At 38.2% G+C, this 121896-nt stretch overlaps 8 protein-coding genes and 1 non-coding gene across 15 annotated transcripts; 3 read left to right on the top strand and 6 right to left on the bottom strand.

Annotated features, from left to right (window-relative positions):
• Nucleotides 1–515: 515 nt before the first annotated feature.
• On the top strand, nucleotides 516–6802 carry LOC117303889 (eukaryotic translation initiation factor 4E-like). The gene is made up of 7 exons (XM_033788330.1): nucleotides 516–752; nucleotides 1613–1803; nucleotides 2282–2345; nucleotides 2783–2893; nucleotides 3375–3514; nucleotides 3673–3727; nucleotides 4235–6802. The coding sequence occupies exons 1-7, from the start codon at nucleotides 723–725 to the stop codon at nucleotides 4292–4294; spliced, it is 651 nt and encodes a 216-aa protein (XP_033644221.1). The 5' UTR covers nucleotides 516–722; the 3' UTR covers nucleotides 4295–6802.
• A 3099-nt stretch (nucleotides 6803–9901) lies between these two features.
• On the bottom strand, nucleotides 9902–20685 carry LOC117304057. Of its 2 annotated transcripts, none has more exons than XM_033788543.1 (5): nucleotides 20490–20685; nucleotides 14937–15599; nucleotides 14105–14201; nucleotides 11072–11177; nucleotides 9902–10672 (listed from the first exon to the last, which is right to left on the bottom strand). In XM_033788543.1, exons 1-5 carry the CDS (start codon nucleotides 20566–20568, stop codon nucleotides 10223–10225), a joined length of 1395 nt encoding a protein of 464 aa, XP_033644434.1. In that variant the 5' UTR covers nucleotides 20569–20685; the 3' UTR covers nucleotides 9902–10222. The 2 variants fall into 2 exon arrangements, with proteins under 2 accessions (XP_033644434.1, XP_033644435.1); XM_033788544.1 differs by having other exon boundaries at nucleotides 14955–15599.
• A 563-nt stretch (nucleotides 20686–21248) lies between these two features.
• LOC117303664 (protein phosphatase 1K, mitochondrial-like) lies at nucleotides 21249–24519 on the top strand. Its single transcript, XM_033787919.1, has 5 exons — nucleotides 21249–21368; nucleotides 22038–22710; nucleotides 23369–23564; nucleotides 23809–23926; nucleotides 24240–24519. Exons 2-5 carry the CDS (start codon nucleotides 22059–22061, stop codon nucleotides 24495–24497), a joined length of 1224 nt encoding a protein of 407 aa, XP_033643810.1. The 5' UTR covers nucleotides 21249–21368; nucleotides 22038–22058; the 3' UTR covers nucleotides 24498–24519.
• An 87-nt stretch (nucleotides 24520–24606) lies between these two features.
• Nucleotides 24607–50704, bottom strand: LOC117303663 (coiled-coil domain-containing protein 6-like). 6 transcript variants are annotated; one of them, XM_033787912.1, is made up of 11 exons: nucleotides 50265–50704; nucleotides 38646–38795; nucleotides 37848–37976; nucleotides 36893–36958; nucleotides 36023–36126; nucleotides 34649–34806; nucleotides 33916–34170; nucleotides 32770–32906; nucleotides 32164–32190; nucleotides 30779–30808; nucleotides 24607–28339 (listed from the first exon to the last, which is right to left on the bottom strand). In XM_033787912.1, exons 1-11 carry the CDS (start codon nucleotides 50481–50483, stop codon nucleotides 28250–28252), a joined length of 1365 nt encoding a protein of 454 aa, XP_033643803.1. In that variant the 5' UTR covers nucleotides 50484–50704; the 3' UTR covers nucleotides 24607–28249. The 6 variants fall into 6 exon arrangements, with proteins under 6 accessions (XP_033643803.1, XP_033643807.1, XP_033643806.1 ...); XM_033787916.1 differs by having other exon boundaries at nucleotides 32770–32870; XM_033787915.1 differs by lacking the exon at nucleotides 30779–30808 and having other exon boundaries at nucleotides 50265–50703.
• A 505-nt stretch (nucleotides 50705–51209) lies between these two features.
• LOC117304138 (graves disease carrier protein-like) lies at nucleotides 51210–57388 on the bottom strand. Its single transcript, XM_033788639.1, has 9 exons — nucleotides 57310–57388; nucleotides 56092–56184; nucleotides 55480–55613; nucleotides 55104–55140; nucleotides 54644–54765; nucleotides 54133–54199; nucleotides 53582–53744; nucleotides 52996–53064; nucleotides 51210–52576 (listed from the first exon to the last, which is right to left on the bottom strand). Exons 1-9 carry the CDS (start codon nucleotides 57362–57364, stop codon nucleotides 52411–52413), a joined length of 906 nt encoding a protein of 301 aa, XP_033644530.1. The 5' UTR covers nucleotides 57365–57388; the 3' UTR covers nucleotides 51210–52410.
• Nucleotides 57389–58148: 760 nt separating this feature from the next.
• LOC117304037 (alpha-(1,3)-fucosyltransferase 10-like) lies at nucleotides 58149–62556 on the bottom strand. The gene is made up of 3 exons (XM_033788514.1): nucleotides 62382–62556; nucleotides 61646–61754; nucleotides 58149–60709 (listed from the first exon to the last, which is right to left on the bottom strand). Exons 1-3 carry the CDS (start codon nucleotides 62472–62474, stop codon nucleotides 59478–59480), a joined length of 1434 nt encoding a protein of 477 aa, XP_033644405.1. The 5' UTR covers nucleotides 62475–62556; the 3' UTR covers nucleotides 58149–59477.
• A 422-nt stretch (nucleotides 62557–62978) lies between these two features.
• LOC117304150 lies at nucleotides 62979–63140 on the top strand. The gene has a single exon (XR_004520571.1). It is a non-coding gene; the product is annotated as a U1 spliceosomal RNA (small nuclear RNA).
• Nucleotides 63141–67601: 4461 nt separating this feature from the next.
• LOC117303603 (short transient receptor potential channel 6-like) lies at nucleotides 67602–80703 on the bottom strand. The gene is made up of 16 exons (XM_033787813.1): nucleotides 79983–80703; nucleotides 78735–78853; nucleotides 78110–78217; nucleotides 76134–76421; nucleotides 75736–75843; nucleotides 75160–75347; nucleotides 74821–74957; nucleotides 74047–74186; nucleotides 73143–73708; nucleotides 72234–72429; nucleotides 71638–71805; nucleotides 71367–71405; nucleotides 70858–70979; nucleotides 70077–70665; nucleotides 69328–69603; nucleotides 67602–68965 (listed from the first exon to the last, which is right to left on the bottom strand). Exons 1-16 carry the CDS (start codon nucleotides 80317–80319, stop codon nucleotides 68675–68677), a joined length of 3672 nt encoding a protein of 1223 aa, XP_033643704.1. The 5' UTR covers nucleotides 80320–80703; the 3' UTR covers nucleotides 67602–68674.
• A 954-nt stretch (nucleotides 80704–81657) lies between these two features.
• Nucleotides 81658–93003, bottom strand: LOC117304144 (short transient receptor potential channel 4-like). Its single transcript, XM_033788644.1, has 15 exons — nucleotides 92773–93003; nucleotides 92501–92619; nucleotides 90659–90766; nucleotides 89993–90157; nucleotides 89423–89548; nucleotides 88401–88505; nucleotides 87845–88032; nucleotides 87307–87443; nucleotides 86754–86893; nucleotides 85886–86463; nucleotides 84636–84831; nucleotides 83754–83933; nucleotides 83598–83636; nucleotides 83083–83195; nucleotides 81658–82832 (listed from the first exon to the last, which is right to left on the bottom strand). The coding sequence occupies exons 1-15, from the start codon at nucleotides 92990–92992 to the stop codon at nucleotides 82382–82384; spliced, it is 2865 nt and encodes a 954-aa protein (XP_033644535.1). The 5' UTR covers nucleotides 92993–93003; the 3' UTR covers nucleotides 81658–82381.
• Between the last annotated feature and the right edge of the window lie 28893 nt (nucleotides 93004–121896).

The following is a 121896-nucleotide window of genomic DNA, read 5'->3' as shown; positions in this document are numbered from 1 at the left end:
ATATTATATGCACCTGTACAGTACTTGGAGACTGCATGGTCTGCTGATTTGTATCAACTTTTGATTTGAGAAAAAGGGGGACACATCGCAAAACTTGTACATCTGTTACTTTTATAACATTCCCAAAAGACCAGCATGCCAGAAAAGAACTTTATAAATTCCTTGCTCTATGGTAAAACAAAGGTTAAATGGTACTGGACCATAATACTTTGTGAGGCTTGGTCATCGCTACTACCTCATTGGTCATAGCAAACTTGGGTGATCGTGGGTCTTATGAGTTTTCAACATCACAATTTGCGAAGACCATGACAAGCTCCCTCCTGTAGGATTAGGGCTGCAATAAAAGTTTATGAAAATAATTGGGTTGGAATAAAATTGCCCTACCCCGACCCGCGATCTGTTCCGCACGGGGCTTCCTCCATGGTTATACACTCCCAACGGTGGGGATAACTCTTATTCCTAATCTTAATAATAAGACACACCCCTTTTCCACACCGGGGTACAGCCGCGAGAACACAGACACGTAATACAAGCAAGCACCCCCAAATATTTTAAAGAATAGACCTCATTCGAGCGTATGACTAAAGATAAACCCAACTCTTTTTACTCGTGTTTAGTCATCGCCTGAAACCGCTCTGTGAGTAAAACAAATCATAGTTTTTTTTAGAAAGCATTTTGCCGGTACCACGTGACTAAACGCCATATTGGATTTTACAGCGAACATGGCCTCCGCAGTGGCGATATCTCATGAGGTAATTTCCCCGTTTGTATGAAGTAGATTTAAATTTTGGTAAATAGGAACACGAATTTCTGAAATGTACGGCTGTATGTGATGTTTAGATGAAATTTGAGGGAGGGTGTTCATTGGAAAATGGATGAAAACAGAGTTTTTTGTGCCAAATAATGAATCGCGACTACACGTGCAATGTCACCGTATTGTGTGGTGCACATGCACTGTACGCTCTGTGCCTTGCAGCTGCTAGCAGTAACTGTGCACTATAATTTTATAATATTCCTATGCACCAGCCTGTCTTTATCATTTTCGTTCATGATGATCACGCCCTGTGTGTGAATGTTGTATTTGTCATGTAGGCCCTATGCTGTACTTTGTAAAATGAGCATGATTAACTATGCATTGTTTCCATTTTATTAGAAACTGTACATTTGAGGAATAATTACTTTTCATCATCAATTTATGATCAATTTGATTAGCCAGGTCCAGGATAGCCTAACCAATTCAATTCTGAATTCTTCATTGATCAAAATCAGACTCAGAATCAGATGATCAAGTTGTCAAGAGCAGCAGAGGCTAAGACATTTTTACTAAAGCAAAGCCAGCAGCTGGACTTTTTAATAATTAAAATAATATTTTTTTAGTTGAACTGAGAAAATAAAGTTGAAAGAGTGTCTTCTTCTTCTTAATTTATCGACAGTCAGAATGGATACTTGACTTTACTTAGCTAAGCAAACTTTGAAAGGGAAATCAAATCAAAACCGTGCTGAACGTTTATGGGAAACATAGAAACGTAGTCTAAAGAACATAATGTCCCCTTTAGCTTCCATTGTTTTCTTACGATTTAAAATCCATACTGATACTTTTTGTTTTCACCAGGAAACCCCTCACGACAAGAAGACAATTAAAACAGAAGAGACAGAGTCTGCCCTTCTGACACCCGAACAAGAGATCAAACATCCTCTACAGAACAAGTGGGCTCTTTGGTTCTTCAAGAACGATAAAACAAAGTCTTGGGCCGATAATCTTAGGGTTATCACTGCCTTTGATACCGTTGAGGACTTTTGGGCGTAAGTTGAAATGAAATAAAAGTATAACACGACAAACCACAAGTGAAACTGACTTGGTAAATTGTAACTGACCGGCACGTTAGTCCGAAGGTGATTGGTTCAAATCCTGCTGGATGCATTGCATGGATTGGGTTTTCAGTCCCTACCCTAACTGCATGAGTTTTCCTTGGAATAATTCTCAAGGGGTTCGCTGCCACATCTAAAACTGAAGCTTGTACTTCTTGTCTTCTATCCATTAGGTTCTTGGCTAGTGATTAAGTTTGCTTGTCTGAGAGTACTTGGCTTCACAGTCAAATAATGAAATGAAGTGCAAACTATAAATAAACGTCAAGACCAAACCAGCTCTTTTCAGAGCCATCACTCCTTCAAAAGAGATTTTACTCATGGTTGTACCCGCAAGTTTACTATTCATGTTTATATTTTTAGTTACTCTTATAAATGATTTGTTGACATTATTGTTTACTTTTTGTCCTCGTAGGTTATTCAACCATATCCAGTCTGCCAGCAAACTCCAATCAGGATGTGACTACTCGCTGTTCAAGGTCCGTCAAAATGACAAAAAAAGTTTATAATTAATGACTCAGTTTTTACTCACAGCTGATGGGCATGGTTCAACAACCATACCCTATTAACTTTGGATAAGTGTATAAACATAAAAAAGTGGCTCCTTTATGGCGCTCAAATCCACCACTCCGTGTAGGCTCATGGCACTTCAGTGTTTTGTGGTGCTGTGGCGCAATATGCAGCCAATCAAACCAGAAATACCGGAGCATGTGCATTACATAACACACAAGACCTACTGCTTTACGTCCCATCTGAAATTATCAGAAAACGAGTGATTACCAAACGTAAACATTCCCTCTAAGTGTTGCAGTAGGTCCGATCCTAAACAGATTTGACTGTCTGTCACTTTGTTCTGAAAAGACATGGACTTGATTGAAGACTATTGTGACCTGTTGTTTGACCTTTGACTTTCCAGGAAGGAATCAAACCCATGTGGGAGGATGACAAGAACAGAAAAGGAGGACGTTGGTTGCTCAATCTAGGACGGGTTAAGCCACAAGATGTCGATCGATATTGGTTAGAATCGGTGAGTGTCTTTAAATAAAATAATAATAGGTTTGCATTTATAGAGCCTCTTTTCAATCCAGAGATTGCAAAGCGCTAGGATGTGTTCAGCACAGATCAACAAACCTAAATTAAAGATGGTCTGAAATATAAATCACTGTCAACGAAACAAGTGGGTCTTCAACAGTTCTAGCGTAGAATGATTAAATGAGTTTGTATTTCTGCAGCTATCAGGAAGTGAATTCCACAGGGCGTGGTCCTTATTGGAGAAGGTCGAGTCCCCTATCGTTTAATGCCGTGTCGTCAGGGTCCAGAAGTTATAGACTTATAAATCTGAATTGAGACCGTTTGTGTTTATGGAAAAATTCGGATACAAAGAAACCATGCTCTTTGATATCTTTTTTCTAGCACTGCGGTTACTAGCCACCAAAATTCATTTAAATAACTCCAGGGGTTATTAATATAACAAATGTGATAAGATGTAGTTTTGTTTTCTTCCTCAGTTGTTGTTTCTTATCGGAGAGTCTTGTGATGATGAAGGAGAGTTGGTCAACGGTGGGGTCATCAATGTCCGAGGCAAGGGCAACAAAATCTCTGTCTGGACAGGCAACCACAAACAGGAAGATGGAATTATGAAAATTGGGTGAGAAATTTTGTGTTCGTAGTAGTCAGAAATATTTGTCCGTAGTAGTGTCCTCCAACATGTATAAAAAAAGCTTGACGCACCACCTCTCACTGCCAAATTGTTTCCCCACTTGTGATTTTAAAGTAATGTTGTTCATCCTATTGTTTTTCTTACAGGAAAGGATTCAAGGAAAGACTCAGTCTTCCAGCAAAGACATTAATATCATACGAGGTAAGTTGGTCCTAAGTCTTGGGTCTTGTCAGTCAGCAAGTGAGTTGCTTGGTATTGGCAAAGAATTAGCAAGGTTGTCACTGAAAGTAGCATGTTTGCGCGCCTCACAGCGCATGAGGATAGGTTGTTATTGTGGATCAGGATCAAATGTAATCACAAACCCAGGAAACTTAAAAGTGCACTAAAAAGCTCTTGGTTCCATGCGTAAAAGAACCCAGTGCACTTATCAAAAAGTGAAGGGGTTCACCACAGTGCTCCTGGTTTGATTAGCTGCATATTACGCCACAGCATCTTGAAAACCATAACATAGTGCTACGTAAAGTACTGTGTCCCATAGGAGAGTGTTGAAGGACCTTGAGTTTTTATCAATTCTTGTGCTCCTCTGGTTTGATACAGGCACTGGGACACGTAGACACAATTATTTCTAAATCTCGTTCTTTTTTTGTTCGATACAGACACCACAGACACAATTATTCCTAACTTTTGTTCTCTCTTCGTTTGTTACAGGCACACGCAGACACAATGTCCAAGACGGGTTCAATGGCAAAGAGTCGCTTCGTGGTATGATAGTCAGCTTTGGTCATAGTATGTACAGCTTTATTGATTTGTGTAGAGATCCTGTTTAAAGGGGTCTGTACAGTGGGTAATAACACGACTCAGAGGTGCTCTGAATTAAAGGGGAAAAAGGGACAAGATTATTGGTCCCTTAGTAGAAGGGGAAGGGGGCTAGGGGGGGACAGATGTCATGCCATTAAATGGCTCAATACTTGTATTTAACTAATTCATGTTAATTAAAGTTATAGAGTCTAGTACAGAAGGAAAGAAACTGACAGTCTCGTTGAACTAGTGCCGTTATTATTATTTTTTTTCAAGTGAGTATTTTCAGAAGTATTTCTTAATGTTCTAGAATCAGATCGACTGTGAGATTTCCGTTTTTATTTGTATCTGTTTTATCGTCTGCGTTGGTGGACAAAAAGCTAAGACGTCGAGCGACACTTTTTTGAGTATTTTTGTTTTTGAGGGTGTAAAGTATTGTTCAGGTTGATCGGTACCGTCTGAAAAACTGAAAATGTTTGGAGGGAATTTTTGAAGTTTTATTTTATCGTTTTGAGTATGGATAAATTACATGAGAACAGTCATAATGGCGCTGATTAATAAGAAAAGGAAAAACACTAGATTATTAAATCTATTGTGTGATTTATTGTAAATAGATAAATATGCTGTATTTACATTGAAAACACTTGTTATTTGCATGTAAGAATTGCAAGTAGTTAAAATAGAACACGTAATTTGTCAATGAGTAAAGTGAAGTTTCGTCTGTGTCATTTTTTTGAGGAGATAATTTCGTTGTCGCTTAAATTGTTTAGAAGATCTATGATCGAAAAGGCATTTAGAAAATGTGTTGGATGTTGATTTGTGTATACTTCTGAGAGCTATTTTTGGCACACTTAATATCAGACAAATTCAATCTAGAACTCTAAAACTTCCTTAAAAAATTCAGCAAATGCATAAAATAACTAAATTATTGCTGGTTGAGTCAAAGCTAAAGTCTGCTATAGTCAAAACATCAGGTCATTGACAATTTTTTGTTGTCTTGACCATTCTCATAAATTTAGCCATTGATACAAGACAAAAACATCAAATCAAGAACTAACTGCTTATTGCATTTCACTGACCTCGATCCTCTTTTCAAGTGATTTAAAATATTTTACCGGAACATTATTTAGAGGCACTCTATACACAGACTTTTCTCGTTTGGAAATTATTAATGCTGGTACCAGGTTTATAGTTTATAGGCTGTCTTAATTAATCTGTATGATTAACATTAATAACAATTTAGAAACAATTCTTTTCTGTACGGTCATCAGGATAAGCCAAGTAATGAAAGCTTTTTAAAATGATTTTTTGCTCAAATATTTGCAGTAAACATGGAAAAAATGTCCAGAAAGAGAACACGAATCAGAAATTTAGTTTCTTTTTAGAAATGTAGATACTATGCTAACAAGGAAAACAGTGGAAACAAGTAAAGACCTGTGGCGGCCTTTTGCAGCCAATATGGGTTGTGGCCATTATGGATTAAAATCAAGACTTGTAATGAGGAGGACAACTTAATTTTGCCTGGCTAGAATTATTGGGAATTTATCTGGGCAAGAATGTGCTTTTGAGAAGTGTATTTGTTTTCATACGATTGACAACATTGTTTAATATTTGTTTTTGAAATGTTTTAAACTTGAAGATATAAAAAGAAAGTTGCGTAAAACTGCTAGAAAAAAAACTCAACCCAAAACTTGTAACTTGTTTGGATTGTAACATGTAGTTGTGTTCGTAAGTTAACGGTCATTTTGTAAATCAGTTAAATTTCGTTTCTATTATTTTATGCTGTTTTAGATCCTTTTTTTTTTCTTCACTTGTCATTTTCAAAACATCTTTCATTGATTGAGTTTCAAACAAGTAACAAAAATGTGCTAAATTGTAATGAGAATTTGTGTACCTTATATTTCTGCCATTATTGGATTTCATGAAGGTGTGATAGTATTTGCTTAGCATGGTTCACAATAATTACTTAGCAGAAACCGCTAACCAGCCAAAATGCCATGTACATGTATACTCTTTGTGACTTGTACCCTGTATTTTTCCTGCTCAGCAAATAAGTAAAATATTTCCTACTTAGCAACTCTTTGGAATTGGTGTGTAGCTTAACTTTTGAATGGGAAATGATTGTATATAAACATGTAATTTAAATTTTGTTGTTTTTGCCTTTTCACATCTTTAAATAATTAGGTAACTTTTTGTTTTTTTTCTGACAGATAAAAAAAGTGTACAAATTAGGACAAGATTTCTTGGCTCTGCTTACCATAAAGTTTTGCACTCACTATCACTATTCTCCGTTCATGGAAAGTGAATGATTGGCAAGCAGAGCCGTGACCTTTGACCCGTGACATTGTAAGTGGAAATTGTATATCTGTATACAGCATGTTCATTGCAACTTAACCACAGAGAACTCAATTGAGATACATTTTATATTAATTATTGCATTCTAATAAAGAGGCAGTATCATTTTCATGATAAATTTGATCTTTTTGTCCTAATTACTTTGTTTTGAGTACAGTAAATTCGTATAAGGCATACTTTTGATAATTTTCAAAGACAAGTACACTCACCAACTTTACTTGTTGGTTAGATCATGCCATAAGAAGGCGCATTAACAATTTACAACAGGCCCAACACATTATCCACTATCGTTCACTCACGTCTTGGGCTAAGACTATCAAGAACCCAGACTAAATCAACAATGACAAAAAAAATACTAATGCCATGAACCAAGACCATGGACAGCAACACTGAAAACAAAATAATGTTGTAAGGTATTGTACCAAGACTACAGCAACACGGAAAACAAATTACAATGCCTTAAAGCCATTGGACACTTTCGGTAAACAGTATTGTCCAAGGCCCACACTTTGTGTATCACAACTTATATATAAAATAACAAACCTGTAAAAATTTAGGCTCAATTGGTCATCAGAGTCAGGACAAAATATTGGGAAAACCCACCCTTGTTTCCGCACGTTTCGCCGTGTCATGTCATGATGTGTTTAAAATAAATCTGTAATTCTCGATATCGAGAATTTATATTGTTTTAATGTTTTCTCAAAAAGTAAAGCATTTCAATGAATAATATTTCAAGAGAAGTCTTTCACCATTACTTTCTGTAAACCCTGTAAGTTATTTGTAAATCTGTGAACTTTTTTTCTGTTCCGAAAGTGTCCAATGGCTTTAATGGACCCAGAATAAAGCAACATTGAAAAAAAAAATTACAGCAAGGCCTTGAGCCAAGACTACAACAACACTGATATCAATGAGAAAAGCCTCGAGACAAGAGTACAACAACACTGAAAGAAATGGAGATTTCTTGAACTCAGACAGACAGAAGCACCACTGAGAACCAACAAATGCCTTGATCTAAGACTACAGCTACATTGAAAACAAATTGAAATGCCTTGAACCAAGACTACAACAGTGGAAACACAAAAATGCAGACTACAGCTAGAGAAAAGAAAAGTATTGAAGTCGGGAATAGACGATGTGACCTGTGACATCACATGCTTACAAAAGCCACAAAGCCTGGACTTCCTGCAGGCAGGATTTGTACGCAGCCTAATGGAAGAAGTCATAAAATGGTATATTTTATGGAGATTGCACTTTCTAATTCTTATCAACTTTTGATATGATGAAAGGGGGCACATCTCAAAACTTAGCCAGCTTTTTACTTTCATAATTCTTGGATTTTCGTGGTCCTATGACACAAAATGTCAACTTTCCCATGACCCGTGCAGTATTGTGCCTGCCAGAATACTCAAAGAATGTACAAAGTCACACTTATTGTAAACAAAGTTCACATGGTCTATATATATGCAAAACATTTTTAAGAATGCAGATTTTGTGGAATTTTAACAAGGAACACATACAGTAATAAAATCAATGTACACATTCCTTGGTAAAGGTAAAAAATAGGTCTAAAACTTACATCAAATAAAATGTTTTATTGTTAAAAATATGTTCACAGGAGTTGAAACTACATATGTAAGAGATGAGTAAAACTTCAGTCATGGTATCCATTCATTGACTTTTGAGTTGAGATTGTCCAAGAAATGTGATGTTTAGTATCTATTTTTACTGTTAGTAAAAAGCAAATGTTGAACTTTTTCCTAGTTGAATAACATTGCCATAACATAACTAATATTCTAAATCTTATTATTTTGTTCAACCTGTTCAACTAGCCACTGTGTTAAGTAGAAAGTCACCAAATACCAATAGACGCCATCTTTATGGGCAAATGGTATTTTGGATTTTAGCTTGCAGGCGGCTCAAGCAGTGAATGCTGTACAGTGTTTTTCACCAATTATAATGCCATAAGTTTTGTGAAATGTGTGCATGCTGCACGACGTTCCAGTGTTTTTCACCAATTATAATGCCGTAAGTTTTGTGAAATGTGTGCATGCTGCACGCCGTTCCAGTGTTTTTCACCAATTATAATGCCGTAAGTTTTGTGAAATGTGTGCATGCTGCACGCCGTTCCAATGTGAAACGCACAACTACTTGCTCCAAATTGCCCCATAAACCACTCAATGCCAAGGTGAATTGTACATTTTAAAATGTTTTACCCTTTGAACAATTTACATACTGTATTACAATTACTAGCAAAATATACATATAGTAAATATTTCTAATAGATTAGAATAAATTAACTTCTGCGCCTAACAACAAGTTTGAATATCTTTGGTTTTAACAAGTAAACTTTCCAGCAGTTTTATACATTTACAAAACCAGTCTTCCGTCAAGCTGCTATAAAAAAACTTATTCACACAAATGTTTCAATCACAAATTTTGGTCCAATTAAAAGCCAAGTTAATTTTGCAGCAGTTCAACAAAATAGATGAAAAGACAGTAATAAAATTACCCTAGGAAAATCACAGAGAAAAAATGGAATATTACAGAATATTGCGAGGAAAAATATAAACACCCCAAGGAAATATTCCAGAGTAGGCCAATCAAGGAAAGTAGTACGAGATTGGAAGAGTAGAATTTGTTTTTGGTCATTTTGTACTTGAACACCAGTTGCAACACCTGTGCTCAATTTCATAGAGCTGCTTAATCACAAGAAGCACAACAAAATGATGCTTACCAGAATAAGTTCACCAGCCAGACTACCATGTCACAGGTACAATTTGTGACTGGTACACTGCTCATTTCAGCTAAGCAGACAAAATTGTTCAGCAATATTTTCTGCTTAAGCAGCTATATGGAACTGGGACATTGGCCCAATTTCACAAAGCACTGAGATTAATTTTAAGAGTTGTCAATATCACCATAGAGATGTGTATTGTGACATCACACTTTGCTTAGCAATTAAGATTCCCAACTGTTCTCGCTCATCAGAAGAAAAAATATATTTTTGAAATTGTTATAAATGTTTAGCACCCAATGTTTTTAGAGCAAAGCAATTTGATGAACTTTTAACAAAAAAGAAATACTGCAATAACAATAGGTGAGTCGTTCATGTTTAATGACGCTGGAAGAAATTGAAAATGAGTAAAAAAAAACATTCCTCTAGGGACTGAAAGGGGTCATTGTTGAAGAAGATAAAAAAACCATAAGTTTGAGATGGGGATCACAAGATGAAAAAGGAAGGGTGAAGAACCACTGAGCCAACCTGATCCCCTTTTGTTGCTTGGAATCACTGTCTTCAAGGAGTAGTTATTATTTTATAATCTTAAAATTTTTGTATAGTACTTTATATTACTGGAATGTCAAGGATAAGTTACACAAAATTATGAGGAATTGTAGAAATCAAACCCAACACAATTTTAACACGAATTAAAAAAAATTACAAAACACCATGAGCCTCTTTGATTTACATCGAGCTGGAATACGTTAAATTAATTTATGGAATTCCATTTATAAAAATTAGTAATATTTTTTAAATATTTAACATCAACAGGCGATGGGATTTGCAATGATCATATCATCGTTTTTATCCATAGTTGTCGTCACCCTGGGTGGAGGCCCATCAACAGAGGGCGCTCTAGGTCTCGCCCCGCCCTCCTGAACAGCACCATGCTCATTTGCGTTTGCATCCATGGAAACTATTGTGACTTTATTTGAATAAACCAAATCGCCAGACGCACTGCAATCCTCTTCCATGCTGTGTGTTCGATCCGTTTTAGAGAAATGGGAAATTTTAGGATTTGACTCTGAGGTGGTTTTATGAGAGGAATCCAAGACGGTGAACAAATTTTGTTGCGTGTATCCGCCTGGTTCCTGCTGGTAGGGGTTCATGTGGGCGGGGCTTGGCTGATAATGTGATCCATTGATACTGGCAGGATGGGGCGGCAAATCGTCTAGCGTGTATGGCTCTTGTCTGGAGTCCATCGACTGCCCGTTCTAAAAAAAAAACATAAAATGAATGGAATTTGTTAGGGAGAGTACAAAAATCATTCTACAACATTGTTGTGACATGGTAACACTAATTTATTTAAAAAACAAAATACTTTGTGTAAATTTGGGTTAAAAATTCTGGCCTGTGGTCCAGTTTCAAGCTCAGATGTACATTGAGGGGCTGTCATTTAGAAAAATTCTGTCTTTTCAAAACGATACACTCTGTCAAGAAATTCCTTGAAATATTAACGTCTACTGTTAGAAATAATTGCTAAGACCATGATGTTGATATCGTAGTTATAATTTAGAGGGCTAGATAGCTCAGTTGGTAGAGCACCAGGAACTTTAAATCCAACTCTACTCATTTTTTTAAATCAACCCCAGATCAGTTATTTATTTTCTTACCACATTCCTTGGACCTCTTTGAGGTAGATCATCAAATGCCGGGTTGGTATAAAATGCAGAGTCCCTCGGTTTACGCCGTCTTCCAAAAGATTTTCCAAATGAACTTCTAAAAGTAAGACAGGGAGGAGGAGAAACAAATTAATGAGAGGGAAAATAATTATTTCTTTTAAGAAGTAAATTGTAGTTTGATGTATTTTAGTTAGGCCTGCCTAAGGATTGATTCAGTTACACTACAACTTTTGTGACCTAAACAGTAATAATAATTATAAACAATTTTTGTAAACCATACTTAAAATAAAACAGGGTCCCCAGGCACTTTAAGAGGTTAAAAATACATTGAAAGAATTTTTTTTTTTTTTGAATATTAGTTTATGAAATACTTCAGAACAACATTCAAAGTAAATTTACAATAATGTGATGTGTCAATTTTAAGGGAAATGACATGGGCAACCTTTGTTGTGCCTTAAATGTCAAACTAACAACAGTTAATCATTACAATCCAAATATATTGAAGTTTCAAGTTTTAACATATTTTAAAAGTTAAAATAAATTGATTAATCTAATGTCAATTAAGTGAAGTATCAAAAACAAGCAATCATGTACAATGTAACAAAATGCACCTGTGAAGAGAATAATTAGAAGCAACAATAATCCAATTAATTGTTGCATCAATTCAATGCAAGACAATTGTAATTAAATACTAATTGGATTTACAATGAAATACACAAGATAAGACATAAAATACAGCAAACAGTAAAAATGCAATTCAATTTGAAATATGATGAGACAATGAAAATACACACGTATGTAGAAATGCATTAAATAAAATAAAATACAAGATTAAATGCACAGCATAAAAAATATGAGGCAATAAAAATGCAATTCAATTTAGAATTTGATACAATAAAAATACACACGAACAGAAATACAAATGCATCAAATAAAGTACTAGATTAGCAAAAAATACACAGCATATAATGAAACAACAAAATGCAATTCAATTTAAAATGAGACAATCAATATACAAAAATGCAAAAATAAAAAGTGCATTAAATAAAGTACATGATGAGAAAAAAATATACACAATATAGAGCAACAAAATATGCAATTCATAACATTTGAAATGGGTTTTTGATGAATATAAACAAAATTCCACAAATATTAAATGAGCATGTTAAAATTAGTAATAAACTGTGTATTCTGTGTATTCAAGCTAACTCACTCGCACCCTAAAAATGGTGCAAGGACGATTTACTTTGTAAACCATTACATGCTTTTAAAGGTAAGGGTCTCATACTTCGAAATTGTTGCTTCGCATACCTTGCACGAAAACAAATACTGAGCACTTTGATACGCCCTTCAGGTGTGATAAAGTGGGACATTGTAAGATTATCAGTTTTGTTTTCAATGTCTTTCGCATAGTTCCATTGTGCCATTTTGGCTCAGCTGGGGATACGACAAAGAGACCAGTCTAAAGAGGGTTTGAAACTCCATCCATTTTCTCTACATGCGCATATCATGTTAAAGGAGAAATCTCCATTAGGGCACACGGAACACTTGTTTCTTCACACCTGATCACGTTGTATCGAGATAGACACTGTAACGGGATAACTCATCTTAAGAAAACCTTTCAAGATGGTCCATACGCATTTAAGAAGGATCGCCTATGTACATGTACATACACGTTTGAGCGCAAATTGTCTTAAAAGGTTTGGAGGCACAAATATGCTGTTGAAGGGGGGGGGGTTGCGTTTGAAGGAGTTGGGGCACGTAGAAAGCAAGCAACATTAACATGAGTGCCACAGTCCCTGTTGATTTCCCAAATTGTAATTCTATGCCTGAGGTGGCTAGCTGTGAGGAATAAGGATGGGCCATTACTGTGTTTCCCCTTCCATCAGTATCTGAAAGAATATTGCTGTCCGTGTGTAAATTATTTTTGCTTCAACAACACAAACCAGGCATGATATTTGGCCCTTGAAAACAAGTAGGAACATTTTCAAGGGCAGTGGTACAAAGGCTAAATCTAGTACACAAGGTACAGTTTTTTTAAGATTTTAGATTTTGAGGAAAAAAGAAAAAAAAAAAAAAAATCGGATTCTTGAATTTCCATGCAGTTTTACTGAGACATGTGGGAAACCCAACATAAATTCAATAAAGACATAAAGCGCCAAATAGTCAATGTTATTTTTTGTCATTTAGAAAAAGAAACCTGGTTTTCTTGGTGCAAAATTTCACACCTTGAGGGTAAATATTTTGCTAAAAGAAACCTGAATGAAATTTAAGTGGCGTGCTTTTTCAAATACCTTGAACAATTTCCGACCTTGAACAAGTTATGCTACCGCTGGCTTATGGAAACAATGTAAGAAAACAAGCATGAATGAAATGTCACGCTTGTTTGAACACTCTTTGGGAATGCCAGATTGTACAGGGTGAATGAATGATATATTAGTTTTGGAATAGTACACCTTTCAATAGATATCAATGATGGTTATTTAGATAGGTTTAAAACTTCTAGAGACTGAAGATTAAAAATGTTTAATTGTTTCAGCTGGACATTTGAGGGTGCTCTACCAGTCTCCTTTGACATATAAATAATAAACGCGACTTCTTAAATAGCGCGCATATACGTCATTTAGTGACGCTCAAGGCGCTTTAACATACAATAATTTCATAAAAGGTATGTTGGACTATGTTTGAATTATGAGACCTACTCCTTTTACATAGCAGCATGTAATGGTTTACAAGGTGTTGTGGCGTAATGCATCACAATAGAAAGTAAATGTCAAAACATCATGAAAAGGTGTAAAAAAATGTTAAAAACCTTTGCACAATGAAACAGATTGTGACATGACAAAGGCAAGATTTTCAGTTTTTTTTAAAAGTACCTTTCAGGCTGGTGTTAAAAGGGAAACATTATAACGTTGACAAAAATATTTAAAAAAAAATCTACCCAAAAAGGCAGTTTCCCTTGTGGTTTATTACTTGTAAAATCAGTTAAATTTGTTTGAATAAATTTGATAAAATTATACCTACTTGAAGAATGCGCAGAATAGCAGAAGTACCACCATGCCCACAGCGGAGAGTGTACTGAGAACGATCCCAAGAGATGGGACAGTGTTGTGGGAACCACCTGTAGACAATTAATACAAAACAGTGACCCAAAAAGATTAATTTTTACTTCACTTCCCAGAAAAATCCAAAATCAGGTACTGACACAGCTCAATCAGTAAAAAAAAATAGTGTTACACAAAAAAGTAGAATTTGAAACTTTGCAAGGTGGAAGTATAATTCAGTGAGGTTTGCGGTAATACCATGTGTAAATCTCTTTTGAGCAGTGTTGGTTCTGAAAAGAACCAGTTCGCTGGTTGATAACTCCGTATTGATCAGTGCTCTGATTGTCTTCAGGAGAATGCTGGACTCTGTTGCTAGGTGCAGCTTAAGTACTGCTTTGGAGATAAACTGGTAGTTGGGCTGGGCTCGATGGTGCATGAAGGCAGGAACAGGATTAGGATAAGCTGGGCGACAGGATAAACTGGGTGACAGATAAGCTAGATGATCAGAGCATACTGATTGATACGTTGAGTCAAACACTTCTTTTCATCAGAACCAACACTACTCAAATGAGATTTACACATGGTGCTACCACAAACTTCACCTACAATATTACACAATTAATCATGTATACACAAGAAGTACAATGATCCTATGTACACACACAATCAGGAAAAATGCTAGAAACGCCAAAGATCATCGTATTGTTACAATTTTTACAGAAGAATTTGTTTGTCATATTCCAAAATTTAGTTTGATACTTGTTTTAAAGTTTACAGTAAAGACCATTTTTAGCATTTGACCTTTGACATACTTTGATTAAACAGGTCACCTGTCTTCACAGATTTGTCCACACTGTCTGTCCACTTCTCCTCCCCTCTGCTCTCAGTTGACCTCTGCCCTTCGACCTCCGAGTCAGACAATGTCAAATTCACCAAAGTGCTATTTGCTGCATTTTTTTCTGCATCCTCAAGGGGTGTGGTCTCTGGTTGCGATGTAGTGGCTAACAAAGTGTCCAAACTTGTGTAAATTTCGGTGTTTGTAATCTTGGTAATTGCTGTTGTCTCATAACTGGATAAACTGTCAGTGGTTCTCTCTCTTGTTTCATTTTGCTTAGGGGTGTCCAATCCAACACAGACATTCGGATCAGTAGAGTTTGGCATTTCGTGACAGTTTAAATTTTGATATATATCTGGGTAGAAAAGTAGGACGCGTCCACACTTTTCAAATGAGTCATCGCAAAGGTAACGACACGGGGGGAGCATCTCTCCATCAGAGGTGCATTGTGGGAAAGCCGCAGCACACAGGAAGAGATGGAGGTTCTCATAGCAACCGATGTAAACTAATGTCTGGAATGAAGAACCAAGGTGGACTGGCAGATCTTCCTGAGAGTTATATCCAAACATATTTGGCGTCCCTGTCTGCGTGTACGGCAGCGTTCTACAATAGTCTAAACTTATATCCTGGCAAGATGAACCTGAAATGATAAAAAATGAAACAGAAAAGAAATTTATTTGGTCAATCCCATTATGAATGAAAAGTTTGACGATGTGCCCCTGGTCATTGCCTTGCATTGCCATTTGCGGGGGCAAAAGACACAATTTGGAGAAGGGGCTGTATTGAACCATTCATTTTTGATTTCTTTTGATCTTAATTTTTTTTAATTTTTTTTTTTTTTTGGGGGGGGGGGGCCTCCCACACCTGCACCCCCTCTGGTTACATCATGGTATTTCCTTTTGAGACATACATTGAGCCTTTAGAGAGAATGTACTCTCTCAGAAACCCAAGACGGCATTCCTGTCCACTTCAATTTCAAATAACCCAACCTGAAGGTCTGCAAATCTAATTAAAAAGTCTTTCTTTGTGTTTTATCAGTCCGAGAGAGAGACTGCTGTAAAGATTGGCGGGTGAGCCTTCAACCCGCTAGTCAACCCTGACATTCGTATTGGGCTCCATAAATAAACAATCAGCAGTAGCTCAATAAACGCTGGGTTTTTAAAAGGTCAAACTTCTCTTTTTAAAAAAGAAACAACAAATAGGGGAATAGTCTAGAACTGAGTACTTAACCTGGGCTCTGTTGGAGTGGAGAAACTGTTACCTGTTTGTGTTGTGGTTAGATCTACGCTCCAATGGGTTCTGTATTTGTTTGATTTTTATTCCTTTAACAAAATGTTGTTTGGAAGAAAAAATGTTGATTTATGTACACATGTAAGTCTAGAGTTCAAGAAATTTGTGGGTTAGTTTGTGTTGTAGTGTATGCAGAGTGTACATTTGAATTGTTATCAGCCATGAACCATATGAACCTTTCAGCAGATAATCTCCATTAATAAAGCCACACATAGCTTCAGCCAGCTACAAGTTGTTTTAGAATCACTGCGTCCACAGACTCCCTATGCAGTCTTGTCTGCTTTTTTAATAAACCATGGCCATCATAACTAGTCTCTTCTTCAGCCAACTACAAGTGGTTTTAGAATGGCTGAGTCCGCAGACTCCCTTTGCAGTCTTGTAAGCTTTCTAATCTAGCACAGGGCTTGGAATATACACCAACCCATCTCAACTTGCCTCCTCTCCAGCCAGCTACAAGTGTTTTAGAGTCAGGGAATCAGTGCTTTTTGAATAAACCCATCATAACTGAGTCTTTTCCCAGCCAGCTACAAGTTGTTTTAAAATCACTGATTTTTGAATAAACCCATCATAACAAGTCTTCACTCAAGCCAGCTACAAGTTGTTTTAGAATCACTGCATCCACAGATTCCCTAGATGCAGTATTTTCTGCTGTTTTAATATAAAACCCATCATAACTAGTCTCCTCTCCAGACAGCTACAAGTTGTTTTAGAATCACTGCATACACCGAAATGCAGACTTGTCTGCTTTCACCACACAGACTAATTCAGAGATGCCTATATTCCAAGCCTCACTCTTCACGGCTGCCAATTATAGCCTCCTGTGCAAACTGAGCAAGTTATTGTAGCCATTTCAAAAAAGAATTCCCCTCTAAGGCATTCTGCCTGTACATTATAAACCTGCTGCATGATGTCACCAGACAGGCAGACTGTGAAAATTCTCACTCAGACAGACACTCAAGAAAATAACTCATCAAATCGAATCAATAATTATGTCTCTGACGGATGTCACAATTGTTTTATTCTGTTTTTTCCCCGGGCAACAATTTCACATCAATGTGGTTTGCATACAACTGCATTGAATTTACTACAGATTGACTGCACAAAATTTTAATCAGTTAGTCTTCAGTCAAGGTTTCTTTGTGATCCAACTTTCAAGTGGAACAACAAATCTAGATTCCGTCCAAGAACACCCGGCTATATCTTTACTCTGCAGATTATAAGTATTTGTCTTGTTCCCAGTTATGTTCTCACTAATGAATCTTGAGGCTCACACAAGGTAATAACATGACTACAACATGTTGATAAGGTCCGAATTGTTTTATCCTTGCAGCCTCAGTTTTGAAGCAAAATGGCTACAAAATGGCCTAAAATGTGTATCCCCATGTCAGGCTTTTTGATAAAAATTACACAATAATTGCGGGGTCTTACCAACGTATGTTCTGAGTCTGTAAACAATGCAATTAGCATTCAATCCCCATGTTGCAAATTAAAATCCTATTCTACTCAATTATATTTTGTCCTGACACATACAATTAATTTTATACAAACCTAACCAGCAAGTTTCCCTTGGGTTTTTATTACTTGGTCTGCAATAAATTAATAACAATACAAAGCACCTGGCCTACACTACATAAACCACTTACTGTAGGAAATAAAAAAATTAATGATTTAAAAACCAGTAAAATTAAAAAAACAATTAGTTTATCTGCAGATAAACGCCCAACGGTAGTGTTGGATGATTTAAAAAAAAAATCTTGTTTTTGTTAGTTTTCCATTTTTTTTAAATTCAGTTTGAAATGTGGTACTGTCAGGCCTTGAACTTAGCTTTAAAGGGACAGTCAATTTTTCACTGGTAAGGGGGCTCTTCTACATGTATGAGGAAAATGCAAATTTGTATCGGAACTTTGCAAAGGGCAGATGGTGTGGGTGCCGTGGGTTATTTTGAGACTTGTAATGTAACACATAAATAATGTAAAAAAAAAAAAGAATAAATTGGGCAAGCCTAAACTCATAATGAAAAATCTCTGCTTATGTTACACAAGATTTACACACGGATGGTTGATACTACACGTACGCTTGTTCATGATTCATTACACATCCAATCGCCCAATCAATTTCATTGATGCACGATTTACCTCGGCCATCATCCAAAATCAACCCTCTACGTATTTTCAGGAAAATGCAACAAGGTCAGAAATGATGGTGAGCTGTAATTTCGCTTCGCTCAAGGCCATTTAAGTCCTCGCAAAATTTGATGATGGATCTTGATGGGCTGCATGTGGTTTGTGAGCAGGTGGAAAGCGCCCCCCCCAACCCCTCATTTTCATCTAGAGTGCAAGGTGCACTAATCAATTTAAAGACAGACAAGGAAGGCCATTTGATTCAATCGGAGTACTTGATATTGATGAAAATGGAGGCTAATTTTGGTGAGATGCTGCGCTCGTGATGCGTTCTGGATGCAGGATGCATCATGAGGAGCAAATGATGTACAGCAATGCAATGCAGATTTCAAACCATTATCCGGGTACAGTGAAGTAAATTGCTTTTAAAGTTAAAGGTGGACTTTGTACAATACAGCATTCTTCCTTCAGCTGGCCAAATGCCAGTTAAAATACCCGGTCAGATACCCAGTCAGAATTCACTCCCAAGTGGTTTGACTGGCTAGTTCAGTGTTGAAAAGCATGCCTACTTCAATTGAAATACATGTATGGACCAGTGAAAAGGGTGATGGGCTAGTGAATTGACAAGCTAACTGGTCACTGCTGGCTAATGCTTTATGCTACAACAGTGATGCTCCATGCAAATAGGGATGAGATTTTGTGTATTTAAATGTAAAAATTGTAGACACGAAACCTCCCAACTATTTCAGGAGAGCCTCTGTGCATCACTACCAGAAATACCAAATGACAGATTTTGACATCACCCTTTGGTGACTGCTTAATTCTCTTAAGACAATTGGAAGACTCAAGGAGATGTTGAGAAAACATTACGCTGTTTACGTTTTGTAATGTGTAAAATTGACACCCTTTAAAGTTTGTATAGGTACAATGTGCGATTTTCATCATTTGTGCATATTTTGTGTAACAAAGGAAAATCAATGACAGTAAAGATGTCCGTGAATTTGTACAGATGACCATTCAATTTCAATAATGGTGCCCCACTGGACTTCATTTAAAAACAAATGTGAAACATACATTACCTTTTTTTCTAAATTCTTTTAGAAAAATTCTGTGACTTTCACAAGAACTTGTTTAATTAATATTCATGCGTGCACATTTTGTATTGATTTTTTTGAGCAGAAAACATAATCTAGATTCTATATTAGATTTGTTATTGTTTATATTGATTTATAATCAACAGATGTGTTTTGTATTTCACTGGGTCTCTTTAAATTCCGGGAATGCCATGTTGCATAATTGTAACCCTTGATCATCCCAACAGTCTAAGGAACGTGACCAAGCATACGCTAGGATTGTCACAGTCTTGTCCGTCTCCGATACCTGAGCACTAGGTTGGTTCTCTTTTATTGTCTCATCATTTATTTTTTTGTAATGGCGACTATGATATTAAAAGGGAACAATAAATAGCACAAGGTTGGGCTAGATTATAGATTTAACTGAATGATGTATTTTACACCTAGAATGGAATTATTAAGGTGTCCTTAGTAAAGGGCACCTTTATTGAACAACATTTTAATTTAAATTTGAATAAATGATAATCGAACAACTAGGTACCACCGGTTATTACCTTTTTTTGTATTTCACAAACTTCACAAAAGGTGTACACTGTAGGACTACAATAAATTATCTTATACAAACTGTAAAAGAGAAAATATATAGGATCACCACCCTCACATATTTTATTTATTAATTAAAAGCCATTTTTATTGTTTATATTTTTATATTTAATTATTAATATTAGCCTATATAGTATTACTAATATTTATAATTCCCCATTTTATCAACTTATTAATGTTTTTTAAATGTTTTTTTAAATCCCTTTATTATTTATACGGAGAGGTAATTGTTCTACCTCCGTGATAATAATACACAACCCCAATATCCCACCAACCACCACCGCGCCGAATCATCCATGCACAAAAACACATGTAATCACACACGCCCCAATAATCACCCATTGATGAGCACCGCGAGAAAGACGACAAGGCACCGCCGTCCAAAGTTCCGCAACGCCCCGTTGCACACACCCCTCAAGTACGGTAAAATTACCGGCTACTCACCTGCTACACATGTTGCACATCCACGCAGTAAAACTCCCAAAACTAGGCCCAAAGTGGCACCAAAAGGTCTGCTACGCATCCTGACACTGTTGCACAGCTCCTGACGTTAATGAAGTCTTATTGATGGATAACATGTGGGAAGAATTGTAGAAAAACGTCAGGTTTTATCTTCTACCTGTCGTGTTTTTGGCCGGCGGTGGTGCGATGATTTCGTTCGAGCTAGCTCGCGCGGCGCTGGTGTGTGTTTTTTGTGCGTGTAAAGTGCACTCGCATGCGCATGTGTGTCGATTTTGCATACATCGATATAGACGACTGGAGCGGAGGCTACTCGTCTGGACATCGATTATTATTTTTGGCCACATTTTTTGTTTTGTTTACATAATGGATGATTTTAATTTTATTTAAACTATTGTTCAAGAAACATGAAAACAAGGGGTGTAGTGAGATGGAATGGGGTTTCACTTTTATGCGCCGGGTAGGGACTACAAAAAGAAGGGGGGCACACCCCCTACGTGTAGTCCCTTCTCAAGATGTTTAGTTTGAGCTATTTCTACCTCCATGGTTCGAGCAACAAGTCATGCAAAATATAATTTAACTGAACAAATTTAATCACAAGGTTTGCACAAACCACTGACAGTAAAATTTACCCATCGCATCACAATGCAAGAATGCAGTTTTATGTTGATAAAAAAAATGAATCAATAAACAAAATTAATATTGTTTTCCCTGCCAGATTTGTTTGCAGGATTTTTACAGCGCCCTCTCTCGGCAGGTATAGTAATGTTATTGTTGTGTACGTGAGCTGTAATGTGTAAGATGGAGTAGACAGATTTGACGTTCAAATACACCAAAGTAACACTTTTACAAAGGAAAACGAAGGTAAACGATTGTTTTGTTAGCTTGTAGTCATGTTTGGCATCTTTCATGACATTATCCTTGTGGAAAACTGGCCATGTTACGAAGGTGAAGTCATAAAGTTTATGATAAACCCGATAACCGAGTCAGTGCAAGTTTCTTTTGCTCGGTAACTTTACGTTACCGAGCAAAAGAAACTTGCACTGACTCCTCGAACTATGATGTTCGTTCGGCTTTCGTCTCGGATTCCATTGTCTCCGGTAAGACTTATTATGACCACAAAGGCATAATAATTTACCTGGTAGTAAATTAGTAAAGAGTACTGGAGTCTGAGACTGAGAGCTGTTGAGAAAAAAACATTCCAACATCATGAGAAAGGTTTTAGTTGGGTGTGAATCGTAGACTAAGGAAGGGTCTCCATTAGCCAAGGTGGGACTGATCCCTTCCTGATCATGCATACTTGCATCTCATCTGTACCTGACAGTTTTTCCCTGTTTCATCATTCAGTTATCACTTCCTTCCTTCCTGTAAGGTGCAGTCTCACATATGCGAGGATAAGATGCATTGCGTGTTTGCGCATGCATCTAAGAGACTTCCAACAGCTTCCTTGTCACAAAAGCAAGATCATACTTGTTTTCGATGCCAACGAATCTTGTACATGTATTTAATCACTCATGATTTCTTTTTACTCAGTTTGCCGCAGAAGGATTGAGGATGATGAGGTCCAGCAGACTAATGAGCGTCTTTTCCAGATGTCTCCAGAGAAGATGCTTAAACGATTCTCAACATAGAAACATCTCAACTCTCAACAAATGTAAAAGCTTGAAGACGCATCTGCCGGATTTTAAAACAAACTCAAACTATTTATACAGGAGAACTTATTATGAGGCTGGTCACATTTACTATCGAGCAACACTCGGTTTTTGTATAAGAAGCAGACATCATAGACCTCACTACTCATCGATAAGATTTTGTTCTTCACATAATAGCTCAGACAATCCTGAATGGGACAGCCTTGGTACGTGGCAGGGTCGAATCCAAGAGCCCATTCTTCTTCAGCAAAGTATCAAACATGGGATTCCAATTCCAAAGATTTCTATCTCCAATGTCGGCAAGGAGTCGCTGATCGGACGCCGCATGACGAACGAGGACCGCATCAGTATTCTAGAACTCGCACCAAATCTTCTGTACTTTGGGATATTCGATGGGCACGGGGGTGCTGTTGCAGCGGATTATGCTTGTTTGCACATGGACAAGCATATCAACTACTGGCTAGCAAAGGAACATGATCTCCAGGTTGTGCTGACCCGAGCCTTTGAAGACCTGGAAAACCGGTTTGCAAGACACCTTCATATAGAACTAAAAGGTGATGCAGCCGTCGATTTCACAAAACTCTTTCTAACTTTAGACTAATCTTAGGACTTAGGACGAGTCCCAACCCTGCACTGAAGCATGCAGACCTTAAGATTAATCCTAAGATGAGTCCTAACTCTTTGTGAAATCGACGCCAGACCTCTAAATAACCCATGACACCCACAGTGATTGCCGTGGTGCCCTGTGCTTTTGCTGATGTGTCCTTTGCAAAGTTCCAATACAAATTTTCCTCATAGAAGTGCCCCTTACCACCAGAGGAACATTTCTGTGCCCATATCAAGAACGACATTCAAGGCCTGGTGATTCTCTTACCCTAGCTTCACCGAACCATCCAAATAACTTGGTCATTTGTCTGTTTCTGTTGGACTGAGTAATCACTGCTAAATTCTAATCAATGCAATAGTCTGGCCCCGTTTTTATTATCATGGGAATCAGTATTGATTTTTACTGCTGTACAAGGGGAATATAATGATGAAGGTTGCAATATTGTAGTAGTGCTTTTAATAATGGATTATGAGGTTCGTTTTTTGATCCCCAAAACAATGTAATGTTGAGATTTTATTGACTATTATTTCAGTTACGTTTCACTCCTACAACGTAAGCTAGGAGCTTCTTCAGATTGGCTTTTAATTGATTCTTTCTCATCTTAGATCCAGTCATGGAAAACACAGGAACCACTGCGACAGTCGGTCTACTCCGTAATGGAAACGAACTGGTCGTTGCCAGTGCTGGCGACAGTCGAGCGATCCTGTGCCGTAAGGGGAAAGCCATGAGACTCACACGCAAGCACGACCCCGAAGACGAAGCTGAACGAGAAAGAATAGAAGCCTGCAATGGATTCATTACGTAAGTATTGACTCCCTGCAGATGTTAATTTTGTTTTTTTACAAATACACCAATGTACACTCAGTACTTTCCCCCCGAGTCCAATAAAAAACATATCACAGGCATATTATGAGGGTGGGATTCGAACCCACCACCTTAGCAGATACAAAACTTACCCATGATCCATGATTTTGGGGATCAATTTCTTTCTGTACATTTTGGGTTAAGAACTGAAACTGACCATTGTATTATTGTTTTATTGAAGGTGGAACCAGTATGGCAGACCATTGGTCAATAGTGTCTTGACAATGACCAGGAGTATTGGTGACGAATCATTGAAGAGGTATGGCGTCACGGCACAACCAGAGACAAAATCAGTCGAGGTGAGATATTACAGAGCTTCTTAAGCACATAAAAACTGTGCTTACCAGTATAAGGTTACCAGCCAAACTACCATGTTTCAAGTAAAATTTGTGGCAGGTATCCTGCTTATTTCTGCCTAGCAGAAAATTGCTAAGCAATATTTTCTGCTTGAGCATTATAATGAGTCCTAGATTAAGAAGTCTATGTGGCAGGTCTTAGGTTCGAATCCCACATGAGTTGGGTTGTTTCTACCCACCTGCAGTATTGAATTTCATACCAAAGTGTAGTAAATAATTGATCTCCAAATAACCATTTGTCTTGATTACCCAACAGGTAAAACACAGCAAAGACAGTATGTTAGTCATGGTCACCGATGGTATCACGTCCGTAATGACCGACCAGGAACTATGCGACTCCATTGGCCAATGTCATGACCCTCCATCAGCTGCAAACTTTGTTGCTGATCAAGCACTTCAGTTTGGTAGCGACGATAACTCAAGTATAATTGTAGTTCCTTTTGGACGTTGGGGGAGCTACCCTGATACTAACCACACCCACAAGCTAAGATGGTTCGAAAGATCCAAATATTAAGTAGGATATTTATGCTGAATTGATTTTAGAGAAAACTGTGGAATGGTTTTAAATATGATCTGAAATTATTTTAATGATTTACTGCAATTAAAGGCAATTAGACTCAATGTACAGGTTTTTAACTTCTTTTTATTGTTTTAAGAACTCTTTTATATTACATTTACATTCAAGTGTGTGAATAAGAACGAAAACGCAATGCCACATAGTTATGGTAACATACTGCACAAATTAAAACGCCCTGTGACAAAGCCAAAAGTTACTGATTGAAGGAACTTATTACATCTTTGGAGTTTTCTCAAGCTTCAAGTAAGCTCGATCATTTTCTTGGTCAAGACGGCCACAACAAGGACTGGTACAAGTGTAATGCAACAAGTTTCCTTCTTTCACTATGGATTCACCCCAAAGCTCATGGAAACAACAAATTGGCAAGAAAACAAAAATTAATGGATTTTGACCAACGACAATCTTCTCTATACACTGATTCACAAAGAAACGTTTTGCAAAAGTGATTACATTTTGGTACTTTACTCTTTAGGCACTGTAACAATTGCAGAAATGTTAAGAATGCGACTAATTAAACTCAACCCCCCACCACTTAGCTCGATAGGAACTTGGACGGTTCTTAAGGCAAACAAGGCTACGCACTTGATAAAATAAGGGCATTACAGCTTGCCAGAAAACACCGAACTGGCTTGAATATTTTAAAGCAGCAGCCATCAATTTAAACACGGTTTCAATCTGCAAAACCGTTAAGATGAGGGTACATTGTGGATTGCAGAAAACACTGGTTCAGGAATGAATGGATTTTACAATATGACGGAGTCTCAGTCCGAGTTCTATTTCTATGGTACGAACCAAAAGGAATTGAGCAAATTCAATCTTTGGTTGACCAAACACGAATCTTTCTAAGTTTACCTTTTCACAGTGCAGTCTGTTAAACTTGAAACTATTACATCCATACATTATTTTTTAGCCACAATTACAATTTGAGCAATGTTTTCTTTGATTGAACAATTTATCAAAGAATATACAATAAACGAGTCCTAAATACTTCTTGAGTATCTATAGTGATTTACAGACTGGCCGAATTATGCCCTTCTTGTGTGTTAAATTTTGCTTGTTGTGAGTGGGCTTTATTTAAATACTGAATAAAACGTTTGTTTTTACTTCTGAAAAACACAAAGGCATTTTCTGTACCATTGGCTGGTCTTTTTCTACACTAATATTCTAGTTTTGGGAACAGCTTGCAACTTCTACCATCGCTTCTGCCTTTATACAAAACACTGCTATATCGTGATAGGAGCTAGGTTACCTTTCATTGCCACTTTTTATACACCTTAACAAAAGTGCAATTTTCATTTCAAACAAGAATTTTTTGTCCAATAGCTTGTTAACACAACAGGCCCTTCCTAAGACATTATGTAAATTGCGTATCGCATGTGCACAATATTGGTTGGCGAAATTATGGACAGGTCGTTAAAAGTCTGTCGCAATCACAGCAAAACATCTTTCTCATAACTATCTCACGATACTGCGGCTCTGCGGGAGACTACTGCTACACAACTATTGCTCTTCATTATTTTCTTTCAACTTCGATGACAAATTCAGCACAAATTTACACAGGATTGTTATTTTAAGCATGGTGTGATACACCAATTGAGGGCACTGTTCTTTGACAATTACCAAAAGTATACACTGCATTTAATGCAGGTGTTAAAAACACACCTCTTTCTTTCCACAGAACTTGCATTAATGATGTAAAAGTAACATTTTCTCAGGGACAATGTTTAGCATAACAATAATTATCTTGGAGAATAACGTGAACTGTTGTAAAGAATAAAAACTGTCAGCCTGTACTGAACTGATCCATTTTATTTATTAACTCTAACCAGACAAATTAGAACAGCACTTCAGCGTGGTGAGTTCAACATTTTCATTTCATTTTTTGTATAAAACTTATAAAACAAAAACCAAGAACTGATCAAAAATCATTTTCTTAAAAAAAGTAAAATAAATTCATCATACATTGATGCAAAGTATTGAGATTACCTCAGTAACCCTTCAACACCCAGTTGAACCCATTTGGACCATTAGTTGCAGCCCAGTGATGCCCAGTCCTCCCTTGTGACGCCTTGCTACACTACTGTGGGCTTTAAGAAACTCTTTTGCACTTACATTTCCATCTTAAATACAACATACATCTACATTTATTTTTAACGATTCTCTCAAAACGCACAATAAAAAATGGGCACCTTTACCCCACAAAATCAAGACAGGGTTCCTTTTAAACAAAAGCCATTTTTGAATCAAGCGACTTTGGCTGTTAGCTGCTTTTTCAGCATTCAAGCCGTAGCCACTCTGAAGCCACTAATATAGACAGGACCAAAGTGTTTCAATCTTTTCCAGTAAAATTAATCTGAATTGTATACAGTTTTACAGTGAAAACTGGCAGAGAAAGAGTCAACGCTGCACTGTATACTGACGTACGTTTTGAGTAAAGCATTACAACAGGCCTCAAATTAACCCACAGCACCCACAGCCATTGCCGTGGTGCCCTGTGCTTTTTCTGTGGTGCCCTTTGCAAGGTTTCAATGAAAATTTTAATTTTCCTCATGGCCTGGTGCGTGCCCCTAACCAGAGGAAAATTGCTGTGCCCCTTCATGATCATGAAGAATTTTTCTAAGTTATAACTTTGTCAAAAGTTAGTAACACTAATAAAAAAAAGTTTTCTTGGGTTAAAGTTGATGAAGTTTTCAATGTCATCGATTACGTCTACAATCTTTCAGCACACTTGCCTTTTCCCCCCAATTCCTCACATTTACAAACTCAGCATCAGGCAAACTTATATAATTTTTTATATATATACACAATTTTTTCTCTTAAATATCTATAATCTTTTATCATCATTTTAAGAATCCAGATTATTTCAAACTGACAGCAAATTGCCATTAAACTTTTAAAGTCACAACTTTTACAGAAGTCTGTCAAAGTTTGGAATAAACTTTAATTCTGCCTCAAATGTACAGTCATCCATCCGAGAAAATGCAAAAATATTTGTTTTTGCAAAAATATGAAGCGTTTTTACTACTGATACTTTTTTTATACAATGCCAACAATTATCTTGCAGTTGGGTTATTCTATGCAAATATCTAAAACATTTATGGCTTGAGTTTGTTCCTTTGCCGAGTTCACCAGCTGAAGGAAACCAAATCAATCTAGTGATATCTACAAAATACACAAAACTCTTTAACAGGAGGATCTTTTCGTTTAATGTTGCGCTAAATTGAACCATCTGTCGAAACGACACAAACAATTTGTACAGATTTTCAGCGACTGCAATTTTCATCGACTGCAAAAAAAAGTTCAACATAGAAAAAAGTTTACTCGTGGAACAAATTTCGACCGAAGCTCACTGGCTTTGGGATTTCTTTTAGCATGCATCCATCTGGATCAAAATCTGAAACCAACATTTTACTCCAGATCGAGGTGTAACTTCAACACCAATAGGAAATCTAATCACAAATGGGGATATGATTTTTGCTCAAGCAACTCCGAAGTTACCACTATCTCAACAGATGTATCACTGTTTCCATAGCAACAATCACCATGGCAACCTCTCATCCGGAGGGTTTCCTTAACGAGTTCAATTCCTCCATCTCCATTAAATCTTCCGTCTTCATCAGAATAGAGTCTTCATCTTCCTTTGTTCACCTCCACCCCTCTTAAAGGTGGTGTACTAGCTCCGCCCCCTCCTATGAGGTCGGAGCAGAGGGCTTAATAAACTTCTCAGGGTTGTGACTTCCTGAATTGCTGCTTCCTGTTGCCACGGCAACTCGGTGCCTCTGTAGATGAGGAGTAAAAGAAGATAAAGTTTGATCAAGTTGTTGCATCATTAGAGAATCTTAGCAGACAACTACAAAAATAACATTTCTCACAATCTACAAAATCAAAAAGTATCTACAAACCGTACCATTATTATTTCCATTAATGAATAACTTGAATAAAAACAAATAATTCAAACAAAAGTAAAAAAAGAATTGGGGTAGGGACTGTGCCAATTAAAATTTGAAAAAAATAGTACAAAATATTCCTCTTTTACGGAATTTACCTTTAAAAACATTTTTATTTTTTACTTTTGACTTTCCTGGCTTTCATTAAAACACACAAAATAAGCAGGACAATTCATTCTACTCCGCCCAACATACGGGGCTGGGTGTGGATTTTGATTCTAGTATCACCCCAAACACAGACTGTCCCAAAAATGTTCTAGAAAAACACAAGTCTAGAGAGAAACAGAATATACAGAACACAAGGACTACCGTCAGATTTATTCCAGAATGAAAGGTCAAAGAAAGGTCAAATGACATTGACCTCTCATTTCACATTGGGAGGTCAAGCACCTAGATACATCAGGAGAGTTCAATCTTTGTTGTCATGCAGTTTGTTCAGACATTATAATAATGAAAATATTAATTAAAAACAAAATAAAGATTTATGAATCCATGCACTACTACTCCCAGTGTAAATGTTGGTTAAGATCCATCACACCATCTTCAGTTCTCTTTGAAATGTTCAAAAGATGAAATGAATACAGACACTCAAAAGGATACAGAATTCAAGATTTATACTCAAAAGGTTACAAGGGTAAAGTTATGGATGCACATGCTGTAAAGATGAGAATGGAACCCAAAGTTAGATGATTTTTCAAATGAAGGGTTAGGCAAGGCATCTTAAGGGACCAGATAATAAGAAGTTAACAACAAATGTACAATTACTTCCATATTTATAAGTAGATTCAATTTAATTCATTTATCAAATCTATTTTCAAACAATCAGATTTTGTTTCAGACATTGCAACTGCAGTTTGTCAAAATAAGAGGAAAGTGCCCCGTTTTCCAGTTTTTAATGGCACAGCTGAGAAGCCATAACGTGGGAAAATCAGCCAAAAAGTTACATGCCTGTGTTTTTCACAGAGTTTTGTACAAGCATGGGTTTTGGATGCTTGCATTCCATAGACAAATTATCACATAATTAATTTGTTATCCACATTTCCATGCTGCAATGTCGGAGACAGCAATGCATTCAGAAAATGATCTTGAAGATAAAAAGTGAATAGATTTTGAGGAATATTTTCTACAAGACAGGGAAGGATATTGCTGGAAATTACTTTGGAGTTCTTTTCCCCCAAAAATTAAACACTCCTGGAAGTGTCACAGGAGGTCAAATTAAGTCACTGCCTTTGATTTGGAACTGTGGAACTTTCCCACCAGTTAAAATCCAATTATTAAAACCAAGAATCCTGAGCATTTAAATTACCACAATGTTAGGCCCATGACAAAACCTTGTCAGGAAACCATTAATAAAGCTTTTTGTGTGATTAGATGCCACCTCCCATCACATCCTTCATTCCATTTTGAGGTCATTAAAGAGGTTAGTAAATGATATTGGTAGCGGGGACCAACTTCTGAGAGATGTCGAGCAGAAACCAAGCTCACCACTCATAAACAAATCTTGGGATGGTAGACTTCGAGAAAGACTCTGCTCGAGTCGAAACCATCGGGCCATAAGATATTTTTTGATGGTAGAATAACTGGACTCTTGATATTTCATGTTTACGCTGTTTATAAACTAAACAACATGAACGAGCTTGTGTTCAAGTCCGTCTCCATAATGATGAAATTTAGCACACAGTATGATCTTTCTATTCTGTCGGATTATGGGCCTTGTCACACTAGGCAACTTTTAAAGGAAAAATGGGAGACTATTAGACAGTCCTTTTTCACAGTAGTGCGCATGCTCAGACCTACACACGCAATACTAAGCATATGCGCACATGCTCAGAGCCGTAAAAACGGAATGTTATGTCTGCTGCCGCCAGTGTCTCAAAAGTCTACTAATGGAGGCAACTTTTACAGGCAAATTGGAGGCAACCAACTGAAGTGCATGCTCCAGGACCACTGTGGTGCTTCTCAATCGCTTCTCAGCCACCATAGGCACTCTGGATATGACTCTAAGGTTAAACAAAGTTTGACACTTGATAACTATATGTCAAAACTTAGGACTTCTTGCCAAGCTTTGAATGTTCACAAAGCAGTCTTCCCTCCAAAAATTCTCAAAGCTGGATTTTGAACCATTTGTTGAGAAGGGCTCCAACATGTGAGCGGGAAAATTTTCCAAACCAACTGTGTGTACAGGTTATACATTTCTTGTTTTTGTCTCTCGCAAATGATTTTCCGACTCGACATCTCTTTTAAGTTGGGTTAAGGATGCGGCTTACTCACCTGAAGCTGGGACTGAGATGGATGGCCCATCTGAAGGGGGTGCAAACAAGGGGGGCAAGAATTAAGAACAACTCCTTACAAGGAGAGATGTGGATCTAGTGTTTGAAAGGGCATTATACACTATGGGTAAAGCGGGCCTGGGCTGGATTTCACAAAGAGATAAGACTAGTCTTATCTCAAGTAAGGACGAGTTAGTCACCCTAACTTAGGACTGGACGTAAGCTGCTATTAACTCCTCAAGAGTCCCAGGACTAGTCCTAAGTTGGGACTATCTTTGTGAAATCAACCCCTGGAATTCCACCTTTGAGAGGGCAAGGCCATTTTCATTATGCAAAGGGCACTTTCTTTGGAAAGTTTTTACAGTCTATGGAACACTTTTGGAGGGGCATGAAGACTAAAACCAGGTGCAACAGAGGCCATGGCATCCGTGGCCTCCATGCAGTTCCAGGCCTGGAAATGACCCAAAACTATTCATGTATTAACTGTCACAAAATGTATAAAGAAAAAGAAAACAAGTCTTGTTTGAATGTTAAATTTTGTTTGGTACCATGATATCCAGTTGGAAAACATGTTTAACATTTACTTGGATTCGAAAGAGAACATTCCCATAAAGATTCTTGTACCCGGAAAATCTGTCAGCAGTAGGAAAAGTGAAGCAGAAATTATGAAGAATCAAGGGATTTTGAATTTTGTTTTAGCGAAATCCTCTGACCAATCAAAAGCCATGGGTAAATAATTAAATAAACTTTTGTGATGAATGATGAAGGCGTTATTCTGTAATAAGATATTTTAGGTTATGTTTTGAAAAGATTGGGAAAAAAAAAACAGATTGTGAAACCTAAGATTAAAAGACAGTAATATCTCGATAAAAATGAAGGCCTTTATGGAAAGGAAAGTATGACAAATTTGTAGACTTTTTGGTCATGTCTAATATTGTTAGTGAAGATAAGCACTCATTAAATATCAGTTTCAATTATTCATCACTATAAGAGGGTGTCATGATTGAAGCAGTTTTTGTTTAAAAAAAAAATACCTTTAAGAATGTCAAAGGTCAAATGTGTTAAGAAGGCGGAGTCAATTTACAGTGACTCCTGAAGCCGTCTCTGGCAGTTTCCGAATTAGCGGCTGTGGCTGGATCACCATGGTACATGCATTGAAGAATATAAAAAAACTGCCCTAGAAACCCCCTTAGCAAAGCCACAGCCGGCAATTCGGATAGAGCCTTAAGTAAAAGCAGGTATTGTAGATTAGAAAGGGGGGGGGGATAAGGGCAAGGGAATGTTAGGCTATTGTTGTTTACAGAGTTCAGAGGTTACAGTACATTATTATAAAGAGTCAAAGTTGAAAGCTACAGGTTAGGGGTCATTGAGGGTCGTTGACCTTACCTGGACCTGAGGCGATGAAGAGCCCATCTGAAGATGTAAATACGGAGGGTAAATTAGCTAGGTCTGAATGAGACGTCTTTGGCTACGGCTTACGAAAATGAAGAAGTATAGACAACTACATGGATCTTGCTACAGTAACAGCCAAAGACGGACATGGCTTTGGCTGTTGGGTTCAGAGGTAATGTGTGGGTATAGACAGTCGTCAACCTGTACCTAAAACCAATTATTTGAATCTAGCCTGAAACCAACGACTGCACTCTGAACAGGACATTTGCTGCTAAACCTGCACTCTAAAAGTTGTGTATACAGTTTTCAAGAACTTGTACACATGACTGAACATGTGATCTTTGATTTCTGTTATTCCCAAGTTTCTTGTAATAAATATTTCTTGTTTGAATGGAACTTTGTTGTGAGAGTAAACCAGTACTATAAAGTTTTTGTAAATTTGAAAATTCAAGGGTAGAAGTTGATGTTTTTCTTGTCATCTCAAAGAATTTCCACTGTACTGAACTGTGTGAAAAAGGAGGTACATGTAAGATAACAAAACATATGATTTACTTTAGATTGTTTAACCCTTGGACCAAAATGAACTCATCCAATACTCACATGTACCAGATGACTTGGTCCGATTGGTGGGGACGTTCCAAATGGGCTGATGGGGGAGGGATGACTGGGTGGCCCCACGGCAAAGGGCGTACTTCGGCTCGCTGGAGACGAGGAAGGGGAGAAAGTGGTGTGCAACGCTGTCAGTTCAAGAAGTCAGCAAGGTGGTTGCAGCAGACAACATTTGCAACATACACAACATGTACGGGCATCAGGCAGGCATGGACAATGTGGGTTGTATACAAGGGGGAGAGGAAAGAAGAAAAAGCAAAATGCAGAAATCATAATGGGTTTACAACGATCATGCAACATGCTGTATAGTGACAGAAAAGGGTCAACAACATGCCTTCAAATAAACGCTTGACACACAATTTTGCCAAATAGAAATAACTACTTAAAACTTAAAAACATGATGCAAAGAGTAAACACTAAATCAAGTCAGTTGGCAGCAAGTGTACCATAGGGCCCTCTAGTGGTACAGTGTAGTGTACAGGCTCTCACGAAGATCAGGGCCCAATTTCATAGAGCTGCTTAAACAAACAAAGTAGCTGAGCATGACAAAATGGTGCTTTCCAGGGTACGGTTACCAGCCAAAATAACATGTCACATACCATCCTTGACTGGTATCCTATTTATTTTGCTTAGCACAAATTTGTTGTGATATTTTCTGCTTTGAAACAGCTTTATGAAATTAAGCCCTTGTTTAACAATGATGGAGGTACAAATAATATCTCAAGGCATTTCATGTAACACTCAGTGGGGGAAAGAATACAGGTGTTCAAATGCAATGTCTAGTTTACAGAAATGTAAATAACACAAAAACATTCTCTGGGAAGGAAGGCGGTTGGCAGTTTTATCAAAAGTTAGTCGACATTCTTCAGGTATCATTCTTCAAAATATTTACAGCAATTCTATCATGCATCAAGTGAAAATGTTCGTATTTTTGTACCCTAGCAAAATCTTTCTCAAAATCTAAAGATTTTTAAGATCTCACATATATAGCAAGAGCCATCAGGTATCTAAGAAAAGATGCACACAAGGCACTCAGAGCTGTCTTGTGTCCAAGACATTTGATTGCCTTCTATTTGTAAGACCCTATTGATGGCCTTCTCTAGGACATCCTACTGGAGACATTCATTCTTCACATACCTGGTGATATGGGTCTGTTAGGGTTGGGAGAGTACGGGATGGGGCTTGATATCGTCCGAGGTCTGAGGCTTCCATGGACCGCCATCTCGTTAAACTGCCTCTCGTCATCCATCTCCAGACTGGACTCGCTCTCTGAGAGGTGCCTGCTAAGAGCTTCTCTTCTCTCTTGCTCCAACAGGAGCTTGCGTTGTAGACGGAGGTTCTCTTCTTTGATTTCTCGTTCCTCTTGAACGAGGTGATTCATTCTCTCTTGATCTAAGGAATAAAAAGAAATCAGAAACGACGATCAGAGCATACGGATCGAAACGTCGAGTTGAAACCAATTGGTTCTTTTCAGAACCACCCCAACGCATTAGAGATAGTCATTACATGGTGTTACCGCAAACCTCTCCATATTGAAAACAGAAACATCAATCCAGCCCTCGAATTTCATCTTTCATTGAGCAAAGGCAAATTTGCAAAGGGCACTTCTAATGGAAAATCTGGAAGTCTTTAGGAAACTTCTGAAGGGGCACCAAGGCCGAGACCAGGGGCAATTGAGGCTATGGCCTGTGTGTGGCCACTGTGTAAATCCAGGCCTGTAGTCAACAGTCATGCCAGAGAGCAAGGTACATGTACGTCTTCATTGGTTTCACTGCTGAAACAGGATCACATAAATGTCAACCTAAATATAAATAAAATTATAACACAAATTTTGTTCTCTCTCTCCCCTAATTGTTGCCATTTTCCTTACGTTCCATCTGCGATGACATTAGTTGACCTTTAAGTTTCCTGACCTCACTGCGTAGCTGGTCGACGTAAATCGACAAGTTTTCTGTTGTGTTCCCGTTTTTGATTTCCCTTGGTGAGGCTGGAGCAGACACTGGCTCGTCCAGCTTTTCTTGAAGCATTCTGTTAATAAAAGTGATGATTGAAAAATTATTTGTAACGCATGTTCTGGAAAATGTTGTAACGTGGACACTACAATGTTTGGTGGAAAACTAACTATGGGGTAGCCCCATCAGTAACTTTTCCCCCTGAGACAGAGTAAAATAGGCCTAAAATTCTTAGCCACATAAAAAAAGCAAATAGTTACAGAGTAAAGTAGGCCTCAAACTAAACTATAAAAAAATTTAAGCCCAAAAAGGACACCAAACCTAAAAATAAAAAAAATAAATATTAAAAAGAGTAAAAGGGGAAAAAGATAAATTAAAAAATTTAAACCTCTAAGTGTTAATTAAAGGATTAAAAAAAACCAAAAAAACAGTAAAAATGCATTGACATAAAGGCAGTAGATACAACATTAAAAATACATTGCAATAAAGACAGTAGAAACAACAGTAAAAATGCTTTGACATGAGGACAGTAGATACAACAGTAAAAATGCAATGCAATAAAGATAGTAGATACAACAGTAAAAATGCACTGCAATAAAGATAGTGGATACAACAGTGAAAATGCATTAAACATAAAAGCAGTAGATATGTACAACAGTAAACATGCAGTTAATACATGTGCAACAGTAAAATATGCAAAAACATTGCAATAAAGACAGTAGATACAACATTAAAAAATGCATTGACACAAAGACAGTACAACAGTAAAATGCAATGAAATAAAGACAATAGATACAACAGTAAAAATGCATTGAAATAAAGACAGTAGATACAACAGTAAAAATGCATTGAAATAAAGACAGTAGATACAACAGTAAAAATGCATTGAAATAAAGACAGTAGATACAACAGTAAAAATGCATTGAAATAAAGACAGTAGATACAACAGTAAAAATGCATTGAAATAAAGACAGTAGATACAACAGTAAAAATGCATTGAAATAAAGACAGTAGATACAACAGTAAAAATGCATTGAAATAAAGACAGTAGATACAACAGTAAAAATGCATTGAAATAAAGACAGTAGATACAAAAGTAAAAATGCATTGAAATAAAGACAGTAGATACAAAAGTGCAGTCATACACAAGTAAACTTTATCAGCTGATTTCAGTTTTCTTTATGTGCTCAGTGACAACAATCTGGAAATAAAGGGACTTCATGTCATGATGACAAATCATGGATTTGGGCGTGGTTCAAGGTAAGATGTTTGTAAGATCTTAAGGGACTCACCTTTTCTCAGCCTCTAGTCTGTCCATCCTCTTCCACAGTCTGTTCACTAATGCCTCCTGCTCTTGCTCAAGACAGTTCTCAAGATCAACTTTCTCTCTTCTCAACTGCGAGACAACAATAAAAAAAGTTGTTAGTTTAAGTTAAAATATGACTTGGAGATGTTCTCCTCATTACACCAGCGGGTAGGACACAAGTGCAGAATAAAATGAATATTAATTTTGTTTTTTTACCCATAAACACCGATGTGTGTTAGCATTGTATACTCAGTACTTACTCAAGTTCTGCATATTACTCGGGTGGGATTCGAACCCACGACCTTTGCAATTCTAGAGCAGTGTCATACCAACTAGACCACCGAGATTGCCCGGTGGCTAAAGGCAGTTCGAACCCTATGTTTTGGCAGCGGGTACTGTAAACGATTTAACATCTACATGTATTCGAATAATTTTGTGTTCTTTTAGCGAAAAACAATAACAGGAATCTGAAGTATTGGACTTACTCCCATCATAAACAAATAGTTGGCAGTGATATGGAAGCAGTGAATAATAAAGACCAGCCTGGAACTACAGAGGCCATGGAGGTCTTGTTTCCCTTACAGCGAATTTCATGAAGCGCTAGGATTAATCCTATCTCAAGTTAGGACGGGACGAGTAACCCGTCCTAACTTAGCAAAATGAAAATGGCTTCGACCTCTCAAAGATGAAAGTCCAGGCTTGTAAAGAGGCAGTACGGTTACTCACTAAAACATACAAAACTGGACTTAGACATGAAAAACAAGAATCCACAGAACATTTGGGAGTTTTGTTTTCTAAGACCAACGATGAAGACATTGAGGGAGAACAGTGCATCAATCCATGCAAAGTTACTCACATTAAAATAAAATGATGACACTAAGGGGATTTTAGATGTAGTGTAGAGGCAGGATGGCAGAACCATCTGCATGGAAAAATACATGGCATTACTGAATGGGTCATATTCCAGCAATTGGGTCAGGTCAGGTCAGGTTAGGTCAGGTCAGGTCAGGTCAGGTCAGGTCAGGTCAGGTCAGGTCAGATCAGGTCAGATCAGGTTTGGAAAAGTCGGGTAATGTGGGGTTCGATAAGACCAGTCTGGGTCAGGTCAAGTTAGGTCAGGTCTGTCCAGTTCAGGCCCTATATGTAGGTCAGGTTGGGTTGATAGATCAGGTCGGGTCAGGTTAAGTAGAGTCAGGTAATGTCAGGGTAAAGTCAGGTTAGGTTTGGTTAGACCAGGTTGGGTCAGGTCAGGTCAGGTCAGTCTGATAAGATTGAGGTCTGTTATGGTCATATCAGGTAAGAATGCATTATCATTTGATTGAGGTCAGCTTTGGTAGGGACCAGGTGGAGTCAATTCTGATCGTTTTTTTAAAGGGGTTAGGTCAGGTTGAGTTGTGCCAAACTTTTAAGTCAACAACCTAGACTTGATTTAGGTGAGGCTTCGATTAGGTCATGATTCGGTCAACCCATGTCAGATCAGTCCAACAATTCATGATAACGTTTTTACCCGATATCCAAGCCAACACTCCTTTAACCTGACCTTATATTAAATTTCTAATACAACTACCCTGGATTTAGGGATTCCATTAGCATCTAGTATTAACTTGACTATCAAACTATGTATAAATAGCCCTCACCTTGAGTTGCTTCTACATTTATTACATTTGGCAGTGTGTCCGACAACCTTCAATTTAAGGAGAGAAAAAAAAACAGCTCTTCTCAGAGCCAGCACTACTAAAAAAGAGATTTCTTACATGGTGTCACCGCAAAACCTAACTTACTTAAGAAAAACAACGCTCTCTTCTTATTACCTCTTCGAGTTTCTTCTGTTTTGAGACGGTATCGTTCTCAAGTCTCTCGATCTTTCTCATTAATTTGTTGACCTGGTATTCTTGCTCCTGCTCCAGGGTTCTCTCCAGCTGGTGTTTTTCTTGCCGGAGCTGAGAACGAAAACATCATTGATTTGTTTATCTTGTCTCCTTGTATTTTGTTTTAATTAACTACATGTAATGGGCACCCCAGGGTCTGGTGCAGAGATGTGGTGGTTTACCTTGCAGAGCTTATATTAAAGGCAGTGGACACTGCATAAAACCTGTCTTGGTAATGAGTAATGGGGAGATGTTGATAGTATTAAACATTGTGAGAAACAACTCCCTCTGAAAATACATAGTTTTCGAGAAAGAAGTGTTTTTCCACGAATTTGATTTCGAGACCTCAGATTTAGAATTTGAGGTCTCAAAATCAAGCATCTGAAAGCACACATTTCATGTGACAAGGGTGTTTTTCTTTCAAAAATTGAGCTCAAATTTTCACAGGTTTGTTATTTTATGCATATATATATTGAGATACAGCAAGTGAGAAGACTGGTCTTTGACATTTACCAATAGTGTCCAGTGACTTTCAAGGTGTAAGACAACAGTCCTCGAAATAAGGAGAAAATAAAGTAGTGAAAAACCACGCACAATTTTAGCGCGTGTAAACACATTTTCCTTAAATTGGGTAAATAAGAACTCAGGAAGGAAGTTTCAGTTTTGGATGTGGGAGGGGAAACCCCAGAGAATTATTCGCTATTTATTACTGATCTTTCTGATAAAATAATTTACAGTTACCTGAACTAGTTTTCTGGACAGATCATTGGTAAGAAACTCTTCCTCTTGCTCGTAGTTGACGGCTAGTTTCTCCTTCTCTTTCTTGAGAGCTTGGATCTTCTTAAGGAGGGTATTACTGATGAACTCTTCTTCTTGCTCAGCCTGGGCTTGCTGTGATGCAAAGAAATGAAATAAGAAATTAATGACTTGAAGAAGCAGTTCATGAAACTTAAGGGTTCCCAGGATTTGTTAAAACTTGGGGAAGTCTGAACCAAAATTTCGGCCAAAGAAATAACTAAATTATAACAAATTCCTCTGAATGATTTCTACTTGGTGTTGTTAAGTTTTTATTGGGGGGGGGGGGGCTTGTCAAGGAACAGACTACAAAACGAAACAAAACAACAGCTTTACAATCATGACAATAGACAAATAAAAAACACCAACAGCAAGTAACAATAACAGTGTGAGTGTGTGTGTCTACAACTATCAGTATTGCCACTTTGTAATCCTAGTTTCTTGGTATTTACCATCTGTCAATCTGTACTTTACAATAATTTAATGTGACCATAATCAGATATGGGGTGACAGGTAGTCTGGCCCTATTCCAGTACTTTGTACTATTAACATGAGAAACACACAGGGACTAGACGTAGCTGGCTGCAGCGTGACGCTCATAAAACCTCTTGAACATGATCTGTACATGTACGGCACTAATGAGCAGAAAACATTAGTCAGGCAAAAGGTCAGAAGACGTAGGAGTATGATCTTCACAACACTCAACTCAAGCCGGTGCTGTGAAACTGGGGCATCAACCCACTTACAATGTGAGCTTTAAAGGGGCACTGAACAATAATGTAAAGGGGCACTGTGTACAATAAATCCAGATATTCCTGATCTCAGTAACCTTTCTCTATGGAGTAACAGGACTAGATATGAACACTGCACCACTGTGATTTTGCCTTGGATCAGTCGAGTTGGTCTTTGAAAAGCGTTTGTAACCGTTTGTTATTAAATGCATGGGTAGAAAGATGTTTAAAAGTAGAATATAATGATCCACACACATTTGCCTCAAAATTGCGTGGTTTTCCTTTTACTTTGAGAACTAACACGGTCGGCTATTTATGGGAGTCAAAAATTTGACTCCCATAAATGGCTGACTGTGTTTGTCGATGAGGTAAAAGGAAAACCACGTAATTTCGAGTGATACTTGTGTGGATCATTATATTCTACTTTTAAAATATCTTTCTAATCATATGCATTCTATAACAAACGGTTAAATACGCTTTTCAAAGATCAACTCGACCGATCCAAAGCAACGTGTTCCTTTAAAGCCATTGGACCCTTTCGGTACAGGAAAAAAAAAAAAAAGTTCACAGATTTACAAATAATTTACAGGGTTTACAGAAGGTAATGGTGAAAGACTTCTCTTGAAATATTAGTCCATGAAATGCTTTACTTTTTGAGAAAACGGTAAAACAATATAAATTCTTGTTAGCGAGAATTACGGATTTGTTATAAACACATGTCATGACACGGCGAAACAAAATACCTCATTGTGTAACATCTTTATCTGTCAATTGCCTTCCAAGATTATCGCAATAACAAGCTGCAGAATGGGGTTACTACATAGATTTGAAAAAGTGAGTATTCAACATGTTTGTAAGGAAGAAACATTTTTAATTTTGGGAGGGAGAGTGTTCCATTAATTTGGAGAGCCAAAGAGAAGGTTTTATCACTGTCGCGTGTTTTCACACAAGGACCAGGCATCAGTTGAAGGTGAGAGGATGTGGAAGATCATAGTTGGGTTGATAGAACTTTTTGTTTGATGAGTTCTGAGAGATATTAAGAACAGGAAATTTCAAGCCCTTCTCTTCACAAGTCGATAGTCACAAGTCTCTTTAAACTTCCTTTACTGGGAAACAGTGAATCATGTCTGCAATATTTACAAGATGCCTTCATCCTAATGAACCTAATGCATGTTTACTGCCTCGTCAAATACAACATGGTTACTCTATAATCTTGACAGAGGAGTTAAGGATGAGGTAATAAGGTTCCCAAAGAACCCTGGTGTGATATTTCTCATTCTGTTTAATGTCTGGAGGTGGTGCTCATGGTGATCGCATCATGGAGTCCCCGCTGGGTTAAGTGGTCAACGACATGATGAAATGTCTTTGGAACTTCAAGATGCAACAGTACATTGTGTCTTACCATGGAGGTAGAAATCTATTTCTACCTCCACGGTCTTACGGTGTATACAACTGTAGTTCACAATACAGACCCTACATACTCTACATATGAGGCATTCAGACTGTTTTCTAGATGGTGTTTAGGCCTACTGTTTATTCTTGGTTTTAAAAGAACTACTGCGCAATTTGGTTTATTCTAAGTTAGTTTATGAGACGAGCAGCTCTTCCCCCATTCCGATTATGTTTGTGTGTATTTTTCCTTGTCAATCCTTGCAAAAAATTAATAAATAAATAAATAAAACAAGCGGCCCAGTCGCTTGTTCAAAGGGAAAACCTGATTAGTACCATATGTACACGACATACATTGTACAGTACACGTACATGATGTACAGTACACATACATGTACATGATGTGGGCTGCTGCCATGATGAGTGGCATGCCTGTAATTTTCTTCACCTTATCAAACCATCTTCACCTCTTCACATATTAATCTCCGCCTCATCAAACCATCTCAGTATCTATCATCTTGTCTTTAATTTTCCTTGGAATCTTCGCTGCCGATAATGTTTTCCAGACTATTGCCCTTTCTCTGCGCATATTAAGTCCAACGTGTTGTAGCATTCAAGCAAACAAGTGATTATGTATACTACGTTGCACATTGTACAAGTTGTTTAGTGTCCAATGTACAGTTGAATTCCTAATTCTGTATTTATTTAATCACTTAATCCCAGTCCATGGTGCATACTTGACAAAAAACACGTACATTACACATGCATTTCATACGAGACATTGTTACCATGGATAACCAATCGGTGCTAGAGGTACATCATGCAGGCCTGAAATTACGTCTTAGAAAAGGGCAAGGACATTTGCATTTTGTAAAGGGCTTTTCCATTCGAACATCTCATATCTAATGAGAAACTTTTGAAGGGGCACAAAGGCCAAGATCAGGGCAACGGAGGCCATGGTCTCAGTGTAATTCCAGACCTATGTGGCCTTTACAGTAGATAAAGGTCTTGTACGTACATGTACCATGTACTTTGATCTTGAAGGAGCAGATTAATCTTTCTCTGCCAATAAGAAGCACTTCCCCAATATGAGGAAACATGTAAACTTGTATTGGATCTTTGCAAAGGGCACGGCAGCAAAATCACAAGGTACATGTATCATCTATGCCGTGGAATAATTTTGGGACACTCCGACAGTATAAAATCTGTACTTCATTTTCCATCTTCACAACATTTTGAATTCGTGTTTTGAAAAAAATTTAACTGTGGGATGCGGAAACCTTCTTGAAGCCAAAATAACAAATTCTAAGCAATCCACTGTTGGCAAGATGGAAAGGTTATACGCGTCTTCATGAATGCCTTCGGAAATATTTGCTAGGTCTTATCACCGATCAAAATTCTGTGAATTCTTTTTCCTTCGGCCATTGGCATCGTATACAGACATTTACTTTACAAACGTACATTACGTACATTATCAGTCAGAGCAAGGAATCATAACAGTTTTGTATTGCTACATTTTGTCTGTATACTCAACAGCAAAAGATTTCCCTTTTATAGAAGAACAATTTTATAATGCAACACATGTATCAGTTGCTACTCAAAAAACATGATTTGTTACTCAATATTGGCATTCAGTGTGCACAAAATAAGGTCAATCGAATTAAATTGCTGATGAAACCATTCCCTGACACACAGTGCATTTGAAGTTGCCGGAAGACTGATGAACATATCCTGAAATCAGGAGAAATCCTGCTACAATGCTTCAAGTACATAATAATAATGACAAAAAGTGCTCATGGCGCTTGCTCCAATAAAAATATTCCCCCTTGGTTGTTCTCCAGCAGTGCAAAAAAAAAAAAAAAAACATGTACTATGTCTTCCTCGTGATTTCATGCTCTACATTCGGCAAAAAAAAAAATTCATAATGGACACAGCGTTAGCATTGTTTATAAAATTACAAGAGCTTCTTTACAAACAGCATCCCCATTTTCCTGTATTGTGCAGAATCCTTCTCTGGATTATAATAATAATAAGTAAGAGGAATACAAGCCTGTCAAGACATTAGTGCATACATAGCCTGACCTCTTTACGTAAAAGTAAATCAATTATGAAATATTAAAAGAAATAGTTACAAAATTAAAGATTCAAGCAAATGAGTCTTTGAAAGTTCCTTGAAAATCTGAAGAGAGTCAGACTCTACTCCCAGATGTAAATCCCATCTTAAATGGAGTACTCACTAACTACATTATCTCCGAATCATACTACACTACAGATAAAGATAATTAATTTAATCTTCTAATGAGAAGAATCAATTAGTTTGCTTAATTAGGCACCTGCCTACAGGCTTCATCGGTCGATATCTAACAATTAATGAAAATGTTGTGTAACTTGAGTATTCTGATCTCATGCTCATCAAACAAACAAAATGCTATACGCAGCATTTAGACTTGGGTTTGCAAATACAGTCCTGGGCCCAATTTCATAGAGCTGCTAAGCACAAAAATTTGCTTAGCATGAAATTTCTTCCTTGATAAAAACAGGTTTACCAACCAAATTTCCATGTGATTTTCAGGATAAGCAAACAAAAGCTGAATACCAGGAAGCCCGGGCGGCCATGGCATATGTTGCCCAGCTGGTTTGGTGCCCCAGAATCAAGACTTCAACGACTGAAAGATGCTCTCCTCCTTATGTGGGTAGCAGTAGCAGTGAATAATACACAGTGGCCATGTCCTCTGTTACCCTGGTCTTGGCCTTGGTGCTCTCATAGACTTTAAGATTTTCCAATTAGAAGTGCCCTTAACACATGTAAATGGGGGTAAAACAAAGTTCTCTTTGGGAACAGATGGGGAACATCTTAAAGGTACAACCTCATTGCAACTTTAGGCTCTTTCAAAGATAAAATTCAAGACCTATTAGGGCCTAAACATTAAATTGCGAAAATAAACACCCCAAAAAATACTTGTTACACATGTAAAATAGTACTTTTTTGTAACCACAATATTGAACAGAGTGGTGAAATCAATACCTCTCAGATGCATCAAAACCCAAAAAATAATATTCAACACTGCCACCCCTGTATTTGTTCAGATGTCTGTTTTTCCCACTGGCAGCTAGATGTACAACATGTATGCTTCATGGATACATGTACATGTACATGTATACATTACATGAATACGATGTGAAACGTTCCAAGAATTTTATAGGAGGCATAAACTGCCTAGTCATCCCGAAAATTGAATGTACTCACGGAAATTGAACAGAGAATTTGATATAATGTTTTTACTTTTCCAGTCTTTGATGAGTTCTCGACAGGATTTTTCTTAGATTCTGGACTGAAATTGTTTCAGTTACGGCTTAGGAAGCTGAATTTAATGGACCAAGGTCTTTAAAATGTTTTTCACTGTGCGTTTATGCTTGGTTTTAAATGGTTTTATCTGTATGACTTTTGCGAGATTGATCTAACGTATAAAAACAAATTAAAAAAAAATAAAATAAAAAAAATAAAACAAAATCGATTTCACTCAGTTATTTTACTTCGAGAAAATGGGCCAGACTATTTTATTTACCAGCCTCAATCTAGCTCCTACATTATTCAAGAAGGATTGAAGTCTCGATGGAAAAAGCCATTGTACATTGCATACCAATTTCCTTTCACGAGCAACATCATCGATCTTCAAATTATATTTAAACTTTTTAGACTCGTTCTCTCATTGCACTGCACCTCATTTGACAATCTAAGCAAATCAAGGCGCTACAAGTTGACATTTTGAGGAGAACACTTTCCTCCATCTCCCAGGGGAGAACTCAACCCAATCCCCCCACCCCTGGGGAGATGTTATTCCAGTTGAAACTGATCAATGTCTGAGTTCACAATAGACCTCAATAATGTCCTGTCCCGCTTGAGGCAATAAGTGCTTGAGACTGATAGAAGTGGATCTCTTAAAGATGTTGATGATAATAGGAGGAGACCAAGGAGGCACCTGTCTCCATCTCAGCTCTGCATCTTAAAGTATTTCTATTAAAATCTTAGATCAAAAAAGAACAGTGTGTCCTGGGCATCACGCATCTTGAGTTTTTGTTGTGGTCAATTTTTTAGTACCCCATATGTATTATAAATCAAATAAAGATGTTAAATCAATTAGATAATTTTAAATCAAATTTTACAATATTGTCTGTCTTGTACTCTCTCATAACTCTGCATCTTTTAAGTCTTTTCTAAGCAGTGGTTTATGATTCTTCTCTTTAATTTTTTTTTTTACGTTCTTATTTTGTTAACCATCAGGTTCAAGAAGCAAGACCGAAATTGCCTGATATCCTTGACATCCTTGACATCTAGTTCTCTCAGATCTCAGCCTCTTCAATTCTTTGCCTAAAACATACAACCACAGCGAGCAACCTTGAGGTTTTCAAGGTAATCTTTCTTAATTTCTGTAATGCATCTTTTGTACATGTCACTGTCACTCAGGGTTCTTCACAGGGTTTTTGTTTCTCCAAAAGTGTAGGGCTTTCTGGACCCATATTTGTGGAAGCACCAATTGAAACAAGGTCGTCTTTGGAATGTTTTCTTCTAGGTGATTATCTAGGTAAGACTGGGTAGGACAATTTTCATGAACAAAGGGGACTTAGGAAAATAGGCAAACCAGAATATTTTAAAATTGGCAAATCTTTTCACATCTGATGATACATGTAGCTGGGTTGCACCTTTAAGTCATACATGTACTTTATTCATATTCAACCATCAAAGAAATGTGTTTGGCAGGATTTATAAACAAAATGACTTCAAATTTTTTTAACATATCAATTTTTTTTAGGGCCTACTGTAGGCTGCCAATTTTTCAATAGGACCAACATCAACAAAGGAATAATAGATTGGGTTGGCTCTTTAAAATATTTCAATTCAAACCATATCAAAGTGATCTCTGTGGAGGCACAAGGCTTGACGGTCAATGCCATTTTGTAAGGAAGGTCTCAACAATCCAGTCCAAAATCCATTATTATGAAGTAAACACCTGTCACTATTTTGTCACCCTCCAAAAAACATGATGAGGCCGGCTGCTTATAAGGCCAGCGAACATAACAAAACTCAAAGAGAAACCGGAACTACAATGTACAACAAGATGACAAATAAACCGTTCCGTATACACATAAAGTGACTGAGTACAAGTACATGTATGTTCATGGAAAATGGTACACACATTTTTCTTTTTTCACAATAATATAACAAAGCTGCGACTTGTGATCATCACAATATGTTGTTTCTTGTTAAATAATTTAAAGGGACATGTACTTTTTGTGGGACAAAAAACACAATAATTTTCGTCTCAGTTATCATGAGACAACAATTATTTTAGCATGTACATGTACTGTACATGTAAAACGTATTTTCATGACATTGTTTTACTCATTTCTCAAAAACTACAGCACCTCAGCAACTAATATTTTAGGGTACGCTTTCTACTATCATTATCTTTAAACGGTGTAAGTTTAATGTAAATCTGTGGATATTGCATTTTTTGTACAAAAAGTACCCAAATACTTTAAATGAAGATGTTACAATCAGGAAAAGTTGGTCTTGGAAACGAATTCCAATTAATCCTACTAAGAAATTGACTGATTCACTCCTAGATAAGCAAGACATTTCCATGCAGTCAATCTGTCAAGGCCTTGATCATGCTGCATAGCATCAGTATGTACATTATAGGCCTAACAATACATGCTGGACATGTGTTCCTGATGACTTTACCAGGTCTAGGAGCTATAATTGCTCTAGACGCTGATGTGTTAATAATTACAATGTACTACCATTATGAGTCACAGGTTATTTAAAGGAACACAGGGAATTAGTTTGTCAAGTATTTTTGTTAACAATGAATAGCAAATCATAATTTTGAGTAGCAACTGATATAATTTGCGCAGCATTTTGTATACATAAGAGAAATTGCTAGATGAGTGTGCATTAGGATTGGTAGAGCTGACAATGACATAATGGTCGCAGGCAGTGTTCATGTTTTGTGGTCAACCATAACCTGTCAAAATGTAATTATGGACTAAATGCTTTGAGTCAATCAGTAGAAAATACTTGTGAAAAACCATGCCCAGTTTTCAGAATGTGAACACGTTGTCCCTAATTTTGGTTATTTACCAACCGAAATCAGCTGAGTGGGCTAGTTTTTATTTAAATTTTTTATTTTTTACATCTAGATAAAGACCTACAGAGAGAAGAAGATATTTTGGGTCTTGTAAAATTGATTCCAGAGCAATGTGTGGTAGAAGTCTTGAAATTCAAACCCTGCCTAGCTTTTAAGCCTACAGCAAATATTTGCCAATTCTGCCGACGATCCGACTCAGAAACATGAGGTTAAAGCGTGACAAGTGAGCGACCATGCACCTTGACAAAAATGTAAAATACGGATCCCTCTCTGAATCCAGAGATGATGGGATTTAAACCCCCAAATGACAACAGCTTCAGTTTGTACCAAGCCCCTCTCACTATCTAGTCAATCTTCTTCTAGACTTTACTACAAAACCCCTCTAAGCAACAACGGACAACAACTGAGTAAGAACCTCCTGATGGTGACCCCTTAACGCCAGGAGAGGATACATAATGCCATGGGAAATTAAACTGAATTAATCCATGGCCGAGTGGGACAGGTTGCTCTTTTGTGTCTTAATTTAGCGGTGTACGACGATGCCCCTGCGTCATTTCTCATGAAGATGTTTATCACTTCAATTTTAAAGTCTTCTTACTTACTACACTCTTTTGATATTTGCTGGTAACAAATGTTAGAAGTGTGTCAAAATCTTGGCAGACGGCCATGGTATTCTATCAAACACAATAAAATGAATAACCCAGACTGTTCTATTTTAATGTATATAAAATGCCCCATAGGCTTTTGTACAAAGCTTACAACTAAAAACGTGTATGTACATGAACAATTATGCATAGAAACAAACGATGTTATTTTCTCATTTGCTTGATCAGGTGAGAGAACCACTTTATGTAAATTTATAGATGAATATTCATATAAAAACCATTAAACCCCCCCTCTATATTAAAGTATTTTAACATGGTTGTGTCTTTCAGTGCTTGGATTCCAAGCAAATCTCTACTACATATTACTAGACAAAGTATTGTAGTTTTATCAGAAACATTTGATCATGGGACCTATTTTTACAAGACAATTTCTTTAATTTCTACTGAGAAATTTTTGCTCATCTTTAAGAAGGCGGTGTGGTTTTCAGTTAGCATTATTTACATCAAAACATATTGTTTCATCACTCTCATGATATTTTTTCCAAACAAGGTATGTTTTCATTTCACCGGTCAAACTTGACAGCACACTGCAATGAAATTTCATTTTAATGGTTAAAACCATTGTCTAGTCTTACATGTATCCTCCTACAATTTAGGGCAGTCTAGGAGCAACGTCAGAAACTATGTCTTTTTCAATCAATCAATTCATTAAATATTAAAAGAGACAAAACATGAGTTTAATCTCTGAAGTTAATCAAACTGGATTGACGTCACTTTGTCATTTAAATTATATTTTAAATGAACAGACCATGAACTGTTGCAAGTTCAACTCCCTGATTCTGTTTACAGTATTGGTGTTCATTGAACCAAATAGACATTTATCACGTTCTTTACTGCAACCCTTCCAAAACATGTTTCACTTGTTTTTGATGGATTGAGGACTGCACTAGTGAACTGAATTAGGCATACTGTGTACAACCCAGAGGGAGGGGTAGGAGGCAACTGCCCTCCCAACTTCAGGCAAAACAGAGGGGGAAGTCCAAGCACAGTTAGAAAAAGAAAAACAAATTCAAATTGACAGGGAATTTAAGCACACAAAATTTTTTTTTCCCTGGTAACATAATTATGTAAGTTTCTGTATCTGTTTACGATTTTGAGCAAATTAACACCTCCTGTCCCTTGTGAGCCGAGCCCATTAGTTAAAAACAAAACTGTGTAGTTTTTTCTCATTTTAATTCTGGTGTTGTAGACAGATTCCAATCGAGTTAACATTTTTAGTTACAAGCTCTGGGGTCGAGTGGATTTTACCCAACCCAAATTCTAGACTTCCACCAACCAGTTTGTGTAATTCAACAATGTGGTAAGCTAGTGTAAAGTGAGGGTGAAACCTAAATCACGCAATCAGCACATACTCACAGGAGCAGTGGAAGTAGCACATGGTGTACAGACATGGAATTACACAAAAGCCATGGTCCCATGGAGGCAATGACCTCTGTTGCCCTGGTTTTGGTGCCCCTTCAAATTTTCCCATAGATTTTCCAACGAAAGTGCTTTTTGCGAAATGAAATTAAGGCCTTGCCCTTTCAAAGATGAAACTCCTAGTCACAAAGCATCATGATGTAGGCACTGACTTAGACCCAGTGACTGGGGCGTTAGATTCCTTTTTCCGAAATTTTGACATTATCGGTCATCTAGCTCCCCAGCCACTGGGTCTAGCATTGACTGTACAATTTCTATTTAATACACTGTCAGTGTCAAACAAACTCTTGCCTAATTTAATCCCCCATGGTTCAATTTACTTGACCACTCTGTGAAACCATTCTTCCTCCATGGTGAAACAAACTGACTGAACATTTTCTTAACCTAAAATTTTTCGTCTTTTATTTTAATGTACATAGTTTTTGCGATCTTAAATGTACTGAATTTGTTTGTGTTCATGTTTTTTTTTACCTTTTCAGCTAGCTTTTAATTTTTTTGTAGTTTCAATCACAGTAACAAAACAATTAAAAATGGGCTAACTTTGAGTTTGACCCCTTCCTTACTACAGACACGAAACGACCCTCCGCGAAATTAGCAAAGTATTTAGTCATTACATTTGACTCCCAAAATAGGGGAAAAAGGCACCGCACATCGTGAAACAAGTCAATAATAAACAATATTAAACAAAATACAAAAAAGAAAACATGTCAAAACTTGCCCCAATTGCCCACAAATCATCAACAATGAATCGTCAACAATCAATACAATTACAATACAATTTACAAGTTTTACAATCCCCATGCCAATCATCACTTCACACACGATTTGTTTCTATTTAATTTTAAGTTCTTTAATTAGCAATTCCAAGCATTTATTTTACCACAGTTGACACCAGCGACACAGCAATATGTCACAAGTAAGCAACCTACATTGTATTACTAGACTGTGTCCCCTGTGTTCAATAGGGATAACTTTCCGTATGGCGCCACCACTTTTTCACTCATTTTTACAAAAAGGGATATATCAATCAGGTAAAATAGATACTATATTATTTTATTTCGAATGAAAAAGTGGTGGCGCCATACGGAAACTTTTCCTAAACAGTAATCATAAACTTCAGTTTGAATTTTTTTTGTGATAAATAATAAATATTCAATTTTCAACCAGAAACATGCACAGTGCACAATTTTCAACACAATCGAATGGACTTACAATATTCACACTCGCTCTTTTTAAGTCGCGGTTTTCAGACTGCAGAGACTTGCAGCGCATCTTGTATGTTTCCAGCTCAATCTTCAAGACCTTATTCTCCTGCTCCAAGGAGGCAATTCTGTTCAACAACTCCTCTTTCCTCGTGGGCACGGACATCTTTATGCTGTCCGTGTCGCTTTCGATCTCACTCGCACTTGCACTGTCCGCCATGTCGGCCATTTGTAAGTACCACCTACTCTCTCGTCTGCTAAAAATGTGTCACTGGTTCGCGTCTATCTAGCAGCAAACGCACGGTAGACGCAGGGTACCAGCGCGTGGGTTTTCCGATTGATTGATTTGCATATTCCTCTGAACTGAAAAACAAAAACAGGAAAGGGTGCTGGACATCCTTTCAGCGACAATATTTACCAAGAAAACCAGTCATACTCCGAGCTTATAGGTCACTGTGACTGATCTAGTTAGTGCACACATCTGTATTTTATTATTTTCGCTTTCTATGGTATTTTTAAGTTGTTTTTCTCGTCGCCACGAGAGGGCGGTGTTTAGTGTTTGGATCACCTGTTCTAATTCTGTTGTCATCATTCCAATCTTATGACAAATTCCCAACGCACATGGCAATGACGTGGTGTTCACATGCACACCACACTATGTGCGTTTGCAGGTGCAATAATGAACCACCGCCCATCAAACAAAATACAAACAAGAATGATTCATATTTCATTGATGGTTTATGAGTCAGTAGTCCCCACCTCAGACAGCAAACATTCATTCCAAAAGAAAAGAAATAATTATTGCCGTTTTATTGGCAAAATGCCAGACACCTCTCTGCCACTTAGCAGCAGAGAGGTTTATAAGAACTCCATAGGCAAACATAAACAAATCAAATAGTGAAAACCCCACCACCACCACAATAAATACATCATGAGAACAAATTCTTCTTTGTAATTGTTTTTATTTCATATTGATATTAAATATCACAGCATAGCGCTTTATATATAAAAAAAAAGCTTTTTATAATTTACATTGCACTTTAGAAGTTCTTTGTTCCAAATATAATAATTATATTATTATTTTCTTTGACATAATATATTCTGTAACACAATAGGAAAAAGAACAAAAATTAAAACGTTGACAACCATGGGAATGGTTCAGCCTTGTCTCAGCTTAATTCAACATATTCTGATAGTCTGGCGTTTATGAGCCAAGGGAAGACATCATGTTTTCCTTAAACAATTTTACTTGGCACTATTAAAACCAAAAAAAGTGTTTTTTTCCTTTATGGTTTCCTGACATCAAATGACGTAGACAAAAAAAATCACAATCCCAGGTCTTAAACTAAGTCTACAAGTTGTATAGGCTACGCTTTTGATCATGCCCACTCCATTAAAATGTCGCCACTTGGTCATTTGAATGTTAAAATTAATAGAAACCGCCCAGGGTGCAAACTGGTTTCAGCAAATATCTTCCACAGGTTAAAACTACTTTGATCTGGGTGCAATTTCATAACGAGCTGTTAGCACAATAAAGTGGCCACGCAAAACAAAATGATGCTTACCAGGTTTATGTTATCAGCCAAAATACAATGTCACATGTATCTTATCTGTGTCTGGTGTCATTTCTGCCAAGCAAAAATGTGTTCAACACTATTTTCTTAGCAGCTCTATGAAATTGGGCCCTGCAGCCCATTTCACGAAACCCTAGGGTTAATCCTAACTCGAGTTAGGACGAGTAACCCGTCCTAACTTCCGATGGGTTCAATGCGTCCTAGGCATTTAGATACGGAATCGAACCCGTCCTAAGTCCTTAGATTAATCCTAAGTTAGGAAGAGTTTGGTGAAACCGAAGGCTGGTCTGGTAACCAACTTGTCACAAACAGATTTAATTAGTGGATTGAACAGAATTTTGCACCACTTTGAACGCATAATCCAAAAGAGTTTGACTCCGGATTGACAATACAGGTCTTTACTGGTTCACTCTGGTTTGATGATTCAACAAATGCTTTTTACCAATCAACTGCTTCGGGAGATCACTTTTGATCAATTAACTCCACTTTACCAGAAGCTCCAAATATGCAAACCCAATTTTGTGAAATCCATATAAACATCACTAACGACGTTATAGTTCTGAGCCAACAAAACACTGTTTATCACCTACTGTCTACGTTGATATTAAGGTATTGTTTTAGATTCTCATAAAGTGTGAAGGACACAGCGGCTGAAGGAATGGCTCTCAAGTAGTTGATGCTAACCCCTCGGAATAGACCTCTTGCACCATGCTCTGTGTAAACCAGGATGAGGGTCTCCATACATGAACTGCAAGTTAAAAATAAAAATTGTTTACAATGAATCTTCTGTATGCTATTTGAGTTTATTTAGTTGGACCCTAATTGATTTTCATAGACCTTTCAATTGCAATGTCACAGCTCAAGTTTTTGCCAGGTTGGAAAACTATGGAAAGCCATAAATGCAAAACAAAAACAATAATAATAATAATAATAATAATAATAATAAGACTTGTAATGCGCACATATCCACCCTGCTGGGTGATCAAGGCGCAGAATTTGAATTGGTGGAAACAAAGCAACCAATCATGAGAGATATTTTATTTAATTGAGCGTTTGCAAAAAAATGTTGAATTTGGTCAGAACGGCCGAATGTTATCCAACACATTAAATCTTGTTTAACAGATTAAACACGCACCAGCAAGAGTAGAAGGGTTATATTGAACTTACCTCGTTGAGCTAGAATTTGGAACCATGGAGCCAAGCTGCATTAGTCGCCTCCCTACATCCAAGGGATACCTACAATTAAAATCAAAGCAAATCAATATTTTGAAACAGTTTTAAAAGGTTTAGATGAATATTTTACATAAAGAAAAAAAAAAAAAAAAATCAAAAATTTGACTGAAACAGTACACTTTTTCCCATGATGGTGATTCTTAATAAACATTTTGTAAATGCATGGGCAGCCATCGCTGAGGTCAAACGATGCAAATGCAAGACCATGAACAGCTCTAAGCCAATGATAGGGCACAATGACTTGTTAGGGCACTTTTTGATACGCAAGCCTGGGTCTGTAGTCATCAATATTTGTGTAGTTACACGAACATGTTTCCCTTCATCCTACACTGTTTTAAGAGGGATATAAATTCCAACCTTTCAGCTCCCCAGAGTTATTTTCACCTTCAATACTTTTATTCTTGTAGTCTCTTAACCATGAGTGGCTTGTAGCCTTGTTTTGAGCAAAATTGCATACAAAAACAAATCCCAAAACCAAAATGAAGACTTCAGATGAAAGTACCACAGGTTGACAACTTACACTATAGTTTGTGCCACTGCTCCTGCCAGTCCCCCAGTGACAAGGTTAGCTTGGGCTGTTAGAACTCTCTGATTAGGGTCCGATCGGGAGGGCTTGGAGAAGATAAGGGGACCCTTCTCTAGGAGGTACGTCTTGGACGTTTCATAGGAATAAAAAGCAGCACCTGACAACGAAACAAATGATTCAAAATATCATTGGAATGTAACAGGTAAAAAAGGAGGGGGTTTTCAACTTGTAGCTCAAGATGACAATGATAATAAGATTTATTTAAGGCATTTTTCTTAAGATCACGATGCACTTTCAAGAAGGTTCAAGCAAACAATATAAATAACTTTCACTTCATAAAAACATTAAACTGCATCAGGCAGGTTATACTTGATCCATCATTGTTAAGCCAGTTGTTTACAATATCAAAAATGTTGGTTGTGAATGTTTCATGATTTCACAAACTTTTATTATTCACAAATTTTGCTGACCTTTCAGAATGCAAAAAACCCCGGAAATCATACGGAAGAAGTAGGAAGAATATCAAAGGTCTGTATTTATCTTACCTGCATATGGAATCATTCCGACAAGAGTTGGCCCAACACCTCGGTAGAGTGCTTTGAATTGACCTTCCTTGTGGAGGAAGAAGAAAAAGAGTTTTATTTAAAGGAAGAAGTTCCACTCCAAATGTAGGAGGTGGAAGTACAAACACTTTCTTAGAAACAAAATCTCAATTACTTGAAGCAGATTCACAGGTCGAGGGTGAGAGTCATTGCTTATAAAACATTCTGAATCTCTGAACTAAATATCAGGAGGTTTGAATCCACTCGAATGATGTGTTTGTGGATTTGTTTTTTCAAAGAACTTGGGAAAGTATCGAGTATACAGTGCTTAATAAACATCGGTGCAAGGGTAAAAATACTGGGGTTTGCACTGTCAGTAAATTCGGACAATCAACAACCAATACTTGAAACAATAAATTTTGAAAGTGGACAACTATTGAAACCAATGAATTTGGTCTACAACCAATACAACTTCTAAATATGCACTACAACAAAGCAGGAATACTGGTTTTACCTGATGCCATATAGAACGACATGTGTGGAGGATTCCTGTGTATAAACATTCTCCGTGTACTTGATAGGCTAACCTCGCTCTAACCATGTCTAACGGATATGTAAAAATGACCGCTGTTACACCTGTTAAGAAATAGAAACAGATTATTCAACAACAGTTCTGTAGATCTATGGGGGAAGAGGTTGATTTGCCTGAAATGCTACACAACACAAACACTTACAAACATCTAAAACTGTCAGGGTCAATAAAACATTCACAAACAAAAAGTGTGTTGCTTAACTATCTACTAATAGTTGATAGTTCTTGTTTAAGTGCTATTTACAACATTTAACAGTTCAGTGAAAGTGACCCCCTTTCCTGCTCTCTTTTACAAATTTACAGCAAGATAAAGCAGTTCTAAAAAAATTATTTCAACTCATTTAATAATCTGTCAATAAAACATTAAGAGGTTGCGTCTTACCTGCTAGGGAACCGGATAATAACTTCTTTTTTGTTTTCTGTAAAATAAAAAGAAATCAAGAATGAACAAATTTCTGAAGATGAAACAAGTAAATTTTATTCTTCAAGCCGAAAAAGCAATGTACCCTTTCAAGGTAATATGCGCCTATTGTTGAATCTGCCCTGTGTGCATCAGTGTTGTCTTTATTTCAATGTCTGCAACTTGATAATCACACTTGACGCACATCGTTAGAAGCAAAAGCACTTGTGAAGTTACGACTCTAAAAAATGTTTGCTCAAAATAAACAACATACATTGTACCATGGGCCGTACCATGGCGCATGGGATTGAATAACATGGCGCACATTACCGTGAAAGTGTTAAAGATATGACCTCACCTTTTTAAACCAATCATACGCTACAAATTGGATAGCACCGTAAGGGAATGTTCGAACCATCATAGCACCGTTGCCACGGTAAAGACCTCTGACCCCTTCATGCTCAAGGACTTTGGCAACTGATGACCAAACACCTGAAATAACATAAGAGGAACAAAATATACTTTATTAATTATTTTGATTATTACCATTTGGTGTTTGGTCTGTGGCATGATGTAACCACTCCTATTGTGCCCTTATCGTGTTATGGGTACCTCAGGAATTCTTAAGAGGATTTTAAGGGGTACTTTTGCACAAGAGAAAAGGAGTGTACGGGAACATTTTTTTTTTGGGGGGGGGGGGGAAGGGGACACCCTCTGCCACATACCGGGCATGGTATAATTTTCACTGAACAGTTGTATCTGAGCATCTTGAGTACTTTATTGGATTTTGGGGGAACAGTTTTTAAGAATGTTTAAATTTAAAATTGGGGATGGGAAAGTATTATTTAAAATTAGGGTAAACAAATGATTTATAAAAACACTAAAAATTCAGACACCTAAGTCTTACCTACCTCCATGCTTAAACTAAGGCTAATTTGAAGTGATTTTAATCTAGTGTTACTTTACTTACCAAGATGTTGGTAGTACCTATGATGACCTTGTATTAAGATTTTTACTCTATCCAAAGGAGCTGTGGTTACTTTGCCGCAACATCCAGCTACTCCTGAAAATTAACATATTTTTTAATATATAATTCACAATTTTATTTTCATATTTAGCTTTTCAATATGAAATTTAATTTGGATAACTTTCCGAATGGCGCCACCACTTGTTCACCCTTTTTTACAAAAAGGGATATCTCATTGAGGTAAATTAGATACTATATTATTTCATATCGAATGAAAAAGTGGTGGCGCCATACGGAAACTTTTCCTTTAATTTTTTTTAAGAGCTGTTAAATGAGAACCATGAAGAAACCATCCATGGTTTTGGAGCATTTTAAAATAATTTAAGAAATGCTAGGTGCCCAAATGTATGGAGAAACATTTTATTGATTGATCTTTGATCTTTTATTGATTCTTATGAGTTATGTTTATTAATCTAGACTGTAGAAAATTGTAAAAGGATAACTTTCCATGTTGGGGCCACCACTTTTTCACTAATTTTTACAAAAAGGGACATCTCATGGCCATCTCATTCTCATTCATTGAGGTAATTAGAATTAGATACCTGTACTATATTATTTCATCTCGAATGAAAAAGTGGTGGCGCCATATGGAAACTTTTCCTAAAACGGTAGGCCTACCACCAGTACCATTATTAATATAATCTTGTAGTGTACTACTACTAGTTATATTTATAACTATTTTTTCAAAAATGAGTCAAATCATGAGGTAGTTCTAATGGTCAAATAAATGTTGTTTTAAAAACTTTTGGTTTGGTCATTGGAAACGAGTCAATACTCAATGAATGAAAAAGTGGCAGTCAAACATTGTCAAAAATATCTCGTGTTGATCATTTAAAATTGTAGGCTAACAGTCTAAAAACAGGATTTGAGCGCTCTGAGTAAAAGGGTTTTCACCGTAACTGGCGATCCGGGTGTGATGAATTTTTCGTAAGCCATCTGCCCCTCTGGATCCGGATACCTGCACACCATACACATCACCATTTAAACTTTCACGTGCTCGCTGCGTGATAACAAATGAGCCGGTTTCAGAGATTTGATTTTGAGCTTCTTCCCCCGCAGAAGCTGGTTGAAAATTTAACATATTCTGCCAAGGAACTCTGTTTAAAAGAGACATTTATAATCTCAGGGGTGGAAAGAACAATTAGTGCAGGAGTAACTTACCACCAGCGAGGAAATTCTGCAATATTTCGCCCGTTGAACCAGCTAGGATAGCCATTGTGTACTTGCTTGTCGACAGCAGTTTGTGTGTGTTGTGAAAGCGAAGCAAAGGTCACCTAGCTTGTCATGTCATTTCACATCCCATCCAAAAACACACACTCGGATCGTACCATCATACAAAATCACCTGATATCAGACCACTCGGCCTTCTCCATTACAAATAGGGGTGTTTTTAACAAGCGCGACTTTTATGTTTTTTACATAAACTAATTTTGGAATGTTTTAAACATTTGCAATGTAAAATTTAGAACACTGTTAATTTGCATGCGTATACTTGTACTCTGTATTATCAAAAACACAACTAAAATGCTGGTGTGAAGTAAGTAAACGTTATAAAACGACCCCTGGTATATTTTTAGCATAAACCATCAACGGTCTATTTATAGACTGCATAAAACGGACTAATGAATAAAGTGTGCATGATATTGATACATGCACACCAGTGCTCACCATGTAATCTTTTGAAACTAATAAAACTACAACCAGCGCGCCGCCCACGGTGGCGGTATCAACCGCTTCTTGCAAGTTCCCTTTTTTTTTTGTGGGGGGGGGGGGGGGGGGGGGGGGGGGGGGGTAAGGTCTGGGAGCTCCGGGTCTGTTGCTTTACCCTCTTTCGAAATTACTTTGACAAATTCTACCCCCAATGCTTTGATTGAAGAACAATACAAAAAAAAAAAAGCTCTGGAGTAAAAATGGGAGATTTTAGGAAGCTCATACAGACTCTTTAGGTAAAAACAAAATAATACACATAATTTATACCATAACATTATAATTTGTGATTTTTTTTAATGATCATAAAGTGTGATGAAAAAAAAACTTTTAAAAGACTTTTACTCTGGCTGCCATATATTGACAAAAAATAAACTTTTATTTCTCATTTTGATCAAATACATGCAGGCCTTTATATAAAACTTTTGTTATGGCCAATCATTTTAGCTCCACATAACTTTCAGGAAAATACTGCATGTTGAAGCACCTTCAGCATCACTGAGTGATGAATATGGGCGCTATTAAGTATTATGGCATAAGACTTTTTTAAGCCACTTACTATAATAAATAAAACACTATTATGTCTTACACAAGACAATGTCATACAACATCTCTAGGCACATACATTATACATCTTTGATAATACTGGAAACCATTAAAAAAATAATTATGAGTTTTATAACAAAATAATGACAAATTCTAAAAAGTACTAACTGTCAAATAGTATAAAAAGGGCAAGCAACTTGGTTTAATTCTGTCAATATTATAACAAATGTTGTTCATACTCATGGCTGATAAATTTGATGCATTTATATCAAAATATTCATATATATTCACTACCTAACCATTGAATGACTCAAAGCACACATATTTCAGGGAAATATTTCGAAGAAACAAAAACACAATGAAACAATCAACATTACTGGCTAACCCTGCTGCTTCTTTTACTTAAGACCTATCCATTACCCCCTCATCCACCCATCATTATTATCCCTTTCCCAAATTCCTTAGATTTGCTCAAGTTTGTCAAATAGACTGAGAACTACACCACCACATCAAACAGCTGGGTTAGTCTTGATACAAATTCACCCTCAAATATTATTCCCCTGATTTTAAATCTCAAGACCCCATAACAAAATGTTGCAATTTAACAAACATTTAAGATATAAAGCACCACTGACAATGTCTTCTTTTTAGGTACAACACATGGCAAGTTAGTAGTTACAGATCATGTATAAAATAAACTTGCATACAATTTTACATGTTAAAAATAAACCTACCTGCAACTACAATAAAATGTTTTTTTTTATTAATATTCTTATTAAAACTTTAGTATGGTTTTTGGCAATATTTCCACTTTGTGCCGACAGCTATTAGCCCACAAAAAATGCTCAGTTTGTCAGCTTGGGAAAATAAATCATTGCTATAAGCTCCTTTACTTCAAATCTTGCAAATAGGCAAAGCATTTGACTAACCTCACAAGATTTGAAGGAGTGATTAAAAAGAAGTACTTTTCCTTGTTTATTTTGGTATCTTGTATTGAAAAGAAAAAAGTTTATACAGTAATACAGCTGTATTGGCAAGAGAGAGAGGAACTACAGGACCGTAACAAATCTCCAGAATTAATAAACATTTGACATCAAGTCACGGAACTTAATGCTATCATATCCCAGTCCTTCTTCGACGAGCTTTCGGAGATCTACAGCATTTTTCTTATGCCGGTCGTACATTTGTAGGTAAATATCGTTGTCACGTCTGTAGTTCTCGTTGCTGTATTGCGGTCTCGGACAATTATAATGATTGCCCTCAGCTTTGTGCGGCTTGAGAGGTTCCCCTCTCTCAGATCGCTTCAGATTCTCGTGGACTCGTTTGCAGACGAAGCATTCAAATCCTGAGATGAAGTTGAGACGTTCGTAGTCATTGACTCCCCACTCCCGTTTCGTCATTGTGTTTATCAGCTTCTTGTTTGTTATACCAACTTTCTTAAATTTGAGGTACTTTTCGTAGCGTTCTTTATTCCCAGCGAGTGAGGTTAAAAACTTGGCAAGATCCTCTGGACTTGAGAAATCATCAGCGATAACTGCTGATTGGTTATCCGGCAGCCAATCACGAACAGACGGTGATCCTCTGTAGACCGGAACTGAACCGACCAATAGAGGGCGCCAGAGCTTTTCTGTAACGTAGTCATCACAGATTGCATTTTCAAAGGCGAGGCTGAATTTGTATTTGGCGATGATTTTATAGAGATCCCTGCTGTGCATAGTAAGTGGATCGACTAGATCTGGTGGTAGATCCTTATTGTGAAGACATTTCCCATACGAATCAACTCGAATGAATTTCATTAATTCGGTGACGTAATTATCACGACCCGATGGTGGATTACAATCGGAATGGATGTAAACCACTTGGGCTATGCCACCCCTACTCTTTAAATCTGTCGGGACGAGATACTCGGTGCTTGTCAGGTCAGAAAGGTGCTCTAAATACTGAGTGGTGATTGGATAGTCAGACTGGCGTTTGAACGTAGCGGTGTGATTAAACAGGGTCAGGCAATCTTTCTGGGTCAGGATATAATTATTCTTTGGGGATTCCTCATGTAGAAGTGCCCACTCATGCTGCTTCTTTCTCGGCAGCGGAAGATCTCGCGGCTTGAAGTCCGTTCCGTAGAACATAAAAACTTTCGTCTGGGGATGATTTCTAAAGTGTCTGTCTACAGTGAAGAAACACTCGTCTTTGCCGCATTGCTTGACTTGCCCACGCTCACCGGTAAAAGGTGTCCACCATAGAATGATGGGAACCTTTATGTTTAAATTGGTGACATTGACATGGTCTCTGTCATGCTCATCTGTGCCATCTGAATTGGACAAGAAACAAAAAATAAGTGTAAATAAATCACTCATTGAATTTCTTTGAAAGGAAGGAATACATTTGGTAAGGCACCTTGTCAAAACTATCCCCAAAACTGTCCATACTGCAGTGTACTGTCAGCTTAATCTTACTGAGAAAACCACATCTACATCTAGGTTGGTACTCAGCAAAGTCCACTTTTGGATGTAAAAGCTGAGGTGAAGACTAAGTGTGCGTGAAACAGGTGGAAAGTTGTGCTTAGTAAATAAGTGCAAGTTAAAACAACACTAGTTGAAAGTAATGGGTGTAGATGTGTGACCTGAAGACAGTCACCATGGAGTGGTGATGACCTCTGCAGGTGACCTTGCTCAGTGGTAATCACAAACCAGGGTTCCAGTAGATAACAATCTTGGTGCTTGTGGTCTAATCTTTAAGAATGTAAACATACAGCTCAGCTGTCAGTGAAGTGTCTGGAACAATCCCAAGGCTTATTTGAAAGCAAAACAAATTTGAGCTGGAGGTGCCTTATCACTCTTATGCTCTTACTAACAATGTCAATAAAAACTTTCTTGGTTAAAATATTAAGTACAGCCGCTTTCGATTGAGAATCACTTCACTTTGAAGTAAGTGGTTATGAGAAAAACGGTTGTTATCCCCCCAAAATTTGAACCTGAGAAAAGTTTCTGTTAAATATTGCCTGTTCCAATTATGGATTATTCTTCCTGCATTTAAGAGACAAACTCTCGGACTCGGATGTTTTGCCAATATCTTGAAAAATTCTACCTTCTTTTTAAACCACATTTTATTTACAGGTTAATTTTATTGTACATCTACTCTACAGTTAAATAGGATTAAAAAACCAAAGGTTTACTTTGCATTTTATACCTTACAAAAAAATGTATATATAATCCCGAGCAGAAAACCATAGTTTGATTTTACTCACCACTTGATACTAACTTTCCTCCGTAGTCGACATGAGCAAAATGTTGTTCATTCTGAAGCCAAATTCCATCATCTTCATAAATATCTTCAGTATCAAAATACTGCAAAATCTGTGGACAGAGTGAGAGAGTGATAGTCAGAGAAAGTGTGGCTGTCTTGAATCATTGCCTGGCTTTCACTTGCTGGGGTGCTAGAATGACCTTTCTTTTTCCATGGACCGATAATGTCAAAATTTCGAGAGAGAAAACAAAATACAGCACCCCAGTTACTGGGTCTAGACTAGCCCAATCGATTGAAAACCTCCTCAGGTGCAAAAAAAAAAAAAAAAAAAAAAAAAAAAGGGCCGGAAGTTGGTGGCGACGACGTAAAATTTTTCCAAAAACTATGTAGGTGTAACTGTAAACCTAGCCCATGTTGTTGTTATGGCTCTCAACATCGGTCTTATCACAATGGCGACTGTGATAAAAGAGAGTCATAACAGCCCAATAAGGTTGGCTCGGTTCTACCTCCATGGTTTTACCAAAACAAGAAAGTGTTGAAGTAAACGAGGAAGTGGAGTGAAGTGTTGTTAGTGCTGAAGACAGGCGCGGCGCGGCGGCGGACCTGCTGTCGGCCCTCCGAGTCGACCCAGAGTCGAGAGCCGCCCGCCGGAAGGTTTCAGTCTTCACACTTGGGCATTCTCAATTTAGTCAACAATGTTGTTAGTTATCATGGCGATGAAAGTATCATTTACTAACCATGTGAAGAATACCCGCTGACAGACAAAACAATACAACAACGATCACCAAACACTTCCGCAATGTTGGGCAGTATCCCGACCGTCGGGCCATGTTGTTTTGACTGGAATTTTATTTGATGGCATGTGTGTCACAAACAGACAGGTCATGATGTTTACTTAATGGCAGTGCTAGGTTTACACATAGTATCTTTGGTTTACAGCTGTCAAGTACAGGTACTAGTCCGTGGTTTATGCTCTGCTCAATAGAGGGCGGTATGACGATTTACCGTGGCACCAAGCTTCAGACTACAATCAAAGTCTACAAATATTGTCTACAATAAATTGTCTACACTATCTAATTTGTCTACACTAATTTGCATGCAGGCTACATTGGTTTGCATGAAAATTTAACTGCACAAAGTCTAGATTCTACTTATTTTGCATACAGTCATCATTATTATGCGCACAGTCTACAAAAATTTGCATAATAAATCAAACTGCGCATGCGTAGTAGCGCGTTAAAATCTGCATGAAAGCTGAACGGTGAATAATGGTAGCACCGTAGGTGAAAAGCAAACTGCTGAGATACACTCGATATGTCACACAATCGAAAACCATACTTACCTGGCTCAGGAGATACCGTGATCAACAAGGCGGTTCTCCCATGGCGAGGCCTATCCATTGCACTTCGGACGGGTTGACCTATGCGATTCCCCCAAATGTGGGGAACTCGGGAGTACAATTTCTGATAGTGGGGACTGCGTTCGCGCTCTCCCTGATGAACAAATCCAAAAGTAGAATTTGACATAATAAAAAAACTAAGTTCGTTGATGTTATGTCTGCACTCGTGCAATCCCTCAGTCTACAGTCTACATTGATTACCATAACACTTCGCACGCCGATTGGCCGAGAGTCTACAGTCTACAATAATTACCATAAGATGTTTGCTTAAACAAGAGACTCGAGTCTCATTGCCTACCACGGTTTTCTGACCACTGAGATCGCTGAAACCAACCCGTAACCAAGCTGCGATTTCTTCGGTAAAAGAGCTCCCCAAGTTTTCTCGATTTGGTGAGTTAATTGCTGAGAATATCTTAGGAATTTTAATAAGGAACACTTCTACTGGTTACTTAAAATTCAATTAAAAAGGCTCAAATATTACACAAAGTTGGAGGAATTGTCCTTCTTTTACAATGCATTTTGGCTGAGATTTACTGGTTATACAGATGGAGGCAGCTTTTACATAAAAACCTTCTCTTCAGCATTATAGTTACTATAAATACAGGAAGTACCTTTAATCGCAATAAGGACTATTTCATTCATAAATATCCGACCAGGGCTACGTCACAGCTTCAAGGGTTCTGATTGGCCAGGGTATTGCACGTGGGACGACACAAACGCCCATCGCACGGTATTATGTTCACGACTTGTTTTCATCATCATCGACAGACCGCGTGGGCTGGTCAGCTCGTGAAAGAGATAACCGTCCACTTGTGTACGAATAGACAAAATGTATAAAGTCGTAAATTTTATTCTACAGTGACAGTGTCTTGTTTCATCCTGGAAGACAGCTTAAAACAACTGATGTTGGCGACATGGATCTGGTTGAGACTTTACTCATGGTCTTTTTCTCTGTGGTTAGATGAATCAAGTTATTCAGTAGGTGGTTGTGTCAAAGCAATTTCTAAACATTATAATTCTGAATGCCACGGCCAGTTTTTTTTATAAAGCAATGCATTAAGGAATGAGTTTTTTTGTTGTTGTCAATATGAATGGTGGTTAAATTATTGCTGTTCTGTAATCAAAACTTAACCTTCTGTGTGGACATCATAACATATATTTTTAAACTCTGATTTTGTAAAATGTAGTTGACTATAATAATTAAATGCTACATCAAGGACTCCTTTTTGTGATCATTCATACTCAGTTGCCATCTTAAAGCTCGAATTAGTCTTGGTTCCAAGATCATTGCTGTTGCGCGGTCACACACAACCAACGTTCCGATCTATGCACGGAGAAACAGAGAAACAGAGCGCCCGCTAGCGTTCGTTCATAACAAGCGTGTACAGTTTTTGTCGTGCATAATCGGAACGTTGGTTGTGTGTGACCACGCAACACCAATGGTCTAGGAACCTAGACTAAGCTCGAATTGGTGACATCCCTATTTACCTTCATAATAGGCTTGAATCCTTGATGTTGATTTGTGGATCAATAGCACCAAGAATTTTGATACAGACTTATGTTGCATTATATCACAATCTGCGTGTTGCTGGGTTTAAACTGCCTTTTGCGCTTTTACAAGCTATTCAAACGTATTATTTAAGCGTACAGCTTATAAAAATTTAATGTAAATTCAAAAGTGCTGCGTTTGCCTCAAATGCTGATCGATCGTCACATGCCAAGCTTGAAGTTTGCTTAAAGATATTCATTATCACAAGCAAACTCATGGAATTTACATCGAACTCGACCTTTGGCCTTGTTGGATTTGTGTATGAATTATTCCGTATTCCCTGAGCGCGCATGTTAACATAAAATTTTAATGCCAATAAGAACTGTTGGTTTGAAGCCTACAGCAGCTTTAGTATAAGCATTTTGGGAAACATTTCACTTTGAAGTAAAGTCGTCAAGTAATATTCAGTTATTTGCCCCAAAATTTGAATCTGAGAAGTGTTTCTGCGGTAACACTTCTTAGACTGTGTACAGTATTCCTGTCTAGAATTATGTATCCTGCGTGGACACAACAGCTCCTGAATTGTGGCCACATTGAAAAAGCGACTACCTTTTGAAATGGAATATGTTTACATGTTTGTTAGTTTTTTATTTTATTCATCTACATTTATAGGATTCTAAAAACCTTGTCTTTGTCTTTATATTTGGCAACTACATTTTAGTGAAACATGTGATAAACAATATACAATTGATGCATGTTGTGACGCCGGGGTCCATGGTGTTTTGTGCACCTGAGGGACGAGAGTGCCATTTGCCTCCGAGGGTGTATCAAATACCATGGATCCCCTTCACAGCGTGCAACAACTGTTTTGTTGTACCACGGTAATTTTAAGAAGGCGATATTTTGTCGTCTTCAAACAATTATTATGATATCCTAAGATATGCAATAGACCCATTTGCATTAACAGGAAATGCTACAGGAATGCTGAGGTCACGCTCTTGTGTCTACGCACAAAGAAATCTATCGTCCAATGATTTGGATCCTTTGACCCCAGTGAGGGCGCTTTATGGCCACAATTTACCACAATGGGGCGTTCGTTTAGCTCGATCCCCGGGTCGACCCCGGTGTGTGGCATTTTCTTTTCCCAGGACGAATGTGTACAGATAATTACCCACGTTCATCCTGGGAAAAAAAACCCGCCACACACACTGGGGTCGACCCAGGGAAGCTAAACGAACGCACCCATTGTGGTTTTTGAGCAATTGACATCACATACTACGTAGTAAGTATAGGTCTACCGTTAGCTAACTCCGAGAACTATCAGGTTCGTTCTCCGCTATCGTCTCCACTAGTGGAGACGATAGTGGAACGAACCTCAAGTCATAGTTCCAGGAGTACCTGTTAGCAAAACTCATGCTGTGCGTCATGCGTAGTAAGTAGTGCGCATCCTTTACCTAATAGCTATTTGAAAACCGTAACATGCATGACATGCACCTGGAAGTATCATCACATGATACACTTTGCACATTCTGTTGTTAATTTTTGTGGTAATTATGATGGACTTGCGGGCCCTTTTAAAAGAAATCTTGCTGCTCGCTGTCACCTGCAACTGCAAGCAATGCATGTCTTTTACTATGTTGCCATTTTGCAGTTCTTCTCTAGAACATGAGTACATGTATTACCAATGTCATGTACATGTACAATGTACTCTTGACGCCATTGTATGCAGTGTACACGCTGTACACAGCGTACACACACACTGTGCATTGAACTGGGATGGGATAGTGGAAAAAGTAAACACCATGTTACACAATACACACACGTGTGGTTAATATGATCTCACTCAATTTTTTTCCGCCGACTTACGCTGATTTTGTACTCAAATTTAGAGTAAAAAAGGATGTTATTCTCATGGAAACCATCACACAATGTCCTTACCTTTCAATCATACACAACATCGGGGACACTTGGGCGGTGTTTTACCTAAGAAACGACTGCTTGAGCTTGCTGATCCTTGCTCTCTGGTGTCTGACTGTGCATGGTTGGTTAAACAAGGCTCGAGTCTCATGTTTATTGAAACATTTTATGGTAATCAATGTAGACTATGGTAATTAATGTAGACTCCCAGCCAATTGCTGTGACGCGTATGGTAATTAATGTAGACTGCCCAATCGAATGGCTAGTTAATGTAGACTGTGAAGTGGACGACGGCGGATGGATTGCACGAGCGTGTGTGACGTGTGTACTTGTTGCGATCGAACGTTTTATGGTAATCAATGTAGACTATGATAATTAAATGTAGACTCTCAGCCAATCGGCGCACGAGTTAATGTAGACTGCTACGACGCGTATGGTAGTTAATGTAGACTGCCCAATCGAATGTGTAGTCTTGGGAGATGTCGTGAGAGCGGTTCGTGGATGATAGCGCCCTCTCGTGAGGCAAATTGTGGCAAATCAACACGATTAAGGTCTTCCACCAAGTAGAACAAGATAATCTTTGAATTAGTTGTCAACGTCAACCATCGGTTCTTTTCAGATCCAACACAAGGAGAAGTTTTTAACACAGTTTTACCCGCCAGCCTAACCTAAACACACCACCGATCAAACTGTAGTGTGTTTCTTGAACCTTTGATGGCGGATGACAAAAGAAAACCCTGATTTTTTTTAACATTCATGTGGCGATTTAGAAACATGTGTTTTTGAAACATATGTACCTCACAAACAAGAGAACAATGTACATGTAATACTAAGATTATTATGGTTGACTAGTGCAAGTTTATTATCTCAATTTCACTTACTCTCAATTTAAAAGTAAAAAATGCTACCCGATAACCGAAGTAAACCATTATTGTAACCGGTAAGTACATGTTGTAGTTATTCTTTCTTATATATTAATGTATATAAAAGTTTGCGGTAACACCATGTAATAACAATCTCTAAATGAGTTGGGGTGGTTCTGAAAAGAACCGTTGGCTCCAACGGTTCTTTTCAGAACCACCCCAACTCATTTAGAGATTGTTATTACATGGTGTTACCGCAAACTTTTATATTTACTTCCACCATGCAAAGTTTAAAATCCTACTTATCTATTAATGTGTTTATAAAATAAATGCTGAACAAAACATACAATGTTTTGTTAAACCTTGCAAATTGATAGTTGAACATGCATTTCCAATTCTAATTACCTGGAAAACCTTCTGTGGTAGTCGATAAGTAGTGCAAATACATGTACAACTAACAGTAGATTGATTCTGATCTGAACAAGTTCTTAGTCCATCCAGCATGAGCCTTATTGTTTCACGTTCGGATAAAGAATTATACCACATTAAACGTGTACATGTTTTGTCAATTTTTTCAAAACCTTGAGGTAGGGGCCTTATTTCCTGATCGGTAAATAGTAAGGAAATTAGTATAAAAATATCAAATTTAAAAGATGAAAAACACACATGATAAACAGGTTTAATTATTGTATCAATCCCGTTAAAATAGTATTAGCTGCGTTTGAGGTCAAAGGAATGATGCCCACACACCAAAATAAACAAAAATATTGGTAATTTAATTGTTTTTATAAAACTTGTTATAGCATTAGTTGGCCCTTCAAAAAAATCACAATTAATGTACATAACAACAAATATAACATACATAATCTAAAATAAAAATGTTAGCTTACTTATGAAGCAACAAATTTTAAAAATAAACAATTTAAACATCGTATAACACCATATTATTACAGTACGATAATTAACGTTTAAGGTACCCTGAACTGAACTGAATTATAAAGACCAGTAAAAAAAAGGAAATGTAAAACTTTTATTCATTGCACTACTTACTACTTATATCAACACCGTGCCACATCGCTCACTAAATTCGTCCATGTTAGTTTGTTTTTTGGTAGCGCCCGCCCTCTTTTGAATCATCATCTTCAGCCCACTTTAACTTCCCGTATAGGGGACAGAATTTTCGGCGGACAGATTTCCCTGGACACCGGTTTAATAAGCATCTTGGTGTTCATGTGTATCTCTATGTACAGTATCTGTAAGTGCAAACTGAGAACTGTCACTTGCCTCATTCTGTCTCGGTTCATGTTGTTGCTATTCTTTTGTAGAATCGTCTACATCTGCGGACTGCAGACTTTCGTCGGCTTATACCTCCACTTCATCAGACTGCTCCGGTTCCGGTCCTTGCCGTTCGGGTTCCGTACCTTGCTGTTGTTCAGGAGTTTCTTCCTGTTCAACCGACGGCAGTTTCCCACCGGATCTGTCATTCGTCTCGAGCTGTCCATCGGGAGTTATTGATTGCTGATCACCACCAGACTCTAAGCATGATCCTGGAACTTCCTCTTGGCTCAAGCTCTGTTCGGGCTGCTCCTTTGGTAATTCAACATCTGCTCCGGGTTCTTGCATCGGGGTTTTTGCTGATGGGTCCTTCTGTTCCTAACAATGAAAACAGTTACAAGTTAGAACTTCATGTTCACGAAATAATTTTTTTTTATACAGCACGAGACTCTTTAACCACGTGCATATAGAGCTACAGCCGCCCGTTAAGGACGATGCATAACGGTGTATCATGGCGCAGACTACATGTACATGTAGTTCTATAAGTTTTGAAAAGTTCTTTGAGAGTAAACAGTTTGATATCAAAACTTGCCAAATTTCGGCTTATTTAACGTACAGATGGAAAGTCTTATACATTATACCAAAATCCAACAGCTTCCGGGAAATGAACCAAATCTCACGTTTATAACAAACGTTTACAGCACTTCCATTCTCAGTATTAATTGCAAATCACATCATACCTTTTTGGGGGCCAGCGTTACTTCTATTTTGCTTGTGATACGTTTGAAAATTCCTATTTGTGGTTGATCGGTATCCCCTGCAGCAGCTTCCCGTTGATCATCATCCGGGTCCGGCTTTGCTTCCAATTCATCCAAGTCTTTCACTTGTTCCTGGTCTACCTGGCTAGGAGGTTGACTCGCTCCTTGCATAGCCACTGCATCACTGTCCGGGCTTGCACCTCGTTCGTTGATCCCTGACAAGACCTGTTCTTCTTTTGTTTTGTTTGATGAGTCAGCCTTGACGAAGAAGAAGAACAAACTAGATGTTGAATTTGCATCGGGATATGACTTTATTTTGTAGCAAATACAAGTGGGTAAAACCCTCAATCAGAGATCTAAAATATTGTCCCTCTTTTGTTTGTACTGTTTGGCAACTGTACCTTTTAGTTTGAACAGACACTTTTCTAACTGGGGACCTTTACCCAACCGGACACCCTATTGTCATCTAGTTTGTTATAACTTTTCTATATAAGTCCCCGGATTGAATAATAAAAACTGTTATAAAGCTCCAAATGAAACAAGGCGCTATATCTATAGAAAGAAGGAAAACAAGAAAGAACGAAGACGATGTCGACCAGAAAAAGGTGAACAAGGTGGGTCTCGAGAGCCCGTTTGAAGGCCGGGACATTGTTGGAGTATCTGGTTTGGATGGGTAAACTATTCCATAATGCATGTGTGTACCCACACCCACACACAAGTTTACTACCTACCTCGCTATTCAAAACTACTTCAATGCCCTTCTTGACCCGCGCTACGAAGCCCAACCGTACGGGTGTCGGTTCTGGTGTCGGTTCTGGTGTCGGCGCCTCCTCGTTCGGAACCGGTATCATAGTTTGGAGTCGCATCACCTCTTGATTCAGTTTCTCCACATCGGCCTCCAGTCGTTCCTTGTCCTCACTCAGTCCTCCCAAGTTAATCATCATGTTTGACCTTTGACCTTGCAGGATATTGATGGTGTCACCTAGACTCGCCTGACGTCTCTCATGCTCTAAATTCTGGGCTGAGTGGGCAACTACCATCTCTTCATTCTCTGTGCGAAGAGCACTCAGCTGGGCTGTTAGATCCGCAATCATGGTGTCTTTCATTAGGATGACGGAGTTCTGTTCCCCGTCTACGTCGACTGCTCCGGTTCCAAGATCTGACGTAAACAAAATGACCTCGTCCAACTTGCGCAACACCTCCTTGGTATGGTCTTCCAATGGGATTAGGTCTTCAAGCTTCTTGCTAAGGTCAAGAGACTTCTTATTTGAGACGCTAAGAGAACCAGCAATTTGCTGTAGTCGGCTTTCAGTCGCGAATCTTTAAAAGAAATTTAACGAAATTTTCGATTAATTGAAGACAATGTATTTTAAGAGCCATTCTCTCAAGATTGGCTACTTATGAATTGTTGAAACAACAGTACCATTTGAGTGCCAAGTTGAAGTTTGCTTCTGCCAGCTTGGGTATAAATCATCGAGTCAACAACCAATGGATTTTGTTCAACAACGTTACCTGAATGACTTGACTTCGTTCCTCATGGTTTGTAAATCTCTTGGCCGCAAGCCCTCAGAGTTCAGTGCTGAGGCCGATAGATTCTCTTGAACGTACCGGCTACAAGTGAGCTTCAAAACCCGCTAATAGACGGGAAACAACAAAATGCAATGAAAATTATATTTCGATGTTATCATAATTTATTGCATGATTGAGTTACTGGTTTTCTAGTCTGCTTTATGATGACTGTTTGTCTGGTTTTTCTTTGTGTGCAAATTATGTGTAATTTCTGTAGTTGTATTTTTTTCTTTTTTTTTTTGGGGGGGGGGGGTTTACTCGTACAAGAGCAAACAGTATTAAAATAATGGGAATATTAGGGGACACACTCCTTTTGGTGAAGCGGCCTTTTTATGTCCTTATTTTTATACATTTCGTTTGAGCTGGTGACGTTTTTGGACTGACAGGCCTATGTTTTGTTGAATATTTAATAATACATAATATAACATTTAAATACAACAAAATATTCTCACCGTATAGTCCTCCAATTCCTTCTTCGAATGCAACTCTTTCTGAAAGTGGAAAAATGATTTAACACTCATTATGCTTTTATCAAACAAAATAGCGTCTGCCTAGTGTTATAAGGCCATTAATTGTAATTTAAGTGAGAAGACTGGTCTTCGACAATAACCAATAGTGTCTAGTGTCTTTGACAAAAGTAAAAGTTGAGTTTGAAAAAAAAAGCAGGTGAGTTTTAAAGTGGTGTGGAGTCCATCTGTAACAGTACATGTATGGATAACTTGCCTCGTTTTCCCTGCCACTTTTCCCCATGGAGTAAATCATAATGAATTTCCGGTACATGGTCTTGAGGGAAGGAATCAAGTTAAATGGTGGTGGGAGAGTACCAACGGGTTGCATGTAGTTTGCCCACACCGCTGCCCGGTGGAACTTCCACTCAGTATCTGCTTGTTCCTGTGAGAGAGAGAGAGAGAGGGATATCAGAACTTTATCATGCTGTCTCCATCTTGGTCATGTTCCTCGTATCGAATAACAATCATTAATACTAATAATAATTTTACAAAAAGGAACCAGACTATTTTGTTCTGCCAGCCTCGGTTTGGTAACATTGATGTCTATGGGAGAAATTCAAGTCGGCCTCCATACTGTTCATTTTCTTTGATTGAAAACACCCCTGTCAACTGTTACACTGTAAATGCATTATGTAATGCTGTGTTAAGTTTGACAGTTTGGCAATAAATGTAAACTGAATTGAATGCTTTACTTCGTTACCGTTGTAAGTATAAGTCATTCCTAGGAACGTGTCTTACCATGTCCTATATTCCGCAATTTGGAGACATGGTTTAGGAAGACACCGACGCAATGAACAAAATATAACTTACCTCTATACTGTTGTAGGTATTGGACAGCATACCAATAAGAGCATTCAGGAGAATCAAAACAGCCACGATGTGATAACAAAGGAAGAGTAACGTAGCGACAATCTCAGCCACAGCGTGGTGACCCGGGATGACGAGAATGTCGAGTCCAATCTTCCCGAAAAGGGTCCAGTAAAGGTTGTACAAACTGACAAACACCCTGCATGAAAAAAACCCCACCAAAACCAAACATTATATTTAACCCCGAGGTGACCTATTTTTTTTTTCATAATTTAAAAATATATAAAATAATATTGTGAAAAAATAAGTCGATGTACGGTAATGCGGTGAGAATGAAAGGACAGGATTAGATCTGGATCTGGATAAATTATTCTCAACCCTCTCCAAACGAGAAGAGAAGATAATGTCCGGAAAACACCAGAGAATTATTCAAGGGAAACCCATGTAGTCAGGTAGGGACTGAAAACCCAATCCACATGGTGCCCTCGGTGACCGGTGGGATTCGAACCAGGGTTCCACTACCTGAGGTGAAAGGCGAGGCAAGACACTACTGCACCAACCCGACCGCCAACCTAAACCACGCTGTGTGAGGGCAAGCTGCATCGAAGATAATGCAACCATGAATGCTTCGTAAGGTTGGGAGGTACCGGCCAGGCTTCTGATGGATGATACCCAAGCCTATACATCCGTATGGACTGTAAAGGGGAACCCTGTTTCAGCCACAGGAGTAGGTGGCAACGGCACGAGAGATGTGGCATATTTTACTTTACAGTTAAAACAGAACATGCAACGTTGAATATTATTAAAAAGCCACATCTTTTTTGATGAATTTTGTTTGTAATTTTGCCTTTACCTGGCAGCCTCGGCTCGTTATTTCAATTCAAATAAAATACAATGTAATCAACAACTTACGATGAAAACCCAGTCAGCTCTGAACATACGTCTGGGTCCCCACCTTCGCTGAGGCACTGCCTGTTAGTCGCCACCCCGGCAGAGTAGAAGGTCTGGTGCAGGCCCACGGCGAATGAAAACCAAATTATGATGAAGACTCCAAAAAACTTCAAAAAGTCATTTGTCATGGCGCCAAGGGAAATGCGGAGTGGTCCGAAGACGTCACTGACCAGAAGGAGATTTAGAAGACGCAAGAACGACACCATGATGGCAATTCCAAACAAAGCCTCTGCAACTACTTCCGGGTCGTACGGGTCCAGATCGTACGCATCTTGGAGTTTCGGAGGTAGTGGTGGTATCGGTGCGTTGGTCGAAGTGATTAGCGGCCCGCAGCCTGAAAGCACACCCATGACGGCCCTGTTCACACCAACCACCACAGTCTCATTAAGTTTCTCACGCAGACCATTGAGGGTGAGTGCCACTTGGTCCCGTAGCTCAGCGTAAGGATTGTTGACTGCTGGATTGTGGACTGCTGGATTGTGGACTGCTTGACGTTTTGAACGAGTAAATATGAAATTCTCTCCAAACTATAACAGAAAAAATATACAATGTAATCACTTGCTTTAACGTATACTAAAACAGCAAGTAAGGAATATCTCAACATGGATGAAACAAGATGATAGGCCCAAACGCTCTATCTGAGGTGACAAGCCATGGAGGCGTACTTAATTATTAGCGTCCCCGAAAACATCACACTGTTCTGTTGTTCAGTGGCAAAACATAAAACACATTATAAACACGCCTTCAAACACTCATACTAACCATTAAACACTGATAGCAATAATGTCAGACTAATTGGCATCAACAGAAACACAAACAAGCCCTCAAACTCACAATAAAAACCAAATATTGAAAGTTGGCTTACGAGTATCCTGCCGTTCCACTGAAGGACGAAGATGGCTAGAAAGAGGGCGATAATTGCCATCTCGTGTAGATTGGCGAAATCAGACAAGTATTTGGTCACTCCTTTCTTCATGCACACTTTCATATGCAACCACATCAAACCTGCAAAGGGGATTCATATTGTTGGGTAAAATATCTCTCTTTGGACGAACGTGAAAGGTTAGGTTTGCAATAGCACCATGTATAAGTCTATTTTGTGTATAGTGTTGGTTATGAAAAGAACACCAGATACCGTACATAAATCCCGGGTCACATTGATTCAGAAGTAGGTAAGGTCCCACACAGGACCCATAATCTATGTCAATCTGGGCACAATTCCATAGAGCTGCTAAGCACAAAAATTTGCTTAGCATGAAATTTCTTCCTCGGTAAAAACAGGTTTACCTTGTTGCTGGTATTCAGCTGTTGTTTGCTTATCCTGAAAATCACATGGAAATTTGGTTGGTAGCCCTGTTGTTATCAAGGAAGAAATTTCATGCTGAGCAAATTTTTGTGCTTAGCAGCTCTATGAAATTGGGCCCTGATCTTTCCAGAACGGTTTTGCAGTGTATTTTTTAACTTTGGCATAGGTCTATAAAGTAAAATAAGTTCGACCAATGGGGTAAATGGGAGACCTTTGAACACTAGGTGGCAGCAGACTTTAGAGTCCCCCAAAGTCCCTTTTTGCACATTATGTGCAGTTGTAATGACCGAGTACAAAACACTTGCAAGTTGAAACTTTCTATAATGCACTTACCTAGGATCCAGACCACTATGAGCCACCGTATTACTGTTATAGTGGTTGGATAGTCGTATTTATCAAGAACAGAGTCGACAATCAGCATAGCTAGGAAGGTGAACCCGGAACCAGCTTTCATCAGCATCATGACGTAGCTGTGTTTTGACAAGTAAAGTGTGAATCTATGAGTTTGGGTGAGCGACTAGACGGGACCAGAAACTGTGACGTAGCTCTCGAATTAACCATATAATATCGACCATGCTCCAGTGCATGGTTCGATATAAACTGTGTAGTCAACATCCATGTGCTCTATGGTTTCTGGTTAGTCTAGTGTTGATTTAAAATTCCTATACTCACGGCAGTCTAGCAAAGTTGACAACCTTCGAGAATGGGAAGAAAATGTAGAGCAGGGAAATGATTGGATATCCCAGGAGGACAAAAAGTGTGAGCAGGATCTGGTGGATTACACCCTTCTCGTTCCAGCTCAGAAGATTCTGGTAGAACTGCGCAATGATCGCCTTCTGGGAATGAGGATGAGCTATGAACTGAGAAGAACCAAATGGGGGACAGCCAATCAAAATTAGAACAGGCAGTCTTTGAATTAAAACAATATGTTTAAGTGAGGGCGGATTCACCGGGGGATATAATCCGCACTGGCACCGAAACAAGAGAGGTAATCTGCAGGTATTGTCAAGAGGGGGTCGACGGTGGGTCACTAGGTAACATTTTGTGGACTCTGTTGAATCTGGTCTCCTGTCTTTATCCGCAAGATAGGTACTAGTTTCACAGACCCAATCATTTCATTGGATAAACGTGCAGTGACTTAAGCTTTTTATATCTGCGTTATGATTGGTCTGCTCCGAACTGACGTGATTTGTCAATATCTACTTTTTTTCCCCGAGAGGACAGAACAAACAAATTGGGGTATCTTACCTCTTTCTGTTGATACTTGATCGCCTCGAACATCTTGGATAGTGGGTGCTGCACGCCTCTTGAGTCTCGGTACTTGTCGGTGGTGTGGTAGCGGAATAACGCCAAAATCTTCAATATTGAATAAATCAATTTAATACGTGTTAGGTAAAAGGCAAATTAAATCAAAATAATAATCACAAGCTGTACTCTAGAGGAGACCTGTAACAAAGCGCGCCCTCTGTCAAGTTATCACCTTGTTACGTTTCGAGTATAAGATAGTGACGTTTTGGACAAATACTACGACCTACCTCTTCCGTCTACTCTAGGAGACCTGTAACAAGCGCTCCCTCTGTCAAGTTATCACCTTGTTACGTTACGAGAATAAGTAAGTGACGTCTTGGACCAAGACTACGACCTACCTCTTCAGTCGAGCTAGATTGCCCGAGCATCTCTCCCGCAAACACGTCAACGGATTTGGCCATCTCCTCATACTCGGCACCGAAGTCTTCCCACATCACGCTCAGGGTTCGGAGCCTAGCACTCATCTCGAAGGCGTGGCCGAAGACGTCTGTCTGGGTGTTCAAGATGTAGGCGGGCCGGGAGAGACCGCGGTAGATTTGGAGGGCTGATGTGGCTTGGGTTAGGGTTACGTCGTCACCCAGACACAAGCTTGGTTCAATGATAGTAGCACCAAGCTCCACGAGGAGCTGTTGTACAAATAAAAAGAGGAACACATAAATTCAGATTGTGAATAGTGTTTGTATTGCCTTAAAGGCAGTGGACACTATTGGTAATTACTCAAAATAATAAGTATTAGTATAATTAAAACCTTTCTTGGTAACGGGTAATGGGAGAGGTTAATAATATTAAACATTGTGAGAAACAGCTCCCTCTGAACTGACGTAGTTTTCGAGCACGAATTTGATTTCAAGACATCAGATTTACCATGTAAAAACTGATTAACCAGTTATGCCATGGTTTGGTAAAATTTTACATGCTAAAATAATTTTCGTCTTCCTGAGACGAAAATTATTTTGTGACTTGTTTTACTCATTTCTTAAAAACTAGTAATATTTGAAGGGTAGCTTTCCACCTATCTTCAAACCCTGTAAGTTGAATATGTAAATATGTGGACATTTTGAAAAAGTACCCGAATCGTTTAACGCAAAATTTGAATTTGGATTTCAACAACCAATGCATCTTTACCTTCTGAACCAAGGAGAAAAATTGTTCGTTAGTCAGAATGTCAAATTTCAGGCCGTTTTGGATACAGGATTGCCCAATGTTAAATTTTACGAGGCATTTTGTTTTCTAAATGATGATTTTAGTTTTAGCATCGCTTAATTAGAGCAAGTTTGTTTGACAATGACAAAGACTTTATGTGTTGATTTTTAACTGAGTAACTTCAGTTGCTCTTAGACAGGTGTTTCGAGCACGTTTGCGTCATCTAACAAACTTTAGACAAACTCAACAAATATCAAGTAACGTGCACAATCTGACGTGCTTAGAAATTCACGGTAGCGAAGTCACACGCGACCCTGTTTGGGCCCCATCATTACCATGTTAGTCTTCCCTTTAACTTTAGCACACCCTTTCCATCTTGTTTATAATCATCTTTCCCCGATCCTCAAAGTCTAAAGAATTCCAGAGATTCAATACACAATATGTCGCATACTGAGCACCAAAATGATACCATTATACTGGGAAATAAACACAAGGTCGAAGACTGCGTCAAAAAAAGACAGGCTTAATCTTTAAAGAATTGTCCGCAAAGAAAGCTCGGAACTCTTTGTCAAAAAAAGACACGAGCCCCAAAACAGCTAAAAAGTAATCCGGCACTAGTATTGGTCAATTTCTGAGTGTTGATGCTCTGCCTATCCAGGTATGTATGCTTCGTTTTTGGAAGGGCAAGGGCACCAAGGCATATTCTCCTTGGTGAAGGGCACTCTATAAGGGAAATTATAAATGTTTACTGGAGCATTTCAAGGGCACCGGAGCAATGACCAGAGGACATTGAGGCAATCGCCTTCGTTGCCTCCGTGAAGTATCAGATCTGTCATTGTTAATAGTTAGGGATTGCAGCCTTCTTTGACTCCTTTTTTAGAAACTGTGGATTTATGTGTGGATATCAAAATATTCACAAAATGTTAACAGGGTTGACTTGAATTAAAGGCATTGGACACTATTTGGTAAATACTCAAAACAAAATTTAGCACAAAAACTTGTAAATGTTTTTTTTCTGTCATTATTATCTTGCAACTTTGATGAACAATTGGGTCAAAATGTTCACAGATTTGTTATGTTATGCATATTATGATGGGATACACCAAGTGAGATTACTGGTCTTTGACAATTACTAAACATGTCCAGTGTCTTTAATGCAACTGTTTTGTACCTGCACTGCGTCGAAGTTGTTACGTTGAGCAGCGAGAAGGAGAGGTGTTATAGCTGGATGAAAATCATCATTATCGCATTTACCGTTGAGTATCGACTTGCGAAGATCCTGTTGGATAAAATGACTAATATTAATTTGTATTCTTCATCACAAAGTATTCACACATAACCTGGTCCGATTTGTTCGTTTTTTAAAGGTCAAGGGCGCCGAGACTTGTTCTCCTTGGTAAAGGGAAAATTGTATATATTTCTACTGGAGCATTTCAAATGACACCAAGGCAATGACCAGGGTGCATGGAGGCAATCGCCTTCGTTACCTCCTTGAAGTATCTTTGGTACAACTTCATATAGAGCTGCTTTTGTCAATTTTTTGTTTGCCAGTTCGCCCTAAACAATGTTTAAAGCAACTCTTGGTTGGAAGCTGCAAAAAAAAAATGATTAAACGATATGAAATATTATAGTATCTAACACCTCAATGAGGTATCCCTTTTTGTAAAAAAAAAAAAAAAAAAAAAAGTGGGCGCCATACGGAAAGTTATCCGCAAAATCGCCTTCGTTGCCTCCTTGACGTATTATGTCTGAATTCAGGTTAAGATTGAGGTACGTTTAGGGGTGTGGCGTCTTACCTTCCTCCTTCGTAGACAGCGACACATCGCCACCACAGCATCCCCGAAGTCAGCTTCGATTGCCCGTATGAGGGCATCACCCATCGGTAGGTCATAACTAATTAGCGTGTTGATCACATCTACAAAATAAATATATGAATAAACATACTTAGCTTATGCAAATTGAGGCCAAAATTGATTACCAACAAAAATGACCTCTGGTTAATAGTTAATGGCTCAACGCTTCGACCCTTGCAGAATCTTTCTCCAAGACTCTGCTATGAAACCACACTGTGTTTTTTTTTAAAGCACAACATTATGATTGCAGGCTTTGTATTCGCATATCACTAAATTTGCTCAACCTTTTTAATTGGTATAATTTATTTTGATTGACATAGATTTAATAGATTGATCTAGTGTTTCCACCATGCTCGTATCCTTGGGTTGGGACACACTTCAGAGTCAACGACAAATTCACCAGCTAACAACACCGGTCCTACTACTTGCCGTCAACTCGCCGTCAAATCATTTTCGTGCCGTCAACTCATTAAATTTACTTGAAAAATTTATAAATGGGGCACGGAAGTGTTAAGTCTGGGCTAAACTACATATTTCTCATGGTTTTCGGTACAAATTCATTCACAAAAACGACTTTGTGTTGATAAAAAAAGTACCAATCATTGACATCTTGGGCCAAGATTAATCCATATGAAAAAGCAAGATGGCGGCCGACGGTTTTGCTGCTTCGAGATAATTTTTTCACAAAAAAAAAACCTCAATTTTTATTCCGAAATATGACCTAAAACTTACGCAAATTCTCTTTTAGCTGATACGTCGCCGTTCTATGGATTTTAAATGTATATTGGAGGAGTTGACGGCGAGTTGAAGGCACAAGTAAGTTGACGGCGAGTTGACGGTAAGTAGTAGGACCCAACAACACTTTATAAGACGATCAATGGTGTAATCAAAACCGCAGTGGCCAAGAAAGGGCAACGAAAATCAGTTCAATACCCAGCATCTCCTCTACCCTCTCCAAACAATCCTTTTTTTTCCCAAAACACTGAAGTTATGAAATGACCTGCAACAATCCCTCATAGATTCCAAATCCCACCAAATCTTCAAAAGTAATTACGTTCACAATCTAGACCTAAACAACAACAACAAAAACCGAATAAGACGACGCTCTCCTGACCTCCTTGTTAAGTTACCCAGCGGAAGTTTCAGGAGGAAAACTAACAAGTACCAAGACGAACAATGAGCATACTCTACCTATGTATCCATCTGTGATAGCATCTGCGTATAGCGTCAGTCCATCTTCGTTTCTCCAATCCCGTAACCATCCGAGGTCTTCCCACTCCGCCAATAGTGCGTCAAGTTTCGGTCCGTTCCCGGTCTGGGCCAAATCCTTCACCACATCATACCGTCTACTCTCCTCAGCATGCGGCAAGGGTTTCCCATTCGACACCAGAGCACCACCTTCCCCATCGTAGTCCCTAGACTTCCCATTTAGATGAAAGCCATTTTGATTTGCTTCGTCGTGGGCGAGATTTCCGTTTGTTCGATGTCCATTTTCAAACCCGTCCATCTCATATGCTTCGTTCTCCATTTTGTTGTTAGTTAATCCTCTGATAATTTCAATGAAGTAAATTCCCAACGCATAAAACTGGTGGTCCTTGCATATGCCTTGATAATGCAACTTATTCCATAATAATATCCAATCCAAAGGCGCCGTATAAATTGCCGTGTAGCGATAATTCCCAAAGCAGACGAGTTTGCCTTTACATAAGAACACGATAATTTGTTGGTATCCTAAAACCTTGAGCAAGTCTTGTCGTTGCTCTACGCTAAAACCAACACCAAAAACCTACTGTGCCAATGCCACTCTCTTGTAAACGCCCTGTCATGTGACTCTTGTGGTTTCAAAGACTGACAAAAACGCCATATAGTAGTCTATTGAAAAACTCTCCTTCAAGAAAAAAAAACCCACACGTAAAACCCCATCCAAAACTATACAGTCCTTCCAAAATGAAGAAAGCAATGGGTTGCAATCAACGCAGCTTTGTGATTCTGAGAATGATTTGTGTAGGGCCATCCACCTTTTAACTGTTGTTCGAGGATTACTAATCTGGCAGTCTTTTAAATGGAGTCACTCAACCTGCAATTGGATTTTGTGTTTTGTTATGTACAACGTCTAAACCAAAACCACTGTCTTCTTCTGCGTAGCATGTTCTTGTGTAGAATTATGCCCTACCCATCATACATGCTTTAACTTAAAGGCAGTGGACACTATTGGTAATTACTCAAAATAATCATAAAACCTTACTTGGTGACGAGTAATGGGGAGAGGTTACTCCGTGTGACAAGAGTGTTTTTTTCTTTCATTTTTATCTCGCAACGTCGATAACCGATTGAGCCCAAATGGATAACTTTCCGTATGGCGCCACCACTTTTTCACTCATTTTTACAAAAAGGGATATCTCATTGAGGTAAATTAGATACTATATTATTTCATATCGAATGAAAAAGTGGTGGCGCCATTCGGAAACTTCTCCTAGTTATTACCCAAAGTGTTCACTGCCTTTAAACGTTCTGTTGCAAGATGCTGATTTTGTTGTTCTTGTCTGTTAATGTTGTTGTGTTGTTTTTGTGTTGCTGAGCTGTTGTTGTTGTTGTTGTTGTTGTTTCTGTTTAGTTATTGCTACTGCTGTTGCTGTTGTTGCCGTGTTGTTGATGTTGTTTGAATTCATATTAAAAGTAAAATGCCATGCTTCAAGCTTCCGCAAACGTTGAGACTCAATTTGTACACATGGATGATAGAACCATACTTCTTAACACATTAGGCCAGTTATAAAGCGCAACCATACATCACAAGCGCAATGCACTTTGATTTGGTATAACAAAATTGCTGATACACTTCTTGAAGACAGCGTTACAACTTATTGTCCCTGATCTCATTATCTTTTTAATTCCATTTCCAAATAATACTGTGTTGTCAAAATACCTATGCCTGCTGTATACATACATTAATATTCATTAAATAGGTCCTCATAATAAGGATAATAGGATTACATTAGAAATGTATGGACTACAACTACCCATCATTCAAAAGAGTTGGCGTCTGATTGTATACAAATATCGTAATAAAAAAATGCCAGTACATTTGGTCTACATTGACCTTTGACACAATTCTGTAGTTTCATTATGTAGTGGCTACAGAAACAAATAAAGCAGTAGGCCCTAATAATAATATTGTTAAAGATAAAATATACCCACAAATAAAAGTATAACACATCAACATTGTGCATAACATTCTAAGGGTGAATAATGAGGACTCAATACATTGTTCCCCGAGTGTTCTGTTTTCATTTGTGTTGATGAGGCCCCAGTGAGCGCATCCACAATTTGATTTGTTACTGGGTTGTTTCTAGACTGTTTATCAAACCAGCTATAACAGTTCACCAATTGCTAATAATAATAAGGAATATGTAAGTTACTGTTCCACCAGTGTTCTATTTCTATTTACTAGGTTGACTATCTGAGCGCATCCATATAACTTACTACTGTTTTTTCTTGACCTTTTTAAAAAGTCAACTAATTGTTCACTCATATTGCTTATAATAATAGGGAATAATTTAAAGGAGTTATTGTTCCACCAGTGTATGTTATTTTCATTCACTAGGTTGACTAAGCCCTACTCGACTATCAGCTCGACTAACCGCTGCAGACAACTCTGACCATAAGCCAGGGTTCTGCCCCAATGCATTGCCACTCTCCATCATCGAAGTTATACGACGAACTACATCCGTCTCTTCGAACGGCTCGGCCTCCGCTGCTGCCGCTTGAGGGCGCGCTGCCGCTGGAGGGCGCGCTGCCGGTGGTGGTCTTCTCTGGGGCTGGTCTTGGAGTCTTGCCAAATGTTCAATCCCAATCTTAAGAGCTTCGATGACTTCTCTGAGCTCCTCGCTCCGGTCCTTGAGCTCCGTCGAGTCCGAGTTTAGGCCGTCTACTCTGTTGTCTACAGGGACAAGGTCCTCCAGTTTCTCCCCGACCCCGGTACACGAGTCTTGGGTACGGTGTAGCGACGAATTGTAATTTTTTATGCGGTTTCTGATGAAATATCTGCAAATTTGAAACAGAATGAGATTGAAAACAGGAAGCGCACAAATGCAAATCATCTTATGTCCATGAATCACAAACAACCTAATTTGCACGCCGTTTTGGGACGGGTACTTGCTTTTCAGAACAGTGATTTCATTGGAAACAACAATATAAATATGCAGTGACGTAAGCTTTACATATCTGTGTTTTGATTGGTCAGAGGTGATGTGGGTGCAGCTGAGGCAAAGCATAATTTAAAATGGTGGCATACCTGACAGACAAGATGTCATTCTTCAATAGAGTTAGATCCTTTGGACTGACTGCATCGGTTTCCGATGATAGCTTTTGTTGGATGTAGCGACTGCCGATGAGTTTTATTACTCTCTGTGCGAGAAAACAAACATTTTTCCTATTTAACTGGGTACGTTTTGTAGGACACATAACACAATGTCCACAGATTACATTAAACTTGCAATGGTTTTCACGGTTAGTATGTAATTCAAACTAGTTGCTTTCATAAGAAGGGAACAGTTGGTAATAAGAGGAATACCATTCTGCTCTCTGATGTATTTCCAAATTGCATGGGCCCAATTTCATAAAGCCTGCAAGCACAAAAACGCTTTAGGCACAGAAAAGAATTGCTTGACAGAAACATGTTTTCCGCCAAAATTGCATTAAAATTACATTACTGTTACTGGTGCCCCACAACTCAGCAAAGTAGTATTTTATGCTTAACAGCTTTATGGAAATGGGCCCTGGTGGTAAGCGTAATGGTTCAAAACTTACCGTGTAGTCAGCAAGCTCGTCTTTAGCTTGTGAACATTTCTGGAATAAAATAATTAATATATAAAGTTGAAAATCAGAAAATTGGATCTAGGATCAACGAATAATAAAAATCTCTCGGTTTACAAATTTGAGAAAATATTTTCACACAAAACTTACAAAACTCCTCGGTACTCTTCTTGCCGATTTGACCCATATGCCGACAATATATCGAAGAAGGCGAGATAGGCACTTCACCGTGGGTACGAGGTTGAAAGGCGGAGGTAGAGTAACGACGGGATGGAGGTACGCGTCCCAAACAACCGCCCTGTGGAACTTCCATTCTGTGTCTGCGTGTTCCTGCAACAAGAAAGAATTCTACCCTTCAATCTTTGTCATTCTCTTTGGTCGAAAAGACTCTGCTAGGGTTGAAACGCTACCTCCATGGTCAGACCATTAACTTTTTAAAATTATTTTTACAATAGATCTTTTTGTTTGGTTAGCAGTTTGCAACAGCTGATTCTATTTTCTCATCTTATTTAAAGATACCAAAGGCGAATTCCACAAAGATGACAGTGAAGTTAGTCTGATTTTGAATATTGGACAAAACATAATATCGATTTACAAGGTAGACATTCACTGTACAAACCTACGTGAATGTCCAAATATCCAATATCCTAGATGTATGAGATAGACATTCACTGCACAAACCAACGTGAATGACCAATATCCAATATCCTAGATGTATTAGACAGACAATCACTGCACAAACCTACGTGAATGTCCAATTTCCAACATCCAATATCGAAAAAACAACATTGCTATTCTCCGTACAAACCGATATCCAATATCAAATTGACTTCAGTCATTCCGCCAAAGTATTTTTTTTCGGCTGCACGTGTTCTTCAATTCAATTAATTCAATTTCACTTCAATTCAATTCTTCTGTTTATGCAGCATTGTTTATGCAGCATATTTTAAGCCAACATGTCTTCCCCAGATTGGGGCGCTATTTTTGTGCTCATGAGGTCATTCAAGGGGTTCTAATCTCGACTACACGTACCTCTACACTGTTGTAGCTGTTGGATAACATACCGATGAGGGCGTTTAGCAAAATAATAACCGCAACTACAATAAAACTGGCGAAGAGAAAAGTTCCCACGCCTTCTGCCACGTAGTTTCTGTTTGACAGTTCCAGAGTTCGTGGGGAGGTGTAGCCAAACAACGTCCAGTAAAGCGCCTGAAGTGTCCCGACGAAACTGTGTAACAATCGAACGAAGATTGGAAGAAGATCACATAGTCAATAATACACTGCAAAACATTTAGCTCTTCCCCTTTCTAATAAATATGTTAATTACATTCAAGCATGCGTATACATAATGGGTTGTGCACTATATAGAATCACAAACTGGTATGCGTCATGCCATCATTAGTCGCAGTACGAAAAAGGTGCATAGTTCCCTCAGTTTTGCAAACTAGTTGCAATGTGCGCACGCGTGATGTGAAATTAACATTTCAAATGTATTCGGTTGATTGAACAAATTAATATAGCGCGCCACCAAGCGATTGATTCAAAGAATCTTATATTCTACCTTTTGTTTGTATTGGTATACGAAGTTCTCGGTAAAGACGTTTGTTTAATTTGCAAAACTGAGCTAGACTTGGTGAATTAAATTACATAATGGACAGGTAGACGACAGTGACGTTCCACAAGCGGCTTCGAAATAATTAATATTTGTTGTGCATTGTTTATGTTGGTGTTGTTGTTGTGATTGCTATACGCCACAAATACTAGAGTAAGGAAAGCCTTCAGCATAGGATTACCAGTGTTAAAGGCAGTGAACACTATTGGTAATATTGTCAAAGACTAGCCTTCACAGTTGGCGTATCTCAGCGTATGCATAAAATAACAAACCTGTGAAAATTTGAGCTCAATTGGTCATCGAACTTGCGAGATAATAATGAAAGAGAAAAATACCCATGTCACACGAAGTTGTGTGCGTTTAGATGGTTGATTTCGAGACCTCAAGTTCTAAATCTGAGGTCTTGTAAACCAAATTCGTGGAAAATTACTTGTTTCTCGAAAGCTATGGCACTTCAGAGGGAGCCGTTTCTCACAGTGTTTCATACCATCAACCTCTCTCCATTACTCATCACTAAGAAAGGTTTTATGCTAATAATTATTTTGAGTAATTACCAATAGTGTCCACTGCCTTTAAGTGTACCCCGTTAATTAAACACCGAATGCCCATTCGGCCTCGCCGATTGGTAAATTTTATAACATAATTTACAAGAAAGGAAGTTAAAACTTACGTTTCATAGACGACTTTATTGCTGCAACTGTCCTCACTTCCACCATTACTGATGCAGATTAATTTCTCCGTGTGTCCCACTGATACGTAAACATGCGTCATCCCAAGAGAAAAAGCCACCCACACGATAGAAAATACGGTCAGGAATTTCATGAAATCGCCTCCCATGCCCCCCAGGGATATCCGCAGTGGCCCGAGCGTCTCACTGACCATGAAGAGGTTGGTCAGCCTTAGTACGGACACCACCATAGCGACGCCATACAGAGCCTCGGATACCAGAACGGGATCGTAAGCAACCCTGGTAACATGCTCCTGGTAATGCTTAGGTACAACGTCCATAAGCGATCGAGGAGTAGTCACTGGTAGTTCGTACGTGCAAGACAAGCCCAACAACGTCTGCATGATGGTGGAGTCTATTTCCCCTCGGAGTGACGTCGTCAACCTTTGCCCCATGGAGTCTAGCGACGACGACACATGGTGTTGAAGCTCGATAGTTTCTTTTAGCGTGAAGTAGGTAGAGTTCGCTGCTGCTGCTGCACGGCGACTGCGCGCCTGGTCAACAACCACGTTTGGATTAATCTGTTTTCGAGAAAAAACTCAGAGTAAAACACCAGTAACCAATATACCGCGTCATAGTAGGCCATCCAGGCTAGTGTAAAAGAATGGTCCATTGTCACTTTATCCGCAAGGATAAAGACAGGTACTTGCTTTTTAGAACCAGTGATTTCATTTGATACAATGATTTCATTGGATAATAACGAGCAGTGACGTAGGCTTTCCAAATCTGCAGTTTGATTGGTAATTATACGGCCATAATTAGAATAGGTCATTGGGGATTCGAACCCACATTGCCCATTTATTTTACCTACCTGTACGTTCCAATCCCACTGTAGGCAGAATATGGTGAGGTAAAGGCTCACAACAATGGCATCCTGAATCTTAGTTGAGCCCTCAATGAATCGGTTCCCTCCTCGTTTCCATATAAACTGAATGTGGAGCCAAAAGGTACCTGCATGTCGAGAAAGGTCATTATCCATCTTTTACTTTCTAATTCCAACTACTTTAACAAAAACATGTGAAGCCTTTAGGTGTTATCTTCGGATAGACCTGATTGAAATGGCGTATGACCATTTAGGCAGTATGACTCAACACTTTCAACATAAACTTATGCTTGTGTACACAAAATACTGCATTTTCACGGTACAAAATAATAATCAAACAAAACATAAAAAATAAAATCTTTCTAAATGCTAGTTTTTTTTAACCAAACTTTCACTACAGCCTCTGGAATGGTTATTAGCTTTGAAAAAAAGTATAATCAACAATAACATAGTTGATGTATACACGTTGCACAATGTTCCGCACGATGCAGAAACTCCAATGGCACCCGTGTTATCTCTCATGGAAGGGGCAACCACTAACCGATGTTCCAAATGAATATGGTAAGCCGCAGTGTCTCACTGAATTTGGGATCTGATGCTCGCGCTGTAACTCCAAGTGCAACAATCAGCCCGATGAAAGCCAACAATGAGGCGAAATTTAAGAGCATCATTACGTACCTGTGGGTGTTAAAAACATCAACATGACGTAGCATTTAGAATTTGATAGATGTAAGAACTGCAAAGTGAGTGGTGAACGGTCTCTTTTGATTGTAGCTCTTCACCCTGATCAGCAGTTAATTGCCAGGGACATTCGGGGGAAAAGACCATCTTTTACTCGGCTTATTTAGATATTATTATTTTCACCGACAGAATATTTCCTTTTTACAGAGATTTCAAATAAAATAAATTGGAAGCAACTGCTGGGGGAGCAACTACTTTTAGGAATTTAAACGAGAACCGAAACGAAGATAATGACACCTGTAAGCCACATAAGAAATTAATTGTTTTACCTAAGATTTAAAAAAATAAAATGAAATGTTTTATTGGCTCTGTCTTTCATAATTTGATTGAATACTCACGGAATGCGAACGAATTGAATGACCTGCTTCACTGGAAGTAGGATATACGCCAAACAAATCAACGGGGAACATGCTATCACTAGAAAAGCAGTGAGGAAACTATTGAGGGCGCCCTTGTTATTCCATGACAGTAGATTCCGGTAGAAGTGGCAGATTAAAACCTTCTGCGTGTGCGGATGCGCTATAAACTAATCAGACCGGGAATGGAAAAGAACAGGCAGAATGAAAAATAAAAAGAATTTGAAAACTCTAGTCGCGATCGGGGTTATGTTTGGTGAAATGATTCTTATTGTACAAAAAGTCACATCATCAATTCCCGTTTGTTATAGGTATTGTGTAGAGGCCCGGGGACATTTTGCAAAAATTTAAAACAAACATACAAGAACAGCTGCAACATTGAAAGCTATCGAACAATAAAACATGTACCAAACTATGTTTTGAACCACCGTGTGTGTCTCAAATAAATAGAACCCTTATAGTTAAACTTTGATGGTGTGTGGATATACGAATAGACTTCAACATGGCAAAAACAAACACAATGAGAGAGCACACTCACATCCTTCTGATGATACTTAATTGCCTCAGACACCTTAGCAAGAGGGTATTGTTTTCCTTCAGTCCTGTATGTGTCATCTTTATGATAGCAAAACAGTGCCAAAACCTGCCACGAAAAAACACACAATGATTTGTAATCTATCTTGCTATTCTCATTTTTATGAAAAAAATCTAAATAATAGTTCTGGTTTATAAGGAGTAAATGGTACAATAACACAAACTGGGATTTCGGTAAAAAGAGAGAACAAAAAAACGAGAAGCTGGATGATTGAGTTGAGGTCGAGTTATTGTCTTTATTTTCTCATAAGTTTCCAGATTTAATTTTAACCTTATTTATTGCACTCACTGTTCGTTTTACTTGAAACCGTTGCACCAACTCTTTAATTGAAAAAAAAGGTAACGTGAAAAAAAAAAACACCCCCAAAACCAAACAACAAACTACACACACTTTAGACTCCCACAGCTGACGGTTCAGAGTTGCCCGGAAGCTAAATTGTGACCTTATCGTCGCGAGGCTTTTCTCGGGTCTATTCTGATGAATTCCCGGTAGGGACCTTTGTTCCACTGTATAGAAACCCACACAGTTGTTTGTATGCCACCAACCCACAAAATACTGAGACTTAAATGGTCATAAAAGACCTGTTATAAGTCAGAGACAGAGAAGAAAAGTGTACAAAACTGGACAACTTTCATTGTTTACTTTTCAAAGAACATTCCATATGAAGAAAGCTTGACACTGTAGATTGGCGTCAACGATAACATAACCAAACCAAAATCAGTAGGCCAAAATGACAGAGCTAATAACGTTGAGCACAGTTAATACTAATAGAGTGTGTGTACGACGTTTTTCACCTGTGAGTTTCTACTGTGTATACTAACTGTGCGAAGAACATGACAGACGCGAGACTGTGAATTGTTAAAACAATGAATCATTTAACAAAAAGAAATTAAGAAAAATACCTGCTCTCTTATAAACAAGTTATTTACAGTTCCCACCTTAAAAAACACCTTCAAAACTTTTACCTCATCCGTGGATGCCGACTGTCCAAAAAGGTCGGCTACGAATTGGTCCACTTTGTCTGCCATGGAATGGAATTCGGCCCCAAAATCCTCCCATGCGGCCCCCAGGTCCCGCAGCTTCTTACTCATCTAAACAACAACAAAACAAGGAACTGTAGGCCTACTGTTGGACACTATTGGTAATCACTCAAAATAATTGTTAGCATAAAACTTAACTTATTAACAATCAATTAAGAGCTGTTAATAGTATAAAACATTGTGAGAAACTGCTCTCCCTGAAGTAGCGTAGTTTTTGGGAAAGAGATGTAATTTCTCAGTGAAGTATTAGATTACTTCATATCAGCACTGAAGCCCTTTTTGGGCATCTGAAAACACACATTGTGCAACAAATGGTGTCTTTTTTTTATTCATTATTCTCTAGTAACTTCGACGACCAATTGAGTCCAAATTTTCACAGATTTGTTATTTTATGCATATGTTGGGATACACCAAGTGAAAACACTGGTCTTTGACAATATGTTTCCAACATGTCCAGTGCCTTTAAAGATGTATTGGCCATCCACTACAACTTACTCTGAATGCGTATCCAAAAATATCAAGCTCGGTGCTGCTCATCATGTATGCGGGCTGGGAGAGAGCACGATAGATATGGATGGTCGAGAGGGCCTGGGTCAGGGTTACCTCAGCCCCGGTGGACATCTTAGGTTCGGTAATAGTCGCTCCCAAACCCACCAACACCTAATATATGAAACACTCTGCATTAAATTCGATGATTCGAAAACAAAACACCAAAGCACACAATTGTTTTCTTCTAAGTAGACATTTGCAGATACCCTCTAAACTGAATGAACAGTCGCCACGTATGAAGTCACCCGTTACAAAGTCACTACCTTACAAAGTCACCCCTTACAGATTCGCCACATATAAATCACGCCATCCATTTGGGAAATCCTGGATCCGCCTCTGACTTCTCTCGGATTTCAAAAACAACCAAAAGCAAGCTAGACGTTCGCATTGGGCGGGTTGGAAAAAGTAATTAATTCAGATTCAAAGTTAACAATTGAAATGAAATGATACACAATAAATTAGGTATAGATATTTAATCGACAAACCCAAGGCCACCAGACGCGCCTGGTCAGGAGTTTACTGGCCTCAGGATATAAAATCACTGGCCACGGTCCTACGCTCCAGTGTAAAATTCAAGCCAAGAATCATCTTTAAAATCTACTGTGAACTCACTTTAACGACCTCGTAGTTATTTTTCTGTGCGGCAAGGATGATGGGTGTAATGGCGGGATGGAAGTCACCATTGTCTGAAGTTGCATTGATGACCACCTCGCAAAGTTCCTGTTATTAATAAACAGTTACATGTTATACCGTTAATGTATTTGTGAAGCTGGAATAGCTGCATACCACGATAAGGTAAAGAGAGAATAATATTGGTTGGACTTTTTCATTTTTAGACTCAGGAATATGGATGAGAAGGGAAATATTTGTATGGAAGAGCCGAGGGCGGCTACATTCTTTACACAAATCTGCTTTTGAAGGCACTAAACACTTTTTGCAATTACTGAAAAGTTTCGTTAGCATAAAAGCTCACTTGAATGAGCAATGAAGAGCTATTGATAGTATAATACAGCATTGTGTAGGATTGTGTGTCATTTTTTCTCCTGTCAAAAGCAGAAACATGTTGCATGACTCATGGACTCAGAATCTCCGGTTATATACTTATTTATATACTTTCAAGCCCGATTGCATCTAGTCTTCCAATACTTTCAAGCCCGATTGCATCTAGTCTTCCAATACTTTCAAGCCCGATTGCATCTAGTCTTCCAACACCAAATCATTTTAAAAGATTACCCAACAGTCAGTTTCCCTTGTTTTCTTTTTAAAATTTTGATTTGGTTTATTGAGTGCACTAAAACGTCATATGCAGCCAAAGGTTGAATTGCGTTCAAATTACGACGAGTTTTAAATATATCATGCGAAAAAACAACCTATAGGCTACAGTTACAACCAAATTTTTGGAGTTCACAAAGGTCCTTTCAAATTCAGCAGAGGGTTTTTGGTTAGCTTTGTTACGCATATACTGCTGTATGTAAACCATATACAATGTCTTCAGTAGAGCGAGTTTATGAATAGTTCCAAGGCAGGGTGTACTACTTTTCGTTATTGTCAAAGACCAGTGTCCTCACTTTGTGCATCCCAAATCACACCACTGTAAAAAACTTACAACTTCATAGGTTACCAAAAGCCTTCTCAGATTCACAATTATTGATGAAAGTTACCTATTTCTCATAAACTGAATTTTGTATTGAAATGTTTTATATTATCAACAGTTCTCTAAAAGCTCTTTACCAAATAAGGTTGTCATTGCCATTCCTTTGTTTTCTTCACCCATGCAAGACTCCGAGTCCCTGAACACGCCACTGAATTGATAGGGTATTCCATTCAACTTGTGCCACGTATAGACCATTGAAATAGAATCAAACACAACTTATGTTAAAAGGCAAAAGTTATGCGTCTGCTGAACACAAATCCTCACAATAATAGTATAGCGCACTAGAATGAGAAAATAATGCTATTGTTCGCTGCACTGAGGTCCGCACTTATCCTTAATTACTCATTTAGTCTGTATATGCAGCCATATCAAACCAACCGTCGATTTCACCAAACTCTTCCTAACTTAGGATTAATCTAAGTAATCAGTGACAGGTTTAGTTCCGTATCAAAATACGTAGCACGCATTGAACCCATCCTGAAGTTACTCATCAGAACTCGAGTTAGGATTAATCCTAGCGTTTCGTGAAATCGGCTGCAGAAACACAGTGGCAAACCCCGTATATATGTTTGATAAGTGCACTGCGATCTATTCGTGCGTACACATGACACGGGACCAACGGCTTAACGTCCCATCCGAAGGCCGACGCATCAAAGTGTCTTGCTTAAGGACACGTGTGTCACGACTGGATTCGAACTCACACTCTGCTGATCAGACACACCAGAGCTTAAGTCTCGTGCTCTTAACCGCTAGGCGACGACATTTGTGCAAGAACATATTGATATAATATATATTCTTACCGGACGAGTTGAGAGATAGCGGCTTATCACCAAAGACGCATCGTTGAAGTTTTCTTCAACACAACGGATGAGGGCGTCTCCCAAATAAACATCGTGCTTCAAAAGAGCATTGATGACATCTGTAATGAAATAACAAGATGTATTTTTAATATAATTTTAGTCACACAACACACAATGTTTCTAAAGCATAGTATATAATTTTTAATCTTTAAGGACAAATTCACAAACTAGGGCCTGCAGATAAGATTCGAGAGTCGTCACTAAATCCTTACCTAGAAAACCATTTTCGATGGCTGTCGTATAAAGCGACAACCCTCTCCTGTCACGGCAACTCGTTACCTCTAAACCCTCGTCTTTCCATCGGTTCAAAACTTCCTGTAATCGAAACCCATCCCCTTCATCGATCTCACACAAGATTTCCTCCACTCGACTTCCATGATCCGTACCAGCTTCCCCCTCATCAGGGTACCGTTCCTGAAGCGGGTTCTCCATCCCCGGTGCTCCGGTGCGTCTGGCTCTGTGGTAGCTAGACCATGGGTTGATTATTTCCCTGGAGTTTTAGTGTGAACTTGGATACCAAATAACGTGTCACTGTTCGCCCAGACAGTGTTGTGTACCGGTGCACGCCTTTGTTGGTGTTGACAAAGAGCTTTTTCTGAAGTTATTTTTGGGACTGTTCCCAGCCAAATGGTAGTGTGTCTCTCTCTTCACCAAATCGCATAAAGTGTGAAGAACACGAAGCCAATACACTCAGAAAGGAAATTCTGATTGAACGAAATCTTTATTCACGTGTACACCTGCTATGCTGAACATCTTATTCGTAATTTTCCCCTGCCTCTCTCTCTCTAATACTTCTTTGACCTTGCAAAAATAGTCTCAGTCTATAGTGAATAAAGACCCTGAGCGGTCAAGCATAAACTGAAAGCCCGTTCTTCAGAAATCTGTCTTGCTTTATGAATAAAACTATTTAATGACTGCTATTATGGGAACCCCGTTGTATATGGGAGTTATGCTTGACACACAATGGTGAGCTTTCAACTAGAAATCGTGTTCACTGGAAACGTATTCAGCCATTTTTGTTTGCAACTCTGAAAGTTGACATAACCCTTTAACAATCAGAGGTCGGGTGTTTTGTTACAACATAAATTCATACCAACAACTAAAAGCATGCTTTTGCCACAGATGTTGTATACTAAGCAAAGTTATTTGTAAAAACGACAGTTAGCTTCCAAACAAGGTTCGTTTCATGGCATTGGTGTTTTAGGTGTTTCCCTTTCACGGAGAAAGGAACAGAACAAAGTATTTTTGTTTGTTTGTTTACGTGTTTCAGCCAAGTGAGGTTTTGGGCGAAAATAAAAAAATCGAAAACCTTTAACAGCATTATTTGAAGGCGAGAAAACATTTATCTTTTCACAAGAGTTGTTGTGCATTTGTTCATTATTTATGAAATGGCTATATATCGTCACCTAACTTTTGGCGGAAACTCTTGGTGTCCATAGTTATGGTAAGTAGAGTTTCCATTCCGAGTAAGTTAATTATTTTCTATAAAGTAAAAGTTTGGTGTTTTATTAACATTCAATTGTACTTAAAGGCAGTGGACACTAATGATAATTACTCAAAGTAATTATTAGCATGGAACCTTGCTTGGTGACGAGAAATGGGGAGAGGTTGATGGTATAAAACATTGTGAGAAACCGCTCCCTCTGAAGTGACGTAGTTATCGAGAAAGAAGTAATTTTCCACGAATTTGATTTCGAGACCTCAGATTTAGAACTTGAGGTCTCGAAATCAACCATCTAAACTCACACAACTTCCTGTGACAAGGGTGTTTTTTCTTTCATTATTATCTCGCAACTTCGATGACTGATTGAGCTCAAATTTTCACAGGTTTGTTATTTTATGCATATGTTGATATACACCGACTGTGAAGGCTAGTCTTTGACAATTACCAATAGTGTCCACTGCCTTTAATTGTTGATCATTTATGTCATTCAAGCATATGTATTTTTTCACAAACAGGCTGCTACATAAACATTATAAAACAGCATCAACTCTGCCGATTGATTGCTAGTTTAGCCATGTATATTTGTCTAAACACCAACACCACTGACCCAAAACTCAAACGTTTTGTTATGATTTAAGCCCACAGGCGTCAGTCAAGCTTGAAAGATACCTCTATTCAAACGAGTCGTCAAAGTTAGAGTTTTGTGTCATCTTTGTCTCGCCCTGTGTAGTCACAGAATGAACCATTGGAAATGAGATTCAAACCGTAAGCGTAAGGCTAGGCAGTTCACTGCCCATTTTTTTCTCGTTTACCAATTCTATGCATTATACATGATAGCCGGTTTAAATCAAAAGGGCGGACTGTGGTTAGATGGATCATTTTTATATCTGAAACAGAATGCCATAGTCCTCATTGGTAGTCTTATTTCGTAATGAAAGTGTGACTGTTGTTACACTGTTAACGAATATTTCAACTGATGGTAGGGCTACGCATTATCCCCTCCTTTAGAGATTATCAGTATATTAGGACCAGTGCTGTAGGACATTTTTAATTTTTAGGAGTAAATAAAAAACTTAAGGCTAGTCCATAGCTAGGACGATCAGTAACCTCGTACTCGAGATAAGACACAGACTTAACTCTTTGTGAAATCCACCCCAGGTAAACCGACGTCCTTTTCAGACACTGTGAAAGATTAGATTAGTGGAGAGAAATAGCGGCAGAAAGAAATCTTGAGACATAACCTGTGAAAAATAATAATAACATCTAGCTTTCTCAGCAGCTATGATTATTGCATAGCGCCACCACTGAGCTTCTCGACATCGCCATCTAGCTGACGGCATATTGTCCGCCCTCTGTTGATATTTTGGGGTTATTAATAGTGAGGGCGTCAAACAGTTTTTTCTCTTCTTTTTCTATGGGTGCGTTTGATTAGCTTCCCCGGGTCGACCCCGATGTGTGGCGTTTTCTTTATCCAGGACGAACGTGTGCAGATAGTTACCCACGTTCGTCCTGGGAAAAAAAACCGCCACACACCGGGGTCGACCCAGGGAAGCTAAACGAACGCACCCTATATAGACAAACTATTTAGAAACAGGTTCACTGGTTGTATGCTATGGAACGACTTTTATCGAAAATAATTAGGAGTGTCATTACGATGGTCACGTAGTGGTTTTTTGCAGACTTTTTATCAAGCTGGTAATAAACAAAACATAAAGGATTTGTTATCAGAATTATGAATAATATTATTAAAAATCCGAAGAAATAACTCCCTTACTGCAGACTGATTGGCTATGACAAAAAGTGCATATTTTCATATGTATCATCACTTTTATAAATGTAGATCTTCCAATTTTAAAGATCGTAGTTTTGATTCAAGAATTTTAAATCCATAATATTGAAAAATATTTATGTGAAGTCCAGAGTTGATTGAGCTCTGAATTGTCAACATTACTATTGTAAAAAAAAAAAAATAATAATAATACAATTTCAGACACTAGGTGGCAGCAGACTTGAACCAATTATTTACTTTTCGTGTCGAGGTAAGTATTGGCAGACACATGTAACACCATCAGAAGTCCGTCCGCGCATAAGCACTGCATTATCCGGTGAAGGACATCATTCCACGTCCTTTCCGAAATTGTCCATTATTTTATTGTTCACACCAAAATGTCAAAACTGACGCATTATCAATCCGCCGGCTTGATGAGCAGCTTCTAAAGACGTCACGCCATGCCATGACGTATGCAACATGAAAACACTGGTCATAACATTCATATCCATGCTGGATCAACTGCACCTATGTCGGCGGCAGCCCACAAGGCTGATGAATGTTTTGTGGTACCGAAACACCTTTGATGAAACGTGGCAAATTGAAAGTAGCAGTGACAACCTCTAAAGGTCTGATATCAAAACAAACACGAGTTATTTTGCTTCGAGTGAAAAACCTTACACAGGCGAATCACCATAAGAGTCACACGCGTTGTCGCTTTTCATAAACCAACTCCCCCACGAAGACGGCGTGCGGATTGCGCACGCGCAGACCTACTGATCTTTCCTGAAAATAAAAGTGAACTATGGGGACGCATAATATTAAATGTTAAAATTATTTCCGGTGGCTGTGGCGCATGCGTATTATCTGGTCGATCGTAGCCTGGGAATTTGTCTTTCTCGCGTCAGTGTGTTGGAATTGCTATCCTCCAATTGATGTATGTGTGTCGAGCTTATGTGTTCATATTGGAAATTCTGCTTGGTGGAATGTTTTTATAAATAAAAAAAAAACGTTTTTGTTTGTGTTTATTCTACAAACAAAACAATGTACTTCTCCGTAAAATAGTTAAATCTTCGGATGGAAACTTACGCGTGATGTATGGTACCCTTTGCGAAATATTTTGTGATAACTTTTTCGGCAAATCGATCGCAGGAACTTGGCAAGGACAAACCTGTGCCTGTGTAGATGTATTATGTTTCGACCACAAGGAACAGTCGTGAGGCTGCCACAACACGTACTCAGCGACTTTCTTAAGACACTTTCTTAAGACAATTCCAAGCAATATCACAAATCTTCTAATTCCTTCTACGCACTGTTTCTGATTGAATTCCGGAAACCACAATCGTCGTGTTTTCCCAACAGGCGCGTTGGATATTATTGGTAACATAATCTACGCAAGGCAGCAGCGCCCGCACAAGGCGAGCGTTTGACGTGATGGGGAGACGAGATTGGCGTACGGTGTGTGGTGAGTGCGATATGAACTTCTGTCCAGCTAGCGCTTGGGGATGCGACCATAGAAGACCTGTCTGCGTGCATCATTACGTCTAAACGTGACCTCAAGGACATATTCTATCAAATTATTATTTCGGAGCTTGTCTCTCTCTCGAGCTGCAATTCAGAAAGGAGGAGTAAAAAGGATAACTAAATAATTTTGAGCGTCTCATCTAAAGGAAGTATTTGAATACGGAGTCTCCACTCGTATCGACCCTGGTAAACAAAAAGAGATTCAGTTTGAATTCGAATGCCCGCTTTATTGCTAAACCGACAACATATCCCTAGATGATGGAATCGTGAATGGTATTGGATGTCAGTTACGCAATAAGGACTTTTTCCAAACATGGAATTTGGGATGTTTCATCACGAACACAACCTTTGCATAAAGGTAACTAAGAGGAATTCACCGGCCAGTGTAAACAGCCAAGAGCGCCCATGAATTTTCTGAGAATATCAGCGAACCAGAGCCGCGATAGTTTTCGAGTTTGTGGGGTGAATTGAGTTTCACAAAGGTTGGCGGCGAATCCTTCGCTTCGGTCACCTTGGCGTATTTACGGTTACGTTTACGTTTACGTTGTTGGATTACACTTTACGCATGACGCAATGGTATATACTATTTGTGTGTATCAATCTCTTGGATCTTTAGAAACCAAAGTCACTTTCTTGTACGCCGTTCCAGAAAGTTCTTGAGGAGCATTTGGAATCTTAAAAATCAGGAAAAGTCATCTGAGTTTTGAATTGTTTACAGTAAAAATAAGAAAATATTATAAACGACTGACATCATGATGCCAAGCAAGTGGACATTTCGTGTGATCTTAGATAGATGGTGGAACTTGTTGTTGTTTACAGTACTGCTTCTTCTAAGAAACAGAGGTGAGTATTTCTGGATTTGCATATTATTAATGTTTTTATTTAGGGGTAAAGATGTCATTTTGAGGTCATGTCTATTAAGCTTTTGCGAAACATTCAGGAAAAATACACATCGGCAAAGATGAGTCATTATTTTGATATTGAAAGACAGAATGATGGCATTAAAGCTTTCGACAATAGATGTCGACAAGTGCCATTTTTGTTCTTAGTGCCTCTACCTTTAAAAGACACGATTTTAATTTCAATTTTAAAATTGAAGAAGTGTAGCAATTATTTAAGCCCAATCTTACGTGTTGCGTTCGAGGTGTTGTAGCGCTTTTTAATCCTTATCAAAGTTATGTAAAATGGCAACTGAGATACAAACTCAGTTTCTCATTTCATGACAGCGAGTACCTGTGAATCTGAGTCCGTTCCGCCCAGACGGAAAAACAGTTACCCGTAATTTCTCTTCGGGTATTCCTTTAAAGAAAGTCCATATTCCATCGGAACGTCACGAATGAGATGGATATCTCGAGACGAACATCTCACTTCGTGTGGAAATACAGTTGTAGAGGTTTCCATAAATGCGCTGAAGAAGTTAAATACAAATCTATTTTGAAATAAATTCCCTTTTTTTATCACGGGATCACTGTGTCAGCATTTCTGTCAAGATTATTAAATCGTCTTTAATATTTGCCGTCGGCGCGCAAATCAAATTAGGGGCAGCTTCTCGAGGAAAATAAAGACGAGGAAGTGGAAATAGAAATCAAGATTATAATTCAAAACGAATGAGAGAGGACCAGTGTTGCGCAATAGCGAGGTTTGGTATGCAATTCTGCTGAGATTGAATTATCAACGGAAGCATATTCTGTTGGTGTTGGTGTTGTTGTAGTTGTTGTTGTTGTTTTTGTTTTTGTTTTGTGTTGTTGTTGTTGTTGCTTCTGTTGTTTTCATTGTTAGTTAATTTGCTAGTAAGTTTTCTCTCTTTTTCTCGTGCTTCTTCTGTTATTGTTTTTTATTTTTTTTTTTATTTCGAAGACCAGTAAAAGGGAAGGTGTCGTTTTGGTACACTTCCCCTATTGGCGTTATACTCCACTTTTAGTAGGACATGATTCTGCAATACACTGGACTGTGCACAATGTGCAAGTAACAATGACGTCATGCTGTATCTGCGTTGTGCATAGTATTTCAAAATGGCGACGATCGCTGTTCAAAACGAACGAGTTGTAAACTATGGGTCACGTAACCCCAACAGTGGATCACCAAATATATTCAAGTAGGTCGCCAATAAATTGTCCGTAGCGCTCTTAATAGGCCGTAACGCTTGTTTCATATTTCAGCAAACATTGTCTCACACTGGTTCCTAACTTTTATTTGTATCTTCAGTTCAAGGCAATTATTTATAAATTAATGAATAGAAGCACCCGGCTTCGATGAATAATTAACGGTCACTCCTGGTTCAGTTTAGCCTAATTCCATGCCATTACCTAATCAGTGAAGGGGAGGGATGGGTCTTAAATCGACTGGCGATCTTTGGGTTACTGACCTAAAGATTTGCAGACCGCTGAACTAACATCTGATATCACTTTGTATTACACAGATTACTTTTGGATTATGAGGCTCTCGAGTGATCTAATCAAAGCCATCTTAAGAATATCTTCTCTTATATACATCCTCCTGATTTTTAAAACCATTTTTAAATGTCATTCTGTTCTTTTCTTATTTTTGGCAGAATAATGATAATCATCAGAACAATTCAAACTAAAGAGATTATTAACTGTGTTTGAGGTAAACAGTAAACAGCCTTCCTTTGTGCAAATTTATGTCAAATTACTACATTTCCTGGACGGCCTGTGCTTGTTTTAATTGTATTGTCAGGAGAATTAAAATAACTAAAATAAAACAGAATATTGTTTTATAATAAATAAGTATGTGTCCCGTCAATTCTGCGATGTAGGGACACACTGCAAAGAGCAGCATTCTTCGTTTTATTCACACTTAGATATATAAACAATCGCAAATGTGATGCTTTGAAATTAAAACAATCGTGGCTTCAGAAGTAGTTGAACAAAACATTTAATACAGTATTTAACAACAATCAGAGCGGTAATGCTACACGAAGCGACTGGATGGGACTGGCCGACTTATAAAACCGCCAAGCAACTCTTCGGGATGAGTGTACAGTCTAACAGACCTGTAAGCATTGCGGCATCTTCTTATCTTTTAGATGTTGTAATTGTTTTTAAAACGCCAGTTGTTGTACCATTGTCTGAAGTCAATGATCAATATTCTTTCAAGAAACACTTCAGCAATTTCACATGGGGCTCCAGCCAACCTTCCGCTCCCATGCCTCCCCAAAAGACGGTGAACGATTTTCGTCTTCCTTCGATTGTGTGTCCAAGCATCAACATATGTTTTGTTATTTAACTGATTGCACAAGGAAACAAAGACTGTATCGCGATGTTGTCATGGATACGGTGCGTCACGCCTCAATCACCATTTCAAATAGAGTTAATTGCGCTTCTTTTTGTTATGCCTTTTTACGAATTCTTAATAAATCGAAAACTGTAATGTATTTTGAACTAGACTTCTATAGTGAAACTCACTCAGTATAGATGATACATAGTGAGGAGTTGATGTGTAATTCCGTTGCGAAGGCAGTGAGACTTAATTGAGTCACCCTATTGTAATCATAGCGAGCCGACGCATTTCTGGTTCTGAGATTTGACATTTTACAAGCAATTATTTCACACTGACAAACCACAATGAGATACATAGAATAACATAAAAAAGTCAATTATATGCCAAATGTACATCTAAAAGGGGGTGCATCCGTCTAATGTGTACAACAGTCATTCGGGCATGTTGGTCCTTGAAAACAAGACGGAGCATTTACTGAGTACAAGGGGCTGACCTAAATGTAGACTTGTTAAATTTCGGGTTTTTACAATAAACAAATTTTTCTTCTGATTTTTACGACGTAGACCAACTAGCCGCTGTAATTTTCCGCATCATTAACAAATCAATCAGGTCCCAATTTTCCGCGGAGGAGAATCTGATGATGTCCTCAGCTACAGGGACTTAAGACAGAACAAAAGATGTATCCATAGGGATGCACACTGTGACGAGTGGGCGGGGGGGGGGGGCACATTCGTCTTTAATAATATATTCCAGTTAACTTTTGTCTTACTGTAAGGTGCTGCCTATAATATTATTCATTGATTATGTGTTGTTGAGCAAGTCGCGTGTGCCGCCAAGGCAGATGTGACGTCTCTAGTAATCAATGGTTACTACTATGCAGTGTCTCTGTTGGCAAATGCTGGCGTGATCGATCTCGGATGCGTATAGTGGTTTTCACGGCTCCGTCATGGACAACCATGGTGACGGTTGCTCTAGTTTAAAGCCGTATCCAAAGATGCGGCTAAGGCTACGACTCTTGATGATGACGCGGTGGTGCACATCCCACTCTCATACGCACACCTGGCTGAAACTTGGACCCCTATATTAATATTGTTGTCAGTTGAAAATACCGAACTTTTTTTGAGGGCAAAACAGAAGACATGAAACCCAATCTACTACAGTTCAGTGTTGATGACGGTGACAACCATTTTTGGTGTGTGATAAACTGTCGATTTTTCTAGGAAGCATAAACAAACAAATACAGTCTCGATTTTTCTCTGTAATTCCAACCACCTATGAGTAAAGTAAACGTTGCATGGGTGAAATGAAATACTCCATCGATCGCAATTGGCCTGCAACTGTCATCAGAGGGAGATGCGGTCTACGATGACACCACTGGTCTCCCTATCATCATGAGGATACCGCGCCGTGTGAAATGATTAAATAACGGCCTAGCGTGGCCGCCGCGAGAGCGCGATGACGGTCTATTATTACCCGTGTTATTGATAGTGTTTCATGATGTGACCCTCGCACCAGCTGGAACTATAAAAATGATAACCGGGAGCTTAGATTCGAAGGACAGGAGAGGGAAGCTTAAAAGGGAGGTTCTGAAAAGGAATGTTGTCGGTTCGAATCCTACCCACCCCTAACCGCTGATTTCATTTTGACTATAGAATAAGTATTGTCGTCTAGAATACCGAATAACAATTTCTTGATTTGCGCAATTATTCAAAATCATAGACGTTAAACCAATGTTTGTATGAGAGAGATTGGTTGTTGTCAGCTTGGCGTTTGTATTCCCTAGTGGGAGTGTGATGAGTTCCCGTAACAAGAAGATCGTCTAAACAAATAAAAAGCCTTAAAAAATCACGTTTTGAATGTGCATCAAAATAGCTTTATAGAAAGGAATTATGAGTGTATAGATAAATAATAACATGTTTTATAAAAATGCAATGTGATTTCAGAACGCATCGTAAGTAATTGTTCCTATAACATGTTGCGACATTGCCTTTTCGCAATTCGTGCCGCTGATGAGAAAATGTGGGGGACGGTGATCAGCAAAGTGTGATCTTTGGAGAGTGATGCAATTTGCAAAGAGGGCTGAGATGAGTAGCCAATGGTGTAATGTACATGGACCGTGTCATGTAATCGATAGACTTTGCCCTGGGAACAGTGTCAGGACACGAAACAAGCAGGGTTAAAGCTGATGAGGGATCGGGGGGGGGGGGGGTAACCGAGGCCCTAGATTTAGCTGATGAGGTTTCCTCGAAGCAGACCTACTGCCTTGATATTGAGTGGTTATTAGGCTATGTGAAATTGTTCTCTAACAGGCAGATGCATAGTTGGGAGAATGCTTTTGGGATCACGTTGTAGTAACCATGACTTTTGTAGATAAGTGATTGGGGAGGGATTTGGGGAGGGGTTTGGTGAAGGGGGGGGGGCAGACGAGGCCCTAAATTTGGCTGCTGAGACTGCTAGTATAGGAGACCAACCGTCTTAATTATTGAGTGGTTATTAGGGCTTGCGTTATGAACAATGTTCAGTTAAGGGTATGCTTTGAGGGTGACGGTGTAATGATCACTTTTGTAGATGATAAGATGAAAACAATTGGATGAAAATCTAGATATGGAGTATGGGGAATAAGGTTTTGGTTTTTGACTGTTTCGCGTTTTTTTTTTTGCGTTTAGTAAAAACAAAAACACAGTGACCAAAAATAACAATCGTTCATATCGCGTTATATTGATTAATACCCGAGTCATACCCCAAGATTTTCCATGACTCCGGGTTAGACGTGGAACTGGTTCCTGTTCCTGAACAAATGCGATTTCACGGGGGGGGGGGGATCTGTTTCCATCATCATCATCAGCATCATCATCATACCATCCTCACACGTTCTTTGTAATGCAGCCCAACCAACGAAACTCTACCTATTATTACAAGATTAGCACAACCCCAGGTCAATTATCATAGTGGCGTTATCTACACTTCTGAAACAGAAGCGTGTACTGCCGAGTTTTGTCCCAAAATGGCTCACGTTACACGGTTTATTTGACGGGTAATCGTTGATCCTTGATGAGGATTTCCTGTATACGAGTCCCCCATGAACTCGAGTCTTTTTTGTCCAAGGTAAACCTCTGCGAATGTTATCCTATTACCATGGGGTACAATGACATCCAGTTGAAACTACCAGCCATAGATATACCAGCCTATTCAAGTTCATCTAAAGACAAAATAACCACCCGGTAAAACAACAGCGAGTGAAACAACGACCGATCTGTCAGTTGAAGTGTTTGCCCTCCGTACAACAAATTAAATCAGCGCCCCTATCTAATAGAACACGCTCCATTCTATTGTGACAACGACTCTTTCATGACAAATTCTCCCCGTTTTTCTCGCCAGGAACCAGATACCGTATGCTGTTTTCCATGCGGCGGACACTGGGTCCCAGTAGAATTTTGACGCATGCGATGAAACAAAATCTAAGTTTGCGAAATGTTTCATTTCATTATTATGTATTGCTCATGCAACGGTCGTCGGGTACTGGAGGCATTTATCGCCACTTCGAGAGACAGTGTTTTTTCCTTAATTGGAAGCCTAATTTGGAGTTATGTTTCACCCAAACGGTCACCCAATATCGGATCAGCGGTATTTCTCCTCTGACCAATGCACTCTCAAAAAAGAAGGGGAGAAAATTGCAATGGCGACGGCAAACGTGTCCGAAGCCTTGACTGGCGTCGTTCGGAATTTCAGTTTCAAATAAAAAATAGAATACAAAATTCAATACAATAAAACGAATCCGTGACGGCAGAAAACAATCAATGATGACCCATACCTTACATTCTTCTTTGTAATGAGATTTCAGAATTTGGAATCGAAGTTTGAGCGTGGTTCGAGCACGTTGTCAAATTGCTATGGTTTAATGCCTGTTCCATGAGCCCTTTACAAACTGTGCTCCAAACCTATGGCTGTCAAACCTCTGTTGATAAGTGTGCTCATATTCTTAACAATGTTTTCAATTAAGGGCAAAGTATATCTTTGGTTTATTGAACCGTTCGATTGTTTAATCATATTTAAATGTAGATGTATATGTATGTACAATAAAACTAACACGTGACAATTTTTATCTCAACAGATGGTCGCGTTTAAGGGACATCTGATATCTTTTTTACCAAGAAACCACGTTTCTTCAAAGTGAAATGTTTATAAAAAATGCTTTATACAATCGAAAGATGCTAGAGGTTCCTATTCAAAGTTGTCATTTCCATTATTCTTAAGAGTGATTACCAAACGTACACCCTTTAATACGACGAAAAGATAATGAGCAAAAACAAAACAAACTTTGTACCACTCTTATTTGAAGACAGTTGCATATATAATTTTAAACATGTGCATTATCTACGGTTCCCTTAAAACTAACCATCCATTCGGTGGAGACGAATAATTCCTTAGAATTCGATTGATTAAATCGGCTAGACCGATGCATGGATACATCCATACTACAGTAACGAAGTGCAGTCCAGGACTTCGTTAGGATCAATAAAATAGTAACGAGAATTGTATTCGGACATCGCTAAATCGATAACAACAAGAGCGAAAATTCCGTCCGTACGCCGTCAACAGACTGTTCAACTCGGATCGACTCTGTCCGTGTTCGTGCTGGTTTAACAACGGAAAGTGCTCGCCTGTTTATAAAGGAATGTCGACGAGGTTTGGGGAAAGTTCAAGCGAAGTTAATATGTATCTTGCATTGAAAAAAAATAGCCTCGTTGAACAATAAACATGTAGTACAACATTGAGAGTTCCTGTTTAAAAAATAAGTTGAGGAAAGTTTGCCTCAAGATAAATAGTATCACTTTAGATAACAACAATAATAGTGTAGATAATTAATAAACCAACTTTCCACTGTATTAGAATGCCTGCTACTACAATCTTGCCACGTACCTGGTCATTTGAAAAAAAAAAAAAAACAACATTTTTGTCTTGATACTGAGATCGTTTTGTTACCATGGGAACTCAACCATCTCCCCATCCTCGACAGATTATCAAGTACAGACGTTTTCATCCTTTGATCCGCAAGATACAAAAAAAGCACATTATTGTGATTGGGCGAAATGAAAATAAGAAAGACAGGAAAGAGGATGTTGTGGTTGGCTAAAGATAGATGGAGATGAGAAAAGGCGACGGGTCACTTACCACTTTGTGATCGAGATTATTACTTGGATGTAAGAGTGCATGGGGAAAGGGTACATTCAATGGGGGGGGGGGCTACGAAAAAACAATTTAAAGACACTGGACACTGTTGGTAACTGTCAAATACCAGCCGTCTCACTTGCTGTATCTCAACATAAACTAACAAATCTGTGAACATTTGAGCTCAATCGGTCGTAGAAGTTGCGAGATAATAATGAACGAAAAAACACCCTTGTCACACCAATTTGTGTGCTTTAAGAAAAAAGTTAATTCTGAGGTATAGAAATCAAATTCGTGGAAAATTATTTCTTTTTCTAAAAACTACGTCACTTCAGAGGGAGCCGTTTCTCACAATGTTTTATACTATCAACATCTCCCCATTATACTCGTTACCAAGTAATGTTTTATGCTAATAATTATTTTGAGTAATTACCAATAGTGTCCCCTGCCTTTAATGTTAATCATTATACGGAGTTTGTGTAATGCGCATTCTATAGACAATAAATCACTTCCTACCGGGCAACCTCGGTAGTCTATCTAGTTGGTAAGACACTGCTCTAGAATTGCAAGGGTCGTGGGTTCGAATCCCACCCAAGTAACATGCCTGTGATATTTTTTCACAGCACTCGGGAAAGTACTGAGTATACAGTGCTAACACACATCGGTGTATGGGTAAAAAACAAAATTAATATTCTTTATCCCCGATGCAAATTTAACATCTCTTATAAGAAGAAAGAAAGCAACTACACCGAAATGTATAACCGGTTAAGAGGTCAATTCTTATGTCAGAACACTTAAATTTCAATGACGTCCTTGTAATGCTTATAGTTTGAACTACGACTAATTGTGTTAAAATACATTACACATATTGCCCTCCAGAGAAATAAACAAGAGAGAGAGAGAAATTTATATTGATCTTTTATTACATTGTGGGAGTATTGCTCGCTGGGTTTTCCCTCCCTAGTTCCCTTGCAACGGGATATAGCGATGATAATCGATAGACCTCTACTTGAAATTGGCCGCACTTATACTATTCCCCAGTCAACCCTGGCTTCATCTCGAGCATCGGTATAATGTGAAATAATCAAATTGATCTCGTGGTACAAAAAATACTACGCTACTACACTAGTAATATAATTATATATATCTTTTATTTTAGGGTACACTATACCTGTGGAATAAGCACGTTTGCTGATACTTTCATTTTCGTTTTGTTGTACTTTTTTTTTTATTTTTTTTTTTACATTAATTGCACAAAACACCTGTTTTCAGTTTCGTTTTCGAGTTCGCCTACATTGTGTTCTTCATTTAAAAAAAATATATTTGGTAGTTAAATTATGTAGTAAATGTCGCAGTCTTACTTCGACGAGAACAAGGTCTGAATAATTGCTTTCATCATTTGCGCATCATTATTTATTATTAGTAATTTTCGTCCACGTGTATTCGAGTACACCAAATTGATAGAACACCTTTCTGGATGAAATGTACATGTATGTCTATCCTTCCCTGATCATTTTTATTTTATGTCCACCTTTTCCCTTTTCCCCCTAGTCTTTTCTCTCCCCGTTATTTGGTTGTCCCCCATGATAGTTCCAGACCGAAAGTAGAACCATCTATCATCATTCCTTCCCTCCGCTGCACTCGTCTCCCCAAGCAACTCTCTACACCCCCTCTTTCTTCTTTCATTCCAAATGTCGATTCAGTTCAAATACTTGTGTACTTACCGACTAAACAACCACTCAAGTGCAAATAAGAAGCTATGAAGACGGCATCCCTTTCTGTCCCGAATCTTGTCAAGCAGTTCCGGAAAATGTGTTAATTGAAATCGATCGACGGTGTCTTTTAGTGACCCACATTTTGCTCCTTTTATACCTTTTTCTCTGCGTTCATTTCGCAACTCTATTATTTTGTTCTACTTCTATACCAGCTGTTGTTTATTTACATGCCATTGTTTACCAACAAGAGTCCTTGATGATATTTACGTCACTGGTAAACAAAATCAAAACCCGAAGTGGTTGATCTTTAGCACTAATTAGAAAAATGGTTATCGATTTAAAAACTGTAGATTATAACACCACACACGTAATCTCCCATTGTTTTCTTAGTAATACCCTAAAACAAACAGTTTATGGTGAGAGTGATACATTAGTGAATAGCGTTTTATAGACATTTGAATATGCAAATGTCCAAATTTACTAGGGACGATGAAATTGGGTCATACAAGCCCCTGGACGGAAGACGTGCAAGGGAGTTGTAAACATGAACTGGCAACGGCAAGGTAAACACATTCTAGGTGCAAGCGTGTGGTAGGTTTTAAAACACGAGGTTCATTCTACTTCCACCTCTAATAATGATATTTGAATACAAATTATTAAAAGAATACAAATTGATATTTCTTATGAAAAAAAAAAACGTTTACAAAACAACACTTAACAATTTTTGTTATCGCACTTTCAATCTGTGTGGCAGTACTTTGATTCCGTTTGAATTTATTTTCAATGAAACAAATCATTTCAATGCTGTTCTTGTTTAACCTGCCCGGCAAGGAACTTTCTTTATCAAAATAACGAAATGTGCTAACATCATAATTAATAATAATAGAAGAATGAATAATTATAATACAAGTTATAACAAAAACGGTGTTAAAATTAAACAAAGACAGAAAATTAAACCAGTCTTCGATGTTCACTAACAAAATTTACCAATTCAGTGAAAATTCTACCAAGAAAAGGTTCAAAGTAGGTTGACGTTTTCTGAGTTTTAGTGTTCACCATGAACCGTATTTCATCACTTTAAAACTGCCGCAAGCGCTTGAGCCATCCAGACATAAAGTGCCTTTAAAATTCCCGGACTTTGCTGTCGCCGAAGATCAAAAGAAAACAACCCAAGTTGATTCGAAAATAATTCCTGCCATATTTCTCAAGTACAATAAGAATCGTGACTTTCTCTCGATTCTTCGAAATCAATTGTGCACTTCCTTTTATGTGCTGATAAAATGTTGAAACATGTCTTGAGCTTGAGTTAATTCCTTATCTCAATGTACCTTCAGCTCTTTAGTTTTTTTTTCATTTTATGTCAACTTTCTTTTGTAAGAAACGCTCTGGGCAAACTCGTGTTCATAATTTTCTCGGGCGAACGAAAATATGAAGCGATTGATTTATGTCACATTTTAGATTACAATCAGAGATAATAAATAAAACAAATCTTATCTTGACTGACGATCACAGTCATGGTTTGTCTGCAAGAGATGAAATAAACGATAAATAAAAAAACAAAATAAAAAAACCTACCGAAATGTATCTTTACTTCCCATCACAATACATATTTTAAAGGCAGTGGACACTATTGGTAATTGTCAAAAACTAGCCTTCACAGTTGGTGTATCTCAACATAATTATGCACAAAATAACAAACCTGTGAAAATTTGAGCTCAATCGGTCATCGAAGTTGCGAAATAATAATGAAAAAAACAAAAACACTCTTGTCACACGAAGTTGTGTGCCTTCAGATGGTTGATTGAAAAAAGTGAAACAAAAGTCAATTTTTTTTTTTGATATGCAAGTAGATCATAAAGTTAAACTATTAAACAATTAATACTAAGCTGCTCATTAACTGGGCATTCAAAAAGAGATCTTCTTTGAAATATGTACGTATCATATATGAATGGCACAAAGAACCTTGAGTTCACAAAACAATTAACAAACATTAACAACAAGGCGGTATATAAACGAATCAATTCTGAACATTGGTCCACTTGACTCGACGGGTATATATTGTGTACAGTTCCTACGGGTAAGTTGCTACACTCCATAGCTGTTACTTTTAAGTGTTTCCTAACGTGCTTAGGGTTCAATGGTCGCCTAGAGTAAAGCCATGACTGCTGAGTTGAGTGGGTATTTGATACCACTACGAAGTCATAATCTCATCAGGCGTGTAATGCTGATGTTAATCTCTTGAAACTTTGTTTGTAACCATTTAATCTGCACGCTAGTTGAGTATCCGTTCGTCTGCTTAATTTTTTTTTTAGTCAATAGATTTATTCTTCTGCTGTGCTTGTATTTTTCTTCCAGTTCCTGTCCCAATTAGTCGATGATAGATAACGGTACAGACACAGAGCTATCAAAGCCTGCTTGAAATTACTATGGTAATAATAATAACAAAGATGTGCAAACGTTTTGAATATGACGTCACCGTTCAAATGACAAGATGGCGTCTGCGAGCGCGTGCGTGTGCGTGAGGCGTGCATGTGCCGTAGAAATCAAACCGGGAATACTGTGTGCTGTGTGCTTCATTGATGTACGCGTTTGGACGCGCATACGGTTTGCCATACAAGATGGCGACTTTCATAGCAAAAAGGGGTCATTGAATACGGTTAATTGTGTGAACAATAAAGGCGCTAGAGGGTGTGAACAATAATTGCATATAAAATTAAAATCTGGTACTAAAAAAAATACGATGACGACTTAGCCTTTGACTTATAGGTTTGGCTTGGGCTTTGTTACGGCTTGAATTTAGGCTCAGGCCGATGCTCCGGATCACGTTGGGCTCGTAATGTGTTTGAGCTCCAACTTTCCCCTCCAAGATTATTGAAAAGAAATGAGGAAATGCAGAAATGAGACAAGTTAGTAGCTGTAGCCAAGCGGGGCAAGAACATACTCTGCGACAACAGTTTTTTCTTTCATTTACTTTCGTATGGGGTCGAAATAAAAATACTTGTTTATGTTTTGTGGAGGCAAGAGGACGATAAAGGGGAAGGTGTTCGCTGCATCGAGAGGGGAGGCAACGAAGTGGAAAAACATCGCTTCGAGTTGTTGATCACCTCAAGTAGAAACAGCAATTTCGAGTCGCATGAGTACAGATAACTGAACGGTTAATGGCCGGCGAGTCGTAATTGTTAAGGAGAAAGAAATAAAGGAGAGTGAAAGATGAATGTCCCTTCTTCTTCTTCTTCTTCTTCTTCGTCTTTCCTCAGGCGTTTCTATGGTGACAAAATTTATTTAATCATTCTCTAAACAGCCGGTCAACGATTTCTATCTATTCGTATTTTATTAGCATTTTTTTCTTTCGTCTTTTATTTCTTCTTTTCATTTAATTTAAAAGTCGTATCTGGCTTGCAGCAGCGTTTGCATTCTAAAATGTTCTTAGTACGGCGATGGATGGACACTCTCTGAAATAATTGCATGCATTGATTCTACGACTGTTGTCGGGGAAAACATAACATCAGGTTTTTGTTTGCGTTTAGAGGAAATTACAAACAAAATACACAAATGAACAAAAACTAAATTACGAAGTTAGTATGTTATTTGCATACATGTTGTACAATTTGCATGTCAATAATTTTTAAAGTTTAACGTTTAATTTATTCTTTTATATTTATTTAATTACACTTGGAACTATTTGTTTATTTATTTGGCACTGGCAAATCAACAATAAGGACAGTTTTTACACAAAAGAAACGTACTTCTGAGAAAAACAATTTAACCATTGCACTCACATCAATGGATACTTGCATGTTTCTCTTATGTCTCTCTTTCTTTTTGCAACTTTTGTTGACAATCTTTGCGATTGGTTTTGCGTACATCTTGAAACACGGGGACCTTCGAACGTTAACATAAGTCGCCTTTTTAATGTGTAAACCTACACACGCACACACGGTCCGAATCAAATGAGTAATAACCTCGACACATCTTTGACGTCATTGGAACAAGAGATCGTATCTATCAGCACGGTTTCAAGATGACCTCCAGGCCCCCCTTTCACTACGACACGCTGATACTCTTAGATAGCTATCCAGGCCACGCCCTTATTTCCATTATCACGCACGACCTAAACATAGACCTTTTCGCAAATACCGGGGCGCGCGCGTAAAGCTTGGAATTAGGTGCATTGTGGTCTTGCTGGTATCCAAATTTGATCCATATATATCCCACAATGCACCTCATTCAACAGTCTGCGCTTGCGCATTGGTATTTGCGATAAGGTCTATGATACACCTTTTCTCCCGGGATAGGAGCAAACGCACATTGAGTGGAAGTTACAAAATGTTTTCACAAAGGTCCACGAAATTGAATGTAAAAGAGATACCTGAAGATTGGAGCGCAAATTTCATTTCACACAATCTTTTCGACGCGCCATATCAACATTGCGTTCGTCAAGTAAGGTTGTATGAAAGATAAAACATGTTGGTTGACTGTTGGATTCTTCTTCTGCGCAACATGATTTATCCACTTCTGCTTGGCCCTCAAGAGCCATTCGTCATCCGTAAGCATCCATCATCAGCACAGGATGAGTTTCGTGCGTAAGAATTTGTTACAATGATAGAATAGCTTTTGGTTCATACCTACAGTGTCAGGCAGGGTATGTGTTTGTCCTCAACTTAGCTGATTAAAGGCCGCCAAGCTGATGAGTTTCCAGTTGATGGTGTATCATCAGTGTGTCTTAAATTAACATTCATCCTTACTTAGCTATTGGTTAACCTGTGTCTTCAATATTAAGTCTTGTTCAAAATTACGTCTTCACTAAGTCTCTAACTAACGTTGATCTTTAAACAGCCGTTTTTGGTTCTGCGGTGAACCGCCATCCTCAGCAAGTCTAAACTGTAATGTCCATCTCAAGTTAAAATAATCTATGTTTCTTAAGTTTGTCAACAAGACGACGTTTAATTCTCATTGAGTATTCGGTTAATCTTCACAATATTTTAATGTCGCTGAATTTTATTAATAATATAACTTTTTTCCTCTTCACATTTGAGGCAGTTAATATGCTCCTCATGTCAGCGAGTAAATTACCTCCGACATTTTTCCCGCTCACATAATGTCATTTCGTAATTTTACATGTAAATCAGAGCGTCTGGTTAGAATGTGAAATAATGTTTTGTGTGGGTTTCTCTAAAGTGAGCTATCGCATTTTACGGACACCGGAAAACATACTTCATCGGTTGCGTCGGGTGCACAAATACACGTGCGAAAAGTTGCCGCTATATATATTGTATATAAATTACATCAATGAACTTTATCGAATTAAACTAGTGCACGTGTGGTAGAGGGCATAATGCTCATTCGAGGTACATGCACTTTCCCCCTGAATCTATTCAATTTGTTTGATTGTTCTCGAGATGATTAAGTTGCCCTTTTAGACAGTTTTTTTTTTCCCTGCTTTCTTGAAGCGTCATCGAGGCATTAAAAGGCCTTGAGAGACCCCCAATGGTGAGAATGTAACAGACCCCCGTCGCCAGTTATAATCAGACGAGTCCAAGTCCAAACGGTTAATGGAATATGTTTATCGTGACTCTTGGTCTCCGTCAAATAATGCATTGCTGCGCTCAATGTTTCAGTAACCTCCAAGTTAGGACTCCCCCCCCCCCCAACATCAGCCACCCCTTCTTCCCGTGCGATGTAAACAAAAACAATCCCAACGCTTTCTTTATTGAGGAAATATGCGAAACCACTTTCTGCGTATTATTTGTTGATTAAAGTACACCACTTTGATTCATTATTTACACGTTCACTTTGAATACTCCCAGGTCATAAATTGACCCAGATTCCATTGCCCATGTGGCTTGACCCTAATATGCTGACCCAGAAAATGCCCTTACGTTGGGATTCTAACTCAGATTCAGCGCCAGTTGGACCCTTTTAGGGTTCATTTTGACACTGATTTTTAAAAGGTTATTTGTTATGATTACATGGTTGGTACTGATTAATTATTCGAAAATAATGATGTAGTTTACTTTTGAATGTTTACAGTACGGTACTTTCTAGGGTAAAAGCGTCTGGTGTTGCCACTCAAAAAGTAAATTAATTATGCACACCAGTTCCCTATTCAGATGTAGTGCGCGATTATGGGATCTAACGCACCCCCAGGCTCCTAGCTCCTTATTCACACAGTGTAGGCTTTTGCACAGAATCTTCCCTGCTAATTATTGATTCAGTACAGTTTCTTTAAGAATAAGAGACTTGGCAGACTCTACATTTGGCGCCCTTTTCTGTAAATGTCAGCGACATCTCGTCTGCCGTATTTCATCTTTGCATTCATGATAATAACCAATTAGAGGCATGTGAAAATAAAAATTACCATCATGTTCCTTTTTCAGAATGTGCCGTTGGGAATCACGTACTCGAAACCGTTGTTTAAAGTGCATGGTTAACCTGTGTTATGATAACTAGAGCATGCACAGTTAAGGGAACTTTTCTATTTCACTTTAATTTGACAATTAAAGGGGAGGAAAAAGGGAAGGGGAAATATTCAATATCAAAAAGCACTTTTGATATAAATGGGTATAACATCGAGTAAGGGTGGTCTCAAATTCCAACATAACAACCTCGGACCCACGCAGTGTTTCAAAACACAGGGGAACAATCCCTGTTGCATATAGCTAACAACCATTTGTGGGTTCGTTTATTAAGATAGTGGGAGTACTTGTTCTCAATTATACAAATTTTGTTGGAAACTAGCTGGAAACAACCCCCTAATATGCGATCAGCGTGGGATGGGGTGGACGGCCTTGATGTGGCACGAAAGGGGATCGTCTCTTCATCCGAAAGGGTTTCATTTCAGTTTAGCTGATACACAGATTTGAAGAGATCAAGTAGACCCTAAGATCGTTTCCCCTCCCCTTTTCACCTCTTCCTGGATGGGCATCTGCAGTCCATATCAAAATAATCGGTCTTCAAATGAGTCGTTGATCGCCCACATTTTATTTTGTCTTGGTTTTGTTTGTTTTTCAGATGATATTGTGGGGATTGAGATTTGACTTTACACTGTCTCAAGTTCGCAAAATTGCATTTGGGACGCTTTAATAAAACCCTGTCATTTGACTGTCAATGATTATCTCATTATGAGTCATATACCGAGAGATAAACCAACCGATAGCAATCCAGCCGTCCTCAAGATGGCCATTAGATTGTGTTTCACAACTCCAGGGGGATTCCATGATTCCATGAAACAATATTGATACTACTCGACATGCTCGTTTGCGTACGATTCAATGAGAGTTCCATTGAGACAGCGGACCGGTCTATGTTGTAAAACATCCAGCGGATAAACGACCTTGCCCTGGCTACTCAAACTAAAATGCACAGATCTGATGATTGAAACACAGACACTGTTTGATGAATTAATTTGAACAGAGAAACTCAACTAAATAACAGCACAAAAAATCATTAATCTAGTTTTGCTAAGTCACAATTTTCAAAACGAAGCAACTTCGTATGATTGCTGAATATTTCATGCTAAGCAGTGTAAGCACTCTGGTTTAAGACACTCGTTTGGAGCGCGTGGCCCAATGAGGCAACATAAATAAAACGATCAGTTTTTGACCTTAGCTAAAATGACGTTCAATACAGTGTTAAGCCTTCGGACACGATGGTCATTTTGACCCGCCTAACGAAACATTGGCTAACAGGCTGAGACAATACCATGGGTACCCTGCAGGCAGGTATTTTCCTTTAATGAACACACTGAGTATTCTGACCTTACACCGATCTCAGACCCTACTTTACAGAGCTGCTCAACACCCTGCAGTGATGGCTGCTGTCAACACATGCTGATCAATTTAATGATTTCATTGTCTTAACCACACCGGTCAGCTCATAAAACCATGATATCTGAAAGCTGGGAAAACAGTCATAACAAAAACCGAACAAATTGGTAATTACACAAGAACGTCGAATCTTTCAACGCTAAGCAAGGTGAAACCGGGTACCAACCGCATGTCTGCCCTCACCCATCTGAGAAACAATTAGCGCAAGAACCGTTTCTCAGAGTATGTTTTGGGTGACAAATTATCAAACCATTACTTCGACGGAATCCTTCTCAAACAATTAATTTTATAGTATTAACAGCTTCAGTGCTTTGCATTGAGTAAGTTTTTTTAGGTTAAAGGGAAGGTACACGTTTGGTAATTACTCAAAACAAATTGTTAGCTTAACAACTGACTTGGTAACGAGCATTTAAGAGCTGTTGATATTATAAAACATTGTGAGAAACGATTCACTCTGAAGTAGCATAGATTTTGAAATAAAGGTAATTGCTCACTAACATAATAAAAGACTTTAAAATTTACCAATAAGGGTTTTTCTTTTCCTGTCATCATTTTCTTACAACTCCGATGAACTATTGAGCTCAAATTTTCACAGGTTTGTTATTGTATGCATATGTTGAGATACACCAAGTGAAAACACTGGTCTTTGACAATGACCAATAGTGTACTTCCCTTTAATACCTTTGGCAGTATTAACAAATCTCAGAATCTCTGACCCTCCCTTATTGTACTGCACTGACACACAAACAAACTTCAAATTCAAATTACAGTGACATTTAATTCCAGATGTCTTAAGCAAAAGAAGGTGGGTGACCACAATTTGCACCTCAACACACAACAGTAAATCCCCAGCACATTTTTAATTTGGCAATTTATATGCCAGGCTGCCAGATTGAACATTAATCAAATTGCATCTAATTCTCTGGGTCTCATTTTTTTTCTCCTTCTACAATCACTTCACCTTGCGGTTGGAATCAATTTTGACCAACTCAGCTCGGAGCAGTTTTTCGTTTTCTTTAAATCCGTAAAACTAACATTGCCTTTTGGTGGAATATCTGTCGTGGTTACCGCCTAGTAAGCGTGTTTATGCAAGCAAATGTTGTTAAAGGTGTACGTGTCGACTAAACTAGCCACTGTCCTGACGGAGGAACTTCATGCTTAAATTCAAATGTCATCCACTCGTTTACCCACAAATAAAGGTCCTTATGAACAAGGGAGAAGTTCAAAGGGTCCTTAAAGATGGAGTCAAAGCTCAATTTCAAATGTCATACACTCACTTTCCATATTCTTCATAGAAGAAATTATCCAAGTATCTAACCCAACGTTACAATGTAAGCATTTTGTTTGATACCATTCCAGTGCAATGAATTAAGTTTTTGGACGAATATAGGTGAATAAGGCTATCATTGCCAATTATAAAGATCGGGCAATTAGGGACTGCTTCAGCAGCTCTATGAAATAATATATTTCTATTTATAAATGAAGCATTTGTTTTGTTTGTGGATTGTTATTTTTACTTGAATGTCAATTAATCTTATAAATAAAATGGTTTCAATTGGGAAAATACAAAGGTACTATAAGGTACCAAAAGTACTAAATTGTTAGGTCAGAGGTGCCCCATCCCGCTAGAATGACATTATGTCTTTGTGCCACCCATTCCCCCAAAAGAAGAATACTAAGCTTAAGAATTAACTTTATTTTTCCCGCGAGGCGAGGCGAGGCGAGAGTTACCAACTCACAGATCGAGACCCTGAAGTCATTTACCTTGTAACAAAATACACACACAAAGCTTGATAGAAAACCTGTCAGTGTCTGACCGAACCTGACTAAATATTTCAAACCTGTGGCACTTGCTAAACACGCCTCGAGACGGATATGAATTAAGTTTGCATTTTTGAAGAAGTATCAAAATGATGGATTTGCTAGAATGAATTACGACGCACTCAATAGGGAGGTTTAGCTGCACGTTATGCGAGCAAAAACCTGAACGTAAACGTAAAAAATTGTACTGTTTCTAGATGACGTCACCACTTTGGGCTTATTTCATGCTCACACGTATGGCGTGTGCATGTACGTGACTTGACGTAAAAATGGTTACTTCACACATGCGAAAAAACCGTGAGAATTTAACAACACAACTTTCTTACGTTCATATTCACGTATTTGCTCACGAATTTGCAGCTTAACGTGCAGCTTAACCTCCCTAATAACGTATTAACTTTTGTCTAGTACCATTTGTGTTTTTTCCTTTTTTATATATTGATAATGATAACGGGGTCTTAGGACCCACATGTATATTCAATAAACTAATTTTAGCTTTTTGATTCTCTCGTAAATATTTATTTTGTATTCGTATGCATTTTCACACAAAGTGAATCGTTAAGTTTATCTTTTGGCTACCTTTATCTTTTTCTAGTGCTACTGGAATCTTGTAAGAATGGTATTGTAAATTGCCAAGATCATTTTATTTCAACTTGGTATTTGTATAATAGATGTTAAATTTGCATCGGGGATAAAGAATATTAATTTTGGTTTTTACCCATACACCGATGTGTGTTAGCACTGCATACTCAGTACTTTCCCGAGTCCTGTGAAAAAATATCACAGGCATGTTACTCGGGTGGGATTTGTATTTGTAACAACTATATTTGTAACGCCATGAGCATAGGAAATGTGTAGAGCTGTTTAACGGATATAAGAATGACCGTTGAAAACTCGACGTTTCAATCAGTTTGTTCTGATGGTCTTCAACAGACAGTTTGTATTTACGTCTATTACCCTATTCTCTCATTTTGTTCACAGTGTGTTCGGCGGATACCAGACCTCTTATACGTGACTTACTGAATGGTTATAACCAACTAGTGCGTCCAGTTTTCAACGAGTCTGTCTCCGTGACTGTCAACCATGAAATAGTACCAGTAAACGTCATATCATTCGTGAGTACAACTTTTTTTTTCTCGTTCTGTTTTATTGATTGGATGTGACCCAATGGCTGAGGCGTTCATCATATACATCCACATATAAATGACTATCGCTGCACCATGCTGACTTCAAACCCATGATTAGAATTGGTAGTGCAGTTAATTATTCACTTCAGAAGAACTGCTTCATTTCAATGCGCATTAATTTCGCAATCAAAATGGCCGAAGGGCAGAAAGCAGCCGCGTGTGTTGTTGATGTTGTTGTTACAAAGCTTCATTATCTTTAAAATGTTACACCTTAAATCTACATATTGAGAATATAAGGGGAATGGTAACGTCGTGTTGTTATATTAAGGGGAACAACTTAACACTTTGCATTGCGCGGATTGCACATTACTTCGCACAGTCTACAATTTCCACCATTTGGGAAGTCAATTTCCTTTTGCAACCTCGTTCCCAAGGGGTGATCAATCGCAACACGCCATTGAACACTGATGATGGGTATCGCAAATATGAGTATCTATGAGGAAAAAACACCTCCGTGCCGTGTTGCAATGCTCACTCTTGTCATGAAAACGCCCTTATTTAACGAGAACATACAGTAGCACCTCTTTAAAGATCTTGCTGTGATATTTAGACAGAAATGAGGCAAGTCGTCGAGAATTACCCACACTTATTCAAACTAAATTAGGTCTTCCAGCCAGAATTATTTATTGTCCTGTCCGCCCTCGCACTAAAACCAGTCGACAATATTTAGATATGAGCGGTAATAGCATTAATAAGCCTGCGTATGTTATTTTTCCCCGTAACCGAGCTGTTGGGGGACAGCCAACTGTGCATTGGGGCAGAGAAATCTCGCCACAACGTTAAAAAGGAATCGAAGTCGTTTTTGATTTGGGATTTGTTCCCTCGTATAGTTGTGATTGCAACCACTAGTCCGTTTACTTTGCAGCAACTAGTTACGGATAAAAAATAATTACTGGTGGGACAGTTGTTCTAAAGTGTTGCAAATGTTGAATCACACACCGTACAACGCAAAGAGAGATGGTGAATTGTAAAGCTTTAAATTCTATCATAAAGCATTGAAATAACGATTAAATTTATCAAATTTATGTCCCAAAGTACATTTAGAGTTAGTGGTGTGTACTAACTAAAACAAAAACCTGTTTTCGGTGAAACAAGATTATCATACATATGAACTGGAACAAGTTTGTCATTGTCGACCTCATACTAATTAATGTACTGATTTGTTGAATCATAGAATGTCGACTGATTAAATTTAGCGATGTTGTCTAACTAAAAAGCCCAAGTTATTAACTTGTATATAGTGTAATCCGTTGATGACAATTATTTTTGGTAGATTAATTGCACATTTATTTTGCCGAAAAATGACCGCGAAACCAATAAATATTTGTTTTAAGGAAAATAATTAAGATTAGCCCCAGCTGATCTTCCAACTGATCATTATTGTTGTTGATACAAATAGACTAGGGTATTTTAACTTGTATCAAAGGTTTAACAATCGTCGGACTATACCCAATCCCCGCGTACACACAAACGAAAGGGGAAAGTGAGATATAATATATAAAAAAAATCATCGGACCTTTCCTGTTTAAAAAAACAAAAAAACACTCTGCATCCGTTGGTGACAATTTGACGCTGGTTAATTTAATTTAGGGAAAAGAAATAAAATATAAGGGCGTCCACAGTTCAGAGAAAAATACCATAACATACATATCCCAGCTCTATTCCTGTTTAGTTGCCAACCCTCGGGGCAAGAACGTCAAATTGTTGACTTGACTCGATCTCTGGAGGAAGACTGGCGAAACATTTGTCATAATTACGATTCAAAGATAAGATTGGCGAAGAAACCTTCAATATAATTTCAAAACGCCACAAAGAGCTGGATCTTTTAAATCTGGAAATAAGTAGAAGTTGATAAGGGGGGAGTCCCTCGGCTTTGTAAAATATTGATCTCTATTTTCCATAATTTGATTACAAATTCAGATCAATAAACTCCCTTCTCGGTGGAAATTAAAGATTTCTGAAAGGAAAGTCTAGGTAAAGTTCAACAATTCATGGTTGAAAGAGAACGCAATCAATTGTCTCTTTAAATTGAGTATAAAATCCTTGAAAGTTTATTGAGAAATTTTAGTTATTACATTTTTAAATTGATGTTTTGTAAAGCATCTTTTCCCCGAGCCGCTTTGCGAGGTAAAGTAACTTAAGATGGTAGTAATTATTAAAATAAAGTTGCTTACATTAATTGAGAAGCGGATAGCAGGTACAACTATTCGTCACGTCAGTTCACAAAGCCATTTTGGGTAGTTTGCTTTCAGCACGCCATGGCTATTTCAAAATATACTGGAATCTGGGAGTACATTCAAACTTATTATTGTAAAGCCGAGAGCCATTTCTTTACGTGTCATTTCGGAGCCAGCCCCTTTTCTAGCACTAATTTTATTTTAAGTCAATGTCCCCGAAGCACGCAAGCTGTCTCCTTCTACACTTGATAAAATTATGTTAAGAGGGCTGAAGTTTTGCCAGTTGTCATAACACGTTCTTGCATGCACACGGTTGGCAATTGAATTTTCCAAATTAAGAAAATTGTGTTTGGTTTTGGTTTTGTATTCGTTGTTTCAGCTGGGGTTGTCTTAAGGTCAGTCAGGTCAGGGGTCAAGCAGTCAGTGTGCTGTGCACGCCACGTTGATTTGAGAAGGGCCCAATTTCATAAAGCTTCAACCATAATCTGCAGACTGTTTTTCGACGGTTCATCCTTGAATTACTATATTGGCAATTTCTAAGTTCGTTTCAGCGAGAACGAACATCTAAATATATCATCTGAAAATAAAATCTTAAGACCTTCAGCGACAGAAACCTTCTCACTCAGATGTAAATGTATGATAATCAAAAATATACAAGTCGAAATTCACATTTAAAGACAATGCACACTATTGGTAGTTATCAAAGACAAGTCTTCTCACTTGGTATATCTCAACATATGCATTAAAATAACAAGCCCGTGAAAATTTGAGCCCAATTTGGTCATCGAAGTTGCGAGATAGTAGTGAAAGAAAAAACACCCTTGTCACACGAAGTTGTGTGCTTTCCGATACTTGATTTCGAGACCTCAAAGTCTAAACTTGAGGTCTTGAAATCAAGTTCATGGAAAATAACTTCTTTCTTGAAAACTACGTCACGTCATAGGGAGCTGTTTCTAACAATGTTTTTTAAAATTTATTATCAACCTCTCCCCATTACTCATTACCAAGTAAGGTTTTATGCTAACAATTATTTTGAGTCATTACCAATAGTGTCAACTGCCTTTAATGAGATAAAGAACACATTATTTGTAGGAAAAAAAATGAAACAATCATTACTGGTTCCAATGTTGCAAAGGCAAGGTGTACTAAGCGCAGGTTGAGTGCATTGACGATGGAGACTTCATCTACATGGATATTCAATTGTATTTGTGAGGTCGTAGTAATAGGGAAATGCCTTTCAGTGGCATGCATGGGATTTGTAATTTTATATCTTTATTTTCGAGCTCAAATCTTAAGTGCGAACTGTTTATGGCCATTTTATATATTATTTATGTTTTTATACACTTTATTTGTTTTTTTACCGCCGGCGTTTTAATGCCTTCTAATCCAACAGGGTATTAACAATTATCTAGACCTCAACTTTCATATCATCTAATTGGATCAATCATGTACAAACAAAAAACAA

This window comes from Asterias rubens, chromosome 20, assembly GCF_902459465.1.
Source record: "Asterias rubens chromosome 20, eAstRub1.3, whole genome shotgun sequence".
Classification (NCBI taxonomy): domain Eukaryota; kingdom Metazoa; phylum Echinodermata; class Asteroidea; order Forcipulatida; family Asteriidae; genus Asterias; species Asterias rubens.
The sequence above is the reverse complement of the archived record's forward strand: the minus strand, read 5'-3'. Positions and strand labels throughout refer to the sequence as shown.

What these genes read in the sequence shown, in the direction of transcription:
- LOC117303889 (XM_033788330.1), top strand. Translation starts at nt 723, where the DNA reads ATGGCCTCCGCAGTGGCGATATCTCATGAG. An exon ending in ACCGTTGAGGACTTTTGGGC is followed by an intron (nt 1,804 to 2,281) that starts GTAAGTTGAAAT and finishes TTGTCCTCGTAG; the next exon opens with GTTATTCAACCATATCCAGT. An exon ending in GATGGAATTATGAAAATTGG is followed by an intron (nt 3,515 to 3,672) that starts GTGAGAAATTTT and finishes TTTTTCTTACAG; the next exon opens with GAAAGGATTCAAGGAAAGAC.
- LOC117304057 (XM_033788543.1), bottom strand. Translation starts at nt 20,568, where the DNA reads ATGCGTAGCAGACCTTTTGGTGCCACTTTGGGCCTAGTTTTGGGAGTT. An exon ending in AGGTGACCTGTTTAATCAAA is followed by an intron (nt 14,202 to 14,936) that starts GTATGTCAAAGG and finishes AATTGTCTACAG; the next exon opens with GTGGTTCCCACAACACTGTC. An exon ending in CTATTCTGCGCATTCTTCAA is followed by an intron (nt 11,178 to 14,104) that starts GTAGGTATAATT and finishes TCTTACTTTTAG; the next exon opens with AAGTTCATTTGGAAAATCTT.
- LOC117303664 (XM_033787919.1), top strand. Translation starts at nt 22,059, where the DNA reads ATGATGAGGTCCAGCAGACTAATGAGCGTCTTTTCCAGATGTCTCCAG. An exon ending in CCTTCATATAGAACTAAAAG is followed by an intron (nt 22,711 to 23,368) that starts GTGATGCAGCCG and finishes TTCTCATCTTAG; the next exon opens with ATCCAGTCATGGAAAACACA. An exon ending in GCCTGCAATGGATTCATTAC is followed by an intron (nt 23,565 to 23,808) that starts GTAAGTATTGAC and finishes GTTTTATTGAAG; the next exon opens with GTGGAACCAGTATGGCAGAC.
- LOC117303663 (XM_033787912.1), bottom strand. Translation starts at nt 50,483, where the DNA reads ATGGCCGACATGGCGGACAGTGCAAGTGCGAGTGAGATCGAAAGCGAC. An exon ending in TGTCCAGAAAACTAGTTCAG is followed by an intron (nt 37,977 to 38,645) that starts GTAACTGTAAAT and finishes TTTCGTTCTCAG; the next exon opens with CTCCGGCAAGAAAAACACCA. An exon ending in TAACAGACCCATATCACCAG is followed by an intron (nt 32,907 to 33,915) that starts GTATGTGAAGAA and finishes TTGAACTGACAG; the next exon opens with CGTTGCACACCACTTTCTCC.
- LOC117304138 (XM_033788639.1), bottom strand. Translation starts at nt 57,364, where the DNA reads ATGGCTATCCTAGCTGGTTCAACGGGCGAAATATTGCAGAATTTCCTC. An exon ending in TAGGTACTACCAACATCTTG is followed by an intron (nt 55,614 to 56,091) that starts GTAAGTAAAGTA and finishes ATGTTATTTCAG; the next exon opens with GTGTTTGGTCATCAGTTGCC. An exon ending in ATTATCCGGTTCCCTAGCAG is followed by an intron (nt 54,766 to 55,103) that starts GTAAGACGCAAC and finishes ATTTCTTAACAG; the next exon opens with GTGTAACAGCGGTCATTTTT.
- LOC117304037 (XM_033788514.1), bottom strand. Translation starts at nt 62,474, where the DNA reads ATGGCCCGACGGTCGGGATACTGCCCAACATTGCGGAAGTGTTTGGTG. An exon ending in CAGCGGGTATTCTTCACATG is followed by an intron (nt 61,755 to 62,381) that starts GTTAGTAAATGA and finishes CTCTGTCCACAG; the next exon opens with ATTTTGCAGTATTTTGATAC. An exon ending in AGGAAAGTTAGTATCAAGTG is followed by an intron (nt 60,710 to 61,645) that starts GTGAGTAAAATC and finishes TGTCCAATTCAG; the next exon opens with ATGGCACAGATGAGCATGAC.
- LOC117303603 (XM_033787813.1), bottom strand. Translation starts at nt 80,319, where the DNA reads ATGGAGAACGAAGCATATGAGATGGACGGGTTTGAAAATGGACATCGA. An exon ending in TATCACAGATGGATACATAG is followed by an intron (nt 78,854 to 79,982) that starts GTAGAGTATGCT and finishes TTTATTTTGTAG; the next exon opens with ATGTGATCAACACGCTAATT. An exon ending in AGGAATTGGAGGACTATACG is followed by an intron (nt 70,980 to 71,366) that starts GTGAGAATATTT and finishes CCCGTCTATTAG; the next exon opens with CGGGTTTTGAAGCTCACTTG.
- LOC117304144 (XM_033788644.1), bottom strand. Translation starts at nt 92,992, where the DNA reads ATGGAGAACCCGCTTCAGGAACGGTACCCTGATGAGGGGGAAGCTGGT. An exon ending in AGTCGGCATCCACGGATGAG is followed by an intron (nt 88,506 to 89,422) that starts GTAAAAGTTTTG and finishes TTTTCGTGGCAG; the next exon opens with GTTTTGGCACTGTTTTGCTA. An exon ending in AATGACATCTTGTCTGTCAG is followed by an intron (nt 82,833 to 83,082) that starts GTATGCCACCAT and finishes TCAAATTTGCAG; the next exon opens with ATATTTCATCAGAAACCGCA.